General features: G+C 28.2%; 2 protein-coding genes and 1 long non-coding RNA gene across 9 annotated transcripts; 1 reads left to right on the plus strand and 2 right to left on the minus strand.

The window, feature by feature from the left end:
* Positions 1-3186: 3186 nt before the first annotated feature.
* Positions 3187-79749, minus strand: coro (protein coronin). 7 transcript variants are annotated; one of them, XM_075313239.1, is made up of 8 exons: positions 79326-79489; positions 30100-30122; positions 29366-29754; positions 9199-9465; positions 8135-8548; positions 7780-8073; positions 3586-3783; positions 3187-3497 (listed from the first exon to the last, which is right to left on the minus strand). In XM_075313239.1, the coding sequence occupies exons 3-8, from the start codon at positions 29561-29563 to the stop codon at positions 3246-3248; spliced, it is 1623 nt and encodes a 540-aa protein (XP_075169354.1). In that variant the 5' UTR covers positions 29564-29754; positions 30100-30122; positions 79326-79489; the 3' UTR covers positions 3187-3245. The 7 variants fall into 7 exon arrangements, with proteins under 7 accessions (XP_075169354.1, XP_075169351.1, XP_075169353.1 ...); XM_075313236.1 differs by having other exon boundaries at positions 29366-29799; XM_075313238.1 differs by having other exon boundaries at positions 30086-30122.
* Positions 79750-81741: 1992 nt separating this feature from the next.
* LOC142241340 (uncharacterized) lies at positions 81742-82230 on the minus strand. Its single transcript, XR_012723585.1, has 2 exons — positions 82015-82230; positions 81742-81957 (listed from the first exon to the last, which is right to left on the minus strand). It is a non-coding gene; the product is annotated as an uncharacterized LOC142241340 (long non-coding RNA).
* Positions 82231-88007: 5777 nt separating this feature from the next.
* LOC142238533 (uncharacterized) lies at positions 88008-88836 on the plus strand. The gene is made up of 3 exons (XM_075310215.1): positions 88008-88134; positions 88221-88289; positions 88348-88836. Exons 1-3 carry the CDS (start codon positions 88108-88110, stop codon positions 88723-88725), a joined length of 474 nt encoding a protein of 157 aa, XP_075166330.1. The 5' UTR covers positions 88008-88107; the 3' UTR covers positions 88726-88836.
* The last annotated feature ends 31641 nt before the right edge of the window (positions 88837-120477 follow it).

Consider the following 120477-nt stretch of genomic DNA (forward strand, 5'->3'; position numbering starts at 1 on the left):
ATTCTGTAGGTTTTTCAGAACCACAACTAGGTGTGTGTATCGGTGCATATTTTTAGCTTATATAAACTGTAGTTTTTATTCGATTTGACTGAAATTGGAAGGCCTGAAGGCGCACTGATCATGAAAGTTGCTTGAATCTGAAAGTAAAACTTCCACATCATTTCAATATATTATCATTCTATACATTATCAAGTAACACGCTACGACGAAGAGTTTTCAAAGGTAACTGTTATATTCGATTCATGGTGGTGGGTATTTAAGATTCGGCCTGGCCGAACTTACTTCTGTATATACTTGCTATTTTGTTTTTGTCACAAGTGTTAAATGGTTCCAAGAAATGGCAACAGTGGATGATCAATTTTCGAAGAAAATCATCTTCAGTGATGAGACACATTTTCACCTCAGTGGATTCGTCAATAAACAGTGATAATTTCGCTAATAAAAACATTTTTAAATTTAGCATTATTTTTTTTGCAATTTAATATTGTTTTTAGCATTTCATTTCAATGCTGACTTAGCAGCAACATTTTTTGAGATCTGGTCACAATGAGAAGTAGCCACGAACCTCTTTAGTCAATGACGAGTAAATCTCTGTTCACGATTTGGATGCAGGAAAGATGCGCTCAAGAAACAACATCTGATAATGACTCAAAAATAGTTGATAATATATAAAAAACCTTGAGTGAAATGTTGTCTGAAATTAGCATTACAAGAATTTATGGAAACTTTCTCGGCTAATAAAAGTTTTCAACTCAACGACATTGAAGATTGGAGGGACATAGTCCAAAAGAATTTGACTAAATGGTACATACGAAAATCTTAATCTCATAAGGTGAGTATTAAGTTCGAGTTTAGCCGCTAAAATCGCTAAAGTGAAAACTAAATCAGTAAGAAAAATGCATGAAATTATACATATTTGTTGCAAATTTTATTATAACTTGATGGGGAAAAGCCCAAAGCAAATTTTCACAAAGTTTGTATTCCTTAAAATGGATTATTAAAGAAAAGTAATCGTGAAAAAATTACGTTTTTAGCGGCTAAACTCGAACTTACTACCCACCTATAGATGTCGAAGCAATTCATTTATCTTGAAGAAAATCAGATTTTATATTTAAAGTAAGTCGTTTGAAAAATAAAGACCCATATGACAAAAAAAACACCATATTTTGAATATACATATAGTCCATGGTAGGCCCATTTGGTAGATATAAAATAGCACCCCCTTTTCGATATAAATCATCTTCATCATTTCGTAAGTGTACCAGGGATGGAAAATACAATTTTTAAGAAAGTACCAAAAAGGTATTTTTTTTTTTGAGCGAAAAAGTACTTCTCACTAAATTTCAACAAAAATTCCATTGGAAGTTTATTGCCAAGAGTTCCTTTAGACTGAATTTTAAAGAAAATAAAATGTTGACAAATTTTCTGAAGAACAAAATTTTCTATAGAATAAAATTTTGCAAAAATTTTCTATAGAAATAAAATTTTACAAAAATTTTCTAAAGAAATAAAAAAAGTAGAGGATGCTGATGAGGAATGTGGTAATTCCGAAACGTGCGTCCATCCAACCATATTGCAGTCTATAGGGCTTTGCCCAAATAAATTTGACAAACATTCTTTTCCTCTGTTGGTTAAGCTACTCTTGTAGTTTTGTCAACGCAATGGTTTTTAAGCTGAGATCAATACAACAAATATGATTGAAATAAAATTTTGCAAAAATTCTCTGTAGAAATAAAATTTTGCAAAAATGTCCTATAGAAATAAAATTTTGACAAAATTTTCAATAGAAATAAAATTTTGACCAAATATTCTACACAAATAAAATTTTGACAAAATTTTCTATAGATATAAAATTGTGACAAAATTTTCTATAGAAATAAAATATTGACAAAACTTTCTGAAGAAATAAATTTTTGCAAAATAATATTTTTTTGGTAGTTTTTGGTAAGATTCGCTGCAAATGTTGGTAGATTATTTTTGTCTAAAGTTTTGACTGTGACTGTATTAGTTCTGATTTATTTAGTACGCGATCGATAACTTCTTATCTAGAAAATGCTCGTGTGGAAGCATTATACAGAAACACATGCTCGAGTAAAACATTCTTGAAATTAAATAAAATCGTTTATTTGACAAAAATCGAGCTTTTCTTCCTGCATGAACTTGTATGCTTTCCCAAATTTTTAAAAGACTATTAGCAAATAATGTTGTTAAAGATTTTCTCAAAATATTAAAATATTTTGTCAAAACTATTGTACCATAAATCTGATATCGTTTCAAAAATGTCTACACAAAAGGTACTAAATAATTCGCGGGGGTACTACGGTACTGACCAGGGCGAAAAAGTATTAAAAAAATACTATAGTACTGTATTTTCCATCTCCGAAGTGTACTCATCGGTGTCGATTTGTGAAACCATTCTTCTATTTTTTGTTTTGGGTTTCAGCAGGAATTGTGTAAAAGATATAAAGTATAAAATAAATAAAAAACAATTTTTTTCTGTTTTTACGATTAACATTAAGGTTTCTCTTTGTTGTTTTGTTTTCTTGCTGATTTTCTTTTTCTTTTAATAATTAAAATTAATTTATAGAATTAATTAAAAAGAATACAAACACGAGGACTACAATTATAAAAAAAAAAACAATTTTTTTTATAGAAAAAAATTAAAAATTACATTAATGAGAGAAAAGGAGCGGATCTCTGGTTAAGACTTGTGTGCTATAATAAATATGTATATATGAAGAAAGTAAATCATAAAAAATAATACGAAATAGCAATACAAAAAATAAAAAAATAATACAAAAACAAATGAATTAATATTAAACATAAAATAAAGATTATAGAAAAAAATCAAATAAAAATACGTTTAAAAAATAATCATTATATAATTTCTTTCTTTACTTTACGTGACATCAGTTTGTTTATAATTTTTGTTTAAATATTGTATTTGTCTTCTCTATAATAATAAAACATGGGTAATTGTATAAAAGAGAGAGAGAGGTGTGGGGGGAATTAAAAGAAAAGGTTGGCGGTTTTTTGTTTCTTGGTTGGTGGGGTACGGACGATAGATCACACATCCGTTTATTTGTAGATGATGAAGTAGTTTGTTTTTTTTCTATACGATCAAGTTTAAAATAAAAATAATTAAAAAACAAAAACAAAAAAACTTTGTTGCTTCAGTTTTTATAGATAGAGAGTGTGTGAGAGTGAACAGAAGAAAAATAAGATTTGTTTTGCATCTTCGTGTTTTACACATCGTCCGATGCTGCTGTTGCTGCAGCAGAACCATTGGCATCTTCTTTATTGGTACTATTGCTGTCGGTGGTGGCTTTGGTGTCATTGCTGCTGCTGGTAGTGTTGTTAGTTTTTGGCGCAACACTATCGGTGTTATCCTCTTGCTCTCGTACTGTCGCCTCTAGAGCCCGTATGCGATTCTCGTGTTTGACAATAATAGCCTTTAGTTTGCGAATTTCATCGGTAATGTCACGCAAGTCCTTTTCCTGTAATTAAAATGAAATGAAGACAATTGGTTAGAAAATTTGTCTGTAAAGACGACATGTCCATACGTGACCATTGCTGTATACTTACAGTTATTCCGCTAACCGGCGCTGATGATGATGAATTATTATTGGCCGCACTGCTGCCACCAGATCCCAGTGTCGCACTGCTGGCACTCTTTGAGGTTCCTACGGCTCCCTTATTCAGAATATTCGCCTTCTTTGACACAGACAGAGATTTTGTCGCCGATTGTGATACATAGCCACCCTGTACAATAGAAACACGATCCTATTTAGATTTTTTAGTAATTCTGTTCTAAAAGGCGTTGCAGAACAAGCAAGCAACACAAAACACAACTAGCAATGAAGACAGTGGAGGCGGCAATGGCTGGACTCTCACACACAGCATATGATGACAACACAACATAATTTAGTTGTTGTGGATGGGAATGACTTGTTTGATGGTTGATTGACTGATTGATTGATTGTTTTATTTGAAGGTGGTATTTATTTGTTTAGGTTGATGGATTAGGTGAAATGAAGTTTCATTATTTTCTTTTTGGTGATGGACATAAGAAAGAAGCCATGATGATGTGTGGTTACAAAAGTGCAAACATTATTTTCATGAGAATTGCAAGGCTAAAAAATGCATTCCATTAAAAAAAAAAAAAACAAATCGTCTTCGCTTAATAGGGTGTTAAATTGTGATTGGAAGCATTCTCGAAAATAAACCCAAAGGAAGACAGAACAGGTGATTTGATTATATCACAGGATAATGTTGAGCTCATATTATTAATAATTGGGCAAAATATGGCGAAAACGCAATTAAACGACATGGCAAAAAAAGCATTCAAAAATCGAAGTGAACTTTTTTTCAAACGAAAAATATTGGAATACATTGAAAAATATGACGAACGGCTGTAAGACTCTATTCCTGTATCTTTGGATCACAGTTGAGGAAAAACAAGGATATTAATGAGTTCGGACAAAGTGATGAATGACTCTAGTTTTTAGGTCTGTGGTAATGTTAAACCGGGACCTTTAATGGCGTATTGGCCTGTATCGATAATTTATTTTGCTAGATTATGTTGATTAGAGGATCCATGTTTACCATAAAATATCATAAATTAGCTAGTTTTATAATTCTACTTGTGAATGGACCATAGTTACTGTTTTCGCCCTTTCCGTGGCTTTAATATGGAGAAAGAAATGCAAAAGGCCGCCAAGCAAATGTTTTTTTATTTTTTATTTATAATTATTAGTTATTATTACGTACTGCAAAACAAGAGCAGTTTCCTATACTTAAAATGCTAGAAACTGGTCTTTTATGTGGCCCCATCTAACCTTAGTGCAATTTTAGATTTTCACAAACATCCTTGGACGATACATATATGGAAAGTATAATAGAAAACTCTGGCAAGATCTATTCGAAAGATCAAAATCATAATTATCTGTGTGATTGGTATATAGGGTTGCCTGACTATAAAGGTTCGAAAAATTAGGAAAAGCAAACTCCCAAATCTATACCCTCTTGCTATCCTGTGCGTATACTAAATTTAAAATTTTGACAAAATTTTCTATAGAAATAAAATTTTGACAAAATTTGCTATAGAAATAAAATTTTGACAAAAATTTCTATAGAAATAACATTTTGACAAAATTTTGACACAATTTTCTATAGAAATAAAATTTTGACGAAATATTAGGAAAGGCAAACTCTCAAATCTATACCCTGTTGCTATCCTGTGCGTATACTAAATTTAAAATTTTGACAAAATTTTCAATAGAAATAAAATTTTGACAAATTTTTCTATAGAAATAAAATTTTGACACAATTTTCTATAGAAATAAAATTTTGAGAAAAATTTCTATAGAAATAAAATTTTGAGAAAATTTTCTATAGAAATAAAATTTTGACAAAATTTTCTATAGAAATAAAATTTTGACAAAATTTTCTATAGAAATAAAATTTTGGCAAATTTTCCTATAGAACTACAATTTTGACAAAATTGCCTATAGAACTAAAATTTTGACAAAATTTTCTTTAGAAATGAAATTTTTTATATAAAATTGTCTATAGAAATAAAATTTGGAGAAAATTTTCTATAGAAATAAAATTTTGACAAAATTTCTGTAGAAATAAAATTTTGATAAAATTTCTTATAGAAATATCTATACCCAAATCTATACCCTCTTGCTATCCTGTGCGTATACTAAATTTAAAATTTTGACAAAATTTTCTATAGAAATAAAATTTGCTATAGAAATAAAATATAGAAATATCTATGCCCAAATCTAAACCCTCTTGCTATCCTGTGCGTATACTAAATTTAAAATTTTGACAAAATTTTCTATAGAAATAAAATTTTGACAAAATTTGCTATAGAAATAAAATTTTGACAAAATTTTCTATAGAAATAAAATTTTGAGAAAATTTTCTATAGAAATAAAATTTTGAGAAAATTTTCTATAGAAATAAAATTTTGACTAAATTTTCTATATAAATAAAATTTTGACAAAATTTTCTATATAAATACAATTTTGACAACATTTTCTATAGAAATATAATTTTGAGTAAATATTCTATAGAAATAAAATATTGACAAAATTTTCTATAGAAATAAAATTTTGACAAAATTTTCTATAGAAATAAAATTTTGGCAAAATTTCCTATAGAACTAAACTTTTGACAAAATTTCCTATAGAACTAAAATTTTGACAAAATTTCCTATAGAACTAAAATTTTGACAAAATTTTCTATAGAAATAAAATTTTGACAAATTTTTCTACAGATGTAAAATCTTGAGAAAATTTTCTATAGAAAAAAATGTTGACTAAATTTTCTATAGAAATAAAATTTTGACAAAATTTTCCATAGAAATAAAATTTTGAGAAAATTTTCCATAGAAAAAAATGTTGACTAAATTTTCTATAGAAATAAAATTTTGACAAAATTTTCTATAGAAATAAAATTTTGAGAAAATGTTCTATAGAAATATAATTTTGAGGGAATATTCTATAGAAATAAATTTTTGGCAAGATTTTCTGTAGAAAAAAAAAGTTTTTGACAAAATTTTCTATAGAAATAAAATTTTTACAAAATTTCCTATAGAACTAAAATATTGACAAAATTTTCTATAGAAATAAAATTTTGACAAAATTTTCTTTAGAAATGACATTTTTTATATAAAATTGTCTATAGAAATAAAATTTTGACAAAATTTTCTTTAGAAATGAAATTTTTTATATAAAATTGTCTATAGAAATAAAATTTTGAGAAAATTTGCTATAGAAATAAAATTTTGAGAAAATTTTCTATAGAAATATAATTTTGACAAAATGTTCTATAGAAATATTAATTTGAGAAAATTTGCTATAGAAATAGAATTTTGAGAAAATTTTCTATAGAAATATAATTTTGAGGAAATAATATATAGAAATAAAATTTTGGCAAGATTTTCTATAGAAATAAAATTTTGCCAACATTTTCTATAGAAATAAAATAGTATACAAAATTTTCTATAGAAATAAAATTTTGACAAAATTTTCTTTAGAAATAAAATTTTGATAAAATTTTCTATACAAATAAAATTTTGAAAAAATTTGCTATAGAAATAAAATTTAAAAAAAAATAGATATAAACTTTTGACAAAATTTTCTATAGAAATAAAATCATCCTAAATCATTTTGAGATTGGTAAACGGAGCTGCGAAGGGATAAAAATCGGGAAATACACCAGCATAAATGTGTTATTTAGTGCTTCCAAAAGCACGGTAAATAGTAGGTAGCTACTAGTGAAATGTGATAGACGGTGAATCTCAAGAATAAACTTCAGGGTAGGGAAACTCTTCTCGTAGAACAAACCATAATAAGTTCAATGAGTCTATGAAAGCTCTTCACAAGGTGGTATGGTTACACATCTACTGATGTAATCTACATCTAATGGTTTCAATGGCATTTTAAAAAACCTGAAATATGAAGAAAAGGACGAATTTTATTTGTTCATCGGATTCAGTGGTCATGACCAACTCATAGTTGTGTTGTTCATATGGTGGCCCATGATACCTAACGATGAACGCTACGTTGTAACCTATTGGCACTAGAAAACTTCTTCGATATGACAAAAATCCCGAATTTTATTTGTTCATACGAATCAGTGATCATGACCAACTCATAGTTGTGTTATTCATATGGTGGCCCATGATACCTATCGATGAACTCTACTACTTTTGTATTCCAATATTTGATAGCAAGCACTGTGGGCATGTGCCATGCGAAAACTTACTTTAAGCGAGAAGGTTACAGGGTCAGCATCTTCACCCATAATCCATTTTTCCGCAGTGATGGCAGCATCTTCGGCTAAAGTGTCGGGATATAAGTCCTCTTGGAACAAATCCGATTTGCGGGGCACAGTCATTGAGATGACTTGACACAGGCCATTATTGTTGAGACGGTAAAATTTGGAAATTTCACAGGTTGTGACATCGCAACCACGCTTGGGCATCATACCAATGCCACGTTGTGGATCGGGTGTTTGGAAGGTATTGATATAATGAACAAATGGTGGCTCTGGGGTGACCTAGATTTGAACGAAACAAATGAAAATACAATTTTCATTGCAAAACAAAATGTGAACTTACTTCAAAATATCTGATCACAGAATCACCTTTACCACAGAGGTAAATTAAATTGGTATCAGGGTCATAGAGTGGGAACATTACACCGTTTGATGTATCCAATTCAACCATTACAATAGGATCACTGAGTGCATCGGGAGCGCGCAATGAATATTGCCGTTCGGATGATCGATTAAAACCGGTTGTAAAGATTAAACCATGGCGCAGGAATATGGCTCTTGTGGCCTTTGAGCCTTCGTGACATATTGCTTCACTTTCAACTTCACCAGTGCGGGGATCATAGATGCGAATCTTTTTATCCTTGCAGGTGGTAACCAACTTTGAGCCATCCCAATTAAAGCAGGCACTGTAGACAATATCGGGATGTGAGTCAATGTGTACCAGAATTTCACCAGTACCAACGTTCCAAATGACAACCTAGAAGTGAAAGAGAAACACATCAATTTGAGGTTATGTTAGTAATGAGACTTGACATTGTATCATCTGCGATTCAAGATCACGATTTTTACAAGGTAGTCTAATATGACATTATCTTGAGCAAAGAATGATGCAGACCCATATTTGTCGGTGGCGGCTGACACCAAATTCTTGTCTCCGGCGGCGGTGACTTGGCATATAAATTTGTGTATTCGACGGCGGAAAATTATAAATTATAAAATCAAATTGTGGTTATCCGTATGGTTATGAGACTCTTACAATCACATTTACATTTCTTTCATATCTTCTGAGCGCGGATGTTGCAAATTTTTTTATAGCAAAATTTTTGCAAAAAATTCAAAAGTTATAAATATTTATTTCCGTTTTAAACAAATATTTTTAATTATTTGGCGGTTAAATATACGTGGAGAAGAGTCAATTCGGCGGAGGCGTAGACTGGCAGAAAATGGTCGACGGACGGACATATATAGCGAAAATTTCTAATCTGTACTTTAGATTATAATTTGTTTCATAATCTCAGTGTCAATTTCATACAAAAATTTTATTCAAGTTTGTCACATAGGGCGCTTGTTTCAGTGATTTAATGCGAAATCTCTTAAACGAGACATTTATTGTCATTCGTCACTTACCTGATTATCTGAACCAGCTGTCAGTAGAACATTTAAAGCGGAGGGATGCCACACAACAAGACCAACACGACGCTGATGGAACACTAAATCGACAACAGGTTCTGTTAGGGTCCTCGATAAGCCACCGTCTGGAATTTGCCAAACTTTAACGACACAATCTTCAGAACCGGAAGCGATTACATTGTCATTGTGAGGACACCAGGCAATATCTAGAACAGGACCTTTGTGACCACCTACAAGAGGATGATCGGCAGCAATGCGTCCAACCTTAAAGAAAATATAAATAAAAATGTAAATAAATTGAATGGTATTAATTTTTTACTGGAGCTAACCAAGCTGCCATGACGCCTTATCTAAACTAACCCAAGTAAAATGTGCATAAGGTTACAAAAGTAAAGTGAAATAACATAAACTTTTTATATTATCTATTTTATAGAACATTCCCTTCGCCCCTTTCCCAACTGTGGGGAAGGCCATTTTGTAAGTTTGAAAAAGAAAAACAATTAATAATGACATAGAATCAATTCATGAGAATGGGGTGGATTTGTCAACAGCCTGTAGCTCAATTTGTTCCTTTTTTATTCGGTCCAGGGACCATTGTGATCGTTTTACCTTTCGGCTTAAAACCTTGGAAGGTCTAAGGGTATTAGGTAAAGACCTAATAAATACCCCGATACGTTGCCTACCACCCGAGTACTATTGCAGAGAAAAAAGTATGTTTTGTCTTTAATCACGAAATTTATTGGTGCGACTAATTTTTAATTTAAATTTCTTTAACCAGAGAAATTGTAGTATCAATGACAATTAAAAAATCAATTGACACAAAAAAAAAAAATATTTGTACAGTTAATTTTTGTTAGTTAATTAATTAAATTATTAAAAATTTAATTAGAAAAATTTTAGAGATATTTTTCTCTGCGTACGTGTGGAGAAAATGTTATTTTCTTGCCAAAAAAAAAAAAAAAATAACAAGATTGTCGAAATCATATATATAATGTCCGCTAAAATAACATAGTTACGACTAACATGTTACATGTTCACCGTCAAAAAAAAAAACATTTTTAGCTCTAGAAGGTGATCATGTTCCATAGAAATAATTTTTTGACAAAATTTTCTTTAGTAATAAAATTTTGAGAAAATTTTCTATAGAAATAAAATTTTGACAAAATATTTCGTTAAAAATAAAATTTTGTAAAATTTTAAAATTTTAATTGGAAAAATTGTAGAGATAGTTTTCTCTGCGTGGGTGTGGAAAACATGTTATTTTCTTGCCAAACCAAAAAAAAAAAAATAACAAGATTGTCGAAATCATATACATAATGTCCGCGAAAATAACATAGTTATGACAAACATGTTACATGTTCACCGTCCAAAAAAAAAACATTTCTTGTTCCATAGAAATAATTTTTTGACAAAATTTTCTTTAGTAATAAAATTTTGAGAAAATTTTCTATAGAAATAAAATTTTGACAAAATATTTCGTAAGAAATAATGTTATTTTCATGCCAAAAAAAATATATTTCATGTTAGCCTGATACCGAAACAGGCAATTGACGTCCAAATGCATTATATCTAATTATACAATTATTTTTCGAGCTTTATGGACAGATACATTACTAAAGGCTGTGGAAAGGTTCATTCGCCCGAACCGAAACATGTACAGTCCAGGCGTGTATAGATTTGTATCTGGCGTTTACTTTTCAATGGCTCTATTAACCATGTTCCTTAATCTATCTGCCCATAAAGCTAGAAAAATAGTTGTATAATTAGATATAATGCATTTGTTTCGGTATCAGGCTAACATGAAATATAATAAGCAACGATGAGCCCGTCGTAAAACTAGGAAAAACACGACTAATGTACGCGTTAGAATTGTTGTTGTATCCTGGAAACCAGTTTCTGTAAATTGTCACATGTTGTAGTTGACTGTAGAAACAATAAGCATTGTTCGACTGTTCACCACTTAGGTGAACTCTAACAAATTAGCTTTCTAAAAATAAATTTCGTGTTGTTGCATTACTACAAGGATGAAAAAGACTGTTTTTCATATGTTTGGCTATAAACATTATATGTTTGGAACACAAATTTTTAAACACAATATTTTTGAGTGCAAGCATATAATGTTCATAAACTAACATAACATGTTTGGGACATATATGTTAATATGTTAGAACATATTATGTTTGGGACATAAAATGTTTGTAAATATAATATGCTTGGATGCAAACATATATTAATTTAGAAATAGCCTATAAACATATATGTGTTTAGTAGCTTGGAGCGCTATTTAACAGGGAGCGATATTGAATTAAGTTGGTGGTTGTTGCTTGTTATTACAAAATTAACATTTTATTTTTCCTTGGGCAATTGATCAGCTACTTCTTTGATCCTTACAAACTGTGTGATCCGCTGTTCGAATCCCCGCTGGCAAAAGGTAAAATTAAAACAAAAAAATTGAATAATTTCTTCTACAATGTTTGTATTACAGAAAAAGGTGCTAAGATCTAAAAAATGTCGTGGAAGTGAGAAAGATGTGGGGGAATATACAATTAGGCAGAAACAAAATTTTGAGCATTCAGGTCGAAAACCTATGTTGTTAGCACCTATATTACCTGTTTATTTTCATAATTCGTCATGATTGTAAATAAATAAATAAATAAATAAAATTTTGAGCACAATATTGTTTGGGAGAATTTTTTTTAAGCATATAATATTATTGGGTGCAAAATGCTTCCAAACATATTATATGTTCACATAATAACATATTGTTTTTTGGAAGACAACATTATTGAATTTGGATGCAAAAATACAAAATGTTTGGAACTTAGACTACCCAAACATATATTGTTTAGACCAACATGCTTTCAAACATATTACATATTGGAAGAGATCAAACATATAAATGTTTGGGCAATACCCAAAAATGTATATGCTTGAAGCAAAATATGTTTGGGAGTATATGTTACAGAAGCGATTTTTTATTAGGGTGTATGTAACAAAACGAAATAAAAATAAGATTAAGGGACTTGTAAGTTATATGAAAAGATGATGTACAGTGGGAGAAAAGATGATTCAATTTGTAAGAGGAAATTTCCCAAATGTTTTCTCCATAAGGAGTTAGCATAAAGGGCCCAAAATTGAGTTATCTCTCCCAGCCAGATCTATACTAAAGGCTGTGGAAAGGTTCATTCGCCCAAACCGAAACATGTACAGTCAAGGCGTGTATAGATTTATATCTGGCGTTTTCTTTCCAATGGCTCTTTTATCCATGTTCCTTAATCTATATCTGTCCACACGGATGAAAAATACTGTTTTTCATATGTTTGGCTATAAACATTATATGTTTGGAACACAAATTTTTAAACACAATATTTTTGAGTGCAAGCATATAATGTTCATAAACTAGCATAACATGTTTGGGACATATATGTTAATATGTTAGAACATATTATGTTTGGGACATAAAATGTTTTTAAATATAATATGCTTGGATGCAAACATATATTAATTTAGATATAGCCTATAAACATATATGTGTTTAGTAGCTTGGAGCGCTATTTAACAGGGAGCGATATTGAATTAAGTTGGTGGTTGTTGCTTGTTATTACAAAATTAACATTTTATTTTTCCTTGGGCAATTGATCAATTGATTGTGTGGTCCGCTGTTCGAATCCCCGTCCGGCAAAAGGTAAAATTAAAATAAAAAAAAAATCATACAATTGAATAATTTCTTCTACAATGTTTGTATTACAGAAAAAGGTGCTAAGAACTAAAAAATCTCGTGGAAGTGAGAAAGATGTGGGGGAATATACAATTGGGCAGAAACAAAATTTTGAGCATTCAGGTCGAAAACCTATGTTGTTAGCACCTATATTACCTGTTTATTTTCATAATTCATTATGATTGTAAATATATAAATAAATAAATAAAATTTTGAGCACAATATTGTTTGGGAGAATTTTTTTTAAGCATATAATATTTTTGGGTGCAAAATGCTTCCAAACATATTATATGTTCACATAATAACATATTGTTTTTTGGAAGACAACATTATTGAATTTGGATGCAAAAATACAAAATGTTTGGAACTTAGACTACCCAAACATATATTGTTTAGACCAACATGCTTTCAAACATATTACATATTGGAAGAGATCAAACATATAAATGTTTGGGCAATACCCAAAAATGTATATGCTTGAAGCAAAATATGTTTGGGAGTATATGTTACAGAAGCGATTTTTTGTGAGCGTGCATAAAGCTCGAAAAATAATTGTATAATTAGAAATAAAATTTTGGCAAAATTTTCTATAGAAATAAACTTTTGAAAAAATTTTCTTTAGAAATAAAATGTTGACAAAATTTTCTACAGAAATAAAATTTTGGCAAAATTTTGTATAGAAATAAAATTTTGACAAAATTTTCAATAGAAATACAATTTTGACAAAATTTTCTAGAGAAATAAAATTTTGACAAAATTTTCTAGAGAAATAAACTGTTGACAAAACTTTCTATAGAAATAAAATTTTGACAAAATTTTCAATGGAAATAAAATTATGACAAAATTTTCTATAGAAATAAAATATTGACAAAATTTTCTATAGAAATAACATTTTTAAAAAATTTTCTATAGAAATAAAATTTTGACAAAATTTTCTGTAGAAATAAAATGTTGATAAAATTTTCTATAGAAATAAAATTTTGATAAAATTTTCTATAGAAATAAAATTTTGACAAAATTTATGTTATAAATAAAATTTTGACAAAATTTTCTTTAGTAATATTTTGAGAAAAATTTCTATAGAAATAAAATTTTGACAAAATTTTCTATAAAGTTTTGACAAAATTTTCCATAGAAATACATTTTTGACGAAATTTTCTAAAGAAATAACATTTTGACAAAACTTTGTACACGCTCACAAAAAATCGCTTCTGTAACATATACTCCCAAACATATTTTGCTTCAAGCATATACATTTTTGGGTATTGCCCAAACATTTATATGTTTGATCTCTTCCAATATATAATATGTTTGAAAGCATATTGGTCTAAACAATATATGTTTGGGTAGTCTAAGTTCCAAACATTTTGTATTTTTGCATCCAAATTCAATAATGTTGTCTTCCAAAGAACAATATGTTATTATGTGAACATATAATATGTCTGGAAGCATTTTGCACCCAAAAATATTATATGCTTAAAAAAATTCTCCCAAACAATATTGTGCTCAAAATTTTATTTATTTATTTATATATTTACAATCATAATGAATTATGAAAATAAACAGGTAATATAGGTGCTAACAACATAGGTTTTCGACCTGAATGCTCAAAATTTTGTTTCTGCCCAATTGTATATTCCCCCACATCTTTCTCACTTCCACGAGATTTTTTAGTTCTTAGCACCTTTTTCTGTAATACAAACATTGTAGAAGAAATTATTCAATTGTATGATTTTTTTTTTATTTTAATTTTACCTTTTGCCGGACGGGGATTCGAACAGCGGACCACACAGTTTGTAAGGATCAAAGAAGTAGCTGATCAATTGCCCAAGGAAAAATAAAATGTTAGTTTTGTAATAACAAGCAACAACCACCAACTTAATTCAATATCGCTCCCTGTTAAATAGCGCTCCAAGCTACTAAACACATATATGTTTATAGGCTATTTCTAAATTAATATATGTTTGCATCCAAGCATATTATATTTACAAACATTTTATGTCCCAAACATAATATGTTCTAACATATTAACATATATGTCCCAAACATGTTATGCTAGTTTATGAACATTATATGCTTGCACTCAAAAATATTGTGTTTAAAAATTTGTGTTCCAAACATATAATGTTTATAGCCAAACATATGAAAAACAGTCTTTTTCATCCGTGTATAGAAATAAAATTTTGACAAAATTTTGTATAGAAATAAAATTTAGACAAAATTTTCTATAGAAATAACATTTTGACAAAATTTTCCATAGAAATAAATTTTTGACAAATTTTTCTAAAGTAATACAATACAAATTTTGACAAAATTTTCTATAGAAATAACACTTTGACAAAATTTTCGATAGAAATAAAATTTTGACAAGATTTTCTATAGAAATAAAATTTTGGCGAAATTTTCTAAATTTTTCTATAGAAATAACATTTTTCTATAGAAATAACATTTAGACAAAATTTTCCATAGAAATAAATTTTTGACAAAATTTTCTATAGTAATAAAATTTTGACAAAATTTTATATAGACGTAAAATTTTGACGAAATTTTCTAAAGAAATAAAAGTTTGATAAAATTTTCTAAAGAAATAAAATTTTGGCGAAATTTTCTAAAGAAATAAAATTGTGACAAATTTTTCTATAAAAATAAAATTTTGGCAAAATTTTCTATAGAAATAACATTTTGGCAAAATATTCTATAGGAATAAAATTTAATCAAATTCAAAATTGCAATTAAAGGGATATGTATACACCCACGAAACACGTCTATTACACCGTGACAACCCAGCGAAAAAGCGTTGCCAAAAAAAAGTAGTGAAAATGTTTTTTTTGGATCCGGAAGTGGTGCAAAATTGGGGCAGATTTTAACATGATGACGGATGACCACTATTTCAACAGTCGTTGCACTGAATATGCATCACTTCTTTAGGTGTGATCCGAATTCAGTGTTTTGAATGTGAATTGAAAAATTTTGTGATATTTTGCCAGACAATTATTTTTTATGAGTTTTAATGCATTCTAACGCTTGATTGAAACATTTGACTCTGAATATTTTCAAAAAATCGCAATTTTTTCTATAATGAATTTAGAATTTTTTCGATAAAATTTAAATAATTTGTAACATTTTATTATTTATTACAACCTATTTATTTCTTTCAACCTATTTAAAAAAAGCGAGTTATAAAAAATTTAATCAAAATAACTTTCTGTACAGATAAAATAAATAACATCTTTGGGAGGACATTTTTGGAAGTGGTTTTAAAGTGATGCCTTTAGAACAACTTCCAAATTTTTTGCTGGGAAGTGATAAATCGAGGATTTACGCGTAAGAGCCCGAACGTAAAGAACAGTCGGCACAGTCAAGATGTGCCAAATCTAACAAAAGTTGCTAGCGAACGAAGCATTTTCAAGCAAAAAATTGCCTTTTTTCGATTTGATAAGTCATCCATCGTACTGTGCTAACTTGGCAGTGAATGAAATCTTTTCATTCCCGTCCATAAAAAAATAAAATAAGCAGTCAATGTTTTTCGACAGCTGGAGAAGCAGTTGATGCGTTCAGAATGCATGTTTTGGAGATATCTCAGAGTGGCAAAAGTGCTTCGACAATTGGTTCTTAATGGGGAATACTTTGGAAAGCAATAAAGCGATTATCGATGATTAATATTTGTTTTTGTTCTATAATCCCGAAATATAAAAGACAACCTTCGTAATAATTAGAAAACACCTCGGTGTGGGCCAGTCTAATCGAGTGCTTCCTTTTGTCTTGGGCTAAATCGAAATTGTCATAAAGCATTTTTAACATATTTACAGGTCTGCGATATTGCAAAATCTCTCAGATGTGATCTTAGCACATAAGCTATGCCAACATACTCGTAGTATGTGCTTATTTGTATACTGTGGCTATACAAATATTCATTTCTCTTCTAGTTTTTGTTTGTTTGTTTGTTTTGAATACATATCCGCCGGATATACATACTTATAGAATAGAACTGTGACGTGTGTGTAGTTAAAGCAGGTGTCAATTCCTAACAAGACTAATAATAATAATAGATTTTGACAGTTATTGCGAGAGCGAGGGAGATATTCTTAGTAACACATACATACATATGTATGAGTGGATGATTATAAATTTATGCATAAGATTTAATATAGAAATTTTGCGCTTCTTTTTGTCATAAATTTAATCGCACATTTATATGCATTTGCGAAACTGGGTTGAATTTGAGTGGAACAACACCATCAATATTGAAATGGTGCCATAATATGGTGGTGATGGCAATGCTAATGAAATGCAAATTCATTTTACCATGGTATTATGTGATGATTATGATGATGATTATAATTTGAAATGATCTTTGATACACGGCGGCGGAGATTTGACTACACCTCCAGCACGATTAAGAAATATATGAAATATATTCAAAACTTGCACTTTCATTGAATGTTGGTTATGTCAAAACAATGAATTAATAAATATGTAAATAATATACAGTGTTTTGGAAGAAATTAGTTCTAGCCTATTTTGTTAGCAAAGAGCTGAGTAGGGTCATTGAACATTATACGTTTTATTCCCACGATGATTTGAGTAATCTGTTATAAATCATAAAATGTCATGATATTTTCGATAATGGTAAGAAACATGAGTGGAATACTTTTTACAATGAACCATTACCAATAAAAAAAACAGAAGATAGTCATTTCTGTTTTTAAGCAGGAAAATTTATGGAAACATCAAGCAATCTGTCATTTCATATATTCAAATCAAATATCAGTACACTGAAAAAATAGATTAACATAAAGATTTCTTAATATCGCCAACTACAAAGTGAAAGATGTTAAAACCTTCTTTTCTCTAGAAGCATCGTAATCACTTGCGGTTATGATACTATTTAGAAATCTATTTACAAAACTTAATTTTATTTACGCTATTCAACTGCCACTACGTTATAAAATTATATATGACAATAAATGTTTTCTATTTCATTACTACCCTCTCATATAAAATACAATAGGGTTAAAATATACAATACTATATGGTTCATTATCTTAATTCGCAAATGAGTCATAATATTAGGGATTTTTCAAATATTACATTAACAGAAATAACAATATTAATGTTCTCTATTATTTGTTGTTAAAGGGTGATACGGTCAAAATTTGGTCAAGGGAAAACGCGTGTAAATCGGTGAAATCGTTTATTTAAAAAATCAAATTAAATTTATTTTTCAAGTTCAATTAGTATAAAATTCAGGAAAAATATTCAGTTAGGCTTTCGCTTTTCCAAATCCGAATTGCTGGGCCTCACGCTTGACACCTGCCATCAGATTTTGTACAGCCACCTTGTCCACCTTCTTCGCCGCAGAAAGCCAGTTTGCCTTGAACTGCTGCTCGTCCTTAGCAGTTTTTTTGGCCTTCTTTAGGTTCCGCTTGACAATAGCCCAGTATTTCTCAATTGGGCGGAGCTCTGGCGTGTTGGGAGGGTTCTTGTCTTTGGGAACCACCTGCACGTTGTTGGCGGCGTACCACTCCATGGCCTTTTTACCGTAATGGCAAGATGCCAAATCCGGCCAAAACAGTACGGAACAACCGTGTTTCTTCAGGAAAGGCAGCAGACGTTTATTCAAACACTCTTTCACGTAAATTTCTTGGTTGACAGTCCCGGAAGCTATGAAAATGCTGCTTTTCAAGCCACAGGTACAGATGGCTTGCCAAACCAGATATTTCTTTGCGAACTTTGACAGTTTTATGTGCTTGAAAATATCTGCTACCTTTCCCCTTCCTTTTGCCGTATAAAACTCCTGTCCCGGAAGCTGCTTGTAGTCGGCTTTGACGTAGGTTTCGTTGTCCATTACCACGCAGTCAAACTTCGTCAGCATCGTCGTGTACAGCCTCCGGGATCGCGCTTTGGCCGTAGTATTTTGTTTATAATCGCGATTTGGAGTCACTACCTTCTTGTAAGTCCGGCTTGTTTTTTGGCTCGATGCACGGTTGTAGACGATACACCCAGCTTATTTGCGGCATCTCGGAGAGAGAGGTTAGGGTTTCGCTTGAAACTAGCGGCAACTCTCTTTGTCGTCTCAGCGGCTTCCGGTTTTCGATTACCCACGATCCAGACTTCCTGGCTGTCGACAAACGTTCCCCAAACACTTTAATTACATTTGTAACGGTTGATTTGGCAACTTTTAGCGATTTTGCCAGCTTTGCGTGCGAGTAGCTCGGATTTTCGCGATGCGCGAGCAAAATTTTGATACGCTGCTCTTCTTGCTTGAACGGGATTTTGAAACCTGAAGAGTGAAATACAAAATCAAAATAGGAGCAACATTCTACACACACACACCTTCAAAATGAGGGGTGTTCAAGTTTTTTAAATGCAAAATTGAAAGAAATACGTCAAGTTTATATTGACCAAATTTTGATCGTATCACCCTTTATTTCTTAGATTTGTATGTTTTTTTCTATTTGACAAAGAAATCCTTGAGAAATTAATGTATTATGCCCACATTCTAAAAAAAAATTTGTCAAAATTTTATTTCTATAGAAAATTTTGTCAAAATTTTATTTCTATAGAAAATTTTGTCACAATTTTATTTCTTATACCGAAAGAATTCTCTTCTTCATTAACTATTATTCTAGAATTCTTAATTAAAACAACAAAATATTCACTCATTTTTTTTAAATTTTACGAAGAACATTTTACGAATATACGAAATGTTAACGAAATATTCTACATTAATTTTTCTTCGTAAAAATTTCGTACTTTTAACGAAACTTTATTCATACTTCATGATTTTTGCGAAACATTTTGCGTTCAAAATTCTTCATAAAAAGTGCGAAACATATTCTTTAAAATAACCAAGAAGTTTCACTGAAGTTGTAAAATTTCCGTTCGCGATATAAAATTGCCTCTTATAATGTGCTTGAGTGTATTCCTTTATTCTACTTTTTTATGCATGTCTATGCTACTTCTCATTTGGGTGGTAGCGTGCTATGAATAAAAGTGATGCAATGAATCTAAAAATTATTCAAAAACTTAAGATATAAAGTAGTGATGACATTTGTCATACTTGTTACTACAACCAAATGTACTTTCGACTAAAAATTTTTTTTACAAAAAAAAGTACGAAATTTTTTCATAAAAAGTACGAAACATTTTCATAAAAAGTACGAAAGTTTTTCATATAAAGTACGAACCAATTTCATAAAAGAACGAAATTGTTTCATAAAAAGTACGAAAATGTTTCATAAAAAGTACGAATTTTTTTCTTACAAACTACGAACAATTTGGAAGAACTTTTCTTCCTAAAATTTACGAAACTTTTCTTCGTAAAATACGAAACAATGACAAACTTCGTACTTTTAATGAAATTTTTCGTTCTTTTTACGAAGAAAATTCTTTCGGTATAGAAAATTTTATCAAAATTTTATTTCTATAGAATATTTTATCAAAATTTTATTTCTATAGAAAATTTTGTCAAAATTTGATTTCCATAGAAAATTTTGTAAAAATATTATTTCTATTGAAAATTTTGTTAAAATTTCATTTCTATAGAAAATTTTGTTAAAATTTTATTTCTATAGAACATTTTGTCCAAATTTTATTTCTATAGAAAATGTTGTCCAAATTTTATTTCTATAGAAAATTTTGTCAAAATTTTATTTCTATAGAAAATTTTGTCAAAATTTTATTTCTATAGAAAATTTTGTCAAAAATTTATTTCTATAGAAAATTTTGTCAAAATTGTATTTCTATAGAAAATTTTGTCAAAATTTTATTTCTATAGAAAATTTTGTCAAAATTTTATTTCTATAGAAAATTTTGTCAAAATTTTATTTCTATAGAAGGTTAGGTAGGTTAGGTGGCAACCCGATGTATCAGGCTCTCTTAGACTATTCAGTCCATTGTGATACCACATTGGTGAACTTCTCTCTTATCACTGAGTGCTGCCCGATTTCATGTTAAGCTCAATGACAAGGGACCTCCTTTTTATAGCCGAGTCCGAACGGCGTTCCACATTGCAGTGAAACCACTTAGGGAAGTTTTGAAACCCTCAGAAATGTCACCAGCATTACTGAGGTGGGATAATCCACCGCTGAAAAACTTTTTGGTGTTCGGTCGAAGCAGGAATCGAACCCACGACCTTGTGTATGCAAGGCGGGCATGCTAACCATTGCACCACGGTGGCTCCCATTTTCCATATTTCTATAGAAAATTTTAGAAAAATTTTTATCAAAATTTTATTTCTATAGAAAATTTTGTCAAAATTTTATTTCTATAGAAAATTTTGTCCAAATTTTATTTCTATTGAAAATTTTGTCAAAATTTTATTTCTGTTGAAAATTTTCCCAAAATTTTATTTCTATAGAAAATTTTGTCAACATTTTATTTCTATAGACAATTTTGTCAAAATTTTATTTCTACAGAAAATTTTGTCAAAAATTTATTTCTTTAGAAAATGTTGTCAAAATTCTATTTCTATAGAAAATTTTGTCAACATTTTATTTCTATAGAAAATTTTGTCAACATTTTATTTCTATAGAAAATGTTGTCAAAAGTTTATTTCTATAGAAAATTTTTTCAAAAGTTTATTTCTATGGAAAATTTTGTCAAAAGTTTATTTTTATAGAAAATTTTGTCAAAATTTTATTTCTATAGAAATTTTTTTTTCAAAATTTTATACTAAACAAAATTTTGTCAATATGTTATTTCTATAGAAAACTTTGTCAAAATATTATTTCTATAGAAAATTTTGTCAAAATTTTATTTCTATTGAAAATTTTCCCAAAATTTTATTTCTATAGAAAATTTTGTCAACATTTTATTTCTATAGACAATTTTGTCAAAATTTTATTTCTACAGAAAATTTTGTCAAAAATTTATTTCTATAGAAAATGTTGTCAAAATTTTATGTATACAGAAAATTTTGTCAACATTTTATTTCTATAGAAAATGTCAAAATTTTATTTCTATAGAAAATTTTGTCAAAAATTTTATTTCTATACAAAATTTTTTAAAAATTTTATTTCTATAGAAAATTTAATCAAAATTTTATGTCTACAGAAAATTTTGTCAACATTTTATTTCTATAGACAATTTTGTCAAAATTTTATTTCTACAGAAAATTTTGTCAAAAATTTATTTCTATAGAAAATGTTGTCAAAATTTTATGTATACAGAAATATTTGTCAACATTTTATTTCTATAGAAAATGTCAAAATTTTATTTCTATAGAAAATTTTGTCAAAAATTTTATTTCTATACAAAATTTTTTAAAAATTTTATTTCTATAGAAAATTTTATCAAAATTTTATGTCTACAGAAAATTTTGTCAACATTTTATTTCTATAGAAAATTTTGTCAAAAGTTTAATTCTATGGAAAATTTTGTCAAAATTTTATTTCTATAGAAAAAATCAAAACTTTATTTCGATAGAACATTTTGTCAAAACTTTATTTCTATAGAAAAAATTTTCAAAATTTTATTTCTACATACAATTTTGTCAAAATTTTATTTCTATACAAAAATTTTCAAAATTTTAGTTCTATAGAAAATGTTGTCAAAATTTTAGTTATATGGAAAAAATTTTTCAAAATTTTAGTTCTATAGAAAATTTTGTCAACATTTTATTTCTATAGATAATTTTGTAAAATTTATATATTATAGAAAATTTTGTAAAATTTTTATTTCTGTAGAAAATTTTGTTAAATTTTTATTTTTATAGAAAATTTTGCCAACTGTGGCAACCGTGCTAGCTATCCATTCAACACCAGCCGTTTTGTACGGGTCGACCTAAGTCAGTATTTGCTTCCTTCTTTTTAACACTAACAATAGTTTTTATATTAAGCAAATTATCCCAAAAATTAGGTCATACAATATTTGTTTTTAAATATAAATTTGTTTGCCCTCAGTGTATAACAGAAAGTGTGTTAACTTTTTTTGAATATCATAGAAAATGATGATGGAAAACTCATATTGCTACATCAATATAAACATTGGCGTTCCAAATTTTCCAACCACATGCTCAAACATTTCGCTAAGACCGTAAATTTAAGACACAATAATAATCACCATCACGGTGAATACCGCAAACAACGAATTTATCCTACAGTGACCAAATTTGAATATTAAATAAAATTGAGAATAAGAACAAAAAGGCAGTATTCATTTGTGACTATTTTTGGGAAATGAAGCAGAAATTATTTATAAATAGAAAAATACTTGATTGGTTCATGCGTTATAATATATGTATGAGAAGCAGTGTTCTATTGGCCATTGGCCAAGAAAATGGGGTAACGCGCGCAAAAAAACCCCCGCATTAGACAACGTCAAAGAAACAGATGAATGAAAAAAAAAGAAAAATAAAATAGAAATTTACTTCCACGGATATTTTATTTGGTTTATATCGTGATCGCATACTTTGCGTAGATTCAAAAAGTTACGTTTTCCCTTCTAATGATTACAAGAACATTTTCTTAAGAAAGTGGATCATCATGAACTTTAAGATCACACTAAAATAGTTTGAAATGTAGGAAACATTTTCTTAGAATAAGAAAAATTTTATTATAGAAAAGGTTATGAACTTTGCTTTTTTCAAATTTGGATTTTCCGGCCAAGTCATATACTCAATAACAAGTAAACCATCCAAGACACTAAGCCAATTTAACTCTATTTTGGTTCATGGAAATTAAACTAGATAATTCCCTAAAAAATTTACATTACTGACATGAGACGTATCTTTCGCTCCCAATCAATACCAAAATCCTTTTGGTGTCCTTTTAGAGTTATAAGGTTTTTTTGATTTTTGCTCAAGTCGACTCTTTTCAAATTTGAGATTTCACATTTGTCCACACAATTTTTTTTAAATCAATATAAGTGATCCGATTTAATTCAATAGAGGACGTCCCCAATGTAAATAATAGTAAAGTAAAACACATTTTTTTGGGTAAAATCAAAACAAAATCATTTGTTTCATATAAAAAATCCGAAAATTAACATACACAACTATGCATTTCAATAAAAAAAAAAACAACATAACGAAAAATTAAAACTTTAAAAGCAACAAACGCATCCTATTGAATTTGGAAAAAAAATCGGATCAAATTTAGATATAGCCCCCATATATATTTATCGACCGATTTCAAATAAGATTTACATATAGCTCTCATCGCCCTATTTTCCCAAATTGAGACTTAGGTTTATTTCGCAAACTTATTTTAGTCATATCTTTTAAATATTTGGTTTACAATTCAGTAGGACACAAATAACTGGCAGTTGTTTCTACGTTTCTGTATTCTAATTTTATTGATACTATATTTAAAGCTACAAAGGTCCTTAAAAATGTCCTTATTTTAAAGAAGGTGCATCTATGGCTCGGAATCAATACCAAAATCCTTAAGGGAAGGTCAAAATCTTTGGATTCAAGTAAACTTCCTTTGAGTGTATGAGATAGTCGAACCCGCCCAACTTTCTACTTCAATCACTTGTTTCACTTCTTATATTTATTGCAAAACTGTTCATTGTACTAGAGTTTTGTTTGCTACAAAAAAACTGGGAAGAAACTTGCAATTTCTTTATATGTAAAATGTCTCTCTTTTGCTGGCTTTTTGGTGTAAATGAACGACTTCCAGTAAAAAATTTTGAACCCAGCTAATATCGTCATTTTCGAAGCAAAAGTGGGATAATCGGCATTTTCTATTTTTTGAGTAAAAAATCGTCAATTGGCAAATTGACAGCACTGGATGTCCCATCCTTAACAAAACTGACACAATTTGTTCGAAAATTTCAACTGAAATAAAGTTAAAGCCAATTTAAATTTATTTCAGTTCATAGAATTATTATGTTTGGAGAAAGTTTCTTTTACTCTAATAATTTTTTGCTTGCCTTAGTTAAATGAATTAAAGAACGGGAAAAAATATACACAAATGAAGATACAGATTTACTCATTTCGTACTTCTCACAAAATAGTTCATTATTTGTAAATTTTACTACAAATGCGACTTGATCTTGAACTTCGTATGGCACTAAAGACATTCTTATAATTTTTAACTCCAAGTTTTTCCTTCAAACTACAAAATTTTCTGTAAGCAAGTGAAAAAAAATAATTATAAATTTTAAATTAAATTTTCTTGAATTTGTCGAAAAATATTTACTTATTTTTGTGATATCGGCGTTTGTAATACTGTTTAGTTAAAATTTTCTAAAAATAATCCAAATTTTCTAAAATTAACCAAAAATGTTCTTCATGGTGGTTTCACTGTTTTTTCAGTGTATAATCGAAGAAGTATGCCTAACTTAACCTAAGGGCGCAAATGGGGAGTTCATTAGGAAAACGAAGAATTCCTTTGCCTTCTTTTGTACAATCTCTTTGACCTACAAAATGTACTAGAAAAATTGCGGTACTTGACCGACTATTTTGAAACTGTATTTTTATTAATTTATTTCTTTGATTTATTTGGAAAATAAGGGTCAAGCGGTAGTCCCTTCTTTATAATATCTGGGAAGCAGGATTTCCAACTTGATTTAAAGGCATCCAATTTTATGATATATGGCCAGAAGATGGGATGACACTTGGACGGGGAAGAGAGCCGTCTTCCTTTTGTCTTTTTTTTTAAATTAAAAAAATATATATATTACAATTGAGCCAACTACTTTTTTCATTTACATATCGCAAAATATTCACTAGGGCAACGAAAATGTTCATTGTGAATGTTTCGTTATTTACTAGAAAAATCATTATAATAATGAAAGGTTTCATTGTATTTATGAAATTGTTTCATTGGACCCATTTTAATGGCACTTTTCATTTATGATACAAATCTTCTAATGCAATATCTCACAATACCTCCGATAAAAAAAAAAAAAAAAAAAACTTATAGGGAATCTGTGACGGAAAGATTACACAGAAAAAATAGTTTTTGTTTTCAATTCAAACGAAATTAATTGATCCAATTAAGTTTTAATTGAAATGTCATCAATCACAGAAAAAAACAGTATTAAAAAAATCACCAAAGTCAATAAAAAATAAATTGTTCCAATTAAAAAATTAATTGATATAATTAATTTTTGTTTCAATTAAAAATTTTGTTGAACAAATAATTATTCAATTACAATACTTTTTAAAAATAAATTAAAATTTTAATTGGAAACATTTATTTTTTTTTTCTGTATAGCAGATCTTTTAAAATTCCATGTTTCCTTGTTTTTTTTAGGATTTTGGTATTGGTTAGCGTTTTTTTAATAAAGACATTCTTAGGAAACAATCTATATTTTAATTCCAAGATACAATAACTCAGTTGAATTAAAGATTATATCTTTATATCAAAAATTTTCTTTACATTAAAGAAAATTTGCCATGCATACGTATTTAAGGAGATAAAAAAAGAGTATCCTAAGTTTAATGAAATAAAAATTATAACAAAGTTTAACTTTTTGAGTTCAGTTTTTTTTTTTATTTTAAAGAAATGTGTTCCAATAAGAATAGATTTTGTCTTCTAAAATTTAGAAAATCTTTCATATTATGTCAATACTTTTTTCAGTGTATGTGAAACCTTGATATAAATTAGAATTGCTTCCAGTGATACCAGTATTGGTGATTTTTTTCCCCAAATTGGGTATAAAGGTTGAATTACACACAATGCGTCAATCCGTGCGTTGGTGGAAGGGTTGATTTTTTTCTGTTTACGACAGACTATTCGAGCTTTTGATTGCAAAGAGAAATTTCAACTCTTCAATCATCGGACGCATAGTACGCATTGAACGCATGGTATGTAATTCTACCTTAATTTTTTGTGAAAAGGGGGTATTTCTGAGTTGGGGACTTGGAGATTTTTGTTGTTTTTTTTTTCTTTTTTGAGAAATCGGTTTAATCTTTTTTAATAAAATATTGTTTCTATAGAAAATTTTGTCAAAACTTTATTTCTATATAGAAAATTTTGTCAAAATTTTATTTATATAGAAAATTTTGTCACAATTTTATTTCTATAGAATATTTTGTCAAAATTTAATTTCTATAGAAAATTTTGTCAAAATTTAATTTCTATAGAAAATTTTGTTAAAATTGTATTTCTATAGAAAATTTTGTCAAAATTTTATTTAGACAATTTTGTTAAAACTTTATTTCTACAGAAAATTTTGTCAAAACTTTATTTCTATAGAAAATTTTGTCAAAATTTTATTTCTATAAAAAATGTTGTCAAAATTTTATTTCTATAGAAAATTTTGTCAAAACTTTATTTCTATATAGAAAATTTTGTCAAAATTTTATTTATATAGAAAATTTTGTCAAAATTTTATTTCTATAGAAAATTTTGTCAAAATTTTATTTCTATAGAAAATTTTGTCAACATTTTATTTCTATAGAAAATTTTGTCAAAAGTTTATTTCTATAGAAAATTTTGTCAAAATTTTATTTCTATAGAAAATTTTGTCAAAATTTTATTTCTATAGAAAATTTTGTCAACATTTTATTTCTATAGAAAATTTTGTCAAAATTTTATTTCTATAGAAAAAAATCAAAACTTTATTTCTATACAGAAAATTTTGTCACAAGTTTATTTCTATAGAAAATTTGTCAAAACTTTATTTCTAAAGAAAATTTTTTCAAAATTCTATTTCTACAGAAAATTTTGTCAACATTTATTTTCTACAGCAGAGCCTTTTTTAATTTAATTAAAAAAAATTGTCAAAAATGTATTGAGGATTTTTGGGGACGAAGACATCATAATTTAGGGACAAGAGCCAGAAAAATACTGGCAACACTGATTGCTTCCATTGACTTTTCTTTAAAATTACAAACATTTATCAACATACAAATAATTCCTCATTAATGATGGATTTAACGTCCTACTATCAAAACGTCTTTGTTTTTATTTTGTGAATTTTGTAATTAATTTTTGTACAATTTTGTAATTTGTAGCCTTGAAAACGGTTCTGACGAAGTCAACCGAAATATCGGTAAATAAAAAAAAACAAGAAACCAACAATTTCAAGTTTAATTTATAGACCTATAGCCGAGATTATGAGATAAAAAATCATAAAACTTTATTTCTATAGAAAATTTTGTCAACATTTTATTTCTATAGAAAATTTTGTCAACATTTTATTTCTATAGAAAATTTTGTCAAAATTTTATTTCTATAGAAAAAAACAAAACTTTATTTCTATAGAAAATTTGTCAAAACTTTATGTCTATAAAAAAATCAAAACTTTATTTCGATATAGAAAATTTTGTTAAAATTTTATTTCTATAGAAAATTTTGTCAAAGTTTTATTTCTATACAAAAATTAAAACTTTGTTTCTATATAGAAAATATTGTAAAAATTTTATTTCTATAGAAAATGAAATAAGTTTAATGAAATAAAAATTATTTAAAAAAAATGTGTTCCAATAAGAGTAGATTTTGTTTTTTAAAATTTAGAAAATCTTTCGTATTACGTCAATATTTTTTTAAGTGTATGTAAAACCTTGATATAAATTAAAAGTGCTTCCAGTGTTACCAGTATTTTCATTTCTATACAAAAATTTTGTCACAATTTTATTTCTATAGAAAATTTTGTCAAAACTTTATTTCTATAGAGAATTTTGTCAAAATTTTATTTCTATAAAATATGTTGTCATAATTTTATTTTTATAGAAAATTTTGTCAAAATTTTATTTCTATAGAAAATTTTGTCAAAATGTTATTTCTATAGAAAATTTTGTCAAAATTTTATTTCTATAGAAAATTTTGTCAAAATTTTATTTCTATAGAAAATTTTGTCAAAATTTTATTTTTATAGAAAATTTTGTCAAATTTTTATTTCTATAGAAAATTTTGTCAAAATTTTATTTCTATAAAAAAAAATCAAAACTTTATTTCTATACAGAAAATTTTGTCAAAATTTTATTTATATATAGAAAATTTTGTAAAAAAAACATTATTTCTATAGAAAATTTTGTCAAAACTTTGTTTCTAAAGAATTTTTTTTTCAAAATTCTATTTCTATAGAAAATTTTGTCAACATTTATTTTCTACAGCAGAGCCTTATTTTAAAAAAAATTTTAATTTTAATTTAAAAAAATTGTCAAAAATGTATTGGGGATTTTTGGGGACGAAGACATCATAATTTGGGGACAAGAGCCAGAAAAATACTGGCAACACTGATTGCTTCCATTGACTTTTCTTTAAAATTACAAACATTTATCAACATACAAATAATTCCTCATTAATGATGGATTTAACGTCCTACTATCAAAACGTCTTCATTTTCACCAACTAAATATGCGTCAACGTTAGAAAAAGACGACAACAAAATTCATACGTAACTAGAATTAGAAATGAATCTTAATCTATTAACAATAAAATAAAAAGAACAAACATAAATCTATTTCATGGCACGCTAAATGGATTTTGGGATGGGGGCCATGGGGGCCATGGGGACTGTGGCGTTTTTTGTGGCTGACTTACTTACCTTATTGTGTGGCAAAACTATGAAGGCACCACCACCTGCTGACTCCACAATGATGGCTAGAAATTTTGGATTCACCGCACAAAAGGTGGAATCCCAACTACTCTTTGAGACACGTATGTTGTCGTAGCATTGTTCACGTTTCAAAGCTTGACCATAAACGTGACGAAATTTTGAACTTCTGACTACACGAAAAGACATTTTACACTATTGTCTCACTGTTGCTGCTCACTGCGCACTCCGCTTCTACTACTGCCTGGTGTTTTTGTTTTTTTGTGTGTGTTTTTTTTGCCGCTATCGTCGATGACGCTTTTGCGGTATTTTGACAAATTTATTTTGAATTCCACCGCCGCTTAACAATGACACTAACTCGCGCGCGCACTCAGCTCTCACTGTTTGAAGAAAATTTTGGGTTAGGAGGATTTTGTTGTTTGTTGCTGCGCCAAATCAAAAAAAAAAAAAAAAATAAAAATATCCAACAAAACAAAAAGTAATAACAACAATTAAAGGGAAATATTCCAAACTATAAAATATAAAATAAACAAAATCTACACTCTGGTCTCTATTGTTATTCTTAAATCACTTCCATAACATGCTATAGAAGCAAGTGAGAGAACCAAAATAGAGAGTCAGAGAAATAGGGAGAGAGAGCGAGAGCGATGGACCGAAGTAAAAGATTTAGAAACAGTGTGAATGAATATTTCAAAGATTTATGCTACGAACAGCTGATAGCTAACAGTAACATTTGTTGGGTCAAAATCTGCAAAGAAAAGAAAAAAAGGAAATATTAGAACAAAAACGAAATTTTTTTATAAAACATTTAAATAGGAAACAAAGGTTGCATTCCAGTGAAACCTATATTATATCATAGGCCAACAAATATATAGATGTCTCAAGTCCATTCACAATGATGTAGTTTGTCTGCACACCGTATATGACACTCTTTCTTCTACAAATGAGTGGTTTTTAATTGACCTGTAATTTCCTTCCTTTGTCCTTTTAATAAAACACCAAATTTTTCAAAATAATTAGCCCAATTCTCAATAACAATTCCCTGGGAATTTTCCACTATTCTATTCCTGTTCCACTATTCTAAACAAAATCTCCCTGGGGAATTTTTCTTTATTCCCTTTTCCCTTATTCTAAACCAACTTCGAAAATGGGAAATTTTTCCTTTGGGGAAAAATTGGTATTACAAATGACAATAAAAAGGGAAAAACGATGACATTTTTTTGGAATAATTCCTCCAAAAAATCAAGGGAGTTGTAACCAAAATTCATCATTTCCGGTCATGATGGAATGCATCCAACTACCGAATGCTCATCTCAAAACAGTTGAAGTAAATCAGCTGACTTCGAATAATTATTTCTCCTTTGTTATTCTCTTCTCCTACTGTTTAGAATAGGAGGATTTTATTCCCGGGGAAAATTAATTCCCAGGGAACACATTCCCTAGGGAATATTCAGAATTGGGCTAAATATGAAATTCTGTACATCTACACCTTTTTTTAATGCAAATTGACTGAATTGTACGGTAATTATCGTTCACCGAAAAGAAATTGAGTCACTTGAATGAACAATTGAGTGCCATGACTGCACACTGCAAATAAACAGAATCATTGTGAATTGGCTTGAGACGTCCCTCTATTGGTCTATGTTTATGTTATTAAACCTAAATCCCATTAGTATACTATTGTAAATGCAAGTGGTTGAAATCTTAATAAATATAAACTAATATTAAAAAAAGTATTATTATTACGACAAAAACTATACATTTTTTAAATTTACTATATTAGTAAATCACAATAATGTACTATTGTGAATTGAGGAAACGTCATTTTGTCAAAATTCATTATGACGATAATGACGAGTTTTGCACTGCCTCCATCCAATCTAACTCATCCATAAAAATCTTGCTAGCATTGTATTAAATTTCTTTGCTAAATTGATTTTCCCTCGATATTAGATTAATATGATCAATTACAAAACAACTTAAGATTTTTTAACAAAAAATTCAGTCACATAATTTATTTTTAATTTTCTTCTCTAACTACATCTACATCTCTATATAATGAATATGTGGATGCCAACAGAAGTATCTCATTTTTTGTTTCTCTACAATCCCTTGTAGTCCAGATCTAAGATCATATTTTTTTTTTTTCATTTCACGAATCAGTGAATATTTGGTGCATATGAATAATTAGCTAGTAATAAATATATAATTACATTAGAATAGTATCCGATGTCAATGTTTTACCTCAATTAATTTTTCTAATTATAAACTGAGGTTGACACTAGGTTGGATCTAAACTTATCTAAACATGAATCTTCTTTTTAAAAGAATTCTAGTTTGAGTTTTATATTTTTAATAAATATTGTACATGCTATAAAGATATTTACGATTTTTTATTTAAAACAAATTTGTTGTTTCATTAATTTTCCAATGATAACTAAGTATGGACATTACAGGGTTAAATAATTCTCTAATTCTTGTGATTCACAATAAGCAGCACTTGTTGTTCTAGAAAATATCTGAATGGTTGACTCACCGTTTGAACTTTGTTCATTGTTCTACGAGAAAAATATAAATTCTGTTTCCAATCATTATATTTTTCATTAAATATACAATAAACAGTTTTTGGTTTAGACTTAGTTTTTTTGCATAGTTTCTTAAAATGAATTTATTCCAATTATTTTTATATCCGAACTATTGTTATTGAAACATCCATGAAATAGTTTTAAACCCATAGTTAAGATTCATTGAAATTGGCAACTAATCGAAATACATTATTGTGAATTATCACTTTCAATCTGTAGCTTTCTTGACTAGTTCAATCTATTGGCATCTTTCTATCACAAACGGTGAGCATATCCAAAATAATCCGACACTGCATCAAAATTGTAATTCTTGACATTTATTTTCAAATCTTCCTCTATCTCTGCGTTACTAAATTTGATGGTATATTTTCTCATCCACTGGGAATTTATTGCACATAATGACCAGGAATTCATGTTCACTACTCTCACACTATAGCAGTTACTGTCATCAATCGTATAACCCCAAATATGGGCTATGAAGCTAAAAAATTATTGTGAATGATTTGCACTCATTTTTCCATTTATTTTGGTAATTTGATTTTTGCTTTTACTGCATTAGTACTCCATTTTTGCTTTTATTCAAAACGTTATTAAATAATGGAAAGATATATTTTTCCAGCTTTACAGAAATTATTAAATAATTTGAATCAGGTCGCCTCCGACAATATATTGTAGTTAAAATTTTTTGATATGTATTTATATTTTCTTCAGTGATTCACTTTTTTTTGGGTGTACAATGCCATGACAATGTTTACAAAATTACTAGTGGAATATTTGCAATGTGAACACTTGAATACTTATTGTGAATAATGTTCTTTTATTGAAGTTTCCAATAGACTGGACAATATCTGGTCAATTCTTCAGATTGGTACACTGAAAAAAATATTGTCGTGAGGTCAAAGATTTCATGTCTTTAAAATACGAATGTAAATTTTGCTTAGCATAGAAGACGCATTTCTCTAATATAAAGTTTTTTTTCCTTGTCCAAAAGTCGATAAACTTTTCACTGAAGTCGTATTGTCCTTATAATTAAGTGATTTCACTTAAAACTGGGTATCATAACATGAAAGAAAAAATGTTTGGGCTAAGGTCAATTTGACTTTAATAATTCAGAAAAATTCTTTAAATTTAATGAAATTGTCTTTAAATTTGTTGTCTTTTTGCATCTTGACTACAAAGCAAAAAATCGTTCAAATATAGGACATGTTTTTCAACACTTTATTTTAAAGACGTTTTTTACTTGAAACATAGCATAATTTCTACTGAAAGTCGAGTCTTAATTAGGAAAATAAAGTTGTCGTTAACTCGTTTTTAAAGGACTTTAATAGCATACGACGAAAAAAAGCTGAAAAAGCGAAAAATTAAAATTTGCTTCCTGGAAGCAAGTACACAAAACCCAAATTTAAAAGAGAATTGTGTCTTAAAATTATCCTTACTTGTATTCTCCGCGTCTTTGGCTCGGAATCAATACCAAAATTTTTAAAGTAAAGACAAAATCTTTGGAACCGGGCATGCTTTTTTTTCAGTGTATGTGAAAAGATTAGCCTCTACAAAAAGAATTCATACAATTTTCATTAACAATAACATACGACTGTGAATGAATTCGATAAACTCCATTACAGTTACAAATCACAATAGCATATTATTATGTATCAATATCACATTTTCGCTGGATACTTTTGCAGCACTTAAGAATTCGGAAGATTTATATATAAATCCATTATCGATCATTTACATACAAAATCAATACTAAGCAGCAAATATTTCAATTCATGATCATCCTTAATGTGCATGAATTGTTTTAGGTCTTTTGCAATTTCTTCGCTCTTCTAAGAGAATATCGTCTTGAATTTCATATATCCACTCATAAGACGACACATCAAACTGTGATGTGTAATGATACATTTGCGTTTTCACTTATAAATATGACAGGCGAATTTAATGAGTGGGTGAATGGAATAGATTTCGCATCATTTGACAATTTGTCTACATGTCAGAAATGTCAATAGACTCGATTGTGTGAGCAAAGTGCATATGTCAAATTAATTAAAATAAAAACAGCTTACACTTAAATAGATTAATTTAAAAAAAAATGCTCACTTTCAGATTGTTTGATAAATGATAGAACTGACAGTAAATCTCAAAACAAGAAAGAAAGAGCATATGACAAATCGAGTATTACATTTGAATCATAACATCATTTTAAATGAATATTATTTTGCCTTAAATTAAAATAAGCATTTTTTACAATACAGTGAAATGCCCCTGAAGTGAAGTCGCATAATTTCTTACATTTTATCATCTTTTGAGAGATGTCCATTTGTGATAGAAAATTTATTCATTTATTGACAACCCTTGTATTATTTGCATGCCTCCAAAACAATTTGCATCAGACTTTATGTAAAAAGAAAGTTATTCGCTATAGATTTCAAGCGTTGTAGAGTAAATTCGTTATATTTCACTGGAATATCTCGAGCTCAAATGCACAAAATATTTGTGTATCGCACCATAAATTGTTATAATGATACTACTAGTACTACAAAAACGACTGAAATGATTCAGGTAGTGAATGCTCAATTTTAAAGAAATAAAATCTGTGGCTGGAGATAAGACACAGTTTATTTAGAGAAATAAAATAAATAAAATTTTCTACAGAAATACAATTTTAACAAAATTTTCTACAGAAATACAATTTTGACAAAATTTTCTATAGAAATAAAATTTGACAAAATTTCCCATAAAAATAAAATTTTGACAAAATTTTCTACAGAAATACAATTTTTACAATTTTGATAAGATAAAATTTGACAACATTTTCTGTGGAAATAAAATTGTGACAAAGTTTTCTATGAAAATAAAATTTTGACAAAATTTTCTAAAGAAATCAAATTTGGCAAAATTTTTTGATAGAAATAAAATTTGCAAAAATTTTCTATAAATATAAAATTTTGACAAAATTTTCTACAGAAATCCAATTTTGACAAAATTTTCTATAGAAATAAAATTTTGACAAAATTTTCAATAGAAATAAAATTTTGACAAAATTTTCTATAGAAATAAAATTTTGACAAAATTTTCTAAAGAAATCAAATTTGGCAAATTTTTCGATGGAAATAAAATTTTCAAAAATTTTCTATAAAATTTTTTTTGGTTAAGCTACACTTGTAGTTTAGTCAATGTATGGTTTTAAGCTGCAATAAAAAAACAACAATGCTTAAAGAACAAAACCAACAATAACAAAACAAAACGAATGGAAAAAGAAGAGGAGGCACGCTCAAAATAAACCCAGCCAACTGAATTCAAATCGATGATTTGACAGCGGCATAGGAAAAGAGAGATGTTTGTTTCGAATTTATTTCGGCATAAGCCGGCTATCAATGTAAAACCTTTTTTCGGAGGGTTCAAGTGTGGTTTTTGTTGGTTTTAATAAACTGCCTGTATTTATTCTGATAATTGGTTGATAGTTTTGCTGCAAGTGTTCACATTGCAGAGCTGATGAGGAATGTGGTAATTCCGAAACGTGCGCCCATCCAACCATCTTGTAGTCTATAGGGCTTTGCATAAATAAATTTGACAAACATTCTTTTCCTCTGTTGGTTAAACTACACTTGTAGTTTAGTCAATGTATGGTTTTAAGCTGCAATAAAAAAACAACAACAATTTTCTATAAAACTAAAATTTTGACTAAATTTTCTATAAAAATAAAATATTGACAAAATTTTCTATAGAAATAAAATTTTGACAAAATTTTATAAAGAAATCAAATTTGGCAAATTTTTTGATAGAAATAAAATTTGCAAAAATTTTCTATAAATATAAAATTTTGACAAAATTTTCTACAGAAATCCAATTTTGACAAAATTTTCTACAGAAATAAAATTTTGACAAAATTTTCTATAGAAATGAAATTTTGACAAAATTTTCTATAGAAATAAAATTTTGACTAAATTTTCTATAGATATAAAATTTTGATAAAATTTTCTATGTAAATAAAATTTTGACCAAATTTTCTACAGAAATAAAAGTTTGACCAAATTTTATATAGAAATACAATTTTCTACAGAAATACAATTTTGGCAAAATTTTCTACAGAAATACAATTTTGACAAAATTTTCGATGGAAATAAAATTTTGGCAAAATTTTCTATAGAAATAAAATGTTGGCATAATTTTCTATGGATATAAAATTGTGAAAAAAATTTCTATGGAAATAAAATTTTGACCACATTTTCTACAGAAATAAAATTTTGACTAAATTTTCTATAGAAATAAAATGTTGGCATAATTGGCTATGGATATAAAATTGTGATAAAATTTTCTATGGAAATAAAATTTCTATAGAAATAAAATTTGGACAAAATTTTCTTAGAAATACAATTTTGACCAAATTTTCTACAGAAATTAAATTTTGGCAAAATTTTCTACAGAAATACAATTTTGACAAAATTTTCGATGGAAATAAAATTTTGATAAAATATTCTATGGAAATAAAATTTTGACCAACTTTTCTACAGAAATAAAATTTTGACAAAATTTTCTATAGAAATACAATTTTGACCAAATTTTCCACAGAAATACAATTTTGGCAAAATTTTCTACAGAAATACAATTTGACAAAATTTTTAATGGAAATAAATTTTTGACAAAATTTTCCATGGAAATAAAAATTTGTCAAAAGCTTTTTTAGAAATAAAATTTTGACCAAATTTTCTACAGAAATAAAATTTTGACAAAATTTTCTATAGAAATAAAATGTTGACATAATTTGCTACGGATATAAAATTGTGATAAAATTTTCTATGGAAATAAAATTGTGATAAAATTTTCTCTAGAAATAAAATTTTGACAAAATTTTCTTAGAAATACAATTTTGACCAAATTTTCTACAGAAATACAATTTTAGCAAAATTTCCTATAGAAATACAATTTTGACAAAATTTTCGATGGAAATAAAATTTAGACAAAATTTTCTAAAGAAATAAAATTTAGACAAAACTTTCTATAGAAATAAAATTTTGACATAATTTTCTATAGCAACAAAAATTTGAGAAAATTTTCTACAGAAATACAATTTTGAAAAAAATTTTGAAATACAATTTTGACAAAATTTTCGATGGAAATAAAATTTTGACAAAATTTTCGATGGAAATAAAATTTTGACAAAATTTTCTATAGAAATAAAATGTTGACAAAATTTTCTATACACCGAAAAAAAGGTGAACTGTTTTATAGGAAGAATGAACAACCTCGCACGAAAATTGAACTAAATTTTACTCCACATTTTGAGATTTCCACAAAGCGTCGTTAAAACCAATAAATTTTAATGCCCTGTTGTACTTTTTTACTGCAGTTCACGAAATGACATCATCTCATAGAAGAAAAAATTAACTAAAAGTAAGGAAGAAAATCATTGGCGCCAAATCATGACCATTTTAACCATACAGTAGTTCATTCTTACTATTTTTGGGAATCGTACGAAAATCTTCTTTTGCCTTAGTTCATATTGAACTTATGTGTACGGTCATTGAACTTTATACTCACGTTTGGTTCGTAAAATTTTTGAGACATACTTAAAAAAAGTAAGATTTCATTAAGCTGTGGAAAATTTCGAGAAAAATAATAAAATTTAACTACAAGCAAACAAATTTTTTCCAATAAAAATAAGTTAAATTTAGCCTCAGTTTAACTACGTAATTTTTTTTCTGTGTAGAGATAAATTTTTGACAATTTTTTCAATGGAAATAAAATTTTACAAAGTAAGATTTTTCTGTTTAGTAAAAATTTAATTTTTTTTAGAAATTCTGAACTATTTTGTGTGAGACACGAATTTAGTTAATTTCTATGCTTCACTTGATACCGAACTACTAATGGGAATACTAAAATTTTATATACTCCTAAACGGACGAAAGACTGTTTTTCATATGTTTGGGGTGTAAAAATTATATGGTTGAAACTCAAATTTTTTAACACAATATTTTTAATATAATGTTCATAAACTAGCATACCATGTAACCAATTGGCGTCTTAAATATATATATATATACACAAAGAAATTACATTAAATTTTTTTTAACAGTGTATGCCTAGGGTGAAACATAATATGTTTAAACAATACAAACAATATTTTGTTTGGGGTATATGTTACAGAAGCGATTTTTTTTGAGGTGTACAAAATTTGTTGGGTGACTCTAACAATGAGTTGGTATTTTAGTATGACTGTGGCAAATTGTATGCGCTGTCAGTTTATTTTATTGCTGTCACCTCTATGTTGTTCTAGTTTCGATTTTTTTTTTCTTTTCACGCGTTGCTTTCGATTTCCGAAAAAAATGTAGGAGAAAAAGACAAAAACTAAATAAATATAAATAAACCAAGAAAATAAAGAAATGTCGAATAATTAAACAAAAAATGTATACGAAATGATGGAAATTTCATTATGGGTAACAGAATAGTCAGTGTGAATGGACAACAGATTGGTTGGCCCCATTGTCGCGAGCCAAACTAATCATCATAATGCATAGATCATCCATGCACTTCACGCATAACGGGCTTGCCCATTTCTTTTTTTTTTTAGGGTCACAAATCATTAGGATGAAATATATTCCTAAAAGTTAATTTGTTGATAAATAATATTAAATTTTCCTATACTAAAATTCTTAAGGAAAATATGACAATAATTTCTTATCTTTTTAGGTCATTAGGCGGCAAGTAGACAACACAAAAATATGCCAGGGTTATGAATCACAAATAATAAAATAGGGCAAAAAAAGAAGTGCCATAGTAAATGAATTATCCCCATAGAGAAACGGTAGAGGTAAATGTGGGTGGAGCAGACAATATTCTAAGAATTGACACATATTGCAAACAATTTGCCTGAAATTTAAAATCTGGAATAAATTTTGCCCATACATAAAGGTATTCAAAAATATTGTTTCTGTACGTCCATTTCTTATATTTCATTTTCAGAGAATTATGTGTTTTGTGTTATGGGATCCGCAATTTAAGGACAATAAATCTTTGTGCTTACGGCAATAGTACTATTTTCAGCGGATTGAGTCAATAATTATATTCTATATAAACATGTTTCAATACTTATATCTGCGTAACTATAATAAATTAAAAATCTGTATTCAGTAGCATTCTGATAAGGTAATATAAATATAGTTTTGAAAATTCTATAGTATGAACTGATGATTCGAAAACTAAATATAGGCCGAATCGATTTTCGCTATCCGCTATCCGCTAATTTTTTTTTAAATTTTTTTGCTTAGATTTTAACACCATTGCATTTCATTTAGTAGGAAAAATTTATAGCAAATAATAAATGTAAACAATAGTATTTTACACTAATATGTATATATACACTGAAAAAAATGTTGGCCTAATATTATTTTTTTTAATAAATTTTCATTATCTACACTCAAAAAAGTTTACTTGAATTTAAAGATGGTGACTTTCCCTTAAGGATTTTGGTAATGATTCCGAGCCAAAGATGTTGCTTCTTTAAAATAAAGACATTTTTAGGGCTTTAAATCTAGGATCAATAAAATTATATCGAATTTTCATTCACGTACGTATATCAATAAAGCTATTCACGTACGTATTTATAAGCCTGTTTAATAATCCAAATTGCAACAAATATTTCAATATAAAAATGCCAGAAATTCTTTAAACCAAAGGAAATACATTTTAACCAAAATTCCTGTAAAATTAATATAAGCGCAAGTATTGTTGTATAGGATAAATAAAATAAATTTAAAGCGTTTTTGTTTTAAATCTAAAGATGCAATATATCAGTTAATTTAAAGACGATTTCTTTAAATCAAAAATATTTGTCTTTCTTTAAAGAAAATATGGATTAGTTCAAAGACATACAAAGACTTAAATGAACAAAAATTTCCAAGATTCGCGTTCTAAATTTATTGAAACAAAAAAGTAAAGCAAAGATTATAAACTTTGATTAAAATTTCATTATGTTGATTAAAATTTCATTATATTAAAGAAGTTTTCCTCAATATTGTGTACATTATCTGTGCTAAAATTTAGGCAGCATATTTGATATAAGGTCAATATTTTTCACTGTAATATACAAATTTGTTTAATTAAATTTAGGACAAAAACCTTTGAAATTTGTCGTTGGACTAAGACAAATTTTCTTTAAAGTAAAGAAAAAGAAGTTTGATTTAAAGAATTTAACTTTAAGTAAACGAAAATATTGAATCTTTGGATTAACGATAAAAATGGCTTCAAATAAAGGGTGATTCTTTTGAGGTTAGGATTTTCATGCATTAGTATTTGACAGATCACGTGGGATTTCAGACATGGTGTCAAAGAGAAAGATGCTCAGTATGCTTTGACATTTCATCATGAATAGACTTACGATCTGCCACAACGTCGAATTTTCAGTGAATGGGCCCTAGAAAAGTTGGCAGAAAATCCGCTTTTTTATCGACAAATTTTGTTCAGCGATGAGGCTCATTTCTGGTTGAATGGCTACGTAAATAAGCAAAATTGCCGCATTTGGAGTGAAGAGCAACCAGAAGCCGTTCAAGAACTGCCCATGCATCCCGAAAAATGCACTGTTTGGTGTGGTTTGTACGCTGGTGGAATCATTGGACCGTATTTTTTCAAAGATGCTGTTGGACGCAACGTTACGGTGAATGGCGATCGCTATCGTTCGATGCTAACAAACTTTTTGTTGCCAAAAATGGAAGAACTGAACTTGGTTGACATGTGGTTTCAACAAGATGGCGCTACATGCCACACAGCTCGCGATTCTATGGCCATTTTGAGGGAAAACTTCGGAGAACAATTCATCTCAAGAAATGGACCGGTAAGTTGGCCACCAAGATCATGCGATTTGACGCCTTTAGACTATTTTTTGTGGGGCTACGTCAAGTCTAAAGTCTACAGAAATAAGCCAGCAACTATTCCAGCTTTGGAAGACAACATTTCCGAAGAAATTCGGGCTATTCCGGCCGAAATGCTCGAAAAAGTTGCCCAAAATTGGACTTTCCGAATGGACCACCTAAGACGCAGCCGCGGTCAACATTTAAATGAAATTATCTTCAAAAAGTAAATGTCATGGACCAATCTAACGTTTCAAATAAAGAACCGATGAGATTTTGCAAATTTTATGCGTTTTTTAAAAAAAAAAAGTTATCAAGCTCTTAACAAATCACCCTTTATATGCTATGACTAATATTGAGGATTTCGCATCTTTGGTTTAATTTCTTCTTTTGAAAATCTTAAGAAAATTTTATCAAACTTCTCAAAATTTTATTTCTATAGAAAATTTTGTCAAAATTTTATTTCTATAGAAAATTTTGTCAAAATGTTATTTCTATAGAAAATTTTGTTATAATTTTATTTCTATAGAAAATTTTGTCGAAAGTTTATTTCTATAAAAAATTTTGTCAAAATTTTATTTCTATGGAAAATTTTCTCAAAATTTTAATTCTATAGAAAATTTTCTGAAAATTTTATTTCTATAGAAAATTTGCTCAAAAATTTATTTCTATAGAAAATTTTCTCAAAATTTTATTTCTATAGAAAATGTTGTCAAAATTTTATTTCTATAGAAAATTTTGTCAAAAATTTTAATTCTATAGAAAATTTTGTCAAAAATGTTAATTCTATAGAAAATTTTGTCAAAATTTAATTTCTATAGAAAATTTTGTCAAAATTTTATTTCTATAGAAAATTTTCTCAAAATTTTATTTCTATAGAAAATTTTCTCAAAATTTTATTTCTATAGAAAATTTTCTCAAAATTTTATTTCTATGGAAAATTGTGTCAAATTTTTATTTCTATAGAAAATTTTGTCAAAATTTTATTTTTATAGAACATTTTCTCAAAAATTTTAATTCCATAGAAAATTTTCTCAAAAATTTTAATTCTATAGAAAATTTTCTCAAAATTTCACTTCTATAGAAAATTTTGTCAAAATTTTATTTCTATAGAAAATTTTCTCAAAATTTTATTTCTATAGAAAATTTTGTCAAATGTTTATTGTTATAAAATTTTTTTTCAAAAATTTTAATTCTATAGAAAATTTTCTCAAAATTTTATTTCTATAGAAAATTTTCTCAAAATTTTATTTCTATAGAAAATTTTGCCAAAAGAATTTCTCGAAATATTATTTCTATAGAAAATTTTCTCAAAATTTTATTTCTATAGAAAATGTTGTCAAAATTTTATTTCTATAGAAAATTTTGTCAAAAATTTTAATTCTATAGAAAATTTTGTCAAAAATGTTAATTCTATAGAAAATTTTCTCAAAATTTAATTTCTATAGAAAATTTTGTCGAAATTTTATTTCTATAGAAAATTTTCTCAAAATTTTATTTCTATAGAAAATTTTCTCAAAATTTTATTTCTATAGAAAATTTTCTCAAAATTTTATTTCTATGGAAAATTGTGTCAAAATTTTATTTCTATAGAAAATTTTGTCAAAATTTTATTTTTATAGAAAATTTTCTCAAAAATTTTAATTCCATAGAAAATTTTCTCAAAAATTTTAATTCTATAGAAAATTTTCTCAAAATTTCACTTCTATAGAAAATTTTGTCAAAATTTTATTTCTATAGAAAATTTTCTCAAAATTTTATTTCTATAGAAAATTTTGTCAAATGTTTATTGTTATAAATTTTTTTTTCAAAAATTTTAATTCTATAGAAAATTTTCTCAAAATTTTATTTCTATAGAAAATTTTCTCAAAATTTTATTTCTATAGAAAATTTTCTCAAAATTTTATTTCTATAGAAAATTTTCTCAAAATTTCATTTCTATAGCAAATTTTGTCAAAATTTTATTTATATAGAAAATAATGTCAACATTTTATTTCTATAGAAATTTTTTTCAAAATTTTAATTCTATAGAAAATTTTCTCAAAATTTTATTTCTATGGAAAATTTTCTCAAAATTTTATTTCTATGGAAAATTTTCTCAAACTTTCATTTCTATAGAAAATTTTGTCAAAATTTTATTTGCATAGAAAATATTGTCAAAAATTTTAATTCCATAGAAAATTTTGTCAAAAATGTTAATTCTATAGAAAATTTTCTCAAAATTTCATTTCTATAGAAAATTTTGTCAAAATTTTATTTCTATAGAAATTTTATTTCTATACAAAATTTTATTTCTATAGAAAATTTTCTCAAATTTTATTTCTATAGAAAATTTTGCCAAAAAAATTTTCTCAAAATTTTATTTCTATAGAAAATTTTCTCAAAATTTCATTTCTAAGAAAATTTTCTCAGAAATTTTTCTATAGAAATTTTTTTCAAAATTTCATTTCTATAGAAAATTTTCTCAAAATTTCATTTCTATAGAAAATTTTACCAAAAAATATTTCTATAGAATTTTTTTTTTTTTCAAAATTTTAATTCTATAGAAAATGTACTCAAAATTTTATTTTTATAGATTTTTTTTTAATTTTATTTCTATAGAAAATTTTCTCAAAATTTAATTTCTATAAAAAATTTTGCCAAAAAAATTTTCTCAAAATTTTATTTCTATTAAAAATTTTCTCAAAATTTCATTTCTATAGAAAATTTTCTCAAAATTTTATTTATATAGAAAATATTGTCAAAATTTTATTTTTATAGAAAATTTTCTCAAAAATTTTAATTCTATAGAAAATTTTCTCAAAATTTCATTTCTATAGAAAATTTTGTCAAAATTTTATTTCTATAGAAAATTTTGTCAAAATTTTATTTGTATAGAAAATTTTCTCAAATTTTTATTTGTATAGAAAATTTTCTCAAAATTTTATTTCTATGGAAAATTGTGTCAAAATTTTATTTCTATGGAAAATTGTGTCAAAATTTTATTTCTATAGAAAATTTTGCAAAAAAAAAAAATTCTCAAAATTTTATTTCTATAGAAAATTTTCTCAAAATTTTATTTCCATAGAAAGTTTTCGCAAAATTTTATTTTTATAGAAAAATTTCTCGAAATTTTATTTTTATAAAAAATTTTCTCAAAATTTTATTTCTATAGAAAATTTTCTCAAAATTTTATTTTTATAGAAAATTTTCTCAAAATTTTATTTCTATAGATAATTTTCTCAAAATTTTTTTTATATAAAGAAAATCGAAGTACTTTTCAGGTGGAGAGGAAGATATTGAAAAATCTACCAGAACATCAAGAATTTTACCAATCTACCAAACAGTAAAAAATCTACCATTGTTGGTAGAAAACTACCATATGTGGTCAAATTTCTTTAAAATAAATACATTCCATAAAATAATTTCGAATTCTAACTTTGATGATTTTTTTTTAGTTATGACCCTTCTAATAATTAAAAAAATCATCAAAGTTAGAATTCGAAATTATCGTCCCTTCCTTTGATGTCGTATGTCTTTGAAGTAAGGAACATTTGCCTCAGAGTAAGAAGAAAACATTTTTGATTTCAAGAATTAAATTTTAAATGTAGATTCCCAAACACATTTTGTAATATCTGTTTTTACCATTTATCTTTCAGATATAAATCTGGAAGCCCATCTTTTTTTTTCTATTTGACCCCTTTTTTAGGCCATATATTGGGAATCACAAACACATTGTGCAGTATCTTATTTTACCATCGGAAAGAGTTTTGCTCGGAATCATTACCAAAATCCTTAAGGCAAAATCAAAATCTTTAGATGAAATAAAGCTTTTCTTTCAGTGTATATAAAATAAAAAATCTTTCGTTATATAAATACGTCAATGACATCATTCTCTAAATTTAAAAAAATCACGAAAACTAAATAAAAAAATAATGCAGACAAATTAGGTTCGAATTTTGTTACAACATAACTGTTATTTTAAGATAAGATTAAGGTTTAGCAGATTGAAAAAGAAATACGTTCGAAACAAAAGGTAGGCAAGAAATAATTTCCCTCAAAAAACAAAAAAAAGTAATAAAAAAATCCACAAAGATAAATCGTTCTAATATCATTCATTCATTTTATGTACACTCAGGTAGGTAGGTAGATATATCACCCTGAGGTTTATGCGGTAGTACCATCGGACGTCTTCGTCATCATCATCATCTCTGTTTTAGAGTAAGACGCGAAATGTTAAAAACAAACAGTAAAAATACCAACAACAACAACAATAACAAAAATATTTGTTTATTTATTGTTTATAATCTATTTGAACTAACGTGAACGAAGATTGCTGGTTGATAGTACAAAAATTTACGGAAAAAAATAAACAAATGAATGAACTTTAAATAAGCCTCTAGTGGTGATACTACCTTTACCTCTCTCCCTGCTCAATATTTAAAATATTGCCGGGTTTGCTATTAATTTATGTTTATACGCGAATAACATAAATTTCGTTGTACTAACATTTTAAACTTATTTGCTCCTCTATTTACCTTGAGATGGGGTATCTGCCACCACACAGACACTGGAAAAAATATTGCCGTGGGCACTAAAACTATTTTTTGCAATACAGCTTCTTTTCCAATAAAGAATAGAAATTAGTCTAATGTAAAAATTTATTCTACATAAAATTTTCTTTTTAAAATTTTTATGTCAGACATTTGTTAGGATTAGGAAATATAAAAAAATACATAATAAATGCATTTCAGTAAATTTTAATCAAATGATATACACAGAAAATAATATTATAATTTTTGAGCTAACAATAAATTGTTGTTACACAAAATTTTTAAGTTCAACAAAATTTTTGTTGATATAACAAAATGTTTGTTGATATAACAAAATTGGCTGATAAGGTGACTAAAATCGTAATTGTATTTACAAATTACGTTGTTAGCTCAAATTTAAACATAATTTTAATTGTATTGACAATCAAATTAATTGATATTTTTTTGTGTGTAGGTGCTGATAGCCTAACGAATAGATACGAATTTTATTCATTCTAGGATATGCAAACATTTAAATATATGTGAACACGGGGATCTTTCAGTGTTGTCAGTATTTTTCTGGCTCTTATACATGATTGCCACTCAAGCCAAAAATAATCTACCGAAGTTCGGAGAAAATTTAACCGAAAAGCTACAAAAAATCTTATTAAGCAAAATGGAAAATTTAGTCGAAGTTTTAGTTCTATAGCCAAAATTTTATTTCTATAGAAAAGGTAAAATAGTTGTCAAAAATTTATTTCTAACGAAAAATTTTGTCAAAATGTTATTTCTATAGAAAATGTCAAAATTTTATTTCTATAGAAAATATTGTCAAAATTTTATTTCTATGGAAAATTTTGTCAAAATGTTATTTCTACGGATAATTTTGTCAAAATTTTATTTCTATAGAAAATGTTGTCAAAATTTTATTTCTATAGAAAATTTTGTCAAAATTTTATTTCTATAAAAAATTTTGCCAAAATTTTATTTCTATAGAAAATTTTGTCAAAATTTTATTTCTATAGAAAATTTTGTCAAAATTTTATTTCTATAGAAAATTTTGTCAAAATTTTATTTCTATAGAAAATTTTGTCAAAATTTTATTACTATAGAAAATTTTGTCAAAATTTTATTTCTATAGAACATCTTGTCAAAATATTATTTCCATAGGAATCTTTTGTGAAAATTTTATTTCTATAGAAAATTTTTGTGAAAATTTTATTTCTATAGAAAATTTGTGAAGTACCTCTAGTCGAATATTTTCAATTGGCAGATTTGTCAAAATATTCAACTTCAACTACCATTCTATCAAAGAGTAAAAAAGCTACCATTTTTCGTAGAATTCTAGCAAATGTGGCAACCGTGATCTTTCGTCCCCAAAAATCCGCAATTTAATTTAAAACTCAATATAAATTAAATTCAAAAACTCCAAATCAATTATTCGCTTCTTTTTACGAAAATAGTATTTATATTAAGAAAAAGGTCTAGCATGGGAACACGGTCCTGTAAGAAATAATTTCGTAATATGTAGTGGAAAACAATTTCTTGACCAAGCAGAGTAAAGTGTCAATATGCGCTTGGGCCCAAAACAAAATCCTAGAAAAAGTTCAGTGTATGGAGTCTTTGTGTATTCCAGTCTCATTTTGTAAGTAAAGCCTATAAAATCACGTTTTCGCACGAAAACACTCCATATAAAAAATGTTTACGCGGATTAAGTGCGAAATCTTTGTTTTGAAAATTTTACGAGCGCTATTTGTGCCGTTTAAAGTAACTTAAAGATTTATCTCGCCCCAAAATGCAATTAAATCGTGAACATGAAAAGGCTCTTGTCGATTGGTCGTAAGAAATGGTCCCAAAAAACCATCGGGGTGCTTCGAAAAACTTCTATGACACTGTGGAAGGTGATAACACGGTTTACACAGTTGGTAGAATTCGACCAAAAATCGTAGATTTTTTACTGTTTGGTAGGGTTTTTTATAAAAATATATTTACAATTATAACCAAATTTTCTGTAGAAATAAAATTTTGAGAAAATTTTCTATAGAAATAAAGTTTTGACAAAATTTTGTATAGAAATAAAATTTTGACAAAATTTCCTATAGAAATTAAATTTTGACAAAATTTTCTATAGAAATAAAATTTTTACAAATTTTGTATAGAAATAAAATTTTGACAAAATTTTCAATAGAAATAAAATTTTAACAAACATTTCTATAGAAATAAAATTTTTAACAAAATTTTCTATAGAAATAAAATTTTGACAAAAATTTCTATAAAAATAAAATTTTGAAAAAAATTTATGTAGAAATAAAATTTTGAAAAAAAATTCTATAGAAATAAAATTTTGAGAAAATTTTCTATACAAATAAAATTGTGACAAAATTTTCTATAGAAATAAAATTTTGAGAAAATTTTCTATTGAAATGAAATTTTGCAAAGTTTTCTATAGAAATAAAAGTTTGACAAAATTTTCTATAGAAACATAATTTTGACAAAATTTTCTATAAAAACAAAATTTTGACAAAATTTTCTATAGAAACAAAATTTTGACAACATTTTCTATAGAAATAAAATTTTGACAAAATTTTCTATAGGAATAAAAGTTTGTCAAAATTTTTTATAGAAATAAACTTTTGAGAAAATTTTCTATAGAAATAAAATTTTGACAAAATTTTCTATAGAAATAACATTTTGACAAAATTTTCTATAGAAATAAAATTTTGACAAAATTTTCTATAGAAATAAAATTTTGACAAAATTTTCTATAGAAATAAAATTTTGAAAAAATTTTCTTTAGAAATACAATTTTGACGAAATTTTCTATAGAAATAAAATTTTGAGAAAATTTTCTATAGAAATAAAATTTTGAGAAAATTTTCTATGGAAATAAAATTTTGAGAAAATTTTCAATAGAAATAGAATTTTGCAAAGTTTTCTATAGAAATAAGTTTGACAAAATTTTTATAGAAACAAATTTTGACAAAATTTTCTATAGAAATAAAATTTTGAGAACATTTTCTATAAATAAAATTTTGGGAAAATTTTCTATAGGAATAAAATTTTGGGAAAATTTTCTATAGGAATAAAATTTTGAGAAAATTTTCTATAGAAATAAAATTGAGAACATTTTCTATAGAAATAAAATTTTGAGAAAATTTTCTATAGAAATAAAATTTTGACAAAATTTTCTATAGAAATAAAATTTTAACAAAATTTTCTATAGAAATAAACTTTTGAGAAAATTTTCTATAGAAATAAAATTTTCTATAGAAATAAACTTTTGAGAAAATTTTCTATAGAAATAAATTTTTTACAAAATTTTCTATAGAAATAGCATTTTGACAAAATTTTCTATAGAAATAAAATTTTGAGAAATTTATAGAAATAAAATTTTGAAAAAATTTTCTATAGAAATAAAATTTTGCAAAGTTTTCTATAGAAATAAAAGTTTGACAACATTTTCTATAGAAACAAAATTTTGACAAAATTTTCTACAGAAATAAAATTTTGACAAAATTGTCTTAGAAATAAAATTTTGACAAAATTTTCTATAGAAATAAAAGTTTGACAAAATTTTCTATAGAAATAAAATTTTGATAAAATTTTATATAGAAATCAAATTTTTACAAAATTTTCTATAGGAATAAAATTTTGTCAACATTTTCTATAGAAATAAAATTTTGACAAAATTTTCTATAGAAATAAAATTTTGACATAATTTTCTATAGAAATAAAATTTTGAAAAAATTGTCTATAGAAATAAAATTTTGACAAAATTTTCTATAGAAACAAAATTTTGAAAAAATTTTCTATAGAAACAAAATTTTGACAAAATTTTCTATGGTAATGAAATAAGATTTTTTGGTTCGGTAGTTTTTGGCAAAAGTTTCTTTCAATTTTGGTAGATTATTTTTGGCTCGAGTGGCAACTGTGGTGATGAATCATGAATTTACGCGTATGAGCCCGACAAACTATGGAATATATTTTTCTGATAGTATTTACAATTATTACCTTGATTTTTTTCAATGGAAACATTGTTCTATTCTTGTGGTATACCTCTAACTACCGAAGGTTGCACGAATTTGCATATATCTATTGGAATTTTAAAGGGCCACTCTAATATCCATATAAATAAAAGTTTATTTGTCTAAACATAAGAATCAATTAAAGAGAAATTCAATGTCATTGCTAACGTAATGTGAAGAAACATATGGCCACTTGTTGTTATAAGGCCACTGAGAAAACATTGAAATTGAATATTCTGGAACAAAATTTAGAAAATATTATAACATTCCGATTCCTATAAAATTTACAACACCGATTTGTTGTACAGCTAATTTTTAAAGTTTAACTAAAAGCAAACTGCAATTTGAAAAATAAGTCTTGAAAATCTTACTAAGAAATAAGAAAACAACTCAACTACATTTCAATACCTCAATGACGTTTCTTCAACATTTCCGCATTTTTATGGAAATTTAATAAAACTTCCATCTTGCTAAGGGGAGGACAATGGAAAGATATCCAAGAAAACCCAGTAGCAAGTGCTGACGGAGAAGTACTTGATTTTCTTATCACTTTCGGTTTTATTTCATTTCCATTTGATTATTATGCAAGTCTTGGGAAGAGCTAACAAACATATTAACAATGGATGCACAATACAACAGACGTATCCATATTCACATTCACTTCACCCGCTCGTCAACGTCTATCCCCTATGTTGGGCTGGCTACACTTGTCGCAGTCACCCATTCCGACAATATATCGTTTCTTATTCATCTTGAGACCATTGTTGTGTGATATCATTTTCAGAAGTTTTTTGTTTGTTGTTTTTCTACACCGAAAGAAAAAATAATTTTCTCCGGAACGAAATTTTAGACAAACGAAAAACGAATATATGATAAGTCGCTCAACGATTGTATCTAAAATTTCGTCCCTCAAAATAGAAAACTCTTCTTTCAGTGTACACTTGAAGAAATTAAATAATATGGATAAATAGGTTGTGCAAAGAGTGTTTGATATCACTTGAAATTTCAAATAGATTTGTGAGTGGGAATACTTTAGGTTTTTATTTAGTCTTTAATTGATTGATTCAGTCTATATAAATTTATCGACGAAGTGCCTCTATAATGTGTTTTGAAAATTTTAAACTATCGCAAATTAGTACAGTTGTATCTTTAAAGGAAAATATATCTTTGTTGCCCATTGCCGCGTTTATCCCCAAGTAACATAGTTTAATATGTTCCCCATGAGGTGATCATGGGGAACATGAAACATTTTTGCCATAACCTAATTTTCGAAAAAATAACATGGTTGCGACAAACACGTTCCCCGTCCAAAAATAACATTTCGTCTTAAAACATGTTGGAGGTGATCATATTTCTTTGGATCCCCAACTTCTCATCCGGAAGTAGTGCAAATTTGGATCATCTCCCATAAATTTTATATGATTGTGTCATGGGACGAATGTACTCCAAACGACTTGAGGACCGTGTTTCTACCGCGGAGCTTATCACAAATTGCAGTGGCATGGGCGGACGACTTATAAAGGCTGTCGAATGTGACCCCGATAATCTTGGGGTAATTTGTTGTCGGAATAGTTTCGCCATCGACTCTGACATTCAACTGCCTGCGTACTTCCGCCGTCCATGTAGTGAATAGTGTGGCTGAGGATTCGGTGGGAAATATCCTCAAATTTCTTGCAGTGAAATAACTGGTAAGATCAGCGAGGTAGACATCTAATCGATCGCAAATGTCATCAACAATGGGCCCGGATGCCATGATTGTGCAATCGTCCGCATAAGACACAGTCTCGACGCCGTCAGGAGGGGGTGGAATCGAGGACAGGTAGATGTTAAACAGTGCCGGAGATATCACCCCGCCCTGGGGAACTCCCTGTTTAACTCTACGGGGTTTTGACTTCTTGTCCCTGAATTCCACGTACGACTGGCGTCCACACATATAATTCATAACCCAACGCTTCGTTCCTGCCGGTAGGGACGTTTTCTCGATGTCCTCCAATAATGTGGCATGGTTGACCGTATCGAACGCTTTCGATAGGTCAAGCGCCACGAGGACCGTCCTATGACACGACTTGGGCTGATTAAGTCCCCTATTGATATGTGTCGAAATGGCATGTAATTTTTAATTGAAATGTCTTCAATCACAGAAATGATAATATCAATTAAAAAATTAATTGAAAGTCAATTAAAAAATTAATTCACCCAATAAAAAAAAATTAATTGATACAATTAATTTTTGTGATTGATTTTTTGTTTCAATTAAAAAATTCGTTGAATCAATTAATTTTTTAATTGAACATTTTTTAAAACTCAATTAAGACTTTAATTGAAAAAATTTTCGTGAACATTTTTTATGTGTATTTCAGAGTCCAAAGTGAACGCTTTGGCTGGGGTTTATGGTAAGTCTTTCTTCTACGGGCAGAGTCCAAAGTGGGCTAACACAATTCCAAAGTGGTAAAGGTGGCCGGCTATCTCCCGTGGTTTGCCACTTTATCCTTTATCGAAAGTGGACTATCGAGAATGAAAAGTGGCGGAATTTGAGACTATTTCCTATATAAAAGAGGGACTTTGAGATATTTTCCTCTGAACAGAGTCCATCAACCGGGGTTTTAAACTTTCTCATATTTCTTCATCAGTTGGCGTTAAATTTCACACGGACTTGAAATCAAAATTGAATATGAAATAAATGAAGTAGGACCCCAAAAAATTATATGGAAAATAACGTAACTTCATTCTATTTTTGGGTCTCGTTTGCATTAAGAAAATACCATTCCCAATATATAAAATGAAAATAAATCCCACACATAAAAAATGCTGATTTAATCACGAAATTACTTGGTCCAATTAATTTTTTAATTGAAATGTTCCAATCACGAAAATGATAGTATCAATCACAGTTTTAATTGGACATTAAACAAATACTTGATTTCAAATAATTTTTTAATTGATGCAAACTAAACATTTAATTGATGTTGATTGCAAATCTAAATTAATTTTTTTATTAAAAACGTATCTATTTTCAATTACTTTCTTAACAGACTTAGTGTTTGTAGTTTGGTTAAAAAATTAATCGTTTGAAATAAACTTTTAGTTAGAAATTAAAAAAATTTTTGTTACTTTTTTTAAGTGACTTAGTCTTTCGAGTTTGATTAAAAAGTTAATCATATCAATTAATTTTTTAATTAAAAATATTAAAATTATCACTCATTGAATAATTAACTTAATGTTTGTATCTTAATTAAAGAGATAATTGTATCAATTAATTTATTAATTGAATTGTAAATTTCAATCAAATTTTTAATTGAAAATATTTTGGTGCTATTTTTTTCTGTGCAATTTTCTTTTTGGGATTGTGCTCACCGTTACCACTCGTACCATAAATAATCTACCAACATTTGGAAAAAATTGTATACCAAACTACAACAAAAAAATTTTGCCAACATTTTATTTCTATAGAAAATTTTGTCAAAATTTTAATTCTATAGAAAATTTTGTAAAAATTTTATTTCAATAGAAAATTTTGTCAAATTTTTATTTCTATAGAAAATTTTGTCAAAATTTTATTTCTATAGAAAATTTTGTAAAAATTTTATTTCTATAGAAAATTTTATCAAAATTTTATTTCTATAGAAAATTTTATCAAAATTTTATTTCTATAGAAAATTTTGTCAAAATTTTATTTCTATAGAGAATTTTGTCAAAATTTTATTTCTATAGAAAATTTTGTCAAAATTTTAATTCTATAGAAAATTTTGTCAAAATTTTAATTCTATAGAAAATTTTGTAAAAATTTTATTTCTATAGAAAATTTTGTAAAAAATTTATTTCTATAGAGAATTTTGTCAAAATTTTATTTCTACGGAAAATTTTGTCAAAATTTTATTTCTATAGAAAATGTTGTCAATTTTGTATTTTCTATAGAAAATTGTGTCAACATTTTATTTCTATAGAAAATTTTGTCAAAATTTTATTTCTATAGAAAATTTTGTCAACATTTTATTTCTATAGGAAATTATGTCAAAATTTTATTTCTATAGAAAAATTTTGTAAAACTTTATTTCTATAGACATGTTTTGCAACATTTTATTTCCATAGAAAATTTTGTCAAAATCTTTTTCTATTGAAAATTTTGTAAAAATTTTATTTCTATAGAAAATTTTGTAAAAATGTTGTCAAATTTTTATTTCTATAGAAAAATTTGTAAATTTTTTTCTATAGAAAATTTTGTCAAAACTTTATTTCTATATTTATCTATATCATTTCATACCAGTATATCTGGAATATAAAATATAAATATATTTTTTTGTTATTGTAGTAACTTAACTATGAAGTTTTCTTTCCCTCCGTTAAAGTCGTATGATTTCGTTGTAAGGTAAATTCGCAATATGGCACATATACCAATACAGATTAACCCCCATATTCATAAAAGTTAACATAAACTTTAAACCTACTATTACCATACAAATTCCTTCGATAAACCGACAGTAAATTATTATGAATATAAGGCTAAGACTGTAAGAATATAATATGTTAAAATAAATTATTTTTAAATATGCTGTTATTGTAAAAAGCAATATTATTCATTTAAACAAAAAGAATAACAAAAATCAAAATAAAATAAAAAACAAAAGCTGCGACTAGAATAAGTGCGAACAATAAAAAAAACTACTTCATTATAATGACAACAAACAAAACGGAACGAAACGAGACACAGCATATAACGACAACAATGGATATAGCTAACTAATGGTGCTACTATCATATCAGCTAGACGTTAGACCAGCCGACCAAAAAAAACCAAGAGGGTTTCATTCTCTAGCAAACTGTAGATATTGTGCATTTTTTCTGCTGTTATCTCGTCTCCTATTGAGTTTAGTGTGAAGTTTTATCATAGCCGCTTGCTATTTGCTGCACTCACTTGTTCGTGCTGAATTGTCCGACCGTGTTTGCTATTCAAATGTCATCGAGTTGTTTTGGTGTCATTCGGCTACCACACCACCAAGCAGCATTACTGATTGCCAGCAGTCTTTGTCGTCAGCAAGTTCAACAATGATATCTGTGTTATTGTTGTTGTTTTTGTTTTCTTTAAGAAACTACAATTATCGCTTATTGACTTCGCTGCAGTTGCAGCTACGTTCTCTAGTAGTTAATATGGGGTTCATTACGTTACGTTCTCTTTACTTACTGCTACTCTTGTCGTAGCAGAAGAAGGAGAAGAAGCCACATTAAATCATCAAACGAAAATAGATTTTGTTATGCTCTTTCGATTGCCGCTGACTAGTGCATTTAGTGGGGTGTCGTCGTTCCTTTTGATTCAATTGATCACAAAAACAAAACCAAATAACTCTCAATAAATTGATTAGGATTTAGCGATAGAGAATGAATGGAAATATGTATACAATTTCCCTTCAAGGTAAATGAATGTTTACATTTTATTTTATTCTCAATCAGGGAATAATAGATAAGTAGGGATTGTAAGCTGCAATCAAAATTTTATAAAATTTTCTGTAAAATAACACCCGAAGCCGCCGAGTCGCGCCGTTGATTTTTGCCATTTGTTGACGCCGACTAAATATAATGTAGCCAAAGTTTATAGATTCAGGAAGATAGGAAATTAGCTACTGAGGAGATCGAACCATTTACCGGGTTAGTTTAATACTCGAACCAAACGCGTATACGACAAGTATTGACATGGCATTAAAATGCAAATAAAAAGAAATTAAGTGCACGAAATAAATTTCTATAAAGGGGGGAAAATGTAATTTTTTGTTGTTGCCTAAATTCTAACATTGTTTCATTAAGAAAATTAAGTTTTTCATTTAAAAAATAAAAAAAAAACAAATTTGGTATGACGCAAGCCAATTTCCTATCTTCCTCAAGTTTAATGTCTTTGAATGATGCGACTTAATTGTTTTTCTTTAAAAGCAAATAAAACAAGTATATACACCGTAAGTTCGGCCAGGCCGAATCTTATGTACCCTCCACCATGGATTGCGTAGAAACTTCTACGAAAGACTGTCATCCACAATCGAATTACTTGGGTTGTGGTATCTTAAAACTTCTTAACATCGTTTTCTAAATTGTGAGTTAGTACATACGTGGTATATACTAGACAAAAAAGGTATGTATAGGTAAGTCTACAAATAATTACGAATCGATATGGACTTTTGCACGGTACGTAGAGACCCCGAATTGAAATATGGGGGTCGCTTACATGTGGGCTATATACAATTATTAACTTGATATGGACCAATTTTTGTGTGATTGGGGATCGATTTATCTGAGGGCTATATATAACTATAGACCGATATGGACCTAGTTAGGCATGGTTGTTAACGGCCATATACTAGCACAATGTACCAAGTTACAAATGACTCGAATGAAATTTGCTCTTCCAAGAGGCTCCAAAACCAAATCTCGGGATCGGTTTATATAGGGGCTATATATGATTATGGACTTATATGGACCACTTTTGGCATGGTTGTTGGATACCATATAGTAACATCACGTGACATATTTCATCCGAATCGGATACATTTTGCTCTTCCAAGGGGCTCCGGAGGTTAAATGTGGGGATAGGTTTATATGGGAGCTATATATACTAACAACATGTACCAAATTTCGCCCCGATCGGATGAAATTTGCTTCTCTTAGAGGCTGCGTAAGCCAAATCAGGGGATCGGTTTATATGGGGGCTATATATAATTATTGACCGATGTGGACCAATTTTTGCATGGTTGTTAGAGATCATATGCTGACACCATGTACCAAATATCAGCCGAATTAGATGAAATTTGCTTCTCTTAGAGGCTCCGCAAGCCAAATTTTGGGGTCCGTTTATATGGGGGCTATACGTAAAAGTGGACCGATAAGGCCCACTTGCAACCATCCGACCTACATCAATAACAACTACTTATGCCAAGTTTCAAGTCGATAGATTGTTTCGTTCGGTAGTTAGCGTGATTTCAACAGACGGACGGATGGACATGCTCGGATCGACTCAGAATTTCTCCACGACCCAGAATATATATACTTTATGGGGTCTTAGAGCAATATTTCGATGTGTTACAAACGGAATGACAAAGTTTATATACCCCCATACTATGGTGGAGGGTATACAAATTAGAAACATTTGTTGCATCGCAATCTACCAAATTAATAAATGTTTTATTTTTTTTATTTTAGCATTTTATTTCAATATTTGCAATATTATATAAAGGGTGATTCTTTTGAGGTTAGGATTTTCATGCATTAGTATTTGACAGATCACGTGGGATTTCAGACATGGTGTCAAAGAGAAAGATGCTCAGTATGCTTTGACATTTCATCATGAATAGACTTACTAACGAGCCACAGCGTCGAATTTTCAGTGAATGGGCCCTAGAAAAGTTGGTAGAAAATCCGCTTTTTTATCGACAAATTTTGTTCAGCGATGAGGCTCATTTCTGGTTGAATGGCTACGTAAATAAGCAAAATTGCCGCATTTGGAGTGAAGAGCAACCAGAAGCCGTTCAAGAACTGCCCATGCATCCCGAAAAATGCACTGTTTGGTGTGGTTTGTACGCTGGTGGAATCATTGGACCGTATTTTTTCAAAGATGCTGTTGGACGCAACGTTACGGTGAATGGCGATCGCTATCGTTCGATGCTAACAAACTTTTTGTTGCCAAAAATGGAAGAACTGAACTTGGTTGACATGTGGTTTCAACAAGATGGCGCTACATGCCACACAGCTCGCGATTCTATGGCCATTTTGAGGGAAAACTTCGGAGAACAATTCATCTCAAGAAATGGACCGGTAAGTTGGCCACCAAGATCATGCGATTTGACGCCTTTAGACTATTTTTTGTGGGGCTACGTCAAGTCTAAAGTCTACAGAAATAAGCCAGCAACTATTCCAGCTTTGGAAGACAACATTTCCGAAGAAATTCGGGCTATTCCGGCCGAAATGCTCGAAAAAGTTGCCCAAAATTGGACTTTCCGAATGGACCACCTAAGACGCAGCCGCGGTCAACATTTAAATGAAATTATCTTCAAAAAGTAAATGTCATTGACCAATCTAACGTTTCAAATAAAGAACCGATGAGATTTTGCAAATTTTATGCGTTTTTTAAAAAAAAAAAAGTTATCAAGCTCTTAACAAATCACCCTTTATTATGATCCTATTAGCGATAAATTGAACTTACAATGGACCAATTTTGGTAGTTATTGAATTTATAGAAATTTTTGTCAAAATTCTATTTCTTTAGAAACTTCTGTCAAAATTTCTATTAACAATTTTGCCAAAATTTAATTTTTATAAAAAATTTTACCAAAATGTAATTTAAAACAAAAAAAAAAATATTGCCAAAATGTAATTTTTATAAATAAAATTTACCAAAATGTAATTTGTAAAAAAAAAATTTGCCAAAATTTTATTTCTATAGAACATTTTGTAAAAATTTTATTTCTATAGAAAATTTTGTTAAAATTTTATTTCTATAGAAAAATTTCTCAAAATTATATTTCTATAGAAAATTTTGTCAAAATTTTATTTCTATAAAAAATTTTGTCAAAATTTTATTTCTATAGAAAATTTTGTCAACATTTTATTTCTATAGAAAATTTTGTTAAAATTTTATTTCTTATGACAAAATTTTCTATAGAAATAAAATTTGGTCAAAATTTGGTCAAAATTTTATTTTATAGAAAATGTTGTCAAAATTTTATTTCTATAGAAAATTTTGTCAAAATTTTATCTCTATAGAAAATTTTGTCAAAATTTTATTTCTATAGAAAATTTTGTCAACATTTTATTTCTATAGAAAATTTTGTTAAAATTTTATTTCTTATGACAAAATTTTCTATAGAAATAAAATTTTGACAACATTTTCTATAGAAATAAAATTTTGACAAAACTTTCTATAAAAATAAAATTTTGACAAAATTTTCGATAGAAATAAAATTTTGACAAAATTTTCTATAGAAATATAATTTTGACAAAATTTTCTATAAGAATAAAATTTTGACAAAAATTTCTACAGAAATAACATTTTGACAAAATTTTCTATAGAAATAACATTTTGACAAAATTTTCTATAGAAATAAAATTTTGACAAAATTTTCTATAGAAATAAAATTTTGACAAAATTTTCTATAGAAATAAAATTTTGACAAAATTTTCTATAGAAATAAAATTTTGACAAAAATTTCTACAGAAATAACATTTTGACAAAATTTTCTATAGAAATAAAATTTTGACAAAATTTTCTATAGAAATAAAATTTTGACAAAATTTTCTATAGAAATAAAATTTTGACAAAACTTTCTATAGAAATAAAATTTTGACAAAATTTTCTATAGAAATAAAATTTTGACAAAATTTTCTATAGAAATAAAATTTTGACAAAATTTTCTACAGAAATAAAATTTTGACAAAATTTTCTATAGAAATAAAATTTTGACAAAATTTTCGATAGAAATAAAATTTTGACAAAATTTTCTATAGAAATAAAATTTTGACAAAATTTTCTATAGAAATAAAATTTTGACAAAATTTTCTATAGAAATAAAATTTTGACAAAATTTTCTATAGAAAATAAATTTTGACAAAATTTTCTATAGAAAATAAATTTTGACAAAACTTTCTAGTGAAATAAAATTTTTACAAAATTTTCTATAGAAATAACATTTTGACAACATTTTCTATAGAAAATAAATTTTGACAAAACTTTCTAGTGAAATAAAATTTTTACAAAATTTTCTATAGAAATAACATTTTGACAACATTTTCTATAGAAATAGAATGATTTGCAAAATTTTCTATAGAAGTAAAATGTTGACAAAATTTTCTAAAGAAATAAAATTTTGACAAAATTTTCTATAGAAAACAAATTTTGACAAAATTTTCTATAGAAATAAAATTTTGAAAAAATTTTCTATAGAAATAAAATTTTGACAAAATTTTTGAAAACATTTGACAAAATTTTCTATAGAAATAAAATTTTGACAAAATTTTCTACAGAAATAAAATTTTGACAAAATTTTCTATAGAAATAAAATTTTGACAAAATTTTCGATAGAAATAAAATTTTGACAAAATTTTCTATAGAAATCAAATTTTGAGAAAATTTTCTATAGAAATAAAATTTTGACAAAGTTTTCGATAGAAATCCAATTTTGACAAAATTTTCTATAGAAACAAAATTTTGACAAAACTTTCTATTGAAATAAAATTTTGACAACATTTTCTATAGAAATAAAATTTTGACATTATCTGTAGAAATAACATTTTGACAAAATTTTCTATAGAAATAAAATGTTGACAAAATTTTCTATAGAAATAAAATATTGACAAAATTATATTTCTAAAGAAAATTTTGTAAAATTTTTTTCTGTAGAAAATTTTATCAAAATTTTATTTCTATGGAAAATTTGGTCAAAATTTTATTTTATAGAAAATGTTGTCAAAATTTTATTTCTATAGAAAATTTTGTCAAAATTTTATTTCGATAGAAAATTTTGTCAAAATTTTATTGCGATAGAAAATTTTGTGAACATTTTATTTCGATAGAAAATTTTGTCAAAATTTTATTTTTATAGAAAATGTTGTCAAAATTTTATTTTTATAGAAAATTTTGTAAAAATTTTATTTCTATAAATTTGTTTTAAAAATTTTATTTTTAGAGAAAAATTTGCCATGCATTTTTTAACAAACAACAATCTAGAAAACAGTAAAACATCTACCATTTTTGGTAGATTTCTACCAACTCTTTAATTAAAATTTCGTTCCGGAGGAAAGTATTGTTTCTTTGGCTGTATGTACATTGATTTAAGATACAAATCTTTTTGATAGAATTCATTTCTATTGTTTGCAAAATTTTGAAAAAAAACAGATACATTTTATAAATTCAGTTTCGAAAAAAAAAAATTTAAATCATCCCTTAAAAAAAGCTAAATAATTTTTTAATTTAACAATTTTTCCCAAAAATCGAGGAGTGTGATTTAGACCAATCCACTAGATTCCTTTATCTTTGTTAATTTTATTTAATAAAGTTGCATTAGAATACATACTAAATATTTTCCTAGGTAATTAATTTTTAAAACTATTTTAATTATTTCCCAAGGGCTGCCGGTAATAGAAATAAAATAAGATAATCAAATCAAGACATATTCTTTAGTATTCAACAACAACAAATGCTTTCACCATAAATCTGTCAAATTTTAAGCGTTATATTTGAAATGTTTATTTTTAAATTACAAATATACGAAGAAATACACATTGTAGGTATCATCATCAAACCATCTGGGCAAGAGATGGCATGACCATGAAAAAAAAACATAACATCAAGTGCTACAATCCAAAGTGATCGATATTGAAAATATTATATTCATTGCCGAAAATCGAATATACAAACTTGAGAGAGATCGGAAAGAGCGAAAACGAAAAATTCAAATAATGACATGATATTCAAAATTAAAAAGTGACGTTAGCTCCCAAATTTAATTTCCATTTTTCAAATCGAAGGTCACTTTTCTTTTGGAGGTGGTACAGGATAGTATATTTGGATTATATATAGAATAAATAGGATGCTAGCGCAATGACTGAATGGACCAACACCTACATGAGTATGTCATCAGCAAGCTACAATGAATTTACGTACATTTCTTCGTTTCGATTATTACTCATTATATTAAGATTTCAACACCAACAGCTATGTACGTAGTATTGTCCCTCTTTGATCTAACACAGAAAAAAAATCACGAACATATTTCCAATTAAAATCTTAATTGAGTTCTAAAAAATATTCAATTAAAAATTTAATTAGTTCAACAACTTTTTTAATTGAAACAAAAAGTATCAATTATTTTTTTTTTTGACTGGATCAATTAATTTTTTAATTGACTTTCAATTAATTTTAATTTATACTATCATTTCTGTGATTGAATACATTTCAATTAAAATTTAATTGGATCTATTAATTTTGTGATTGAAGACCAAAAAAAAAATTTTTGTATGAATGTGAGAAATGGATTCAGGTAAATATCACAAATTACTCAGTGAATAATCTTTTGTAAATCTTAAATTTACTATTAAATTATAAAAAGCTAAAATAATATACCCAAGTCATCATATGAGATTTTATTTTCAATTGATATCTTGACTATTTTGGTATCCCATTTTTGAAGATTTTTGACAAAAATATTGGGAATTTGACTCGATCTGTATATAAAATCTAGTCTAGGACAAAAAATGTTGTACCCTCATTTTCAGATAGTAAAATGTTTCAAAATGTGTGGAAACGAAAAATTTTGTTTGGCTGGTCAAGATTAATCGTGGAATTGCTCATAAATATTTTTCACACCATCTCTATAGTTAAGAATTTCTACTTGATTTTTTGTTTTAAATTAAATAGTTTATATCAACAATTCTTTTATTATTCTTTAAATTTGAAAACAATTCTTGTTAGATTTCACCTGTTTTATATTTATTTTTGCCATCGAAATATGTATGAAATGGGGAAAAGAGAGAAAGATTGAAGAAGCAGTATGGTGGGGAGGAGGAGGAGGGGATCGGTCCTTCTTAATAGACACACGCCAACACAGAATGAACAGATTTTCGGTATGCAAACCATTTTTCGCACACTACAATTTTTTTGGCGGTTATTTTTAAACATTCAAACTGAAGCAACATGATGGTGTTAATGCCAACAGCCAACTTGTTCTGCCTCTGTTTGGTTTGATATGGTGTTTTTGGCTAAAAAAAAAGTGATCTAATTTTCTTTTCTTGTTTTTTTCCTATGCAAGTTTCTTTTTTTCTCAATAGATTTTAAATAATAATTTATTAGTGTGTATGTGTGCGTTGTGTTTTTTATTAATTCTAAACTCAACACCAAAGTAACACATCCAACATGTTCTCCAAACGTCTGTCTCACACTAAATGTCCTCCCTCTGATGCTAGAGACCCCCTTGATCACCTTTAGCTGCCTGCCTATTTATCTTTCACCGGTCTGCCAGTTTGCTTGTAGTGTTTTTTTTTTGTTTTCTTTCGGTTTGAATCTCGTTCATAATTTGTTGCTTTTTTGGAGGCCAAAATATCTGGTCGAGTATTTATTTTCAGAGGCAAGACATCAGCATGTGGGCGAAACTTGACAAAGTCATATAAGAAGATTGTACAAAAAAATCTAGTATGTATATGTATACAAAAAAAATTATGTTTCTTTTTTGTTCATTTACCGAAAGTTTAAAATATAGTAAATGGCATTGAAGTGGTGTATGTTTTGAGCTAATTCAAAATTTGTGTAATTTTTTACTAATTTCAATTTCCATATATGTATTTTACAATATATTTTGGTTCCTGAAGTTTTTTATGTAACCAAAATATTTCCATTTAAAAAGTAGATCCAAGTTGAAAACGTAATCAAATAAAAAGTTAACTAATACCATTAATTTTTTAATCAATTTAAAACTGTGGTGTATGTTTTGAGCTAATTCAAAATTTCTGCAATTTGTTTTTTTTTAATTTCTGTACACAGAAAAAAATTCACGAAAATTTTTACAATTAATTGATTCAAGATAGTTTTTTAATTAATTAATACACAAATTAATTGTATCAATTAATTTTTAATTGATTTCTGTGATTGAAAATATTTCAATTAAAATATTAATTGGATCAATCACGAAATTACGTGATTGAATCAGAAATAAATTGTGTGTAACTTTTTTTCAATAAGTCGATCGAATTTGAAAACTTAATCAATTTAAACAAGTATATACGGCCGTAAGTTCGGCCAGGCCGAATCTTATGTACCCTCCACCATGGATTGCGTAGAAACTTCTACGAAAGACTGCCATCCACAATCGAAATACTTGGGTTGTGGTATCTTAAAACTTCTTAACATCGTTTTCTAAATTGTGAGTTAGTCCATACGTGGTATATATTAGACAAAAAAGGTATGTATAGTTAAGTCTACAAATAATTACGAATCTATATGGACTTTTTGCACGGTACGTAGAGAGAGAATTGAAATATGGGGACCGCTTATATGGACCAATTTTGTGTGATTGGAAATCGATTTATCTGAGGGATATATATAACTATAGACCGATATGGACCTAGTTAGGCATGGTTGTTAACGACCATATACTAGCACAATGTACCAAATTTCAACTGAATCTGATGAATTTTGGTCTTCCAAGAGGCTCCGGAGATCAAATCCGGTGATCGGTTTATATGGGGGCTATATAATTGTATGGACCGATGTAGACCAATTTTTGCATGGTTGTTAGAGACCCTATACTAACACCATGTACCAAATTTCAGCCGGATCGGATGAAATTTGCTTCTCTTAGAGGCCTCGCAAGCCAAATCTGGTGATCGGTTTATATGGGGGCTATATAAATGTATGGACCGATGTAGACCAATTTTTGCATGGTTGTTAGAGACCATATACTAACACCATGTACCAAATTTCAGCCGGATCGGATGAAATTTGCTTCTCTTAGAGGCCTCGCAAGCCAAATCGGGGGATCGGTTTATATGGGGGCTATATATAATTATGGACCGATGTGGACCAATTTTTGCACGTTTGTTAGAGACCATATACTAACACCATGTACCAAATTTCTGCCGGATCGGGAGAAATTTGCTTCTCTTAGAGGCCTCGCAAGCCAAATCGGGGGATCGGTTTATATGGGGTCTATATATAATTATGGACCGATGTCGACCAATTTTCCATGGTTGTTAGAGACCATATACTAACACCATGTACCACATTTCAGCCGGATCGGATGAAATTTGCTTCTCTTAGAGACCTCGCAAGCCAAATTTGGGGGTCCGTTTATATGGGGGCTATAAGTAAAAGTGGACCGATATGGCCCATTTGCAATACCATCCGACCTACAGCAATAACAACTACTTGTGCCAAGTTTCAAGCCGATAGCTTGTTTCGTTCGGAAGTTAGCGTGATTTCAACAGACGGACGGACGGACGGACATTCTCAGATCGACTCAGAATTTCACCACGACCCAGAATATATATACTTTATAGGGTCTTAGAGCAACATTTCGATGTGTTACAAACGGAATGACAAAGTTAATATACCCTCCATCCTATGGTGGAGGGTATAAAAATTAGCTGACATCATTAAACTTGTAATCAATTAAAAAACAAAATGTATTGCCAGTATTTTTTAGCTCTTGTTCCAAAATTGTAACCTGTTCATACCACGGTTGCCACCGTTGGTAGAATTCTATCAAAAATGATAGATTTTTTACTGTTTGGTATTTCACAAATTTTTATAGAAATAGAATTTTGACAAAATTTTCTATAGAAATAAAATTTGACAAAATTTTCTTCAGAAATAACATTTTGACAAAATTTTCTATAGATATAAAATTTTGACTAAATTATCTATAGAAATAAAATGTTGACAAAATTTTCTATAGAAATAAGATTTTGACAAAATTTTCTATAGAAATAGAATGATTTACAAAATTTTCTATAGAAATAAAATGTTGACAAAATTTTCTATAGAAATAAAATTTTGACAAAATTTTTTATAGAAATAAAATTTTGACAAAATTTTCTTCAGAAATAACATTTTGACAAAATTTTCTATAGAAATAAAATTTTGACTAAATTATCTATAGAAATAAAATGTTGACAAAATTTTCTATAGAAATAAAATTTTGACAAAATTTTCTATAGAAATAGAATGATTTACAAAATTTTCTACAGAAATAAAATTTTGACAAAATTTTCTATAGAAATAAAATTTTGACAAAATTTTCTATAGAAAAAAAAATTTTGACAAAATTTTCTATAGAAAAAAAAATTTGACAAAATTTTCTATAGAAATAAAATTTTGACAAAATTTTCTATAGAAATAAAATGTTGACAAAATTTTGTATAGAAATAAAATTTTGACAAAATTTTCTATAGAAATTAAATTTTGACAAAATTTTCTATAGAAATAAAATTTTGACATAATTTTCTATACAAATAAAATTTTGACATAATTTTCTATAGAAATAAAATTTTGACAAAATTTTCTATAGAAATAAAATTTTGACAAAATTATCTATAGAAATAAAATTTTGACAAAATTTTCTATAGAAATAAAATTTTGACAAAATTTTCTATAGAAATTAAAATTTTGACAAAATTTTCTATAAAAATCAACTTTTGACAAAATTTTCTGTAGAAATAAAATTTTGACAAAATTTTCTATAGAAATAAAATTTTGACAAAATTTTCTACAGAAATAAAATTTTGACGAAATTTTCTATAGAAACAAAATTTTGACAAAATTTTCTACAGAAATAAAATTTTGACAAAATTTTTTTTAGAAATAACATTTTGACAATTTTTTTTTAGAAATAACATTTTGACAAAATTTTCTATAGAAATAAAATTTTGACAAAATTTTCTATAGAAATAAAATTAAAAAAATCTATAAAATCGAAATAACGTATTCAAAATCATCTCTATTAAAAAAAATTAACTTGTAGACAAGAAAGAAAAACTTTGTAGAAGAGAAATGTGTCTTCTATGCTAAGCAAAATTCGCATTCATTTTTTAAGGACATGAAATCTGTTAAATACCCTCAAAAAAAAGTCAACGAAAATTTCTGAGGCCGATTTAACTTTATTTTAGTTCATGAAAATTATTTAATGTTAATTTTTTTAATGTGGTACACCAAAAAAAATTAAATTTGAATTTTTGGTGTAACTTATTTTTTTTTTTTTTGAAAATTTCCACAGCCCCGTGGAATTTTCCTTTTTTAAGTATGTCTCAAATATTATATAAACTAAACGTGGGTGTAAAGTTCAATGACCGTACACATAAGTTCAATATGAGCTAAAATTAAAGAAAATTTCCGTACGATTCCCAAAAATATTAAGAATGAACTGATGTACGATCATGATTTCGCGCCAATGATGTTTTTTTCTCTACGTGTGGTTCATTTTTCAGAGGGTGTAATTTCGTAAACTGCAGATTAGAGGTGCAACAGGGCATCACATTTTGCTGGTTTTAACAACGCTTTGTGGAAATCTCAAGTATGGAGTATAATTTAGTTCAATTTTCGCACGACGTAGTTCATTCTTCCTTTAAAACAGTTTACGTTTTGTTCTGTGTACACAAAAAAACATACCTATCGATATTTTGAAAAGGGCCAAACTGTTTTACACAAGTTAGCTAATTTAATCTAAGACCAATATTTTTATACATTTTCTATTAAAAATAGTCCATCATGCCCATTGGAATAAATATTTTAAATTACTACCATGAATATTCTCAAAAACGTGCCTTTATAGTTGCGTATATTTTTAGTCTAATGTATCAGTGTTACAAAAATATCTTTCAGCATTTCAAACAACATTCTATATGTCATTCCTAGGACAATGTAAATTTAGAAAACTTTATCATCCAAAACCAATGAGAATGACAAGATGAAGATGAAGCATAGATCATGATTGACTCACTGATCATATGAAAACACACGATGACAAATAATGACGACGATATTACAAGAAGATATGGCATATCCGAGAAATTATAGTGCATTTTCGGTTGAGGTTTTGTATTTAGAATTCGAAGCAGGCAGAATATAAAAACAAAAGCTGTTGAAATGACACACGCACGCGAAGTTGTGACAAACATAAACCGAGATAAAAAAGAAACATCCAAAATATACAAAACATAAAGAAAATGCCAGTATGAAGAACAGACCTCTCTTCCCCTATATATGAGTCATTCAACAATAGCCCTGAGAAATTAGGAAATAAAGAGTGAAAAGTATAAGACTAAGAACTTTTTTGAAACGGATTTCTATTGGAAATTTTGATTTTGATTTCTATAGAAAAATTTGTCAAAATTTTATTTCTATTAAAAATTTTGTCAAAATTTTATTTCTATAGATAATTTTGTCAGTATTTTATTATTTTTATAGAAAATTTTGTCAACTTTTTATTTATATAGAAAATTTTGTCAAAATTTTATTTCTATAGAAAATTTTGTCAAAATTTTATTTCTATAGAAAATTTTTGTCAAAATTTTATTTCTATAGAAAATTTCGTCAAAATTTTATTTCTATAGAAAATTTTGTCAAAATGTTATTTCTATAGAAAATTTTATTTCTAAAGAAAATTTTTTCAAAATTTTATTTCTATAGAAAATTTTGTCAAAACTTTATTTCTATAGAAAATTTTGTCAAACTTTTATTTCTATAGAAAATTTTATTTTTATAGAACATTTGGTCAAAATTTTATTTCTATAGAAAATTTTGTCAAAATTTTATTTCTATAGAAAATTTTGTCAAAATTTTATTTCTATAGAAAATTTTGTCAAAATTTTATTTCTATAGAAAATTTTGTCAAAATTTTATTTCTATAGAAAATTTTGTCAAAATTTTATTTCCACAGAAATTTTGTCAAAATTTTATTTCTATAGAAAATTTTGTCAACATTTTATTTCTATAGAAAATTTTGTCAAAATTTTATTTCTATAGAATCTTTCGTCAAAATTTTATTTTTATAGAAACTTTTGTCAAAATTTTATTCCTATAGAAAATTTTATTTTTATAAAACATTTTGTCAAAATTTTATTTCTATAGAAAATTTTTTCAAAATTTTATTTCTACAGAAAATTTTGTCAAAATTTTATTTCTATAGAAAATTTTCTCAAAATTTTATTTCTATAGAAAATTTTGTAAAAATATCATTTCCATAAAAAATTTTGTTAAAATTTTATTTGTATAGAAAATTTTGTCAAAATTTTATTTCTATAGAATCTTTCGTCAAAATTTTATATCTATAGAAAATTTTGTCAAAATTTTATTTCTATTGAAAATTTTGTCAAAATTTTATTTCTATTGAAAATTTTGTCAAAATTTTATTTCTATAGAAAATTTTGTCAAAATTTTATTTCTATAGAAAATTTTGTCAAAATTTTATTTCTATAGAAAATTTTGTTAAAATTTTATTTCTATAGAATCTTTCGTCAAAATTTTATATCTATAGAAAATTTTGTCAAAAGTTTTATTTCTATACAAAATTTTGTCAAGATTTTAGTTTTGTATAGAAAACTTTGTCAAAATTTCAGTTTTGTATAGAAAATTTTGTCAAAATTGTAATTTTGTATAGAAAATTTTGTCAAAATTTTATTTCTACAGAAAATTTTATTTTTATAGAAAAAAAAGTTTTGTGTAGAAAATTTTGTCAAAATTGTAATTTTGTATAGAAAATTTTGTCAAAATTTTATTTCTATAGAAAATTTTATTTTTATAGAACATTTTGTCAATATTTTATTTCTATAGAAAATTTTGTCAAAATTTTATTTCTATAGAATATTATGTCAAAATTTTATTTCTATAGAAAATATTGTCAAAATTTTATTTCTATAGAAAATTTTGTCAAAATTTTATTTCTATAAAAATTTTGTCAAAATTTTATTTCTATAGAAAATTTTGTCAAAATTTTATTTCTATAGAAAATTTTGTCAAAATTTTATTTTTCTAGAAAATTTTGTCAAAATTTTATTCCTATAGAAAATTTTGTCAAAATTTTATTTCTATAGAAAATTTTGTCAAATTTTTATTTCTATAGAAAATTTTGTCAAAATTTTATTTCTATACAAAATTTTGTCAAAATTTTATTTCTATACAAAATTTTGTCAAAAACAAACCCAGCCAAATACATACAAATCGATGATTTGAGTTTGGCAAAGGAAAAGAGATATGCTGGCAAATTTGTTTAGGCAGTAGCCGACTATCAAACCCTTTTTCGGGAGGTTCAAGTGTAGTTCACGTTGGGTTGAGTGAATTACCCGAATTTATTCTGATAATTGGTTGATAGTTTTGCTGCAAGTAGAGGATGCTGATGAGGAATGTGGTAATTCCGAAACAGCTGTACATCCAACCATCTTGCAGTCTATAGGGCTTTGCCCAAATAAATTTGACAAGCATACTTTTCCTCTGTTGGTTAAGCTACACTTGTAGTTTAGTCAATGCATGGCTTTAAGCTGAGATCAAAAAACAAAAAAACAACAATAACGATTGAAGAGAAGCCAACAATAACAAACAAAACGAATGAAGATAGAGGAAGCACGCTCAAAAACAAACCCAGCCAAATACATACAAATCGATGATTTGAGTTTGGCAAAGGAAAAGAGATATGCTGGCAAATTTGTTTAGGCAGTAGCCGACTATCAAACCCTTTTTCGGGAGGTTCAAGTGTAGTTCACGTTGGGTTGAGTGAATTACCCGAATTTATTCTGATAATTGGTTGATAGTTTTGCTGCAAGTAGAGGATGCTGATGAGGAATGTGGTAATTCCGAAACAGCTGTACATCCAACCATCTTGCAGTCTATAGGGCTTTGCCCAAATAAATTTGACAAGCATACTTTTCCTCTGTTGGTTAAGCTACACTTGTAGTTTAGTCAATGCATGGCTTTAAGCTGAGATCAAAAAACAAAAAAACAACAATAACGATTGAAGAGAAGCCAACAATAACAAACAAAACGAATGAAGATAGAGGAAGCACGCTCAAAAACAAACCCAGCCAAATACATACAAATCGATGATTTGAGTTTGGCAAAGGAAAAGAGATATGCTGGCAAATTTGTTTAGGCAGTAGCCGACTATCAAACCCTTTTTCGGGAGGTTCAAGTGTAGTTCACGTTGGGTTGAGTGAATTACCCGAATTTATTCTGATAATTGGTTGATAGTTTTGCTGCAAGTAGAGGATGCTGATGAGGAATGTGGTAATTCCGAAACAGCTGTACATCCAACCATCTTGCAGTCTATAGGGCTTTGCCCAAATAAATTTTACAAGCATACTTTTCCTCTGTTGGTTAAGCTACACTTGTAGTTTAGTCAATGCATGGCTTTAAGCTGAGATCAAAAAACAAAAAAACAACAATAACGATTGAAGAGAAGCCAACAATAACAAACAAAACGAAAATTTTATTTCTATAAAAAATTTTGTCAAGATTTTAGTTTTGTATAGAAAATTTTGTCAAAATTTTAGTTTTGTATAGAAAATTTTGTCAAAATTTTAGTTTTGTATAGAAAATTTTGTCAAAATTTTAATTTTGTATTGAAAATTTTGTCAAAGTTTCATTTCTATAAAAACGTTTGTCAAAATTTTATTTCTATAGAAAATGTTATTTTTATAGAACATTTTGTCAAAATTTTATTTCTATAGAAAATTTTGTTAAAATTTTATTTTTTAGAAAATTTCGTCAAAGTTTTATTTCTATAGAAAATTTTATTTCTATTGTCAAAATGTTATTTCTACGAAAATTTTGGTAAAAATTGTATTTCTATAGAAAATTTTGTCAAAATATCATTTCCATAGAAAATTTTGTCGAAATCTTATTTTTGTATAGAAAATTTTGTCAAAATTTTATTTGTATAGAACATTTTGTCAAAATTTTATTTGTATAGAATATTTTGTCAAAATTTTATTTCTATAGAAAATTTTGTCAATTTTTTTTCTATAGAAAATTTTGTCAAAATTAGTTTTTTATTTTGCACAAGTGTGACCACTGTGCGCTCAAGATTCCAGAAACAAAATCAATTCGATTCGGTAGAGTTTTGCGCGAACTTTTTTTCCGTTATCCAGTTACTCCCTAGGGAGAATTGCTTGGCCAGTGGACTACTAATAGCAAATGTGCTTACTTTGGTCGATCGATCTATGAGTTTTTGGAGTTTTATATAAAAATTCCCAAAAGTCCAAAGTATGAATGGCGCATTAGATGCACAAAAACAAGACCCTGATTTTACCCGACGCCGTTTTTTAATATTTTTTTTTTTTCGAAAAAAATACGCATAAATTTCTAGCAACTCAATTCATTAGAAACAAAACTGACAACATCTATCGACAATGTGACATACACTTTCTTCAAAACGACGATGATAATATCTTTTATAGACCTTGTTCTTTTTAGTTTATTTTTTCGCTATTTTTGTTAAGAACCCCACGCATAGCCCCAGACATGGTATGAAATCCATTTAAGGCTATAGGCGACCACAGCACAATAGACTCGTTTCAGACACACTCTACGGGAGAAGAAACTACAAAAAAAAAAAAAAACAATGTCACAAAACGACCAAGACACTTTAAGGCATATGTGCAATATTTAAACGACAATTTGGATATGTGGCGTTGCTTTATGTGTTTGGAGCTGCGTGCTCCAATGTTGAAAGAAAAGTAGTTGGTTGTTGATCACCGTCATAAATTTTGCCAAGATCGTCCATTTTTAATACGGGGAGTTTCTTGACAGCTAGTCATAGAGGCGACTCGTTTTTTGTATAGTTTTGCTTTTAGAGTTGAACTTTTATTTGGAAATCAATGCAAAAACAATTTTGCAATTTCGTTACCGATTCCAATTCAATTAAGGCGCATATATGAACCACTTTCACTTGACGCACACCTCTTCCATTATTTGATAACCATCTATGAATAATGCGTGACGTTTGAGTATCATCCTCTATAAAATATGAATTGCATTGGCAAAGTCGATTATTGAATTGAATGTTAATAAATAATATAGATTTTTGGATTATGAAGTATGTATATTAGTTAGGATATTTGGCTATGGACACTTGAAAAAATTAGCACAATTGGAAAAAGTCGACATTGTGAAGAGAAAGTGATCAACATTAGGGATTGTATTTAGAAAAAAATTCAAATTTTGAAAAAGTAGACTTTTTGAATTTTCAACCATTTTACAATTTTAAATCTAGGGTTAAAACTGACTGAAAAATTCAAATCCATTGTATTAATGCCCTTTTAACATAAGTGTCCATACCAAATTTGCATCATATTATCATTTTAACCAATTCGTTGCCAAGGACGAGTATACTCGCGCTTACCAAACACAAAAAAAGATAATTTTTTAATTGAAATGTCTTCAATCGCGAAAATGGACATAAACATTATTTGATAAACAATTAAATGATTTGAAAATTGCAATTTTTGATTGAATCGGTTAAAAATTAAAATTTGGTTGGTTGCAAAAAACAATTAATTTTTTAATTGATTCAATTAAAAATTTAACTGATATTGAGTAAAAATCAATTAATATTTTAGTTAATTCAATCAAAAATTTTATTGATATCGTTTAGAAAACTCAATCAGTTTTTTAGTTGATTCAGTTAATTATTTAGTTTAACTTTAATCCAATTTCCAATTAATATTTTAATTAAATCAGTTAAACAATTGATTGTACTTTGCAATCGATATCGATTAAATTTCTAATTAAATCTATAATTGAGAAATTAATTATTTAATAAGCAACCGCGAAAATGTTCACTCATTTACTTAACTAACTTTAACTTTGTGTTCTTACGGCCATTTTCATGTAGCTCCGTTAGGCTTTAACTGCCAGTTAACAGAAAGTAAATTGCAAATATCTTCTCTCCGGTTAACTTTAACTGAAAAATTTTCGTCAGTTAAGTTCCTAACTGGCCTGTGGAATATAAAGGCAAGATTGCAGCTGCGTCTATAATACGGTTTAAAAGTTGGTTAGTTAACGGAACCCTAACGGAGCTTTATGAAAATGGGGGTTAGTTTGATTAAAAAAATTATTGTGTCAATTATTTTTTTATTAGAAATTTAAAAAAATCAATAATTTTTTAACTGAATTAGTCTTCCGAGTTTGATTAAAAAGTTAATTGTAAAATTTTCAATCATTGACCTTATTGACTTTTTAACACTCAAAATATAAATGGCAATGGGAATGACTTCATATAATTTAGGCTTGGCAGCGAAAGGGTTAATGCAACGTCCCTTTTTCGTTAAAAGTCGAATAATCGATTTTGGCCAACATAAAAAAGTTTCTACACAAAGTTCGAAAATATCAAAAGCCGATTAGACGAATTTGGAGATTACAAAAATTAAAGTTGGACTCTTTTTAAAAAAAGTCGATTAATCGAAAAACCCAATTTCGACTTTTACATCCCTAATCCAAGTCGACTACTTATTTGAAGTAAAAAAGTGCCGTTTACCAAGCCCAATTATCGTCGCAACATGATCCAATTGTGTTATTTGAATTTCTGCCCTTCAATGTATTCTTGTGAGTTAAAAGAAAATTGCTGAAAAATAATTCGCCACTTTTACCAAAAATCAGTGTGTAAGTTTTTTTTTTCTACGAACGATTAATCGACACCGATCCAATTGCCCCCCTTTCGTCTATCTCTTTGTACCCTAGTAAATATTTTCTTTCTTAAGGTGGGTATTAAATTCGATTTTAGCGGATAAACGCGAACTTAATACTCACCTTTAAAAAGTAAAAGTATAATTTTAAAGTCCATGTGTAATTTTCAAACGATATTTATGGTTGTAGCTGTTTTTCTACAATATAGCTTCTTAACAGCTGATTACACTGGAACAACAAATTATGCGTAATTGAGAGAGAGTGTGTGTCTAGCTGTTGAGTGCATAAACGAGTATTAGTCACAGACCCCCTGCTTTTGAAATGTTTTAGGATTGGGTTGAAAAATGTTTCTTCCATTTTCCATTCCAGTTTACATCTTTCACCCTTCCGTTATAAAAACATTTCATTTTTTGTCACCAACAACCTCGTTTGCGCTCGTTTGTCTTGTGTGACCATTTAAATAAGCCCAATCTCATTTGACTCAAGGAGTTTTGCTGTTTCCCCTATGATGCTATGATGGATTTTCTTCTTCCCCTCAAAGGTAGATCCTTTACGTGAGAAATTTATGGCCACACCACTAGTGTGCCAGCTTGCAACTGGTTGATCGTGTAGTTTTTCATTTTGTCTGGGCGTCAGACGGTCTAATTGCCATCTAAATACAATCACCAAAACAGCTACAAACCAAACACTCATTCAGTTTGCTCTCGTACTTTAATGCGAATGACCTAAAATATGAAATTCGCATAGAGTGCAATCATTGGCGTTTATTTTTAATTAGAGTTTCGCAAAATTTATGTTGGCATTTATTCATTTTACTTGTATATGCGCTTGGCTAATGTTTGTCGCTATTATCTGGTGGTGGATTTGTTTTTTTTTTAGAAAGGAGATCCCAATTTGTTGGCAAATTGTCACCCCAAGCAGCAAACAGCAGTTCGAATAGACAGAAACCAACATACATCCATCTAAGCAAAAGTAATCTCACTAGTGGGGGGACAGATGTCTTCGTGCACCAAATTGTATTTTTAGTTTTCGTATGAAGATTTGTTAATAAAAAAATACTTTGTTTTATTTTCCTACTTTGTACTGTACAAAATGAATTGCTACTTTATCTCTTTAAACTTCTGACAGAGTGCATATGTGACAGTAAGGTGGCTCTCACATATGCACTCTGTGGCAGAGAGAGATTAGTTGTAAACATATTATAACGGTATCATCGATCAGCTGAGTCAAAACTCGTATATTTTCTACAGAACTAAATGATCTATCTTCATATGCGACAAACGTTTTATTTAATTCTACAGTAATTCACAGCGCAACATCTCTTTTCCTAATTACTTTAAATTTGTCACGAATCCAAGAATGAAAGCTGCAAATTTTGGAATTCCAATATGACATATTTGGGGATCGACAGGAAAGGGGCCACATTCGACTACTGAATTTGTAGCCAATGTTGTTTTTTATTTATCATCCCGGCGTAATCCCGCAATCTGGAAAAACCCCTCTGCAAAACATTTTTCAATTGTAATTAGTAATCCTAGCGAATTTGCATAATCGCCCTAAATTAGCAATTTTTAACGGTTAATTTTCTTTAGTAATCCATAAAAAAAAATAAAGTTATAATAAAATTTTCGAAAGTTATACTCTTTTCTGCATTGAAGATTTTATTTTAAAGTCTAAACTCAAACTTAATACCCACCTTAACCTAGCGGAACTCTAAAGTGATATTTGGCATTACGTTTGCATTATGTAACGGATATAAACACAGCTAATACGAGAAAAACGGATATAAGAAAGTTTAGCTAAACACCATGTCTGATGTGTATTTTAGTAGGGAGAATAGTTCTATATACGATACATAAAAAATTCTGATAAAAGAACAATTTGACATCCACGCCAGATGACAATTCTTTTAAAAATATAATTTAAAAAAACATCGGTTATGCCACGGGAACTGTTCAATGTTTTCAATTTCAACGACATCACTTCAATGCAAAGCGTGACTCATTACAGTTCTTAAAAAAAAACTGAAAGGATATTTAACCATAATTAAGGAACTTGTACGACATTAATTTTTTTAATTCTTATTCCAAAGGTGGCTTATAAAATATTTAAATGTGCCACAATCATAAAATTACACTAGGCATAGATATCAACATTCTATGTTACTACACCCATTATTTTTTCCACTTTCAGCAATTCTTTTCAGATTTGTCATACTGTTGAAAATAAACTCTCACTCTCTCTCTTCCATACATTACTTCCTATCAAAATTGGCAGAGTTGCCGAAACTACGGCAAATTTTTGCAAAAAAAAATTGAAATTTATGAGAATTATAGAAACATTCAAGAAAATCTTCTCTGATAGATTTAGGACATTGTCTTACACAGTAAACTATTTCATAGGAAGAATGAACTACCTCAAGCGAAAATTTAAGTAAATTATACTGCGCTTCACTAAAAGTAAATAAACAAATCATTGGCGCCAAATCATGAACATTTTAACCATACTGTTACGTTTTTATATTGAGGCGTATTTAATTACCCGATAATTAAAAAGACAGTTCTTTTCAATAACGTTAATCTACAATTTATTTGTTTAACTGATGGCTTCACTTATTTGCTCTACGATGTGTACTGTATAAACTTTAGCTTACGACTGACTTGACTGCTCCCTCCGCCAGGGGCTTATATACCGTGATTTGACGATTTCGAAAATTCTGGATAGTCTGGCCTACAACCATCTAGAACTATCTTGTACAATTTATCTAACACCACATATTCAACTGGTTATCTTCATTGCCTACAGCCATCTGGAATATTCTATCGGCGTTACTTTATAGGTGATATGGCACACATACTTTTAGGCTTATGCTAATAATCTAGTGCATTCTACTAGATTAGGTAGATGTCGTGCAGGCATAAAACAAAAGGCGTTACTTTTACAATGAACGATTGGAAACACAAAAGATGTTTAAGAAAGTACTAGAAAATAAAGAAATGACTCTAACAAGTTATGACGTAATTTTATCGTTACAATTTGAAATTTAAATTAACGTAAACTAATTTAAATAAACTTAAATCAAGAAATATCACATTCGTAACAATACATTAGTTTATTTCTGCTATATTTGGGAACCGTACGAACATTTTGTTTTGCTTTAGTTCATATTGGTGTTATGTGTGCGGTCATCGAACTTTATTCTTTATAACGGATATAAGAATGACTGAAAATCCCGCAATCTTTTTTATGTGTGTGTTTTTTTTTTTATAAAAAATTATTACATAGAATTCAAAGAAAAGAGTTCATAAAGCATACATATTTATATAAGAAATTTCTTTCTTATAGGTATATATTTTAAAAAATCTCTATAAAGAAGTAACAAAATAAATGATGCATTTTATTATATGCCTTTTTTTCTAATATGAGATGTGCTTATATCCGTTACCTACTGCAACAAATATTCCTTTGATTCAATGTAAGAAACTCTCTTAAAAAGAAAAAAAATACTTATTGTTTCTCGAACTTAACTAAAAAAATCTTAATTTTATTTATTTACCATAACAAATAATATTTTCAAGACCAGTTTATATTCACCCGCTTTAAAAATATCTGAGAACATATAAATATTAAGGGATTGAAAATGCCCAATTCATTTATTTCGTATTTATGCTGCGGTGCGAATATCATATATAGTACCCAACTTTACATTAAGTTGAAGACTTGGTAACCCTGTTTGGTGGTTCATTCTATCAAATGACAACTTGTTGCATGCATTCACTTCAAATTTGTAATCAAAAACGCTGAAACTCATCACACATATCAAACTAATACATACAGGAACAAAAAAAAAGTAAAACCGAAAATGTGTTTTATTTTTAACATTAGACTTATTTGATAAATCTTTGAAAAGAATTGGTTTCTTTACCACTTAGAGAGGGCAAGGGAAAACAAAGCAACAGCTCGCTCAAAACTTTTGCCGCAAAACTGAATGAGAGAGTACCACAGTTGAATGACGATATTAGGGATGGGCATATTGGTACTTATTTCGGTACGGATTTGCTTTGATAGTAAAGTATAATGCTATGTTCCCACTGACTCGTTTTCCTCATTCGTTTTTCCAAAACATTTCACCGTTCACACCGAGTTGAGATGTTTTAACTTGACGTTTGCCATGGAAACTCGAAATTCCTATCTACTCTAAATTCAAATAGAAACAAATCTACTTAAGCAAAAGTTGTTAAAAAAAATAAAGTAAAAAATTTGTCGGAAAAGCATTGTTTTCGAGATATCGAAATCTGAAAATCGGTATTTTCCTTTATATTTTTATTAATTCTGACAGCAATTTTTTTTTTTGCGTTTTTGGTAAAAATAGTACATTTTAAAGAGAAAATATTAAGTCGGAAGAGCGTAATTTTCGAGATACCAACCCTTGCAAATTGACGTATGGGTGGCCGGCTTCGGCCGGGTTTTGAGACTTTCTCCTATGGACAGGGTCCGAAGTAGGCTAACGCGAACCCAAAGTGGATAGGTTGCCGGCCTTCGGGCGGTGTTTGAGACTTTCTCCTATGGACAGAGTCCAAAGTGGGCTAACGCGAACCCAAAGTGAACAGGTGGCCGGCTTTCGGGTGGGGTTTGAGACTTTCTCCTATGGACAGAGTCCAATGTGGGCTACCGCAGACCCAGCACATCTCCGGGTCCATGTTATTCTAAATATATTACTTTTAGGATGATTACGTCCGATGGATACTAAATCCAATATACGTGATAATGAAAACTTTAGGGGCCCATAACTCCGAAAATAGGTCTTTCCGACAAAAAGTGGTATTACATTTTGTGTTTATAATCGAAAAGTCTACAAGCTGGCCAAAAATTGGAACAATGGGACGACTTGTAGTAAAGTAGATTTAAGCCGCGAATTTAATACTACCGAACTTATCGCGCTAAAATTGTTATTTAAATTATTTCACTTGATGCTTTGTAACATTCCACTTCAAGTTATAATAAAATTTGTCAAATTTATAATTTTATTCAATTTTTTTCTTCATTTTCTCTTCAAAAAAAAAGCTCTCCTAGCACCAAACATAGTAAAACAAATTTGTTGCAAATTCAAATATTAAAATGAATTTATATCAAATGTATTCCTATTAAAAATTCGGGCACAATAAAATTATTTCGTTCGGACAAAATAAAATTATTTCGTACCGGTCTAGGCCACATCTCATCTCTAAAGCTGACAAAAGAAAAACGCGCCCATCAGCAGAGAGAGTACAAAGAGAGCTAACAATAACAACAACAATACCAATACAATTTACGAGAGGTAAAGCAAAAAATTTTTATTCCCTTTTTTGGGGTGTTGGACTCATATAACACATACCACCAACACAATCACACTTTTTCTGCCGCACTTTCGCACACACATTTGCATAAATGACCGGCAACAACACATAAATAAAAGAGATAAAACGCTGTAATTTTAAATATAGCCACACTACTTACTCTCATACCACAATAAAGGGGGAAAATAGAACAACATATTTGCAAAAAGAAGAAACAATACAAGAAAAACACTTTTTTCTTTGCTTTTACTTTGTGCGGTCACTTTTCTTTCTTGTACGTGCTTATATTTTGTAAATTTAATAGTGTATGAATTTTTTTGCCTGCTTATTAAACAAATGCTCATAAATCTTGTGTATTATTCATACATCATCACCGAAATCGGCGAGAAACCATAGAAACACTTAACATACATATTGGTTAAATTAAACAACATCAAATTGCATGGAAATTTGTCACTTGCTTTTGTTTTTGTTGCCAACAAAATCTTTAATCTGTTGCACCACACACTCACTTTGATATTTGATTCCTTCCAACAAATGGTGGGGGATTTATTACGACAACTCTATTTTCAGCCTGTTTTTATGCTATCTAGCTATTTGACGACGATGAAGAACAGTGTATTTTGTTACAAACGTTTTTGAGTTGCAATTATATTTTTATGGGACAATTTTTTTTTGAAACTTTACTATAATTGCTGTTGTCAAATTAATCTTGTAAGGTAAGCAAAATTTAAACCAAAAATTATTTTTAGTTTTCTTTTTTGTTATTTTATCATTTGAATTTCACTCACACAATCACGACCACGACGATGATGATTCGAACGAATAATTTTTCCCGTTTCACAGTTACGGACGAGGTAGTGCCAACAAATGTTAAATGAAAATGACAATGTTGGGGGCCCACTTCAACAAAATACTGCACACTATTTATGATCAGGGATGGTAAATATTGTAGTTAGTGAAAAGGTACAATTTGGGTACATATTTAAAAATAAATACGTTTTTAAAACTCCATTTTTTTTGGTAATCTTATATGTAACAGTGGGAATCTATCTCAAAGAATTAAAAGTAATAAAATTGAATATTTTTTTTTACAAGGAAAATCATTAGACGTAAAACAATGAAATATAAATATTTGTATTTGCCATCACTGATTCTTGTTCTAATAAGTTGGGAAAATGAGATATAAAAGTAACTCATGTGATCTCTTTCTAACAAATGGGTAAAAGAGAACTGAAGTAAACAATGAAAGGAATTTGAAATAACAGAATGCGAAACAGCTGTGGAAGTTGCAATGAACGTGAAAAGGCTTCTTCGCTACAATCGAGGCGACAGGCGGTTGTAGAACATACGAAGTAGACTTTTGTGAAAACTTTAAAATAAAAATGGCAAACTTTTGCTAAAACTAGCAAAAGTGCCGATATATGTAGTTTCTTATTTTACAACATTTTAGAACTCTTTGTCTACCAAGTAAAAATTTATTTTTTGTTTTTTAAAATTCCCCAAAGTATTTCAAAAAATTCACTAATAGATTTTTACTTGTTCCAGACATCCAACATTCTTAGAAACTGTCGAATGGGATCACCGATGATTGTGTTTCATGTTAAGGTGGGTACTACGGCTGTCATTCGGGGCCGATTTTTAAAAGTCCCGGGATTCGGGATTTCAAAATATAGAATCCCGAGATTTTTTTCGGGATCCCGAAATTTTGGGGATTCTTTAAATATTTTAAGTAATAACAATCTACGGCTCCAAAAAATTGTTGTTTATTAAACCAATTTAGTTTAATTCAATTTTATTAACAAGAAAATATAACAAAAGAACATAAGAGTAAATTAAAAAGCAATTTTAAATCGTTAAGTAAGATTAACGAACTATTAGTCTAACTCATCATAGTGAAGAAAAGGAAAACAAAAATAAATAAAAAAACCATTTCATATCACTTCTTCGATTTAAGTAAAAATATCAGGACATTCAAATTTTTATCAGATAAACGAGATCTTGTCATATTTTCGACAGAACTTTTATCATTGCTTTTTATTTTAAGTGCCACGAATTCCATTTCACACGAACTCACTCAATAGAACTTATCGTTTACTTCAATTTTTGATGAAATTGTGCTGTTTAGTATATGATTATCAACTCAATTTATCGGGTATGAAAACTAAGGACCATTTACACTGCGTGAAGACTGCAATTTATTATTGCGCTTTACGGACTATCAGTTATTCCGGACGACAGTGCTCGTGTCGAACATATCCCATATATTGGGCACATTATAAGTTAAGTCCGAAGGCATAATCGATACTGCTGCATGTTTATGGGATCGATAACACATTTACCGATTATTTAGTCATCGCCGACAAGTCGTATCGAACCGACACACTGTAAGATTCTTTACAAACACCGACATTCCGTCCGGAATAACTGATAGTCTGTAAAGCGCATAATAAACAATCATAAAAACCATGGTAAAATAATTCCCAGGTAGTTGCAGTATTACAAAAAAAAATAAAAACAACAAAATTCAAGTACATCCAGATGTCCGTTTTGTTTACAAATTTAATGTTAGTAAACAAAAGATATTAAATATTTTCAATTTGTTTTGTTTACATTTTAATGTTAGTTACCAATAGTAACCTATGTAACCAGTAGTTACCTACGTAACCAATACCCTGCCAACATTTTTTGAATTTGGGGACTCTTTTGAGAATCCCCACTACGTCGAAAACAATCATATACGACATCAAAAACTCGTCGGAAAAGCGCCGTCACTATTGAGAAGTTGTACCACGCCAAGTTACTACAAAAATGTTTCGCATGAGTGCAATTATTAGGTGCCTTTATAGATCAATTTAGAACGACGCCAATAAGGGACCCTCCAAACAATCAGAAAAAGTGCATTTTAAGATAGTTGTAAAAGAATCATTGTGGTCGAGTAAAACACGTTTGTTTAGATATTTATTAATTTGATTAAACATTTACAAATTCTTAAAAATATAACATTTATACCACTATCACATTACATTTAACATAATTTTTGGCATTAATGATGATGTTGAGTTACAAGTAGCGAGTTACATGTTGCTGCGTCTATCAACCAGTGTTTTTATTCCATGGAGGCGCAGCGTGTCTGTAAAATATCTGAAAAACAATCACTTTATTCCATTTGGAAAATCACCAAATTGTTCACCAATATACCTTTCACAATTTTAAGCGTATAATCTATGTTTTCAGAACTTTATTTTCGTTTTTATTTAATTAAAATATAACAAGCTGGTTGCGCACAAAAAAATGGCTTTTTTAACAGTAGGGATGGCAAATTACTTGCATGTACTTTTTGATGTACCTTTTCATGATGGTTGAAGTGACATTTACGAGTCTGTGGTAACGATGAGGTTGAAATGGAACTTTGAAATGCTGGCAGGGTAGTAACAAGACAAGTTTTTGACAATAATAACCTGTGGCATGTAAAATGTAACCAATAGAACGTACGTAATAGTTACCTATGTAACCAATAGTAACCATACATGTTTTTTTAAAGTGACCTGTTGAATGTAAAATGTTACCAATAGTAACAAAACATGTTTTTGACAGTTGGATGTACTCAGCTGTGAACAGCTGACTGTGATATAGTACCTATAGTAGTTTTGTCGTGATAAAAACCGACAATTTTAACAAATTGGAATTATTTTTTCGGTATTCCGGAAAATCCCGGGATTCAAAATAAAAAATCCCGGATGACAACCCTAGTTGATTTCGAGTTGAAAACAATTACTTTTTCTTAAATAATCAAATCCATAAATTAAAACAAAAATATCCCTGTAAAGTCTTCCCCGAATCTAGAGGAACAAGAAACTGCGCATCAATTGAGATAATTTATCTGTTTTAATAAAGTAACCGCGAACATTTCAACGCGAAAAGCGAACATAGTACTGACCTTAAAGGTCAGTACTATGCTCGGTTTTCGAGTTGAAAACAACTTTAAATTCGCGATTTCTTTGCCTTAAATAATCAAAATTATAATGAACACAAAAATATTCCTGTAAAGTCTTGTCAAAATCTAGAGGAACAAGAAACTGCGCATCAATTGAGATACTTTATCTGTTTTATATTGAACTCTTTTAATAAAGTAACGACGAAAATTTCAACGCGAAATGCGAACATAACAGGTTGGCTGATAAGTCCCCGGTCTGACACATAGATGGCTAGTATTAAATGCATATTATTTTTTGAAGGTCGAAATCGCGGCAAAACGGCCCCATATGAAGAAGAAAAAAGTGTTGTTCCACCAAGACAACGCACCGTGCTACAAGTCATTGAGAACGATGGCAAAAAATTCATGAATTGGGATTCGAATTGCTTCCCCACCCACCGTATTCTCCAGATCTGGCCCCCAGCGACTTTTTCTTGTTCTCAGACCTCAAAAGGATGCTCGCAGGGAAAATTTGGCTGCAATGAAAAGGTGATCGCCGAAACTGAGGCCTATTTTGAGGCAAAACCGAAGTACTACCAAAATGGTATCAAAAAATTGGAAGGTCGTTATAATCGTTGTACGGCTCTTGAAGGGAACTATATTGAATAGTAAAAACGAATTTTGGCAAAAAAATGTGTTTTTCTTTGTTAGACCGGGGACTTATCACCCAACCTGTTAGTACTGACATTTAGGGGTTTGGTAAAAAATTCAAAAGGCATCTGGCGATTTTTCCTTTGTCTTTTTGAATGGAAGTATGATGTTTTGTTCGTCAAAGATATATCGTGATTATCTTGTGCTAGCAGAAATTATTTGATTTTATAAATTTATTAAATTCTACCTTTCGCCTGGACGGAGAATCGAACCGGGGACCCTACATTTTGTAACACACTGTCCATTGGTCTACATAAATGTTATTGTCATCAACAGAAAATTATGGCTACAGCCATCAGCAGTTTTGGGCGCTCACGAGACAATGCAAAGAAACTTTATATGACAGAAACATACGATCAGTTGGCCACTTTCTTAAAAATACAACTTTTGGGAACGGAAATAAAGTAAATTTCAGTTAACTTAAGGTCGATTTCTTTAAATCAAAAATGTGCATATTTCTTTACTTTAAGGAAAATTTGTCTTACTGGAAAGATGTACGTATTAAACGGAGGAAAGCAAATTTCCCAAATTTGTGACCTAAATTTAATAAAAAAAATTGAAGCAAAGATTATTTTAATTAAAATTTCATTATTTTAAGGAAATTTACCCTTAATAGTTTGTAAATAGTGCATTCTAAAATTTAGGTTACGTAATCTTTAATATCACTTAAATTTTTTTTTTGGATCTAATTTGAGTAGCCAAGACTTCCCGCAGAATATTACTTTTGTACCAACTTCGACTTTTATTTTGAAATGAAGACTATTTTATTTACGGCAAAAGTTGGGTACAATGTTCCGGTTTCGAGTTGAAAATCACTTTATTTTTGTGATTATTTTTTCTGAAATAATCAAAATTATGAATGAATGAAAAAAATGCATGTAAAGTCTTGTCGAAATCTAGAGGAACAAAAAACTGCATATCAATTGAGTTTTTTTATCTGCTTTATTTTGAACCCTTTTAATAAAATAACTGTACTGCGCTATACGAAGTAAATGACGAGACACAATGTAAGTAAATCTAATTATTTTTAAAATTGATGAACAATATGTACTTTGTTTGCATTTTTTTCTCATGTAATTAAAGCAATAATGAAAATTAGGAAAGTTTTATTGTGTGTTTCTATTCGGGATTGATTTTTATAAATCCCGGGATTCGGGATTTCAAAATATAGATATTTTCGGGATCCTTTAAATATATTTTGCAATAACAATCTACTGTGCCACAAAAAATGTTGTACATTAAACCAATTTAGTTTAATTAAATTTTATGAACAATAGGTTAGGTTAGGTTAGGTGGCAGCCCGATGTATCAGGCTCACTTAGACTATTCAGTCCATTGTGATACCACATTGGTGAACTTCTCTCTTATCATTGAGTGCTGCCCGATTCCATGTTAAGCTCAATGACAAGGGACATCCGTTTTATAGCCGAGTCCGAACGGCGTACCACATTGCAGTGAAACCACTTAGAGAAGCTTTGAAACCCTCAGAAATGTCACCAGCATTACTGAGGTGGGATAATCCACCGCTGAAAAACTTTTTGGTGTTGGGTCGAAGCAGGAATCGAACCCACGACCTTGTGTATGCAAGGCGGGCATGCTAACCATTGCACCACGGTGGCTCCCTTATGAACAATATGAAGAAACGAAAAACAAAATTAGGACAAAAATAAATTAAACCCCAATTTTAGATCGTTTTCTTACTCAGCAAAACATTTTAAGGATTGTGATTAGATTACTGTTTTAATCCTTTTGTACTTTATTGTTTTAAGTAACTTCCTAAGAAATATCAAGGCATCCAAATTTTTATCAGATAAACGCGATCTTGCCATATTTACGACGGGCCTGAATGAAGACTCCAATTTATTAATAAATAATACTAAAAAGCCATCAATTAAACAAATTGGAATTAGTTTTGCGGGATCCCGAAAAATCCCGGGATTCGGGATTAATCCTGGTTGACAGCCCTAGTTTCTATGAGATTTATCCCGGTTGACAGCCCTAGTTTCTATGATAATATTCGCATTAAGCGCCTCTAAAATTAAAATGTTTGAAATACCTTTGATTTAAAGCATTTTACTAATTTCAGCTTCTAGTTATATTATTATATTTGTATTTCCAATGCAGGGCTCTAATTCATCATATTGTCGTGTTTAATTTTGCGAAATGGTTAATGTCCACACTTAAATACAACCCTGCACTAAAATATTATTTTATCCCCGGCTAATATTGCTATTCACCGCTAGATGGTGCCGACCGCCATTCAAGAATAAATATCTTTCTCTCACATCAAAAACATCTTAGTACTGTATAATTAATTTTTTACGGGGGTTGCCTTTTAAATTTCGGGATCAGAGAACAAATTCATATATAAATTATAGAAAATCGCTTTATTGTTGTACTGTTGTTGAGTTAATGTTCACGATTTAATTCCATTTTTTGAGCGAGATGAATCTTTTAAGTGGCTGTAAATAACACACTGTTAGAAAAATATGTTTTTCATATGTTCCGATATAAATAAAATGTGTTTCGGGCACAATTTTAAAACACAATATATTTAAGTGCAAACATGTAATGTTCCTAAACTAACATAAAATGTTTGGGACATCTATATTAATATGTTAGAATATATTATGTTTGGGGCATGAATGTTTCATAAAAATCATATGTGTGAATGCAAACATATATAAATTTACAAATTTCGACTAAACATACATATGTTGTGATATTTTATTCCAAGCGACAGAGAGAGAGAGAGAGAGAGAGTATAGAGAAAGAAATAGAGATGGAAACCGGGAGAGTTGACGAAATATATCAACATAACACAGCAAAAGAATCAAAAGAGAACATTGTCTGTGAAACCACTTGTATGTTGTTTCGGAAAACTGTTTTAAATATTAAATATTAAAATAAGTTTAAATATTATTTAATTTAAATAAAGAGAATGAACATTCGGAACCAAGAGAATAGACATTTGAAAAACAAACAGCATATGTTTTCGCCTTGAGAGCAGCATTTTATATATGTGTGGACATGTGTTTTGTTTATCATTTCGGCATTATGGGCACAATTTTTTTCTTGGTTCGTTAAAAGAAATCAGAGGTCTTCAGAAAAATAACGAAAGGGCACTATACTCTTTCTAGAGTTAGGACAATAAAATAAAAAAAGGAGGAAATAGTGGAAAATTAAACAGTAAAATGTATAAAAACAAAGTTTAGTTCCTCTTTATTAATAAGCAGTCCACGAGGAGTTTACGCACACCTTCAAATATAAAAGCGGGCATTAAGTTCGAGTTTTGCAGCTAAAACAATTTAAAAAGTTTATTTTCTTTAAAATGAATTATTAAAGAAAAATAAAAGGCATTTTAGAGCGATGGTTTTAAATGCTAGTAAAAACTGTTCACGCCTAAATAAATTTATGTTTGTATTATAAAATTATTTATATATTATACTCGACTCCACGTTCATCTTTTGTTAGAGTTTTTGAATTCCTTCCAAATTTTAAAGTTTTAAAGTTAAATTTAAAAAAAGTGTTCGTTCGGAGCAGGGATTGAACCCACGACCCTTTGCATGAAAGGCAGACATGCTAACCACTGCTCCACGTGGCAAACAAATGTATGTTTCTGTTAAATAATGTTATGTTTGCATGGGCTTGTGGGCGCTGCAAACTATGCTATATAAATGAAATTTATAACGATAATTATCTACTGGTGACTATAACAGCTACGTAGCCCAGTGGATAGTGTGTTGGCTTACAAACTGTGTTGTCCTCGGTTCGATTCTCCGTGCAGGCGAAAGGTAAAATTTAAAAAATTTATAAAAGTGAATAATTTCTTCAACATTATTTGTATTACAGAAAAAGGTGGCAAGAACTAAAAAATTTCGTGGAAGTGAAAATTACGAGTATGTTAGGGAATGAGCACAATCGTCTTTGGGAAAAATTCTTCCAAGCATATAATATTTTTGGGCTCAAAATGCTTCCAAACATATAATATGTTCACATAAAACAAACATATTAATGTTTCGGCAGTATCCAATAATATATGTGCTTCCTGCAAAATATGTTTGGAACATATGTTAAAGAAGCGATTTTTTTTGAGGGTGCACAAACAGCGTTCGTATGACAAAACGTTCTGAGTACGTTTAACCTCAAAAATGTTAAGCATTACGATAGAGCTGTCAGTTGGCAGATTGCAACAATTCCGCCAAATGAAAGGCAACTCTCGCATCATGACCTCTAGCAATATTTTAAGGCCATCTGGTTTAATTTCATATGAAAAACTTTTTTCAATATGGAATCTAACCCTATCATAGGTTCGATTTCGGACCGCCAATGAAGGCGGTCCGAAACGTTTCATACATTCATTGTTTTTCGAGTCATTAATATTTATATGTAATATCTTCCAATGACCAACTGATCATCTTAATGCATTTCCCATATGTTTCTCTTGACCTCCATTGAAGAGATTTGATGGCTTTAGGAACTGAGGAAAGATATTTAGCACCTAAGAATAGAATCTCGATGGGAACAGATGGTAAATGTATTCCAGTTTTAGTTTTACTATAAAAGCTAGAATTTGTGCATCGATTTGCATCAGTCATCTTTGGAAACTAAGACATCAAATTCTATCTTAAAAAAGTGCTAATTTATAGCGGATAGTAAAAACCAAAATGAAAAGTTCAACTATGATGAATAAGGTAAGAATTCGGTTTCTCCAAGTTACTGGCTTTGCTTTATTCCAATTAAAGAGATATTCATTCATACAATGACTTTTTCATTTTAGTTTATGTTGGGTTTAGTTTTTGTTTTCCTAACTTTAGGCCATAAAACTTGGGCTGATCCTGTAGAGGAGGTAAGTTCTTTAACACAATTTGAAGGAAGCTTTCACTTCATGTTTCTATCACCTTTAGGATAAATCCTCTACCAGTGATGGTGATGATATGAAAACTTCTGAAACATTTGGCTTTGGTTACTATCAGCCTAGCCTATATACTCCTGTACATCAACCGACTCCCTTTGCCACAGTTGGGGCATATAATGCAGTGCCTTTTCCTCCTACGGTATCTTCATATCCTGTGGTAAGAGCTCCTTTGGCTTCCACAACAACGGTATTGTCATCAGCTGGCAATGCCCGATCGGCTTATGATTATGGCAGTGGTAGTGGCTATAAATATGGTGGAGCTTATGGCTTTAATCGCCGCTGGGGTTATGGATCAGGTGCTGCATCACGTGGTTCCATTACTAATGAAGTCTATCGTCGTCATCCCGTCTATGTGGCTTGGGGTTAATTGTGATTGAATTGAATGAATTTCCATGGCAGTAAGAAAATTTCACTTGAAAAAAGATAACAAAAATTAGTTTGGCACAGAAATAATAAAAAAATCCTTATCAGCAATTAATTGGCTAGAGTTTATCATTGTTTCTATTTTTAATGGGATTATAAACGTGCCATGAATTAATATCAAAAAGTAGTAGGTCATTCATATGATATTTCAAGACTACAATATTAAATATGGAGAAGAACAGATTGTTAGGTGATTTACACGCAGACAGGTTTCAAGAGCAGAATATTACTTATTCACAGGAAACATGTAACATATTTGACGCAACCTTTTTTGACTTCGGCAAGCATGTTATATTTTGGCAAGAAAAGTATATTTTTGTGGAAAAAATTTTCCCTGTTTCCTGTCGAAAAGTAACATGTTCTTAACACATGTGGGGATGAAAATACAAGAGAACGAAACTGTGAAGCAGAACTGCGTCAGTAGGTGGCAGTCATGAGGAAAATTTCTTTAATAGCAAGCAGCAGTGCTGCCGCTAGTGAAAAATTGAGTGGAGTAGATTTTGGAAAAAAGTGGAGTAGATTGAATAAAATTGAAGTAGCATACATTTTTGAAAACAAAACAATAGAATTCATTTTATTATTCCCTCCACCATACGATGGGGGTATATTAAATTTGTCATTCCGTTTGTAACACATCGAAATATTGCTCTAAGACCCCATAAAGTATATATATTCTGGGTCGTGGTGAAATTCTGAGTCGATCTGAGCATGTCCGTCCGTCTGTTGAAATCACGCTAACTTCCGAACGAAAGAAGCTATCGACTTGAAACTTGGCACAAGTAGTTGTTATTGATGTAGGTCGGATGGTACTTTTACGTATAGCCCCCATATAAACGGACCCCCAAATTTGGCTTGCGGGGACTCTAAGAGAAGCAAATTTCATCCGATCCAGCTGAAATTTGGTACATGGTTTCAGCATATGATATCTAACAACCATACAAAAATTTGTCCACATCGGTCCATAATTATATATAGCCCCCATATAAACTGATCCCCCGATGTGACTTGCGGAGCCTCTAAGAGAACCAAATTTCATCCGATCCGGCTGAAATTTGGTACATGGTGTAAGTATATGGTCTCTAACAACTATGCAAAAATTGGTCCACATCGGTTAATAATTCAATGATTAAAACCGCTATGTTCATCGTAATTAAAGGAATAGGAAAAAACAATTAGGTAATATGGGGAAAATTTAAAAATTTGAAGCAGAACAAAAAGTGAAGCAGATTTTTGGAAGAAGGAGTGATGAAGTAAATTTTGTGAAAATGAAGCAAAATACTTCGATTGAAGTAGTAGCGGCAGCACTGGCAAGCAGTTTTCATCGGCGCTTCTCTCAAATATCATACAGTTTGCGTCGGCGTCACCCAATTCAGTTCTCCGTCGGCTTTACGAAACGTAAAGCCGAAATTGGATTTAGAACCTACTTTGTAACAACAAATGTTCTTTTATCTAAATCTTTTCATTTCAATAAATTTTGTGGCAGACAATTTGAAATTATAACTGCCTATGCCTTTATAAACAATTTATCAAAACAGCGCTTCGACCGCAACGTCGGTAATACCAAAGCTGCAGGCATTGTGCGACATCTATACGGTTGACATTTGTTGTTTTTGTAGAAGAGAAGTTTTCGTCCTATTGTGTTTTTATTCTCTCTGATTCGCTTTTCTACCAATAACTCTCGTTACCACACGCTCACAAAAAATCGCTTCTGTAACATATACTCCCAAACATATTTTGCTTCAAGCATATACATTTTTGGGTATTGCCCAAACATTTATATGTTTGATCTCTTCCAATATATAATATGTTTGAAAGCATATTGGTCTAAACAATATATGTTTGGGTAGTCTAAGTTCCAAACATTTTGTATTTTTGCATCCAAATTCAATAATGTTGTCTTCCAAAAAACAATATGTTATTATGTGAACATATAATATGTTTGGAAGCATTTTGCACCCAAAAATATTATATGCTTAAAAAAATTCTCCCAAACAATATTGTGCTCAAAATTTTATTTATTTATTTATAAATTTACAATCATAATGAATTATGAAAATAGACAGGTAATATAGGTGCTAACAACATATGTTTTCGACCTGAATGCTCAAAATTTTGTTTCTGCCCAATTGTATATTCCCCGACATCTTTCTCACTTCCACGAGATTTTTTAGTTCTTAGCACCTTTTTCTGTAATACAAACATTGTAGAAGAAATTATTCAATTTTATGATTTTTTTATTTTATTTTAATTTTACCTTTTGCCAGACGGGGATTCGAACAGCGGACCACACAGTTTGTAAGGATCAAAGAAGTAGCTGATCAATTGCCCAAGGAAAAATAAAATGTTAATTTTGTAATAACAAGCAACAACCACCAACTTAATTCAATATCGCTCCCTGTTAAATAGCGCTCCAAGCTACTAAACACATATATGTTTATAGGCTATTTCTAAATTAATATATGTTTGCATCCAAGCATATTATATTTACAAACATTTTATGTCCCAAACATAATATTCTAACATATTAACATATATGTCCCATACATGTTATGCTAGTTTATGAACATTATATGCTTGCACTCAAAAATATTGTGTTTAAAAATTTGTGTTCCAAACATATAATGTTTATAGCCAAACATATGAAAAACAGTCTTTTTCATCCGTGCAAATAATCTTGGAGGTAACTTAGTTCCAAATTGGTAAGCAATTAACATAGGACATTTCCTATGGGGAAATTACTTCTCTGTAGCACTAGCACACCCTCAAAAAAATCGCCTCTGTAACATATACTCACAAACATATTCTGCTTCAAGCATATGTATTTTCAGAATTTTTTCAAACAAAAAATTGTTTGTACTGTGCAAACATGTTATGTTAAACCCTAAGCATAAATTTGTTTAAGGCTCCAAATATTTTTTCTTACAACAAAATGTCTGAAATATAATTGTGTTGGAATACAAATAAAAACATGTGTTTGTTATTTATTTGACTATTATACCCTAAATATTTATTTATGTAGAAAATATGTTAGTCCATAAGCAATCATGAATGTTTACAAAGCAACCTACATTTTTATTTGTTGTAATTAAACTTTAACATGTTCCTCTATTCTCTCTCGCTCCCTCTGTCTCTGACGTTTCTAAACGTATATACTCATATGTTCATATGAAATTTCCAAATTAATATATTTTTGCATCCAGTGTCCCAAACATGTTATACTAGTTTATGAACATTATATGCTTGCACCTAAATATAATGTGCTAAAATTTTGAGTTCCAAACATATAATTTTTACACCGAAACATATGAAAAACACTATTTTTCGTCCTTGCAACTGCTAAATTGTAAGTGTGCGCGAAATATGAGCATCTATGTATACTCATGAAAATAAGATGTATGTCAATCCTGTGATGGTAAGTCATTATTTCCAAACATATGGTAATGTTGGGCGTATGCCATACATCCCAGCAAAAAAAAAATGGAAGTTGTTCCACAAACATTTCTTTTAAAGCCCATCCCAGAATTCCCAACTTCCGATGCAGTCCTTTTGGACAAGTACACAAACATTTCCCAAAAGTATGCTAATGACACAGTAACAAAGAATTCGGAAAAGTGGGATTTATATTTGAATGTAGAATCCTTTTAACTCGATGTACTTGATCCAGCAATTCCTCAACTTTTGTAACACATCTGAAATATGAAATAAAAGAAGGTAATCTATGTACATCACAACTCGTATACGCAAAGAAAAAAAGTTTAGAAAGCGTTTTTTCTTTGTTACTGTTTTTTTTTTTTTAATTTCTTCGAAAATTTCAAACTTTTATCACAAAAAATCAAATTTTCTTACAAAATTTACAATACAATAAAATACGAAAAAAGGAATAAAAAATAATGTTTGTTCCAAAATCCCAGCCTATTTCGTTTATATCAAGCACTGCTCTTCTCTGACTTTAAGTCATTAATCAGACGTATTTTGAAGTTTCATAGTAAAAATTTAATATAGTACACAGCATATAAAGGGTGATTCTTTTGAGGTTAGGATTTTCATGCATTAGTATTTGACAGATCACGTGGGATTTCAGACATGGTGTCAAAGAGAAAGATGCTCAGTATGCTTTGACATTTCATCATGAATAGACTTACGATCTGCCACAACGTCGAATTTTCAGTGAATGGGCCCTAGAAAAGTTGGCAGAAAATCCGCTTTTTTATCGACAAATTTTGTTCAGCGATGAGGCTCATTTCTGGTTGAATGGCTACGTAAATAAGCAAAATTGCCGCATTTGGAGTGAAGAGCAACCAGAAGCCGTTCAAGAACTGCCCATGCATCCCGAAAAATGCACTGTTTGGTGTGGTTTGTACGCTGGTGGAATCATTGGACCGTATTTTTTCAAAGATGCTGTTGGACGCAACGTTACGGTGAATGGCGATCGCTATCGTTCGATGCTAACAAACTTTTTGTTGCCAAAAATGGAAGAACTGAACTTGGTTGACATGTGGTTTCAACAAGATGGCGCTACATGCCACACAGCTCGCGATTCTATGGCCATTTTGAGGGAAAACTTCGGAGAACAATTCATCTCAAGAAATGGACCGGTAAGTTGGCCACCAAGATCATGCGATTTGACGCCTTTAGACTATTTTTTGTGGGGCTACGTCAAGTCTAAAGTCTACAGAAATAAGCCAGCAACTATTCCAGCTTTGGAAGACAACATTTCCGAAGAAATTCGGGCTATTCCGGCCGAAATGCTCGAAAAAGTTGCCCAAAATTGGACTTTCCGAATGGACCACCTAAGACGCAGCCGCGGTCAACATTTAAATGAAATTATCTTCAAAAAGTAAATGTCATGGACCAATCTAACGTTTCAAATAAAGAACCGATGAGATTTTGCAAATTTTATGCGTTTTTTTTTAAAAAAAGTTATCAAGCTCTTAACAAATCACCCTTTATAATGCCGAACATGTTTTCGAAATCTTGCAAACATTTTTGGAATATATGTACAATTACATTATATCCGTTTCCGTGGCCAACTAGAGTATGTTTCTGTTAAAAACAGTTTCTTTTAATCGGCTCGTGGGCGCCCAAAACTATAAATATAACTGCTTGATTGCGCTGATGTCTATAACGATAGTTGTCTATTGATGACAATAACAGGTACGTAGCACAGCGGATACGGTGTTGACTTACAAACTTTATGGTCCGCGGTTTGACGAGAAGTCTGAAACAAAAAATCTCTCAAAAGAGCATTTCCCGCTTATTTTACCCCCAATGGCTAAATAATTTGCTCACTTAATTACCCAAATATCTGAATTCTCCTTTATTTTTCATGTTTTAAATACATGAAATATGGTATCGTGAATCATGAAATTTCTAATCGTGCACCGAAAAAAATCTGTATTTAAACTAACGCTAAATTTACACTGAAAAAAATATTGACGTGAGGTCAAAGATTTCATGTCTTTATGTTAAAATACGAATGTAAATTTTGTTTAGCATAGAAGACGCATTTCTCTAATATAAAGTTTTTTCCTTGTCCAAAAGTCGATAAACTTTTCAATGAAGTCGTATTGTCCTTATAATTAAGTGATTTGACTTAAACATGAGTACCATAACATGAAAAAAAATGTTTGGGCTAAAGTCAACTTGACTTTAATGTACACAAAACCCAAATTTAAAAGAGAATTGTGTCTTAAAAGTATCCTTAGTTGTATTCTGCGCTTCTTTGGCTCGGAATCAATACCAAAATTTTTTAAAGTAAAGACAAAATCTTTGGAACCTGGCATGCCTTTTTTCAGTGTAACTTAACAGGTTGGCTGATAAGTCCCCGGTCTAATAAAGAAAAACACATTTTTTTTGTCAAAATTTTTAGTTTTTAGTATTCAACATGTTTTTAGTATTCAACATAGTTCCCTTCAAGAGCGATACAACGATTATAAGGACCTTCCAATTTTTTGATACAATTTTGGTAGTACTCCTTCGGTTTTGCCTCAAAATAGGCCTCAGTTTCGGCGATCACCTCTTCATTGCAGCCAAATTTTTTCCCTGCGACCATCCTTTTAAGGTCTAAGAACAAGAAAAAGTCGCTGGGGGCCAGATCTGGAGAATACGGTGGGTGGGGAAGCAATTCGAAGCCCAATTCATGAATTTTTGCCATCGTTCTCAATGACTTGTGGCACGGTGCGTTGTCTTGGTGGAACAACACTTTTTTCTTCTTCATATGCCACGATTTCGACCTTCAAACGCACCAATAACGCCATATAATAGCAGTGCTGCCGCTAGTGAAAAATTGAGTGAAGTAGATTTTGGAAAAAAGTGGAGTAGATTGAATAAAATTGAAGTAGCATAATTTTTTGAAAACAAAACAATAGAATTCATTTTATTATACCCTCCACCATAGGATGGGGGTATATTAACTTTGTCATTCCGTTTGTAACACATCGAAATATTGCTCTAAGGCCCCATAAAGAATATATTCTGGGTCGTGGTAAAATTCTGTGTCGATCTGAGCATGTCCGTCCGTCTGTTGAAATCACGCTAACTTCCGAACGAAAGAAGCTATCATCTTGAAACTTGGCACAAGTACTTGTTATTGATGTAGGTCTGATGCTATTGGGGCCATATAGGTCCACTTTTACGCATAGCCCCCATATAAACGAGAAGCAAATTTCATCCGATCCAGCTGAAATTTGGTACATGGTGTAAGTATATGGTCTCTAACAACTATGCAAAAATTGTTCCACATCGGTTAATAATTCAATGATTAAAACCGCTATGTTCATCGTAATTAAAGGAATAGGAAAAACAATTATGTAATATGGGGAAAAATTTTAAAATATGAAGCAGAACAAAAAGTGAAGCAGATTTTTGGAAGAAGGAGTGACGAAGTAAATTTTGTGAAAATGAAGCAAAATACTTCGATTGAAGTAGTAGCGGCAGCACTGTATAATAGTCACTGTTGATGGGTTTTCCCTTCTCAAGATAATCGATAAAAAATTATTCCATGCGCATCCCAAAAAACAGAGGCCATTACTTTGCCAGCGGACTTTTGAGTCTTTCCACGCTTCGGAGACGGTTCACTGGTTGCTGTCCACTCAGCCGACTGTCGATTGGACTAGTGATGGAGCCATGTCTCATCCATTGTCACATATCGACGGAAAAACTCGGGTGTACTACGAGTTAACAGCTGCAAACACCGCTCAGAATCATAAACACGTTGTGAGCTCTCGCGGCACCCATTTTGCACAGAGATTCCGCATATCCAAATATTGATGAATGATATGACCAACACGTTCCTTCGATATTTTTAAGGCCTCTGCTATCTCGATCAACTTCATTTTACGGTCATTCAAAATCATTTTGTGGATTTTTTTTATGTTTTCGTCGGTAACCACCTCTTTCGGGCGTCCACTGCGTTCACCGTCCTCCGTGCTCATTTCACCACGCTTGGATTTTGCATACCAATCAATTATTGTTGATTTCCCTGGGGCAGAGTCCGAAAACTCATTAACAAGCCAAGGTTTTGCTTCCACCGTATTTTTCCCCTTCAGAAAACAGTATTTTATCAAAACACGAAATTCCTTTTTTTCCATTTTTTTCACAATAACAAAAGTTGCTTCACAAAAGACGCTCTATCTCACAAACTAATTGACTTAAGCATGTCAAATTTTGACACGAATCATTTGAAGGTTGGTACTATATAAAAATAATATGCAGTTAATACTAGCGACGCCATCTATGTGTCAGACCGGGGAGTTATCAGCCAACCTGTTATATATATAAAATTCAAAGTATGTTTGTTTGTATGTTCCCGGTAAGCTCGGAAACAGCTGAACCGATTTATTTGAAACATTCAGAGATCGTAGGGGGCGCTTATGTGGTGAAAATGGGGTACCTAATTTTTTGATACCAGGTCGCGGAGGTCCCCCCCCTTTTGCTGGACTTTTTGGAAATCGGACCAAATTGCTTGAAATTGTCAATTGGCATCTAGACAAAGATCCGCTACTTTATTTTTCGATATTTGGTCGCGGAGGGGGACCTTCCCTTTGTCCGACATTTTTTTTAAGTACAGTGAATATACTAAAATTCTCTGATTTACTTGAGATTTACAAAGAGCATGCGGTGAGGTTATGAAATTAATATGGAGTACCTGATGTGTTCATATTTGGACGGAGAGGGGGTAACACCCACTTGTCCGATTTTTTGAAAATTGAATCAAAATTATCCGATTTGCTAGAAATTTCCAGGGAAGGTTGAAGGGGGCTTCTAGACAAAGAACGGGTTATGAAATTTATATCAGGTTCCTGATTATTTAATATTTGGTCGAGGAAGAGGAATACAGAACAACAATTAAAATTTTAGTACATACCTTCTCCTTCTCCGATCTACTCTACGTGGGAAGAGGTGATTAAATTGATACAGGGTACAAGATTTTTGCAGATATCGAAAAATCTCGGAAAGGCGAATAGTGAAATTTTTGTCTATTTACTTGGAATTTATAGGGACCGTTGGGTAGTTTGTGAAATTAATATAAAGGGTGATACGGTCAAAATTTGGTCAAGGGAAAACGCGTATAAATCGGTGAAATCGTTTATTTAAAAAATCAAATTAAATTTCTTTTTCAAGTTCAATTAGTATAAAATTCAGGAAAAATATTCAGTTAGGCTTTCGCTTTTCCAAATCCGAATTGCAGGGCCTCACGCTTGACACCTGCCATCAGATTTTGTACAGCCACCTTGTCCACCTTCTTCGCCGCAGAAAGCCAGTTTGCCTTGAACTGCTGCTCGTCCTTAGCAGTTTTTTTGGTCTTCTTTAGGTTCCGCTTGACAATAGCCTAGTATTTCTCTATTGGGCGGAGCTCTGGCGTGTTGGGAGGGTTCTTGTCCTTGGGAACCACCTGCACGTTCTTGGCGGCGTACCACTCCATGGCCTTTTTACCGTAATGGCAAGATGCCAAATCCGGTCAAAACAGTACGGAACAACCGTGTTTCTTCAGGAAAGGCAGCAGACGTTTATTCAAACACTCTTTCGCGTAAATTTCTTGGTTGCAGTCCCGGAAGCTATGAAAATGCTGCTTTTCAAGCCACAGGTACAGATGGCTTGCAAAACCAGATATTTCTTTCCGAACTTTGACAGTTTTATGTGCTTGAAAATATCTGCTACCTTTCCCCTTCCTTTTGCCGTATAAAACTCCTGTCCCGGAAGCTGCTTGTAGTCGGCTTTGACGTAGGTTTCGTCGTCCATTACCACGCAGTCAAACTTCGTCAGCATCGTCGTGTACAGCCTCCGGGATCGCGCTTTGGCCGTCGTATTTTGTTTATCATCGCGATTTGGAGTCACTACCTTCTTGTAAGTCGATAGTCCGGCTCGTTTTTTGGCTCGATGCACGGTTGTAGACGATACATCCAGCTTATTTGCGGCATCTCGGAGAGAGAGGTTAGGGTTTCGCTTGAAACTACCGGCAACTCTCTTTGTCGTCTCAGAGGCTTCCGGTGTTCGATTTCCCCCCGATCCAGACTTCCTGCTCTTCTTGCTTGGACGGCATTTTGACAACTGAAGAGTGAATTCCAAAATCAAAGTAGGAGCAACATTCTACACAAACACACCTTCAAAATGAGGGGTGTTCAGGTTTTTTAAATGCAAAATTGAAATAAATACGTCAAGTTTATATTGACCAAATTTTGACCGTATCACCCTTTAGGGTACGTGATTTTCCAATATCTGGTCGGGGTGGAGCGAAGGTTAGGGGGTATATTCGCCGTATTTCTGCATATAAACAAAAATCAAGTTGTCCGAATTGTTTGAAAGAATTCAAATCTTTTCGAATTTGTTTTTAGCTCGAAGGATATGGGTGACAAAGTTAACGCAAAATGTTCCTTGCAAAATGTTGTATGCTTCGGAAGGCGCAGCGAAGCGGGCGGGGTTACGCTAGTTTGTTATAAAACATGTGGGGATTTCCCATGAGATTAGCTTGCTCTTAATTTTCCATAAAGATAGTATTTCTGTAAACCATTTTAATAAATTACAACAATCGTATGCCATCTGTGACCTTTGACCAATTTTAAATGGTGCCTCCCCCTTAACACAACATAAAAGGTTAAGCTTCACTTTCACATGGCCCGTCAACATTAAAGGGAATGAAGTACCAATTGTAATTTTAATTACTCTGCACTATTCCATATTGTTCGTCTTGTCTTTGTAGCTCCGGTGAAATGACAATCATCGTAATTACAATGATGGTGATGATGATGTGATTTCTTTTTTATCCGCACAAGGGACATGGTCAGAGAACAAGACAGAATATTTAGTGTTTTCTTTTCAAGTTTCTGGAAGCCATAAAAACTCATTTTTTTATAGAATAACATTGTCGAAATAAAAATACTACAGTTTTTTTTTGTAAACAAAAAACAATTTTTTTATGTATGTTTATTTCTATCCTTTCAATATAAACCAAGTATACTTTGTCCCCTTTTAAGTCGTGAAATTCTTTTATTTTATTTTCTCTACGAGAGTTTGCCCTGGGTTTATGGAGTGTTTGTACTTTAACCGTAATGTAGGAAATTCAAACGAAATTATTAAGTCACATATAACACTGTACCACAAATTTTTTCGTAGGCACATACAGAGTTGGGCGAGGTGATTTGCACAAAGAGGTATATATTTTTTACACAGTTTTTTTTATTGTTTACAAGTTACTTACAAAAGCATTTTGATCTATTGAATTTAGAAATAAAGTTATTCGTGATGGAATTGAAGAGTGTCTGAAAAGTGGACGAAACCTCTATAACAACAACAGAAATAGTCCAAACAGTGAAGGCTAAATCGAAAGAAACCGGAAAAAACTTGAAAACGGATTTAACACATATTGAAAAATGAGCTTGGACTAAAGCCATTAAAGTTACAAAAAGTACAAGAGTCCATCGATGAAACCAAAAAAAAAAAAAAATAGACTGGCAAGCGCCAAGGAATTGTTTCACTTGGACAAAAGTGGTCAGTTACGGGTTTCTCCTATAAGAAGCCATTCCAAATTGAGCAGTTTGTGAGGAAACAATATGATCGGGTTTACTTGCCAAAAAGGTCAGCTGACAAACATGCGCTTTCCAACAGGAAACTTCCAACAGAAAATTTTACCAAAAACACCAACAAAAAAATCTCATTTTGCAAAATTTTATTTCTATTGAAAATGTAGAATATTTTGTCAACATTTTATTTCTATAAATATTTTTTGTCAAATTATATTTATTTTGACAAAATTTTCTATAAATATTGTAATAAATTATTAGAAAAATTTTCTATAGAAATAAAATTTTCTAAAGAAATAAAAATTTCGAAAGAAATAAAATTTTCTATAGAAATGAAATTTTGACAAAATTTTCTATACAAATGAATTTTTGACAAAAATTTTCTATAGAAATGAAATTTTGACAAAATTTTCTATAGAAATGAAATTTTGACAAAATTTTCTATGGAAATAAAATATTCTATACAAATGAGTTTTTGACAAAATTTTCTATACAAATGAATTTTTGACAAAATTTTCTATAGAAATGAAATTTTTATAAAATTTTCTATGGAAATGGAATTTTGACAAAATTTTCTATAGAAATAAAATCGTGACAATATTTTCTATAGAAATAAAATTTTGACAAAATTTTCTTTAGAAATAAAATGTTGACAAAATTTTCTATAGAAATAAAATTTTGACAAAATATTCTAGAGAAATAAAATTTTAGCAAAATTTTCGGAGAAATAAAATTTTGAGAAAATTTTCTAGAGAAATACTCGTAAAATGTTGTCAAAATTTTGTATAGAAATAAAACGTTGACAAAATTTTCTATAGAAATAAAATTTTGACAAAACTGGGAAGAATTTTTCAGAATTATTAAAGCCAAGTTGACCTTAGTCGAAGAAATTTTTGTTTAATGTAAAGATACCCATTTTTAAGTCGAATCAATTAACTATAAGAACAAAATGGCTACATTGAAAAGTTTATCGACTTCTACCTCAGTTCATTTGATAATTATTTCTTTAAATGAAAAATATAAAAACACCAACAAAAAATCTAATTTTGCAAAATTTTATTTCTATTGAAAATGTAGAATATTTTGTCAACATTTTATTTCTATAAATATTTTTTGTCAAATTATATTTATTTTGACAAAATTTTCTATAAATATTGTAATAAATTATGAGAAAAATTTTCTATAGAAATAAAATTTTCTAAAGAAATAAAAATTTCGAAAGAAATAAAATTTTCTATAGAAATGAAATTTTGACAAAATTTTCTATACAAATGAATTTTTGACAAAAATTTTCTATAGAAATGAAATTTTGACAAAATTTTCTATAGAAATGAAATTTTGACAAAATTTTCTATGGAAATAAAATATTCTATACAAATGAGTTTTTGACAAAATTTTCTATACAAATGAATTTTTGACAAAATTTTCTATAGAAATGAAATTTTTATAAAATTTTCTATGGAAATGGAATTTTGACAAAATTTTCTATAGAAATAAAATCGTGACAATATTTTCTATAGAAATAAAATTTTGACAAAATTTTCTTTAGAAATAAAATGTTGACAAAATTTTCTATAGAAATAAAATTTTGACAAAATTTTCTATAAATATAAAATGTTTATAAAATTTTCTATAGAAATGAAATTCTATGGAAATGGAATTTTGACAAAATTTTCTATGGAAATAAAACCTTGACAAAATTTTCAATAGAAATTAAATTTTGACAAAATTTTCTATAGAAATAAAATTTTGACAAAATTTTGAATAGAAATAAAATTTCGACAACATTTTCTGTAGAAATAACATTTTGACAAAAATAACTCTATAGAAGTACCTCTTAGTTGGACAGGAATTATTTGCAAAATCAACCAAAACATAAAGAATTCTACCGTTCTACCAAACAGTGAAAAATCTACCATTTTTGGTAGAATTCTACCAAACGTGGGCATTTTGGAGTGTAAGGTTGGCACTAAAAAATACTAAAGTGTCGTTCATGTCAACATTTCGCCGTGAATGGGTCAAAATACCGCAGACATATTTTTGTGAAGCGAGTGATGACTTTGTCGGTGGAAAGCCCTAAATTTTTGGATCTAAGTAAATTTGTTATTGAGTGCGGATCACCGTATTATGAAAGATTACATAGCCTATATTTTGGGGCATACTATTTCAAAAATATTAAGAATAAATTTAATCAAAATAAAAAAACCTTAAACTTTTTGAATTGTACATATAGTGGTTAACCAAATTGTAAATAATATATATCAATAAACATACATCTAATCTAATCTAAAAACATTTTAATTAAAACAAAGTTCACAACCTTTGCTTCAACATTTTTTATCATTAAATTTAGGGCACGAATCTTGAAATTTGCGTCCCTCCACTAAAGTCGTATATTTTTCAAGTAATTTTAATAAAAAAAAACATATTTTTCATTTAAAGAAATAATTATCAAATGAACTGAGGTAGAAGTCGATAAACTTTTCAATGTAGCCATTTTGTTCTTATAGTTAATTGATTCGACTTAAAAATGGGTATCTTTACATTAAACAAAAATTTCTTCGACTAAGGTCAACTTGGCTTTAATAATTCTGAAAAATTCTTCCCAGTTTTGTCAAAATTTTATTTCTATAGAAAATTTTGTCAACGTTTTATTTCTATACAAAATTTTGACAACATTTTACGAGTATTTCTCTAGAAAATTTTCTCAAAATTTTATTTCTCCGAAAATTTTGCTAAAATTTTATTTCTCTAGAATATTTTGTCGAAATTTTATTTCTCTAGAAAATTTTGTCAAAAAATTTAGTTCTATAGAAAATTTTGTAAAAATTTTATTTCTCTAGAAAATTTAACCAAATTTTTTTTTCTATAGAAAATTTAGCCAAAATTTCATTTCTTTAGAAAATTTAGCCACAATTTTATTTCTATCGAAAATTTTATCAATATTTTAGTTCTATAGAAAATTTTGCAAAAATTATATTACTATGGCAAATTGTATCAAAATTTTTGTAAAAATTTTATTTCTATTGAAAATTTTGCTAAAGCTATAGTTCTATAAAAAAGTTTGCCAAAATTTTATTTGTCTAGAAAATTTTGTCAATTTTTTGTCTAGAAAAATTTTTCAAAATTTTATTTCTCTAGAAAATTTTGTCAAAATTTTATTTGTCTAGAAAATTTTGTCAAAATTTTATTTGTCTAGAAAATTTTATTTCTCAGAAAATTTTTCTAAAATTTTATTTCCCTAGAATATTTTGCCAAAAATTTTAATTCTTTAGAAAATTTTGTAAAAATTTTATTTCTCTAGAAAATTTTGCCAAAATTTTATTTGTCTAGAAAATTTTGTCAACTTTTTGTCTAGAAAAATTTTTCAAAATTTTATTTCTCTAGAAAATTTTGTCAAAATTTTATTTCTCTAGAAAATTTTGTCAAAAATTTTAATTCTGTAGAAAATTTTGTAAAAATTTTATTTCTCTAGAGAATTTTGTCAAAATTTTATTTGTATAGAAAATTTTGTCAACATTTTATTTCTCCAGAAAATTTTGTCAAAATTTTATTTTTGTAGAAAATTTAGGCAAAGTTTTATTTCTATAGAAAATTTTATCAAAATTTTTGTTATATAGAAAATTTTGCAAAAATTATATTACTATGGAAAATTTTATCAAAATTTTTGTCTAAATTTTATTTCTATAGAAAATTTTGCCAAAATTTGTCTAGAAAATGTTGTCAAAGTTTTATTTCTTTAGAAAATTTTGTCAAAATGTTATTTCTATAGAAAATTTTGTCAAAATTTTAGTTCTATAGAAAATTTTGTCAAAATTTTAGTTCTATAGAAATTTAAAAAAAATATTTCTCTATAAAATTTTGTCACTTTTTTATCTCTATAGAAAATTTTGTCAAAATTTTGTTTCCATAGAAAATTTTGTCAACATTTTATTTCTCCAGAAAATTTTGTCAAAATTTTATTTCTCTAGAAAATTTAGCCAAAGTTTTATTTCTATAGAAAAATTTATCAAAATTTTAGTTATATAGAAAATTTTGCAAAAATTATATTACTATGAAAAATTTTATCAAAGTTTTTGTCTAAATTTTATTTCTATAGAAAATTTTGCTAAAATTTTATTTGTCTAGAAAATTTTGTCAACATTTTGTAGTCTAGAAAATTTTGTCAACATTTTTTTGTCTAGAAAAATTTGCCAAAATTTTATTTGTCTAGAAAATTTCGTCAAAATTTTATTTCTCTAGAATATTTTGTCGAAATTTTATTTCTCTAGAATATATTGTCGAAATTTTATTTCTCTCGAAAATTTTGTCAAAGTTGTACTTCTATAAAAAATTTCGTCAAAATTTTATTTCTATAGAATATTTTCTAAAAAATTTTACTTCTTTAGAAAATATTTGTCAAACAATTTTGTCAAAATTTTATTTCTATAGAACATTTTGTCAACATTTTATTTGGATAGAAAATTTTGTCAAAATTTTATTTCTATAGAACATTTTGTCAACATTTTATTTGGATAGAAAATTTTGTCAAAATTTTATTTTTCTAGAAAATTGTGTCAACATTTTATTTATCTAGAAAATTTTGTCAACATTTTATTTTTCTAGAAAATTGTGTCAAAATTTTATTTCTATAGGAAATTTTGTCAAAATTTTATTTCTCTAGAAAACTTTGTTAAAATTTTATTTCTATAGAACATTTTGTCAAAATTTTATTTCTCTAGAAAATTTTGCCAAAATTTTATTCCTAAAAAATTTAAATACGTTTTAGTTGGAGGGGAATATTTTGGAAAATCTTCATCAAAACATCAAGAAATCTACCAAACAGAAAATAATCCACCATTTTTGGTAGAATTCTATTAACTGTGGTAACCGTGCATTCAATGCTTTATTTTAAAGACGTTTTTACTTGGAAAATAGCATTATTTCTACTTGAAGTAGAGTCTGAATTAGGAAATTTAAGTTAGCATCTTTTGAAAGGGGACAAGCTTTGTTTCTTCAGTGCGGGAAGCTTCCGAGCAGCTGCTGCAAAGGAAACAAGAGACAGCTTTCTTACATCGCATCGTTATTACACGCAGAGAAGGAATATGATCACCTCAAACATGTTTCAAGAGCAAAATATTGTTTTTGTAAGGTGACCATGTAACATGTTTGTCACTAAAATGTTATTTTATCGTCAAATATTACCTGCTTGCCGAAATCAGATACATGATTTCCGAGAAAATAACATGGTAGCGAAAACCATGTTACATGGTCACCACCCAAAAATAACATTTTGCTCTTAAAACATGTTTGAGGTGATCATATTCCTTCTCTGGGTGTGGTTATGAAAAATCGATCCAGCTGGGTGTGATATACTATGAGCTGGTGCAACTAGCGGAAACGATATCGAACTCAAATGATTGGTTTGAGCCTAGATTTGTTTGTACCCGTCCACATTATATAGAATAGCACGACAAGGAGATCCTACTTCACCCGGTGTTCCCATTGAAGGCGCATCATCTGGTTAATCAACATTTTCGTTATGATAACGCCAAAACTTGGGTCGATTCATGGATTGAGTCAAAAGTGTTTTTTTTACGTCGCATTATCCGTATGTTGTCAGAAAGATGGGAAAAAGTAGTGGATATTGATGGCATTGCCGATTGATCAGTCTGTTGAAATTTTTTCCAAAAAAAAAATCTCAAACATTTAAAAAAATTTTAATTTGCCCTCCAATTTTATAAATCGAATTGATTTTATTTAATAAAAGTAATATTTAGTCTACCTGGCGATTTCTTAATTCGAAAAATAAAATATTTACTGTAATCCCAAGTGTAACAAAATCTAACAAACATAAAAACATGAAATAACAGATTTTGTAAATCCCAATCCTAAATGCCATAACTAAAGCTATGTACACACACTTCTACTGCCACATGTTAGAGGTCAGCTTAATTGTTCCAAAAACTGTCTTGACGGACAATGTTAAATGCGGTTTACTTTTCTCAAAAACTTCCATCATCACACAACCAGCGAAATGGGCAAAGTTGGAAGTTCAACTTGTTGATGATGTTCACTTTTCGGTTTTATGAAGTTCAAAATGGTGTAACAACAATAGTTGCTTAACCAGTGCGACACAACGGCAAATAGCTCTGTTGTGCTCTTAAATTCATCAACAACTTCAATAGACATGAAAAATAATGGACAATTATGAGCAAAGGCCCCCCTAAGCCATTTAAAGTATATTTGGCTAAGTAATACGGCTCATGCATTAGGAAATCAAATATTTAACAAGCAAAGTAACATTTTAAATACAGAAAAAAATAGACACAAATCTTATTATGAGAGTTTTGACAAAAAAATACACTTATAGGAGAGTTACATACAGGGCGAGGGATCCACCCACAAGGTGTATGTGCAGTATGATTTTCAAGTTTCAGCTCGAATATATTAATAGATTAACATGTTTTTGTCAATTATTTGTATTATTATGTTTCCATAATGTTGTTATTAGTCTTCTGGAAAATTGATGTGGCAAAAAGTAGGGAACTGCTTCCCATGCCATGGGAATAAAAATCTTTTGCTTGAAGCTTAGGATTTATTGAAAACAGTGTTGTTAGAAGAACACAGATTAATCGTCCCCCATGATACAAGAAAAAGTCTTTAAAATGAAAAATTTAAACCTACTCTTAATTAAAATCTCTTCATAATAAATACATTTGATATTATGGTAAATTTGAGATTGTTACATTTTTTCTCTCCTATGAAGTCCACACTCTGAAAAATAATATGATCACCCAAAACATGTTTCAAGAGCAAATTGTTATTTTTGGACAATGATCATAGAACATGTTTGTCGGTATTATACTTGTAATTTGATGGAACATAATTTTATGGATTTAAAGGCCGATAGCTCATTAACAAATTTAATTTTTCTAAAGAAGCCGCATTTTTGGCTCGGAATCAATATCGAAATTTTTCAAAATCTTTGAATTCAAGTAAACTTTTTTTTTGGGTGTAGATTGACTTAAAATTTCACCACGACCAAAAATACAGGGTGGCGGCTATATATTGCAACTAACTTCAGCCGACAGATTTATTTCATTAATCAGTGTTGCTAGTATTGGGAATTTTTCCCCATAATGGGGATATTTTTTCGGGAATGGGGACGAAATTTCTGAGTAGGGCACTTGGGAATTTGGTAAGGAATTTCCATAAATTTGGGGATTTTTTTAAATAGGTTTAAGCCGCATTTTTTGGCTCGGAATCAATACCGAAATTTTTAATGAAAGGTTAAAATCTTTGAATTCAAGTAAACTTGTTTTTGGGTGTAGATTGACTCAGAATTTCACCACGACCAAATATACAGGGTGGTGGAATTTTTCCCCATATTGGGGATATATTTTTGGGAATGGGCTCGCAATCAATACCGACATTTTTAATGAAAGGTTAAAATCTTTGAAGTAAAGAAAACTTGTTTTTGGGTGTAGATTGACTCAGAATTTCTCCACGACCAAAAATACAGGGTGGCGGCTATATATTGCAACTAACTTAAGCCGACAGATTTATTTCAGTAATCAGTGTTACTAGTATTGGGAATTTTTCCACAAATTGGGGATATTTTTTTGGGAATGGGGACGAAATTTCTGAGTTGGACACTTTGGGGTATGGTGAGGAATTTCCATAAATTTGGAGATTTTTGCGGGGATTTTGTTTTTTTAAATCGGTTTAATATAATAAATTAACATCAAATTTCAAAATTTAAAAAAGAAGCGGAAACAGTATCTTATTTCGGGGACCCAAACTCTGTTTTTGTTTTTTTAATTTTACTCAGTTTGGCTAAGATATTTTTCTACAATTGCAAAATCATTTCAGATTCGTTGCTCCGTAATTAATGTTCATCACTGATTTGGACCAAAGATTACAGAAGAGGAAGATGGAAGATTGGCTACTGAGCACATCAAACCATTTACCACATTAGTTTACTACTCGAACCAAACGCATATACGACAAGTATTGACATAGCATTAAAATGCAAATAAAAAGAAATTAAGATAAATAAATTTCCACAAAGGGGAAAATGTAATTTTTTTTTTGTTATTGCCTAAAATTTAACATTGTTTCATTAAGAAAATTAAATTTTTCATTTAAAAAATAAAAACTAAAAACAACTAAAAGATTACAAACATGTATTAAACTATTCTGGTAAATGCAACATTTGGTATGAAGCAAGCCAATCTTCCATCTTCCTCAAATCTATAATCTTTGATTTGGACAATATATCCAATAAATACAGAAATGATGCAGATAACTCACCTTAGTTATTCACGTACAAACAAATGCCAGTATAAAAATCCAAATAATGACGGATACTTCGAAGTAAAACATATTTTCTTAATTCCAAAAAAAACTTCAAACCAAAGATGCTAAATCCTCAAAATAAGTCTTAGCCTATATTTGAAGCATTTTTACCTTAAATCTAAATAATTCAATATTTCAGTTAATTTAAGGACGATTTCTTTAAATCAAAAATGTGTTTTTTTACTTTAAGGAAAATTTTCCTTAGTTTAAAGACATGCAACTTTAACAAAGGGACGCAAATTTTCAAAATGTGTGTCCTAAATTTAATGAAAACAATTTTTGAAGCAAAGATTTAAACTTTCATTTTAATTAAAAGTTCATTATTTTAAAGAAATTTGTCATTAATACTCGTAGTGTGCAAATTGCGCATCCAAAAATTGAGGTTGCGTAATCTTTAATATCACGTAAATATTTTTTTAGTGTACAGTTTAGTTAAAACTTTCTAAAGTTAATCTATTGTTTTCTAAAATGTTCTTTCCTGCACTGAAAAAAAAGCATACTCGGTTCCAAAGATTTTGTCTTTACTGTAAAAAATTTGGTATTGATTCCGAGCCAAAGAAGCGGAGAATACAATTAAGGATACTTTTAAGACACAATTCTCTTTTAAATTTAGGTTTTGTGTACTTGCTTCTAGGAAGCAAATTTTAATTTTCCGCTTTCTCAGCTTTTTTTCTTCATATGCTATCAAAGTCCTTTAAAAACGAGTTAACGGCAACTTTATTTTCCAAATTAGGACTCGACTTCCAGTAGGAATTATGCTATGTTTGAAGTAAAAAACTTCTTTAAAATAAAGTTTTGAAAAATATGTCCTATATTTGAACGATTTTTTGCTTTGTAGTTAAGATGCAAAAAGACAACAAATTTAAAGACAATTTCATTAAATTTAAAGAATTTTTCTGAATTATTAAAGTCAAGTTGACCTTAGCCTATAAATTTTTTCTTTCATGTTAAGATACCCATTTTTAAGTCAAATCACTTAATAATAAGGACAATACGACTTCATTGAAAAGTTTATCGACTTTTGGACAAGGAAAATAACTTTATTTTAGAGAAATGCGTCTTCTATGCTAAGCAAAATTTGTATTCGTATTTTAAAGACATGAAATCTTTGACCTCACGACAATATTTTTTTCAGTGTGGTGGGTTCACCGTCTTAAAATAACTGTATAATTGAAAGTTCAACGGATTGAAATCCTGAGATGTTGGTGAGGTATAAATGAAGCTAGAAACCCTTGTAAACCATTCTGGGTTGACGCGTTCGGAGTGCGATGGTGCTGATTCCTGTTGGAGTGTCCATGGTCAGCGCCCGACATTTCTATCTTTAGAACATTTTCCCGATAATATTCGGCATTTATTTTTACCCCATAGTCCACGTATACGAGCGGGAAGCGACCAGCTGCCGTTCGACGGCCCACATCATTACCTCCTGGTGGCCAATCGAAGGTATACATTTTCGGCTGAGCTCTTTGGCAAGTAAAGCCAACTATTCCATTGTTCTTAAACTGCAGCCCACACCATTACCATTTCTAACTGTTGGCCAATAGAGGTGTACATTGTCAGCTCTTTGGCAAGTGAACCCGATCATTTTGTTTGTTCATTTGGATCCGTTATTGCTATATGTTCAGTTCACTAGCAAGTTTTCTACCAATGCGCTGTGAATTTCGACCAAATCTGGGCCCTCACTTTTCGAATAATTCGTAGTGTTGTTACCGTTTTGTTTTCGTCCACTTTTTGGACGGAGTGTAATACTACCAGCATCATAGTAATGGTACCTGAAACAAAATATTTATTCACTTTTAAATGCCGGGGGCTCTAACGATAGCCTTTTGTGGTTGTCCACCCAAATATTAGATTAGGTATAGCTACAGCCCTATTTTTCAGGCTCACTTAGACTATTCAGTCCATAGTGATACCACAGTGAAGAAGTCCTCTCTTACCATTGAGAGCTGCCCGATTCTATGTTAAGCTGACAAGGGGCCTCCTTTTTATAGCCGGGTCTACAGATGAACCACTTAGAGAAGCTTCGAAACACGCAGAAGTGTCACCAGCAGAGGGGATAATCCACCGCTGAAAAACTTTGGTCAAAACTGAGTTTGAACCCACGATCCTGAGTATACAATGCGGCTGCCATTCAAATATGAAGCAATCACACTATTCCAACCTTCTGAATACATTAACTATTACTGACAGTGTTGCCAGTATTTTTCTGGCTCTTGTTCCAAATTATGATACTTTCGTCCCCAAAAATCCCAAATTTAAATTTAAATTCCTTACAAAAATCCCCAATACATTTTTGAAATATTTCAAAAAAAAAAAAAAAAAAAAAAAAAAAAATAATAATAATAATAATAATAATAATAATAATAATAATAATAATAATAATAATAATAATAATAATAATAATAATAATAATAATAATAATAATAATAATAATAATAATAATAATAATAATAATAATAATAATAATAATAATAATAATAATAATAATAATAATAATAATAATAATAATAATAATAATAATAATAATAATAATAATAATAATAATAATAATAATAATAATAATAATAATAATAATAATAATAATAATAATAATAATAATAATAATAATAATAATAATAATAATAATAATAATAATAATAATAATAATAATAATAATAATAATAATAATAATAATAATAATAATAATAATAATAATAATAATAATAATAATAATAATAATAATAATAATAATAATAATAATAATAATAATAATAATAATAATAATAATAATAATAATAATAATAATAATAATAATAATAATAATAATAATAATAATAATAATAATAATAATAATAATAATAATAATAATAATAATAATAATAATAATAATAATAATAATAATAATAATAATAATAATAATAATAATAATAATAATAATAATAATAATAATAATAATAATAATAATAATAATAATAATAATAATAATAATAATAATAATAATAATAATAATAATAATAATAATAATAATAATAATAATAATAATAATAATAATAATAATAATAATAATAATAATAATAATAATAATAATAATAATAATAATAATAATAATAATAATAATAATAATAATAATAATAATAATAATAATAATAATAATAATAATAATAATAATAATAATAATAATAATAATAATAATAATAATAATAATAATAATAATAATAATAATAATAATAATAATAATAATAATAATAATAATAATAATAATAATAATAATAATAATAATAATAATAATAATAATAATAATAATAATAATAATAATAATAATAATAATAATAATAATAATAATAATAATAATAATAATAATAATAATAATAATAATAATAATAATAATAATAATAATAATAATAATAATAATAATAATAATAATAATAATAATAATAATAATAATAATAATAATAATAATAATAATAATAATAATAATAATAATAATAATAATAATAATAATAATAATAATAATAATAATAATAATAATAATAATAATAATAATAATAATAATAATAATAATAATAATAATAATAATAATAATAATAATAATAATAATAATAATAATAATAATAATAATAATAATAATAATAATAATAATAATAATAATAATAATAATAATAATAATAATAATAATAATAATAATAATAATAATAATAATAATAATAATAATAATAATAATAATAATAATAATAATAATAATAATAATAATAATAATAATAATAATAATAATAATAATAATAATAATAATAATAATAATAATAATAATAATAATAATAATAATAATAATAATAATAATAATAATAATAATAATAATAATAATAATAATAATAATAATAATAATAATAATAATAATAATAATAATAATAATAATAATAATAATAATAATAATAATAATAATAATAATAATAATAATAATAATAATAATAATAATAATAATAATAATAATAATAATAATAATAATAATAATAATAATAATAATAATAATAATAATAATAATAATAATAATAATAATAATAATAATAATAATAATAATAATAATAATAATAATAATAATAATAATAATAATAATAATAATAATAATAATAATAATAATAATAATAATAATAATAATAATAATAATAATAATAATAATAATAATAATAATAATAATAATAATAATAATAATAATAATAATAATAATAATAATAATAATAATAATAATAATAATAATAATAATAATAATAATAATAATAATAATAATAATAATAATAATAATAATAATAATAATAATAATAATAATAATAATAATAATAATAATAATAATAATAATAATAATAATAATAATAATAATAATAATAATAATAATAATAATAATAATAATAATAATAATAATAATAATAATAATAATAATAATAATAATAATAATAATAATAATAATAATAATAATAATAATAATAATAATAATAATAATAATAATAATAATAATAATAATAATAATAATAATAATAATAATAATAATAATAATAATAATAATAATAATAATAATAATAATAATAATAATAATAATAATAATAATAATAATAATAATAATAATAATAATAATAATAATAATAATAATAATAATAATAATAATAATAATAATAATAATAATAATAATAATAATAATAATAATAATAATAATAATAATAATAATAATAATAATAATAATAATAATAATAATAATAATAATAATAATAATAATAATAATAATAATAATAATAATAATAATAATAATAATAATAATAATAATAATAATAATAATAATAATAATAATAATAATAATAATAATAATAATAATAATAATAATAATAATAATAATAATAATAATAATAATAATAATAATAATAATAATAATAATAATAATAATAATAATAATAATAATAATAATAATAATAATAATAATAATAATAATAATAATAATAATAATAATAATAATAATAATAATAATAATAATAATAATAATAATAATAATAATAATAATAATAATAATAATAATAATAATAATAATAATAATAATAATAATAATAATAATAATAATAATAATAATAATAATAATAATAATAATAATAATAATAATAATAATAATAATAATAATAATAATAATAATAATAATAATAATAATAATAATAATAATAATAATAATAATAATAATAATAATAATAATAATAATAATAATAATAATAATAATAATAATAATAATAATAATAATAATAATAATAATAATAATAATAATAATAATAATAATAATAATAATAATAATAATAATAATAATAATAATAATAATAATAATAATAATAATAATAATAATAATAATAATAATAATAATAATAATAATAATAATAATAATAATAATAATAATAATAATAATAATAATAATAATAATAATAATAATAATAATAATAATAATAATAATAATAATAATAATAATAATAATAATAATAATAATAATAATAATAATAATAATAATAATAATAATAATAATAATAATAATAATAATAATAATAATAATAATAATAATAATAATAATAATAATAATAATAATAATAATAATAATAATAATAATAATAATAATAATAATAATAATAATAATAATAATAATAATAATAATAATAATAATAATAATAATAATAATAATAATAATAATAATAATAATAATAATAATAATAATAATAATAATAATAATAATAATAATAATAATAATAATAATAATAATAATAATAATAATAATAATAATAATAATAATAATAATAATAATAATAATAATAATAATAATAATAATAATAATAATAATAATAATAATAATAATAATAATAATAATAATAATAATAATAATAATAATAATAATAATAATAATAATAATAATAATAATAATAATAATAATAATAATAATAATAATAATAATAATAATAATAATAATAATAATAATAATAATAATAATAATAATAATAATAATAATAATAATAATAATAATAATAATAATAATAATAATAATAATAATAATAATAATAATAATAATAATAATAATAATAATAATAATAATAATAATAATAATAATAATAATAATAATAATAATAATAATAATAATAATAATAATAATAATAATAATAATAATAATAATAATAATAATAATAATAATAATAATAATAATAATAATAATAATAATAATAATAATAATAATAATAATAATAATAATAATAATAATAATAATAATAATAATAATAATAATAATAATAATAATAATAATAATAATAATAATAATAATAATAATAATAATAATAATAATAATAATAATAATAATAATAATAATAATAATAATAATAATAATAATAATAATAATAATAATAATAATAATAATAATAATAATAATAATAATAATAATAATAATAATAATAATAATAATAATAATAATAATAATAATAATAATAATAATAATAATAATAATAATAATAATAATAATAATAATAATAATAATAATAATAATAATAATAATAATAATAATAATAATAATAATAATAATAATAATAATAATAATAATAATAATAATAATAATAATAATAATAATAATAATAATAATAATAATAATAATAATAATAATAATAATAATAATAATAATAATAATAATAATAATAATAATAATAATAATAATAATAATAATAATAATAATAATAATAATAATAATAATAATAATAATAATAATAATAATAATAATAATAATAATAATAATAATAATAATAATAATAATAATAATAATAATAATAATAATAATAATAATAATAATAATAATAATAATAATAATAATAATAATAATAATAATAATAATAATAATAATAATAATAATAATAATAATAATAATAATAATAATAATAATAATAATAATAATAATAATAATAATAATAATAATAATAATAATAATAATAATAATAATAATAATAATAATAATAATAATAATAATAATAATAATAATAATAATAATAATAATAATAATAATAATAATAATAATAATAATAATAATAATAATAATAATAATAATAATAATAATAATAATAATAATAATAATAATAAAGAACAAGTATATACGACATACGTAAGTTCGGCCACGTCGAATCTTATGTACCCTCCACCATGGATTGCGTAGAAAGCTCTACTAAAGACTGTCATCCACAATCAAATTACTTGGGTTGTGGTAATATTTGCCGATGACCTTGCCATCTTAAAACTTCTTAACATCGTCCTCTAAATTGTAAGTTAGTCCATACGTGGTATATATTAGACAAAACAAGTATATACGGCCGTAAGTTCGGCCAGGCCGAATCTTATGTACCCTCCACCATGGATTGCGTAGGAACTTCTACTAAAGGCTGTCATCCACAATCGAATTACTTGGGTTGCGATAACACTTGCCGATGGCAAGGTATCTTAAAACTTCCTAACACTGTCTTCTAAATTGTAAGTTAGTCCATAAGGGGTATATATTAAACAAAAAAAAAAAGGCCGATTAAATACGTATAATATAATTCAGTTTGACAAAATTTTCTATAGAAATAAAATTTTGACAAAATTTTCTATAGAAATAAAAACTTGACAAAATTTTCTATAGAAATAAAATGTTGACACAATTTTCTATGGAAGTAAAATGTTGACAAAATTGTCTATAGCAATAAAATTTTGACAAAATTTTCTATAGAAATAAAATGTTGACAAAATTTTCTATAGAAATAAAATGTTGACAAAATGTTCTATAGAAATAAAATGTTGACAAAATTGTCTATAGAAATAAAATGTTGACAAAATTTTCTACAGAAATACATTTTTTACAAAATTTTCTATAGAAATAAAATTTTGACAAAATTTTCTATGGAAATAAAATGTTGACAAACATTGCTATAGAAATAAACTTTTTACAAAACTTTCTATAGAAATGAAATTTTGACAAAACTTTCTATAGTAATAAAATTTGGCAATTTTTACATGGCTGTTGGAGGCCATATACTAACGAAATGTACAAATTTCAACCGCATCGGATGACTTTTGCTCCTCCAAGAGGCTCCGGAGGTCAAATCTGGGGATCGGTTTATATGGGAGCTATATATAATTATGGACCGATATGGACCAATTTTTGCATGGTTGTTAGAGACCATATACTAACACCACGTACCAAATTTCAATCGGGTAGGATGAAGTTTGCTCCTCCAAGAGGCTCCGGAGGTCAAATCTGGGGATCGGTTTATATGGGAGCTATATATATTTATGGACCGATATGGACCAATTTTTGCATGGTTGTTAGAGACCGTATACTAACATCAGGTACCAAATTTCAACCGGATCGGATGAATTTTGCCCCTCCAAGAGGCTCCGGAGGTCAAATCTGGGGATCGGTTTATATGGGGGCTATATATAATTATGGACCGATATGGACCAATTTTTGCATGGTTGTTAGAGACCGTATACTTAGACCACGTACCAAATTTCAACCGGATCGGATGAATTTTGCTGCTCGGGAAGGCTCCGCAAGCCAAATTTGGGGATCGGTTTATATGGGGGCTATACGTAAACGTGGGCCGATATGGCCCATTTTCAATACCATCCGACCTACATCAATAACAACTACTTGTGCCAAGTTTCAAGTCGATAGCTAGTTTCGTTCGGAAGTTAGCGTGATTTCCACAGACGGACGGACAGCCGGACAGACGGACGGACGGACGGACATGCTTAGATCGACTCAGAATTTCACCACGACCCAGAATATATATACTTTATGGAGTCTTAGAGCAATATTTCGATGTGTTACAAACGGAATGACAAAGTTAATATACCCCCATCCTATGGCGGAGGGTATAAAAACATAAAGGGTGATTTGTTAAGAGCTTGATAACTTTTTTTTTTAAAAAAACGCATAAAATTTGAAAAATCTCATCGGTTCTTTATTTGAAACGTTAGATTGGTCCATGACATTTACTTTTTGAAGATAATTTCATTTAAATGTTGACCGCGGCTGCGTCTTAGGTGGTCCATTGGGAAAGTCCAATTTTGGGCAACTTTTTCGAGCATTTCGGCCGGAATAGCCCGAATTTCTTCGGAAATATTGTCTTCCAAAGCTGGAATAGTTGCTGGCTTATTTCTGTAGACTTTAGACTTGACGTAGCCCCACAAAAAATAGTCTAAAGGCGTCAAATCGCATGATCTTGGTGGCCAACTTACCGGTCCATTTCTTGAGATAAATTGTTCTCCGAAGTTTTCCCTCAAAATGGCCATAGAATCGCGAGCTGTGTGGCATGTAGCGCCATCTTGTTGAAACCACATGTCAACCAAGTTCAGTTCTTCCATTTTTGGCAACAAAAAGTTTGTTAGCATCGAACGATAGCGATCGCCATTCACCGTAACGTTGCGTCCAAGCATCTTTGAAAAAATACGGTCCAATGATTCCACCAGCGTACAAACCACACCAAACAGTGCATTTTTCGGGATGCATGGGCAGTTCTTGAACGGCTTCTGGTTGCTCTTCACTCCAAATGCGGCAATTTTGCTTATTTACGTAGCCATTCAACCAGAAATGAGCCTCATCGCTGAACAAAATTTGTCGATAAAAAAGCGGATTTTCTGCCAACTTTTCTAGGGCCCATTCACTGAAAATTCGACGTTGTGGCAGATCGTTCGGCTTCAGTTCTTGCACGAGCTGTATTTTATACGGTTTTACACCACGGTCTTCAGCAACACTCTCAGAAACAGACGCAATATTCTCTTCTGTACGCACTGTACGCATTCGTGTGGTTGGTTTAATGTCCAATAAAGTAAACTGAGTGCGAAACTTGGTCACAATCGCATTAATTGTTTGCTCACTTGGTCGATTATGTAGACCATAAATCGGACGTAAAGCGCGAAACACATTTCGAACCGAACACTGATTTTAGTAATAAAATTCAATGATTTGCAAGCGTTGCTCGTTAGTAAGTCTATTCATGATGAAATGTCAAAGCATACTGAGCATCTTTCTCTTTGACACCATGTCTGAAATCCCACGTGATCTGTCAAATACTAATGCATGAAAATCCTAACCTCAAAAGAATCACCCTTTATTAAATACGTATACAATTCAGTTCTTGAGCCGGAAGTGTATAAATAATTACCAACGGATATGAAGTTTTGAGTGGTAATTAGAGCCGAATTGAAATATGGTGGTCGCTTTATAAGGGGGCTAAATACAATTACGAACCGATATGGACCAATTTTTGTGTGATTGGGGATAGGCTTATCTGGGGGCTACATATAACTATAGACCGATATGGACCAATTTTGGCATGGTTGTTAGCGGCCATATACTAGCATGATGTAAAAATTTCAACCGAATCGGATGAAGTTTGCTCCTCCAAGAGGCTCCGGAGTTCAAATCTGGGGATCGGTTTATATGGGGGCTATATATAATTGGACCGATATGGACGAATTTTTTGCATGGTTTTTAAAGACTAAATACTTAGACCACGTACCAAATTTCAACCGGCTCGGATGAAATTTACTACTCCAAGAAGCTCCGGAGGTCATATCAGGGGATCGGTTTATATCGGGGCTATATATAATTATGGACAGATATGGATAATTTTTTGCACAGGTGTTAGAGATCATATTCTAAATCCACGTACTAAATTTCAACCGGATCGGATGAATTTTGCTCCTCCAAGAGGCTTTGGAGGTAAAATCTGGGGATCGGTTTATATGGGGATTATATATAATTATCGACCGATATGGACCAATCTTTACATGGTTGTTAAAGACCATATACTAAAACCTCCAAGAGGCTTTGGAGGTCAAATCTGGGGATCGGTTTATATGGGGACTATATATAATTATGGACCGATATGGACCAATTTTTGCATGGTTGTTAAAGACCATATACTAAAACCACATTCCAAATTTTAACCGGATAGGATGAGTTTTGCTCTTCCAATAGGCTCCGCAAGCCAAATCTGGGGATCGGTTTATATGGGGGTTATATATAATTAAGGACCGATATAGACCAATATTTTCAAGGTTGTTAGAGGCCATATTCTAACACCATGTACCATATTTCCGCCGGATAGGATGAAATTTGCTTCTTTTAGAGGCTCCGCAAGCCAAATCTGGGGATCGATTTATTTCACCACGACCCAGAATAAATATACTTTATGGGGCCTTAGAGCAATATTTCGATGTGTTACAAACGGAATGACAAAGTTAAGACAAAGTGGGGGGTATCCCCATCCTATGGTGGAGGGAATAAAAATAAAATATTGACAAAAATGTCTATATACACGCAAAAAAATAATTCTTTCCTCCCAAACGAAATTTTAGACAAACAAAGTTCGTTTCTCATTTGCTTTTCGCTGTAAGGAAGTGTATTTGGAAGAAAAGTATATACTTTTTGTGATAAACGTTTATTCTTTTCCAGGATGTAAAAACAATTTCATAAAGACTAGCTCAAAAAAAATATTATTTTCTTGCTAATTGCATTGTCCCTCACATCTTTCTCACATCCACGAGGATTTTTAGTTCTTAACACCTTTTCCTGTAATACCAACAATGTAGAAGAAATTATACGATTTTATAAATTTTTAAAATTTTTTTTACCTTTCGCCTGGACGGAGAATCGAACCGCGGACCATGCACATTGTAAGCCAACACACTAACCACTGAGCTATGTACCTGTTATGGTCATCAATAGATAAATATCCATATAAGTTATATTTATATAGCATAGCTTGCGGCGCCCACGAACCAAATAAACAAAGTTTATTTAACAGAAACAAACATTTAGTTTGGCACCGTGGAGCAGTGGTAGCTACGTCCGACTCTCATGCCAAGGGTCGTGGGTTCGATCCCTGCTTCGGCCAAAGTTTTTTTTTTTTGCTTTTGTTTTTTTTTTATATATATTCCAGATATATTCGGAAGATTCCGAAAAAATTGTCAACATTACATTGTGGTATATTAAATTTTGAACTGTAAAATGTGTCTTATTAAAGACCTAAAGTCAGAAAAGAACAGTGTTTGATATAAACGAAATAGTCTGTGTTGTTATTTCAAAAATAACTTTTTTTATTGAAAAAATAAAAATTTTGAAACAAACGAATTTTTTTGGTGATAAAAGTTTAAAATTTTCGAAGCAATTCAAAAAACTCTAACAAAAGAAAAACGTTTTCGGTACACGTTTTCCAAACGTTTTTTTTCTTTGCGTGTAGAAATAAAATTTTTACAAAATTTTCTATGTAGAAATAAAATTTTGACAAAATGTTCTATATAGAAATAACATTTTAACAACATTTTCTATAGGA

The sequence above is a fragment of the Haematobia irritans genome, chromosome 5, assembly GCF_050003625.1.
Source record: "Haematobia irritans isolate KBUSLIRL chromosome 5, ASM5000362v1, whole genome shotgun sequence".
NCBI classification, from domain to species: Eukaryota; Metazoa; Arthropoda; class Insecta; order Diptera; family Muscidae; genus Haematobia; species Haematobia irritans.

Bases quoted from the DNA above. Each gene is read 5' to 3' on its own strand.
- coro (XM_075313237.1), bottom strand. From the start codon at position 29,563: ATGTCTTTTCGTGTAGTCAGAAGTTCAAAATTTCGTCACGTTTATGGT. The intron at 8,549-9,198 runs GTAAGTGACGAA...TTTCACTTCTAG, and splicing joins CAGCTGGTTCAGATAATCAG to GTTGTCATTTGGAACGTTGG. The intron at 3,498-3,585 runs GTAAGTATACAG...TTTTAATTACAG, and splicing joins CGCCGGTTAGCGGAATAACT to GAAAAGGACTTGCGTGACAT.
- LOC142238533 (XM_075310215.1), top strand. From the start codon at position 88,108: ATGAAAAGTTCAACTATGATGAATAAG. The intron at 88,135-88,220 runs GTAAGAATTCGG...TTTTCATTTTAG, and splicing joins GTTCAACTATGATGAATAAG to TTTATGTTGGGTTTAGTTTT. The intron at 88,290-88,347 runs GTAAGTTCTTTA...TATCACCTTTAG, and splicing joins GGGCTGATCCTGTAGAGGAG to GATAAATCCTCTACCAGTGA.